This window comes from Lithobates pipiens, unplaced genomic scaffold, assembly GCF_037356315.1.
Source record: "Lithobates pipiens isolate NorthernLeopardFrog02 unplaced genomic scaffold, aLitPip1_a1.2 Scaffold_10, whole genome shotgun sequence".
In the NCBI taxonomy this organism is placed as follows: domain Eukaryota; kingdom Metazoa; phylum Chordata; class Amphibia; order Anura; family Ranidae; genus Lithobates; species Lithobates pipiens.
In genome coordinates, this window is record NW_027507686.1 from 53,432,544 (window position 1) to 53,576,722 (window position 144,179).

The 144,179-nt window shown below is 45.3% G+C and overlaps 1 protein-coding gene and 1 pseudogene across 1 annotated transcript; one reads left to right on the forward strand and one right to left on the reverse strand.

Moving 5' to 3' along the window:
- Positions 1-5,366: 5,366 nt before the first annotated feature.
- Positions 5,367-90,655, reverse strand: BBS2 (Bardet-Biedl syndrome 2). The gene is made up of 18 exons (XM_077455068.1): positions 90,500-90,655; positions 69,628-69,753; positions 64,105-64,332; positions 61,588-61,713; positions 59,650-59,712; positions 57,920-57,997; positions 45,314-45,418; positions 34,102-34,188; positions 33,193-33,328; positions 30,495-30,634; positions 28,367-28,511; positions 19,930-20,101; positions 18,796-18,925; positions 15,902-16,033; positions 15,647-15,784; positions 12,231-12,343; positions 9,281-9,429; positions 5,367-5,873 (listed from the first exon to the last, which is right to left on the reverse strand). The coding sequence occupies exons 2-18, from the start codon at positions 69,742-69,744 to the stop codon at positions 5,767-5,769; spliced, it is 2,166 nt and encodes a 721-aa protein (XP_077311194.1). The 5' UTR covers positions 69,745-69,753; positions 90,500-90,655; the 3' UTR covers positions 5,367-5,766.
- A 2,980-nt stretch (positions 90,656-93,635) lies between these two features.
- Positions 93,636-93,719, forward strand: LOC143956042 (U2 spliceosomal RNA; annotated as a pseudogene).
- Positions 93,720-144,179: the final 50,460 nt, after the last annotated feature.

Here is a 144,179-nt window from a genome sequence, read left to right on the forward strand (position 1 = left end):
CTGCACCTGTATTACCTTTCCTTGGTGGCATCTAGTGCACCTGCGTGGCCCTGGTGCTTGCTGCACCGCCTCACTTTCGTTGGTTTATTGTGACTGCACACTATCCAACGGGCAACAGCTCCTGGCTCTCCTCTATTGGCACAGTACAGTTTCATTGCACTACCTGGGTTCACAGCAGTCTACAAGTGCTTTGCACTGAGGCTTTTCCCTCCTCTTCCACAGCAGCGGAGGTCATGAGTATCTGAGAGTTGCTACCAATTTGACTCCCTCTGGCATGTCTGCCACCCAAGTTTCCTCTTTCATGTCCAAAGAGAAACTTTCTGCAAAACGTCCAATTTAAGGGTAGAATTTCAGGCTTTATGCAGCAGGGGTCACAACCAGGCTTCACAGCTGGTTTCCTGTCACACATTTAGGAGTTGTGCTGTGCTTTCTGAATGGCCTTGTCATCTTTTGGGACACACAGGTCCCATAATGCGGTGGAGGGGCTGATGCAAATGCAGAGATGACGTACCTCGCTGCAGTGAGGTAGGATGAAAGTACAGCAAAAAGGTACAAAATTCCATTAAAAAAAATAAAGGCTATCCAAAATCGAGGGGGTTGGAGTGCTTGAATGTTCTAGACCTTGTTTCATTTTAGTCTGGAACTCCGCCTTAAGCTGGACACATTACCTGAAGAGGAGGTAATAGCTGAGACTGATCCCTCTCCTTATGAGGAATCAGATCAGGATGACATGCCTGTAGCAGAGATTCATCTAAATTTTAAGAGTTTGTTTGGACCAAGCTGGCCCAAACAAACTATTTACTTCACTAATAGATGTATGGCTGTATAAACTATATGTAGCTATAACTACATACAGTACTGCATTCACCCAGTGGGACGAGAACTTCCTGTTTCACTCCTGGAACAAAATAAAATTGAACTGAGCGCTGCTCAGCCATTCACAGGGAGCTTTGTATTCTAGAGGTGGGCTGATGATGTCATGCTCTCCGACTCAGGCAATTGAAAGAGGAGACAGAGACATTTTGACATACAGGTACTCCTCACTTAACGACCAGAGCGTTAAAGGAATAGGTTGTTAAATGAGGAGCCACAAGTAATAAATATTTTAACATTCTTAACTACTGTAACTGTATTGTGAAAAAAAGTCCAAACACAAAACTCCAACTCAATGTTTTAATTTGCATAAGTACAGAACACAAACAAAAATTCTGTACTGTACAATACAATGATGTATAGCGTGTCGTTCGGGTGGGGAAAGCTGGTTGTAAGTCTGAGTGGTCGTTAAATGAGGAGTATCTGTATTTCACAGTGGGGTTTATTTACCAAAAGTAAATCCACTCTGCATTACAAGTGCACTTGCTGTAGATCTGAGGGGCTCTGCTGATTTTATCATCCAATCATATGCAAGCAAAAATGCTGTTTTGTTTTTTTTTTCCTTGCATGCCCCCCTCAGATCTACAGCGACTTTACTTCCAAATGCACTTGTAGTGCAAAGTGGATTTGCCTTTAGTAAATAACCCCCAGTGTGTTGGATACTTGGTCCTATCCTGAGTGCTGTGGTTCTATGTCACTACAGGACATAGATGTATCGGTAGTGGGACAGTTAAGTATAAAAAGCTTCCATTACAGGAAATATTTTTTGCAAATGTTTTTCATGTGCTGGCATCCACTTTAAGCATGGTCAGATCTAGGAGCACCCTATAGATAACAGCACAACATGGTCCAGAACCCACCCCTAGCCTGTGACGGACTGAGGAGCAGCAAACCGATAAAGGGATGACACTTTCCTTGTCCGAATGCTGCTATATAAGGATTTACAGGAGGCAGGTTCATGTAATTCACCAGTACAGATTCTTGAATTTATGTAATATCTATGCAGCTATTTTCTGATGGCTGTGAACAGCTTTAGAAGTACTAATCTACAGGGCACATCTTTATAGCCTATTGTGTTGTTAATTGCACAGGCCAAGGGATTGAAATTTCCAATGTTTACATAATGTCAGGGATGTAGTCAGGTCTGCGTCTGGAGATTACGTGTTCCCTTGTCACTGTAATTGCCCTATAAAAGCTTTCCGATACCAGACAAAGAAGAAACCTAAAGCACTTCTGATGTTGCCGGCAGTAATAATGTATAAAAACCTTTTCATTAAAATAGGATTACTTTTTTTCAGTGCTTCACATAATGCCTGGAAATGAATTGTAGTCAGAGACGAGTGTCATTTATTATTAGGTACATTACATTCCCAAAGTTGCAGATACAAAAAGTGAGGTAAATGCAATAGTCACTTAAATATGTAACCCTGTTTTCAAAAATATAAATAAAATAAAAATTGATGTGTGCATTCTACCCACTCCAGTGTTACAGGGACAAGCCACCCAAAACTACTGGGCTCTGATTGCCTCCAAAAAGCATCATGCTGCTAAAATAGGAAGAGATCTTTTCTAGCAGCGGTTTAGACTGATGAAAATTCCAGGGAAGGGGGAGTGTTTGCATGATTTCTAAAAGAAACCTATGTGGATTAAATGACCAAACTTACCTGAAAATGGTAGTTGCAGTTGTATTTATCTAATGGCTTAAAGCGGTTTGGTACCTAAAAATTAAACTTCATATTATTAAAATCACAAGATAGAATACTTAAATGAACCCTGAAAAAAAAATAGTCTTTACTTACCTTTTATTTCAGATGTTTCTGCTGACTTCCTGGTTGTCCTCCCGTGGGAGTAGGCGTGGTTATTGTCCTCGCAATGGTCCCTGGGAAATTTCCCAAGAATCCATGGGGGACAATGAAATTGCGAAATCTCGTGAGATTTCGTTAGGATGCCGGTCACGTGACGAGGGCGTGTCCGAATTTGCCATTTTTAAAGTGGGCAGGCAGCTGTATCTGCCATTACCACCATTGCACACTGAGCATGTGCGAGATGGAGTGGAGCATGCTGGGAGCCGAGCGTCATCGATATACAGGAAGTAAATGCCTGTGGGCTTCAGACGCCCACACTTAAAATGGAAAATGCCAGAGCACTTTTTTAAAAGTCATCCCGAGGAAAAGAATCGTCGTGCCGGGGGTCAAAAAAACGCCGGACGTGGATGCTAAGCGAAGGTAGCAGTCGCCCACCTGTAACACAGGTAAGAAAAAAAAAAAGAGCGGAATCCCGCTTTAACTACTTTCTAAGTCACTAACCCAAAACAATGTGAAGTACAAATCCCTGACTTCACAAGCTGCATACTTGTGCTGGGTCTGTGACTCGCAGTATTTTAGCAAGAAGATTTCATACAACTGTCGTTGTCAGAAGGTCAACAATGACAACCTTCATGTCTCTCATACTACAGGTAAGTTCCCATTAGTGCTAATGAAAAGCTGCCTGAGAGGTCACCTGGCCTTCTGGTAACTGGTTTATGCCACGCCGTACCTCCTAGCCATTACCCATAGTAAAAAAAATCTCCTAAAAAAAGAAGCCACAAAACACTTATGCAAAAACACACTTGGAGAACATTTAGCCCAGGTTCACACTGACATGCGGAAATGAAATTGTGCAAGTTCAGCTGAAGTCACACTATTTCAATTCCACATGTCGGTTCCGACTTTGGGGGCAATTTCAGAGACATCTGTATGGGTTTCTGCACAGATGTCAATGGAAATCACACCCCTATAGTACAGAAACTACACTGATTTGGCATGTCAAATCGCATCAATGTGAACCAGTGCTAAAGGAAATCTGTTGTAAAGCTTAAAGTGGTTGTATACAAATTTTTTTTTACTTTTACCTACAGGAAAGCCTATAATAACTGGCTTACCTGTAGGTAAAAAAAAATCTCCTAAACCTGTACGGTTTAGGAGATATTCCCCTCGATATGCGCCGCTGACTGCAGCGGCGCATGCGCACAAGGGGATTCTCGGCTGAAAGTCCGGCAGTGGCCGGACCCGGCCGGGATGAAATCTCCCGCGCGCATGCACGGGAGTGACGATATCGCGGCTCCGCCCACTCACAGCGCCGGAGCCGCGATACCCGGAAGAAACGCTGAGGGAGCATGTCGGCTCCCTCGGCGTGGATCTGGCCAGATGTCGGGGCCTCGTTCTAAGGTAAGTATTTCATAAGGAGCTAGTATGCGGTGCATACTAGCTCATTATGCCTTTTGCTTTGCAGGTGGTAAAAAAATAAATAAAAAATTAGCGGGTTTACTACCACTTTAATACCTCTTTCGAAAGCTTTTGATGGGAACCTCGAATGCTCAGCTCCTGGCATGCATGCTAAAACTGGGCAGTTCGGCATCTAGTTTGCATCCCTTGAAAAAGCTAAGTGCCCTGAGATGCAATGCAGATGAGGGTGACATTTTTCTTCACTGGCAGCTTCCCACTCATATGAATAAATTACCAATTTTGTAGCCTAAACTAGATTAGATTGTTTCTGGTACATTACTTTGGCAATGAACCATTGTGGTGAAGTCCTACAGAACTGGTCCTATGTATTTGCAATCTGATTTTAAATCGAATTGTATAGAGATCTAAACATGTGTGATCTCACATAAGAACCAGTACATTTGCAAATGATAGATATGGTTGTATAAAAATTAATTACCGGTATGAATTAGGAGAGGCACACTGCAAGATTTACCAGCAAATGTGACCATTTCTACATGGTTGCATATAAATGGAATGCATTGTTCAAGTAGCCTCTCATGCATGCGATTTTGTTGCTGGTAAATATAAAGCTGGCCATACACATTACAAGCTGATTCCTTAAGGTGCTTTACACATAGCGCGGGCGCCGCTGGAGTCTGCCTGCTCAGCGGGGAATGTGTCGGCTGAGCCTTGCAGACCAGGCAGATGGCTGGTCAGTGTCCACTCCACTTATGCTCCTCTATAGGTGGTTGGATATAAAAATGGACCGTTTACGCCCGGCTGCCAGATGGATGCAGAATGGATCCCCTAACATCCGCTTTAAGCGGATAGGATTTCAATGAACCCGCCGCTCCATAAAGGAGCCTGAGGGGTCTGATCAGGTCCGCCCATGTCAAAGAGCTCTTCAGCTCAAACACATTACAATCTGACTACAATCAAAATTCGATCTACCAAAACGCTTCAATATGAGGACCTACCTAATCTATCCAATCTTGCACTACGCACTTGTTGGCAGACCTAAAGGAGATTGTAAAATCACATTGTAATGTGCATGGTGATATTTCGATTTGGCAGAATTGTATCGTTTTCTACGGTGAAAAGCCACAGAGGACTTTGGATAGGTCACGGTGAGACCTATACTTCCTCAAATTAACAAGCCAGAGTTCAGTCTCACATTGGCTAACCTGTAGCCTGAAAGTTTACATGCAAGTCATCATTCTCGGAAATGCAACCACAAAGACAGGGTAATGCAGTATTTAAATTTTAATAAAAAAAACAGAACTACAAAAACCTATAAACATTCAATAAATAAATTGCCTACTGTGCAACACTGGTAGGACCAGATTTGGAAATACCTTGATCCCAGTTTCAGACAGATACATGTATAAATAGAAAACTAAGGTTTTAAGAAATCACAAACTTAGAGAGGCTTGTTCCCATGTTTTAAACACCTTTCCATAGCACAGGCTGTGAAGCCTATCCATCATCTCTGACAGTGAACATAGCTACAGGGAACGGTTCCACCCATATAAAGCCATGATGGTGCTGTGAGGCTTGTCAAGTGCAAATTGAAACTTTTAAAACTACACCTCACAGCCCTTTGGTCTGCAGGTCTTCTCTGGATAACCATGAACCTCAAAGGCCTTTGCTAGGAGGGAGTTGCTCCTACACGCATTATCCTGAACAAGGCATTAATGTTGTTGGTGCGGATGGCATCCCTGCAAGCTGTGATCACCTGGGCTTTCGGTTTACCAACTGCAAAGAAATGTGGAGAGTTTACACATGTCAGATGTATACAATTTTAAAGTTAAATTTTTTTTTTCTCATTCGTTCATTGACAGACACAGCCTTCTTTATTCAGAATCATAGGGTTATATCACCCCCTACAGGAGTAGGACACTAGGCAGAAAAAAAGACTTGGCTACGCCCATGGGCAGTCCTAGGTGACATACACCCCCCCTCTCTGCTATAGGCCTTCAGGACTAAGGACCTAGTTCCCCTTGGCGGTTTTCTTTCAAGGCTCCCTTGGCTTCGCATTCCCTGGTGCCTACCTTCATTCAAGGAGTGTGACATGTGGTTCCTCCAGTGCAATCTCCCTTACCACTTGGGACTTGAATCTGGTACTTTTGGTTCTACAGAAGCCTCCGTTTGAAAATATTTGAGAAATTCCCCTGCTCACGCTATCACAGAAGGTGGCCTCCTTGGTGGTTATTACTTCTGCTCGCAGGGCGTCGGCAGTGCTATCCTGTCGCACGCCCTACCTGGTGACTCATAATGACCAGGTGGTGCTCCATTCTTGTTTTTTATTCCTTCCAAAGGTTCTCTGTGTCCCAGGCTGCAACATCCGAGGGAATTTGCCTTGCACTCCTTAGATGTGGTACAGGCAATCAGGGTGTATTTGGCGGCCACTGAGTCTTTTTGGAAGTCAGAATCCCCATTCGAGATCACAGACGGACCAAAGAAGGGTCTATCTGCTTCCACGGCGATCATTTTTAGATGGATGAGACAGACGGTGACTCAGGCCTATTCTATCAAGGGTCGCGTTCCTCCCTTCCTGGTGAAGGCACACACTAATCAGGTGATGAGTGCTTCCTGGGCCTTCTGTCATCAGGCGTCAGTGACGCAAGTTTGAAAGGCGGTCACCTGGTCGTCGGTGCATACTTTCACAAAATTTTAGAAGGTGGATATGCTGGCATCTGCGGATGCTTCTTTTGGCCGCAAGGTTCTGCAGGCTGCGTTCTAAGGGTTTTATTTGCTGTTCAGGTTGAGCTCCAGGTTGTCTGGTTGGCTTGTTGGCTACCCCACCCCTCATGTTTGGCACTGCTTTGGGACATCCCTATGGTTCTGAATAAAGAAGGCTGTATCTGTCAATGAATGCACGAGAAAGGATTTTTGACTTACCGTAAAATCAGTTTCTCTGAGCTCATTGAAAGACACAGCACCCACCCCTCTATGGAGTTGTTAATACTTCTAGTACTGCTTGTTACATAACTGAAGGCCTATAGCACAGGGGGGTGTATATCACCTAGGACTGCCCATGGGCGTAGCCAAGTCTTTTTTCTGCCTAGTGTCCTACTCCTGTAGGGGGTTGATATAACCCTATGGTTCTGAATAAAGAAGGCAGTGTCTGTCAATGAACAATGTCGCCTTGCCTATGCAGTTGCAGTGTCTCTGCACAGCCCACCCCAAAACCCCTCTTTTGCAATCCCTTGGCCATGTGACAGTGCTGGAGCTTAGCAATTGGCTGTTAGTCACAAGCAATGTGACAGGGCAATAGGTTACAAGAACAGAGTAAAAATCCAGCTCCAGATAGTCTTAGGATTAAAAATGTATATCTTTATTTAATCCATCAAACCATAAAAAAAAACAATTAATTCTTAAAAATGTGCCTGTTTCAGCCTCCTATATAGGCCTTAGTCATAATAGGTCACATGCTCCTCCATTCCTGGAGTAGGACAGAGTGGTGGGGGAGCCCTGGTGAGTAAATAGGGGTGGGGGGGGGGACTCTATTTTACCTAAACATACCATTTGAAAAATAATTACACACATTTTTAAATGTCCTCTAAAAGCATATAAATGCAGGTTTAAGAGAGCCAGTGTGAATGAGGCCTTGATGTACACCTATGGGAGTTATTTATTAAAGGCAAATACACTGTGCACTTCCAAGTGCACTGCAAGTGCTGTTGCTGTAGATCTGAGAGGAACATGCAAGGAAAATAAAAAAAACAGCATTTTTGCTTACACCCGATTGATTGGATGATAAAGTCAGCAGAGATCCCCTCATTTCAGATCTTCCCCTCAGATCTACAGCGACTGCACTTCCAAGTGCACAGCGGACACTTTCTACACTTTTTACACTTTCTAAAAAGCAAAAAAGAGCTTTAAAGAAATCTTCACCAGTAAAGTTGGAGCTAAAGCTTCCGGCAAAGTTTCCAGTAAAAGCACCAGCAAAGTTGCTGGCAAAACCGCCAGTAACATTTCTGTAAAACCGGAAGCAAAGTTGCTGGTAAAACTGCCGGAAAAACTGCAGTAAAGTTGCCGGCAAAACCGCCTGTAGCTGCAGGCATTATTCAGATATACCCCCACAAATTCAAGGATGTCATATGACGATCCGCGGTGGGTAACTGGTTAAAAAACTGATTTTTTTTTCCTCAGTTTAGGCCAATATGTATTCTATATATTTTTGGTAAAAAAAAAAGTTATAGTGCCTACAAAATAGGGGATAGATTTATGGCATTTTTCTTATTATTATTCTTTTTTACCAGTAATGGCAGCGATCTGCGATTTTTATTATGACTGTGAAATTGCGGCAGACATATCGGACACTTCTGACACTATTTTGGGGCCACTGACAGTTATACAGCGATCAGTGCTATAGATATGCACCGATTACTGTATGAATGTCACTGGCAGGGAAGGAGTTAACACTAGGGGGCAATCAAGGGGTTAAATGTGTTACCTAGGAAATGATTCTAACTGTAGGGGGAGAGGACTGACTAGGGGAGGAGACCGATCGGTGTTCATACTTGGTGTGAACATACGATCGGTCTCCTCTCCCTTGACAGGACGTGGATCTGTGTGTTTACACACACAGATCCATGGTCCTCTTCTGTAACGAGCGATCGCGAGTGCTAGGTAGACATCGCGGCCACCAGGCACACGCATTGGCTCCCTGGCGACGCGGCCAGCTCGTGTGTTCCCCCTTTACCGCCAGGAAGCCGAGGACATCATATGACGCCCGCCCAGGATGGGAGATCCCATCTGCGGACATCATATGACAATGGGCGGCTAAGAAAGTGGCTAAAATGCAAATCAATTTATAACTTTTTTGAAATGTGTTTTTCTGGATTTTTTTTTTTATGTTATTCTGTCAGTCACTGTTAAAATAAACCTACCATTAAAATTATAGACTAATCATTTCTTTCTCAGTGGGCAACCATACAAAATCAGCAGGGGATCAAATACTTTTTTCCCCTCGCTGTATATCACAAACTGTCTACAATGTCAATATAAACTACAAGACAACAATATTTTATAGAAAACAAATGTCAGCATTTGTTGCAGTGCATTTGCAAATAAGCAATCTGTAGTTTGAGCACTGCGGGAAACAGAAAGAAATTCCTCGGAGTCTCAATATAAGCACCAATGTGATTTAAACTTACCCCGTAAACGTCCTGCTCTCTGTATTGCTTGATTTACACACTTGAGATTGTTCAGCAATTCAGTATGATTGTTGCAGCGGATCTTGTAGCGATTTAGAAGGTCTCTGTTGAGGTCATAGAGTTCTGTATAACGATTTTTCATATTCTTTCTGTGTCAAGAGAAAAAAAAAATGACATTTCACTAATCACAATGTATTAAAGTCCATTTTCAGCCAGCACATTCAGCCCTATTGAAATGGATGAACTGGTAAGAAAAGTCACATGTATACAAGAGTGTATAACACCAGCAATCTGAAGCTGGTAAGACCTTGCCAGCTCCAGGATCATAATAGAGGAGTAAACAGGATAGCAGAATTACACACCTGTGTCTGTATGTTGGGTCCTTACTGACATTCTGTAGCGTTTCATCACTCATCCCGTCAGTAAGCAGGTGACTGATAGAACTTGGGGGGGGGGGGGGGGGGATTTTCTCTGAAGTTTTAAGCGACTAAGATTACTACTGTGACATGACCCTAGAGGTCAGCAAGGCTAGTAAGGATAGAGGGGTTTCCTTCTCACATTTCTATGTCTCTGGTGTAAACTGACTGTTCAATTGAAGATACAGAATAGTCCAGTTTAAGCCCAAGTGAACTCTAAGATTAAAGCAAAACTTTACCCATAACAACTTCAGAACAATAATATTTTTTAGCAAGAAACATAAATTCCACATTAATAATTATGCTACCAAAATTATTGTGTGCTGTAAATTCATTCCAGCACCTTCTCCTGTTTCTTCTTGCTGGAGGCTGCAATTTTGCTGAAGCCAAGAGCCTCTGAACAGCAGTAAATCTTTAGGCTGTCAGCAGATATATAAAACTAGAGAGAGCAACTGAGCATGTGCAGAGCAGGGTGGTAACGTGCATTACTGGATGTTGAACAGCGTATGCACTTATGGAGCCTGAAGTGATTTAGCAGGACTTCATTTTCTGACTAAAGTTCCACTTTAAATAAGTTAAACAGATTGCAAGTGCATCAAAACAAAAGGGTAGGCAAAAGTATACAGTCAAACAACCTTTGAAAGCAGCAGCCTCAGTGAAAAAGCCTGTCCCTTGCCAGCATTCTGTGGAGAAGGAACCTAAGGGCTAGTTTACACTTGCTTCAAAACATGGTTTCGAACAAGCTTTGTTAAAAGCCCCTGTTACTAAATAAAATGGTTAGCTTACAGTCCTGTTTACTTGGTGCTTCAATGAGTCTTTGATAGAGCTTCAATGGGGATTCAGTGAGGCTTCTTGGGGATTCTGTGAGGCTTCAGTGGGGCTTCAAGCGAGCTTTGTCACAGACTTCTATGGAGGCTTTGAAGTACCACTAAAGCTCCATGAGGTATAATTTTTGAAGCAAAGAAAAAGCAGGTGTAAACAGGACTGTAAGCTAACCATTTTATTTAGTCACAGGAGCTTTGACTGGCATTCAGAGAGCTATAACAAAGCCTGTCCGAAGCCATGTTTTGAAGCAAGTGTAAACTAGCCGTTAATGTGTGTTGAAGCCGAAGCAAGTATCAATGAGACGTCACACCCAGCGGCGCAGAGGAAGGGCGTAAAGTAAATAAAAATCAAACATTTTTGTACATTTTGCACCTACTAATATCAGATTCTTTTTTAATCATCTTATTAAAGACAAAATTAATCTACAATAAGCAGAGTACAGATACAACTGCATATTTTGACATGTGATTCAATAAACAAGAGATGCCTGGTTGCAATAATAACCTTATACCATCCACCTTCAGAGACCATGAGAACCAGGCGTCTATCAACTGCTCTTTCACTATTATATCTAAGTTACTTGACTCTGGTCAAGGATTCTATTATGAGCAAGAACTAATATCAGATTCTTAAAGCAGTGTTCTAGACAATTTAAAAAATTTTTTTTAATTCAGCAGCTGCACACACACTTGCCTATCCAGGGAGCCCGCGTTGTCGGCCTCAGGTGCTGCCATTCCAACTAAGGGAAACCGGCAGTGGAGACTTGCGGTTTCACTGCCAGTTTCTGACTGCGCATGCACGAGTCGCACGGTACTTTGTGAATGCTCAACTTGTCTTTTGGGACACACACATGTCCCAGAAAACAACAGGGGGCTCGCCACACAAGAGGATGTGATGTCCTCAAATGCGGCCCAGCTGGATCGGAAGTACTCTTATGCCGCGTACACACGAGCGGACTTTTCAACATCCAAAGTCCGACGGACTGATTCCGTCAGACTATTCGATCGTGTGTGGGCTGCAACGGACTTTTGATTCGCCAAAGTCTGACGGACTTTAGAATCTGGAACATGCTTCAAATTTTTCCGACGGAACTCCGCCGGACCCGGTCCCTTCGAAAAATTTGCTCGTGTGTATGCTATTCCGACGGACTAAAACCAACGCTAGGGCAGCTATTGGCTACTGGCTATGAACTTCCTTATTCGAGTCCAGTCGTACGTCATCACGTTCGAATCCGTCGGAGTTTGGTGTGATTGTGTGTGGCCAAGTCCGCTCATTCGAAAAGTCCGTCAGAACTCTGTCGGAACTCCGGCAGGACTCCTTCGGAAGTCTGTCGGACATAAGTCCTCTCGTGTGTACGGGGCTTTAGTACTTCCAAAAAAAGTAAGTTAGAAAGTACTTTTTTTTTTAAATATCCAAAAATGAGGGGTGGAGAGGCGGTCTTTCGTTCAAGACCACCCTTTCAAAATTGGGTGGAACTCCGCTTTAAGATAGAGGCGGCCCAGACAGCATTTGCGGCCCTTTTATTGTACTGCAAAGTTTGATTTAAGTTCCTTTCTTGCACACCAACTATCCGGGGGGAACAAGACAGGTTCACTAAACATTAACTTCCTGTATTCTAGTTACATAGGGGTATCATTATCAGGTTACAGGTTAAAACCTGCAATCATAAGACAGTGTTCAAGCTAGTTTGGAAGAGTGCTTATGCTTACATGTCCCTCATGAGTCGGGCATCCTCAGCTTGTACCAGCATGCTACGTATCAAGTTCGACTGATCAGCCATGTCTGCAGTGAGCTTCTGGTGCACTAAATGGGATTCGTCTACCTGTAAAAAAGAATTGAGATAAAATATTTATTTTAGCTATCAGGCAGGATTCCTTAAAATTTTTCATCATTCAAAGGCAAAATCCACTAAGTTGAGTTTTTGTATAAGTAGCTTCAATGTAAAGATACATTACTGTAATTCCTCCAGTGTTCTCCCCCTTCACTATATTTGTTTCTGCCGATCCTTGAATGGAGCATTCCCCAATAAAGATAATGAAGCCAACAGATCCCATAGGTCCGACTGAGCGATTACATACAATCACCCGCGAATAGCTGCGGGAACTGTCAGCCTCCTAATGCTTTCTATGGGGCTTCACTCCCTAGCTGAGTATCCCACAATGGCAAATAGGGCTTTAAAAGCCTGTATAATTTTATCAACAGCTCCTATCCCGATCTGCTCTAAATAAAATGTATACTTTTAATTAACTCCTGCTACCTTCCACAGTAGCAATTTGTATAGAATGTTATCTGATACCAAAAATGTAATGAATTAACCTCTCTGAATTCTTTAGTACATAACAGAAGTACTGCAGTTAAAATGGTTATAAACCCTCACATATACCCGTGAAGGGATTAACCTAAGGTGATACACAGAGATAAAACAAATCCTCCTACATAAGTTGTACCTGTCTATCTGCAGTCTTCTCTTTTTCTTTTTTTAAGATTAAATAAAACCAAAAAAAGTGCATGCTCCGATGTCAGATGTGATGAAAAAGGGTGGAGAACCTCATGACGTTATCATACACTCCGTAACCAGGAAATGGTCTTCTGATTTCTGGGTTTCTTTGCTTTTACAAGTGCTTATCTTCCATGACTTTGTAAGTAGTCTGTACTTGTTTTAATAAAGATTCATATATGGTTTTAAACTATGTGGCCCTTCAGGCTTTTCTTTCATACTAAAAGAGGGGGGTTGGCTGGGACTTTGTATGAAGCACGGCTAAGAGAATTAAATATACAATCACGTTTATAGATTCCAGACAAATATACATAGAATAGTAAAGATGATGATAAACAAAGGTAACACCTTAACAGTTTATTGTACACAATGACAACACGATTCACTGTAGAATGGTAATAATTACATATAGTACAATTTTTCCAATTCATAATAAACATAATTATGTTACTGGTGATAATAAAAATCTATACTGATCAATCTCAAAAATCACATGATTGTTATGATATAGCATAAGAGTGGGGCTCTACATGTTTCATGGAGATGTCCACTCATCAGGAACAGTAACAAAATGGATAGATCTATAGTGGGACAAATAATGCAGAGTGAACAGATGGTTGACACAAGGGGGGGAAGAAGGGCAGAGGAGGGATGGAATATTTTCCAAACACTCTTACCTACATATAAATTGGATATACAGGAAGTAGTGTTAATAGCTGGAGGCACTTTGGGTAACAAACATCCCCAGGGAGCTGTGGTCACAAATCCACGGCTGCACTGAGGCGCAAAGTATCGATTCAAAGGAGTGGCATTCCGTGGCTATAAAGATTGAACGTGGGTGGTGTGCACACACTTTATTCACCTTGAGACCCCAACACACTGGTTGTCACGCTTTTCTTTCCAAGTTCAAGGTAACATTTAGTTGGTTTATGAACCATTCACTGGGTTTACTTGGTACTTCCTCATGTTCACACTCCTCTTGGCTTGGGTATGTGGGTTCTATCATCTAGTAATTTTACTCTTCATACTGGCCTTTTGACACTATTACATGCTGTAGTCCTTCAATCTGCCCATGTGCAGGTCTACATATACATAATATATATATTTATTTACACAATGTTCTTTTTCACAGAATCCAAAAGGGATTGTCATACAATCTATACCAATATTTAATTGTCAATTGGGGACTACACCATCACTGATGCCTCTTGTTTCGTTCCTTTGTGCCTCAGTGCGGCCGTGGATTTGTGGCCACAACTCCCTGGGGATGTTTGTTGCCTCCAGCCATTAACACTACTTCCTGTATATCCAATTTATATGTAGGTAAGAGTGCTTGGAAAACCCTCATCTGCCCTTCTTCCTCCTTGATCGATAGATCTATCCATTTTGTTACTGCTCCTGATGAGTGGACATCTTCACTAAATGCGTATAGCCCCAGCCTTATGCTACATCATCGCAATCATGTGCTTTTTAGATTGATCGATTTGGATTTTTGTTATCACTATTAACATAATTAGGTTCATTATGAATTGGAACAATTTTACTATATTTATGTCATTATTACCATTATACTGTGAATCATGTTGTCATTATGTACAATAAACTGTTAAGGTGTTACCTTTGTTTATCATGCTATCTTTACTATTCTATGTATATTTGTCTGGAATCTATAAACATGCAATTGCATATTTCATTCTCTCGCCGTGCTTCATACAAAGTTCCAACCAACCACCCTCTTAATATATAGAACAGGGGTGGAAGCAGATGAACCAACCCACCCATTGCCTCACATAAAGTCCCAGTCCTCTTTCTTCCTATTTTTCAAGGCTTTTCTTTAAGGCAGATTAATTTTGCTTGACGATGAGGGACTTATGTGGATGCGGTGGTGATCTGGAGGATGTCCATTCCTTGCAATAGGGTCCATTAATATATTAATGCCTTTTTGACTCTGAGTAAAGAGTCCACCAACTCTGCTAAGAGTCCTTATTGCACACATAGGTGGTGGAGCACTTGGAGAATTAATGGTGTATACCTAAGATCTTCTTCACTTACTCACCTTCTTTTTGGGACATTTAATATCATTGCCTTTGTTTTGGGATTGCTCATCTTTTTGGTCTACTTTTTATTTAAATTTTTCTATCCATTAAATATTCACATTGGATATCATTTTCGTATATTGCTGTTTAAAGTATTTTAGCACGGCATTTCTTTTTATTTCACCTGTATCGAATTAGCTTGTCTGATATTTCAGAAAAAAGGAGGGTGGAGAACTGAAGTTATACTCTGCAGAGATCAGTGAGGAGAGCTCTGAGAGCTGATTGAAGGGATGGGACATACCCCCTCCACACAGCACATGGGAACAGCTGAGGCTGTCAATCAGTTGGAGGTCCCTCCCCTGACACCATTTTTCTCTTGGTGTCAGGAAAACTTACCAGAAGTGATTCATGTTGATATCAGAGCAAGGAGGCAGCAGACAGAAATGACACTTAGTGCTTTGGTTCGAGACAAGTACACACTATAGAGGCATACGCTTTGTTCATATTTCATGTCTTAGGTTTACAACTACTTTAAATGTTTAAACATAAGGAGCAATTTGTAAAAAAATCAGGGCAGGAAGCTCTAACTCACCTGCACAAGCACTTTTCGAAGCTGATTGAAGTATTTGGGAAAGTCTGCTTCCACAGGCAGGTCTTCTATGGCCAGAAATGTTGCCAATGACTGAATAATGTCACCAGCTAGATCCATGTCATCTGTACCTAGTGTGATCTGCATAGAGAGAATGGTGTTATACAGAAATTGTGACAAAGGTTGGACTGGATGGACTAAGGTCTTTATTCAACCTTACCAACTATGAAATCTCACAGTGAATTGGGGATCACCTACCTCTCCGTTGGGTTTCATGTTTATGAGAAGAGTCCCCCCATCTCGTAGTGATGTAAAGCAGATCTGAAATGGAGCACTTTGTACTTCTGTGTCTTCTGGTAACAGAAAGTTCTGGTTCAACCACAGGACAATCTTCCAAACAAAGGGAAAATATAGTGGGTTTTGTTCATATACAGCTAGGTGTGCCTATATCCTGTGCATGGGATTGGGAGTCTATAAAGTCACAGGGAACTTCTAGCATCACCAAGGTGTTGCCTACAGAGTGGATAGATATACTGAAAGGATAATTATAAAGACACTAATTCCTTGAATGTTATTAGGGCACCATCACTCTGCTGCCTTGAAAAGGAGCCCCAATCAGTCCACTGACAGATTATACTGCCAGCAAGGCAATGGCCAGATTCCTACAACCCCATAGCTAGACAGTCAGCATGGCAAGAGCCAGATGCTTCTGTCGCCATGGCAACAGAGAAGTAACCTGCACAAACCTCTGTTCTATATAGAGCATTGTTTTTGCGCAGACCTATCTTCGCCATGGCAATGGGGTTGACTCCCTTTGTTTCCATGGCAATACAAAGCCCCCCTCAGCATGGCAATACACACCATTTAAAGTGCGACCTTATAAAAAAAAAAAATCAATGGTGTATTACATGCTGTTCATACTCATCCAGTCACTATGAGATTCATTTTGTTGCATTCTACAAAACATCTGGTTAATCCTGCTGTTCTCTATCTCCACCTTCTGTTCTTGTCACCAATTCAGCTAGGGATTTTGCAGCTGTGGTGACAACTCTGCTCAGTTTTCAGTGAGTTTCTATGCTGAGCATTTCTTCCCTATCACATCTGAGCAGCCCATGTCACTATAGAGTCACACATGTGGGCCTATACACAGTGGTAAATGACAGCCCACTCCCTCCCTTCTCCTCCATGCCCACTAACCAGCTAAACACAATGGGGGAGGCATATTACATGCAGATTAATGGTGGCTTCACCTCCCTCTTATTCTAAGACACAGGCTGGAGAGGTGTGGCACAGCCCATGGCTGGCAGAAGTCCACCCACACTGTGTTATTGCCAAAAAATAAATATTTGATTTCAAATATATATTTGTATGACAATTTAAAACAGTTTATTGATCGTATTTATTTATTTTTACTCTGTGTTCCAAAGGCTGTTTTTTTTTTGTTTGTTTTTTTGAACATGTCACCAGCAGCAGAGGACTAGAAGCACCTCCTGCTTATGTTTCCCAGCAGACAGGCTGGGAGAGATCTAGGTCACGTGACAGCTGTATATCGATTAGGAAAAAAAGGTACCAGATGTTTTTTTGTTTTTTTTATTCAAATAATTACAGTGCCATCATCTACACACAGTAATATAAGAGACAAAGTAAATTAAACAGTGTGTTTATTATCACTTTAATATCACAAGTTAAAGAAGTCCAGCTTGAGCATTTTAGGCTGGGCTTCTCCTATGGGTCACAGGAGTGCAATTTATTTTGCACTCCTGTGACCCGTTTTCAGCGCCAATCGGTCTGAAGTCCGCTCTCCGCTGACGTCACTGCCATCAGTCGTGGCAGCACTTCATCCCGACTTCCCAAGTCTGAATCTGCCAGCTGCCTTGATTGATGGCAGTCTCAGCGACCCACTGAGACGGCCTCTCCCTGCCCCTCCACAGCTCATCACTCCAATGAGCGTTGAGAAGCAGATCAGTAATGATGCTGACTGACAGTCAGCATTGCTCTGCTCAGTGAGGAGTGAGAACCGAGCCATCAGAGGTGTTCGGTGGCTCGGTTCTCGGTGCAGAGATGCCCGGGGGTGCAGCTGCTCCATCCACCGAGGTATGATTAGTAAAAAAAAAAAAAAAAAAAAAAACATACTTCTCTTTTAAGGTAATATTACATCATTCATTAAAAAAGACCAGGAGGATTCTGACCTTGAAAAGTGAACCCTGGAGAGGTATAAGACCGAATCTGGCAAACAATGCAATCAATGCATTATTCACCATATTAGGTATTGTACAATATATCTTTTCATGTCTAGAAATACAGTGAATTCTTGGCCTCCTTCCACTATCTCAGCGCTAAAGATATATCAGGCTTCAGATAATTATAGATCTTCCACAGTTAGAACACTAAATGTCAACACTAATAATGTAATATTATAAAAAAAGCAAATGCAAAAACATCAAAGAAAAAAGTAATAATAAAAATTGCACAAGTCCAGACCTGGTGCCTATAATTATTATAGCAGCGCTACTGTCAGAGTTCATGGTCAGCTTTCATGTGTATATGGTGCACACGAGTAGTAATAGTTGACAGATGATGTTAAAAAAGTCCCAGAAACCTCAGATGAAAAGTTATGATGATGTATGGAAAAACTTTTATATAATAAAGCAAAGAGAGAAAATGGATTTACACTATTTGGAACCTTTCTTTCTGCCCTGAGAACCGGTGGATATGCTGTGACACCTGCTTTGCTGCCAAGGAGATCTGTGGTTTATCAATCCATGTCTGATATATTCAACCCTCTGGTGAGTTTGAACCCCGAAGAGGAGTGTGATACACAGACTGCAATGTGGGGTGTTTAAAGTTACAACATAGCAAAACTTTCCATCTGAGGTTTATGGGACTTTTTTCACATCATCTGTCAACTATTACTACTCGTGTGCACCCTATACACATGAAAGTTGATCATGAACTCTATGACAGTAGCGCTGCTATAATTATAGGAACCAGGTGTGGACTTGTGCAATTTTTATTATTACTATTTTCTTTTATATCTTTTCATGTGTTTATTTTTAGTCTTGGGTAGCTACTGTGAAAAGGGGGCTATAGTTTACAACACCACTCTAATTCTTACAAATAACTAGAAAAAAGTCTGTCTGTATAAGACTCACCCTCTGCACCCGTTCATTGATGCTGAAGGTCACATGACTGGATGGCTCTGGTGAAGAGGCGGGGCTACTGAGCACATACATTGAGAATCGAGGAAGCTGCCTGGTTAGTTCAAACACGTGAAACTGCACACTGTTAATAAGCAAACAAAAATGCTTTGATATTTTAAACAGAAAATTTTAAACCAACTATGAAAAGACATATATCGACCTTCACACTTCACCTTGGATCTTTTTGTATATGAATTTATCATGAATTATGCAACATATTTCTTCCTGTTCATCTGACCTTTCCCTGCTCTTGCTTTACCTTTAGCATGCTTAAAGGTAAGGTGTTAATGCCCTATTCCTTTTACCAGAGCTTTGCTGAGATTCCTGCTGTAGTTATAGATAAGATACAGGGACCCCCAATCATCTGATTACCCTGCTGTAGTTTGAGGTGTAAGACAATTAAAATCTTGTTTTTTTTACCATGATGACATAAGCCACATACCCATGAGGAGAATATAGGACGAATGATTGTCTGCTTTTTTTTTTTTTTTGCATCCTAGTCTCATATCAAAAATAAAGAGCTTACCAAAGTTACGAAAATTCTCGTAAGACAGAATACAAATTCGGAGGTGATGTATGGTGTTGTATTGTATTGTAATGTATTTTTCAGTTTCCGAGCATGCGTTGTCTTCCGATTTTTTATTGGACGAATACTGTACTGATTAAATAAAAACTGTTTGTTCTGGCAGCTTAAGCGAAAAATTGAACTGTCATGATCGGCTCTCGAAAGCTGTGTACTAATGATCAAATTATTGTGCGATCGTTTCAAAAGCGTATTTTTCATCCGATTTTCTAATCATGTGTACTAGGCTTAAGGCTGCCTACAGACATTAGATGATGAATGGCCGTGCATGCACAACCTAGCTGCCACACAGCTATTCCACAGCTCTCTGATGTCTATGGCCAGCTTCAGACAGTCCACCCTCCAGACACTCTGACCTATGCTGCCCAGTGAAACTGTCGTTTTCTTCATTAATACTGCTTTGTATGGATAGTAATCTTTTTTAAGTTCCACTAAACTTATTTTTATTTTAGAGCATATATCGCTATATGGAACCTTGATCTCCTCCTAATTTATGCTCTTACCTGCTTTTGTAACCAACAAATGCTTTAATGTGTAGATCCACAGGCACATCCTTAGGAGGGCAGATAGGGACACGAATGCGACCAGTAAGATTCTGAACACTGGGATGCACAACATGGCTTTCTCCTTCAAATATACCTTCGGCAAAGATGAGTACTGCACGGATGATTGTATCTAAAAGAAAAATGTCCTTTCAGAATATCATATACAATAAACAGAAAGAAACTGAAAATTGGCAGCGCTGTCTACTGCGATCAGGTTTTGCCCTTGGAAAATAAAAGCTGCAATATAGTCAGCTGCTATGAGCAAACATTTTATTGAATAGACTACCCCTGTAGTTTTTTAGATCAAAGTATATCTTTGAGGATACTTGATGTCCACTAAATATCCTGTATGTGTTCAGAATGTGATTTGTACCTGCATGTATTGGATAGGTATGACCACATGCCCTTATCTAAAGCCTGTTTATTGCAGCCAGGATAATCCCTAGGCCAGTGGTAGGCAAACTTAAAGAGGTGGAGATCTACCTGAACAAGATGGGAGAAGCCAAAAGATCACAAGCACAGTGTCACCTCCTCACACCTGATTTAAATGTCTGATTGCCGTAGTACCGCATCGCAATCAAATGCTTTGCGTGGCAATCATGGGTTTAAATCAGGTGGTGAGGAGGCAACACATTTCTTCCTCACCACCTGTCAAATACACTTGGATTGCTTTTCAAAGAACAAACAGTGCCTGCTGCACTTGTGAATGAGCCCTTAGTTGCATTTGGCAGTAGCACCCTTATGCCGCATACACACGCTCGGAATTGCGGCCAGAAAAAGACAGATGAGAACTTTTCATCGGAAAACGCGACCGTGTGTATGCTTCATCGGAATTTAGCTGTCCAAATTCCCGACAGCCAAAAATTGATAGCATGTTCTTAATTTTCTCGACGGAAATTCCGATCGTGTGTATGCAATTCCGACATGCCAAAAATCACGCATGCTCAGATTCTACTACGAAACAGAAGCTATTGGCTACTGGCTATTGAACTGCCTTTTTCTAGTCCCGTCGTACGTGTTGTAAGTCACCGCGTCATAAACGATCGGAATTTGGTGTGACCGTGTGTAGGCAAGACAGCTTGAGCCGAATTCTGTCAAAAAAAATTGGATTTTTGTACTCGCCGGGAAAAAAACAGCATTAAAACTTCATCCACCATGGCAAGTGGGAACTAGTGAAACTAAACCCACAAAAAAAAAAAACAGCAGTGTACGGAAAACACACCGCCACATAACTGGGTATTCTCAACAGGAGAGATGCCCAACACCACAAACTTTTGCGGAAGTAATGCAACAGTGCATTAACAAAACAGTATTGCGTTTTTATCGAAAAACCAGGAAAAAATTTAATTGCAACTACACGGCCGCCTGCAAAACTTTGCGGCCAAAACAGGCATCAGCCGATGCACCGACGTCTACCTTGTAGAACTTGGTAAACGTATGGACAGACAACCAGGTCGCTGCCTTACACACCTGAGCAACCGACGCTTGGTGTCGGAAGGCCCAAGACGTTCCGATTGCCCTTGCAGAGTGGGCCGTGACCAGAAAGGGGGGCACCTGCCCCTTTAAGGCGTAGGCTTGTACTACAATCTGTCTGATCTACCCTGGAAATGGTAGCAGACGAGACCGCCATACCCTTCTTTGGACCAGCCACCGAAACAAAACAGCGAGTCTGACTTCCGAAAGGGAGCTGTGGAAGACAAATACACTTTTAGAGCCCTAACCACATCGAGAGCGTGAAGGGCCACCTCTTTGGGGTGCTTCGGCTTAGGACACAATGATGGTAATAGAATGTCCTCATTGATATGAAAAGCCGAGACCACCTTCGGTAGAAAGGACGGTTGCGGACGCAACACCACCTTATCCCTGTGGATGACCAGATAAGGCGACTTGCAAGACAAAGCTGCCAATTCCGAAACCCTCCTGGCCGATGTGATGGCCACTAGAAAGACCACTTTCTGTGAAAGGGTCAACAAAGGAATCTCTCTGATATTCTCAAATGGTAGCTTCTGAAGCGCCGACAACACCAGGTTCAAATCCCACGGAGGTAAAGGTGGACACACTGGAGGGACTACATGTCGTACCCCCTGAATAAAGGTACTCACTAATGAATGAGATGCCAGGGGTCGCTGAAAAAAAAAAAAAAAAAAAAGACAGCCAGGGCTAAAATTTGCCCCTTAATGGTGCTCAACGCCAATTTCTGGTCTACTCCTTGCTGAAGAAACAGCAGGATCCTGGATATATAAAAGGAGCGCAGATGCCACCCTTTCTCCTCACACATGGAGATGCAAGCCTTCCAGGTAAGATGGTATATCTTCCATGAAGACGATTTCTGCACCCTCAACATAGTTGGAATCACCGAGTCCGACAGACCCCGGTTCCTCAATACCTGGCTCTCAATAGCCATGCTGTTAAAGCCAGCAATGGTAAAGCAGGGTGAAAGATTGGACCTTGAGATAAGAGGTCACCAGGGAGTATCTGCCACCAGACGCACCAGGTCTGCGTACCAGGGCCGCTGAGTCCAATCTGGGGCAACCAGGATTACTGGAATCCCCTCTGCGAAGCAGACGTGGCAGCAGTTTCAGTGGAGGAGAGGCGTAGATCGACTGGTACTGATCCCACGGCGCCACCAGCGCATCTGACGCGTCTGCCCGTGGATCTCTTTCCCTGGACATGAATCTCGGCACCTTCCGATTGAGACAGGAAGCCAATAGATCCACATCTGGTGTGCCCCATTTCAGGCACAGTAGCCTGAATATCTCCGGATGCAATGCCCATTCTCTTGGGTCCAGCATCTGTCGACTCAGATAGTCCGCCTGCCAATTCTCCACCCCGGGATGTAAATGGCCGACAAGGCCGGAACGTGTCGCTTTGCCCACCGAAGTATATGAGCGACCTCCCCGAGCAGCGGCTGAGCTTCTTGTTCCCCCTTGGTGATTTATGTACGCCACAGCCGTGGCATTGCCCAACTGTATCCTGATCGGACGTCCTTGAAGACTCAACGACCATGTATGGAGGCACAGCCTGATTGCTCTCAATTCGAGCAGATTGATCGGCAACTTGGATTCTTTCATCGACCAGAGGCCCTGAGCCGACTGAACACCCATCACTCCACCCCAGCCAGAAAGGCTGCTGTCCATTGTGATCACCGTCCATTGGAGAGGTAGGAACAACTTAACTGACCGAATCACCGGGGATCTCAGCCACCATAGCAGGGAGTCTCTGACTGACTGGCTCACCTGGATCGAGCGATCCAAGGACAACGGAGATTTGTCCCAGTTTGACAAAATCTCTTTCTGCAAGACCCTGGTGTGGAACTGGGCATACGGCATGGCCTCGAAGGCGGCCACCATGAGTCCCAGGACTCGCATGCAAAAGCGAAGTGACGACCACTCGCGATTCCACAGCAGTTTTATCGTGGCTCTGAGGGTCTGCACTTTGTCTGAAGGGAGAAAGACTCTCGCTTCCTTGGAGTCCAGCAGCAAGTCTAGGTACTCCAGACACTGGATCGGTACAACCACCAACTTCTTTAGGTTCAACAGCCACCCAAATTCTTGCAAAGTCTGCATGGTGATCAGAACATCATCCTCCAACTCTGAGGCGGAAGATGCTCTCAGGAGTAGATCGTCTAGGTATCCCACGATCGCGATCTCACGTTGTCGCTGCAACGCCAAAACAGGAGCCAATACCTTGGTAAAGACTCGGGGGGCTGATGCCAGGCCAAATGGTAGAGCCACAAACTGATAATGGGCTTCCGCAACTGCAAAACGCAGAAACTTTTGATGCCGCAGACATATGAGTATGTGCAGGTACGCATCCTGGATGTCCAGGGATGCCAGGGAGTCCCCTTGATGGAGTGCAGTGACTACCAAATGAACTGATTCCATTCTGAACCTCTGCACTTTTACAAAGTGATTGAGGGCTTTTAAGTCCAAGATCGGACGTACCCGTTCCTTCTTGGGGACCACAAACAGATTTGAGTAGAATCCCTGGAAGCGTTCCGATTTCAGAACTGGTACAATCACCCCTTGACTCAGCAAGTCCCCTACTGCCCCCAATAGGGCCTCCCGGCGAACCGGGGACATGGGTTTGCTGGAGGGGAAGAATCTGTTTGGCAGCCAAGAGATAAATTCTATCTTGTAGCCCGTGGAAATCAGATCGCAGACCCATCGGTCGGATAACCGGGAGGACCACCAGGTTGCAAACTCTCGAAGGCGACCCCCCACCCGAGACATGGGTGGGGGCAAACCTTCATGCGGTAGCACTTTTTGTCGCAGGCTTGCTAGGCTTGCAGTGCCAGGGATCCTTGTGTCCATCTGTGGCCGTCCTGTCGGGCTGGGGACGATTCGCCGAAGTCCGGTCGGACAAAAAAAGCAGTTTATGAGCAGAAAAAGAGGGCCCTTGCCTGCGGCGTGGCTCCTTAGGCTTCCTGGCTTGTAGGAGTAAGGTACTCTTACCACCGGTGGCATTCTTAAAAATGTCATCTAATGAGGCTCCAAAGAGTCGGTCGCCAAGGAAGGGAAGATCCATCAGGGCTTTCTTGGATGCCTGGTCAGCAGACCAGCATTATAACCAAATCAGGCGCCTCGGCACCACAGCTGACACTGAAGCCCTGGATAACAAAGGGAGGGTATCCAGGGACGCGTCACAAACGTACTTGAGGCCTTGCACTAGTTGGTCCGCCAATTCTACGCAGACAGGCAAAGCCTTCTGCTCTCCCAATACGCGGTGCAAAAGTTTTGCCCACTCAGTCAGTGTCTGTGACACCAGTGCAGATGCCAGTACTGGTCGTATGGTGGACCCCACAACCATAAACAAGGAGTGAGCCACTGCCTCGGCCTAACTGTCCGTGGGATCCTTGAAGGCAGGAGTCCCCTCTACCGGGATCGTGGTTACTTTATTTAACCTGGATACTGGGGGGTCCACGACCGGAGGAGCCAACCATTTCTTGAAAAGGCTTTCCTCAAAAGGGTAACGCACTGCCATGTTTTTGGGGACCGAAAAGGTCCTTTGCGGCCGACCCCATTCCCTGTAGATGAACTTGTCAAAAAAAGTCAAATACGCCTTAGGTGAATGTGCTGGCTTGTGAGACCCAAAGGGGACCGATACATCAGCAGAGGCATCACGCACAACTGTGATAAGTGCTCCAACCAGTGCCTTGTCGCGCCTGGACCTGGACGGGGAATCATCCTCGCTGTCCGAATGGTCCTGGTCAGCCTCGCCTGATCAGAGGTCAGAACAGGGATCACCAGCCGCAGCAGGGCCCGATTCTGCATCAGAGCTCTCCCCAGAGGACGGGGGGGGGGGGCAGGGGCCTCTTTTGCGCACCTTTCCTTCCACGCATCACCTCTATTTTTGCAACAAACGAGTTAAGGACCGCCGTCAGGGTGTCCATAGGCACAGCGCTATCCGCAGGTGACCCGGTTGCAATAGCCTGGATTTCGGGGGAAGAAACACCAGTTTCTGAAGCCATGCTGACCCTACCCTGCCACCTGAAAAGGGGACTTAGGACAGTGAAGGTCCCACCCTCCTGCTGCCGCTGGCTGGGGGGGCACCTAGCGCCAGACTCACCACCCTGAGGCATTCTGTGATGGTTACTAGCTGTGCCTGTAGTCCCCAGGAGGTTACCCAAGTGCAGAGTGAAGCAGCTGTGTCAGCAGCAGCAGTAGAGAAGGTCGTGAAACGATCTGCAGAGCTTGCACCAGCGTTCAGGGAATGGCCGCCCAGCTTCCTGTATACACAGAAAACAGCATGTGATAGCACATGGCACGCTGTCACTAGAGAGCTGCGGTGAAAAAGAGCACTCGGGCCTCAAGAAAATGATCTGAATAGGAAAATCTTCCAGAAAACGGCCGCTGAAGCTCACAAGGGGAACCTGCTCTGCCCCCATCCAAAATGGCTGCCGGGCAGCGCCACACGGTGACCAGAGAAAACCACCCACAGAACAGTGCTGGCTCCAACCAGCAAAATACCTCCACAGGCACCCTTTTTGGGACCCCCCACACCAGAACCAGGACCATCGCTAACCGCACAGACCCCATACAGGTGAGAGACCCAGCGATCCCCTGTACACACACCGCCAGCAGACACATGCAGCCGTGGGACGTGAGAGAGAAGAGAAGCAGGTGAGGTGGCCCCTGAATCGACCTCCCAGGGAATGCCCAGCTGCTTAACCCCCCAAAGCAGGGAGAGCCGTACTTACCAGTCCTGAAGAGCTGGGAGACATTCCATCCCAGACCCACTCCTGCGCAGTTACAGGGTGGCTGCTGGCCTTGGTATACTGTGATCTAGACATCAGTAGCCCGGTCATATGTATACCCCTGAGCATTGAAGCTCACCGACCGTATGTCATGGCCCACCGTAGCTGCAACTTGCACATGCTCGACAGCCAGATTGGGTGGACTACAAGGATAACTCAACCAGCCTGTCACCCAGCCGGCAGTTGATAGAAGATCATAGGATCATTCATCTTGTGCAAAAGCATAAGTCCTGTATCAAAAAAATGGACCGAAAGGCCTGCAGGGTTCCTAGGTCCTTCACTAGGCAAAATAAAACTGAAGCTGCTGGGGCAGCAGGGAGGGTTGTTAGCACAGGGTCCGCCTAGGCGGTACTGACATTTCTGTGTATTGTGTTACAATTTTTCCTAGTTCTCCTAGTGGCAGGCTAACAAATCCAATTAGTTACAGAGAGGAGCTGTGTTGGTCGGTGAATAAAAGAGAAACCATCAGAGCTTTTTCCGACGAGAATTCCGATCGCGTGTACGCGGAATTAGGGCAAGTTCACACAAAGTTGAGGGATGGTAAAATCCTGTGGTTTAGCCGCAGTTCAGTGTGAAAGCAGACCTATACTATTATGTCCAGTGTATTGCTTCACACTGATCTGAAGAGCTCTGTTTTTCCTGCTGCTGGCACCACTCTGGAGACCGCTAGCCAGCATAAGGGGTGGAGTGCAGTTGGTATCACTCCGCATGGGACAGGAGCCGGAACTACAGAGGAGACATCGGGCATATGCAGCTCTTACTCCCTACTACAGCTCCAACTTTACAAGTAGTCCCCCTGCATTACACTCTGTTTGATGCTCTGGAATGGCGAGTCAGCAAGCCCAGACTGCGATCCACCAGTCACCTGTTTGCGATCTACTGGTTGCTGACCCTCGCCCTAGGCAAACAAACATATAGCAAGTCAAAAAGCCAAAGAGCAAAGAGGTGCAGCAACCTAACATCAGTTTCCAGTAAGTGATCTCTGACTGATAACTATTGGTTACTATGAACCAAAATACAGCTTTGTTCTTGTCACTGTTTAACTGAGTTAACCCAATAATGTCAGGCTAAGCATTCATATTTTTTTGTATGGGCAAGGTCTGATGTATAAAATTACACTGAGTGTAATGAAACTTGGTATATGACACAAAAAGAAGCAGAACACTGTCGGAGCTAAAACACACAAAAAAAAAAATATTTTCCACCAAAATTTAAACAGGAAAGAACACGCTTTCGTTATTTATTACTGCATTCTGTTTTAGGAGTATGAAAAGGACTTGGCTTTTCCCACAAAAACATTTGAAAACAATGTTCAGAAATAATTGCCATGGAAATAATTAATTGTCAATGTACTTTTGTCCGTCAGTGTGATTATTATATCCTTCTATGTAGAGGTTTTCCACAGAGGAATGCTATCCTTCAGGAGGAAGCACACAGAAATTTGCATGTTGCCCCGTAAAACATTAGGCTACATTTGTGCAGAATCCAAAAGACCTGATTTGGCTTTCAGAGGACATCAGACATCTAGCCTGTGCCTACCATGATTAGATTGACATTTCTTAAAATGATCCCAGAAAAATACATACAATCCAACAATCCCATATATCTGCTGTAGATATCTAGGTATATGTAGGCAAATAATGACATTATGGGAGAGATTTACTATGACTGGTGCACAGAGAATCTGGTGAAGTTGTGCATAGTAACCAATCAGCTTCTAACCTTTATTGCCAAAGCTTAATTGAACAAGCTGAAGTTAGAAGCCGACTAGTTACCATGCACAGCTGCACCATATTCTGTATGCACCATATGTATATGTTTTAGTAAATCCCCCCATAATGTGTTTGTTTCAGAATCAGGAGTCATTTTTTGGATTTTGTGTTTTTTTTTTTCTCTTTTTTTTGTTTGCCTACCAGCCCTAATATGTTAAATTGTAGGGTTTAAAAAGAATATGCTTTTGTGGAATTATATGGCAATATGTTTTATCTGTTTATAATTTCTGTCTAAAAAAACTTGACCTTATTATGGGAAAACCTCATTGCTCTACAGAAGACTGTCCCCTTGCTATTTAATGCTTCAGTACAATGATTATTAGTCCCATATTGACCCCATAACATGGGACCAGGTATAATTCCTCACCATTAGATGTTGATATGCTCAGTTCCACATGGGCAACCTGAATCTCTGATCCCAGAGTGACAGACAGAGCCGTCTGCAGCTGTGTGTTTGCTGGAATCACTCCCATTTGCCCATCAGGCTCACTTGCTTGTGCCCTTGATTCTGCCTGTTACAAAGCAAAACAGAAAACAAAATTAAACACTATATGTGGGGTATATGAAAGCATATAAGAAGGCGGCATGATATCTGCATATAAACAAGAGCTTCAATATACACATCTGAAATAGCCACCTATAACCATATTACCCTTTTAGCATAACAAAAAAAAATCCCGATTTAATAATGGAGCTGCATATGCTCAGTTTCAACGTTAATTTCCATTTATCTTGAATAAGGTGAAACAAAATCCACATTCACTTTGCAATTATGTGCAAGGAAGGTTTAAAAAAAACAGGACTTTTGCTTGCACATGAATGGACTATTAAAGACAGCATCACTTCACCTCATTCACTATGTTAAGAGAAATTTTGTTTGCAAAGAGAAAATTCACTTATGCCGGCCATACACGGTTCGAATTTCGAAAGAATTTTCTTTCGAAAATCGTATCTAAGAATTTTCGTATGAATTTTGCACCATTAGTGGGCTGCAGCAACAGCCGATTTTCATGCGGAAATAAAGTTTGAGGAATCGGACATGTTGGAAATTTTTTGAAAAACTAATGATTTTCTAATCAATGATGGGAGAATCGTGCGAGAAATGTAATAAGAAAAGAAAATGTACGGAGATAAAAGAAAATTTACGGAGAGAAAAGAAGATTCCCGGCCAAGAAAATTCTTTTCTGTAGAAACATGAGGTAAAATTGAAGGCTTCGTCGGCCGAATTTCGAAAATCAGTGGTGGCATCATCGGATCACAAAAAAAACGAATTTTCTGATTTTGAAAAGAAAATTCGTTCGAAATTCGACCGTGTATGGCCTGCATTAGTTTAGTGAATGAGGTTATGTTGTGCTGACTACAAAATCCAAAAAATCCTGCGCAAAAATTCTGTTTCTTTTTTAACTTTCCTTGCACATGATTGAGTATTCTTTGCAAAGTGAACTTTCACTTTCTTTTACCTCATCTCTCTAAATTTCTTTACATTTATACCTAAAACTAGTGCTACCGGGCTGCCTCTTGTGAGAAGCTTTATAAACCAAATCCATCCAAAATCTGTTTTGAATTGACTGAAGAATGTTTAGAACCTCTATATGTTTATTTCTATCTGTGTCCCTATCTATCTGACAGATATCAATTATACAGAGCTGGAAGTGAGGCAGCAATCTTACTAGCAGGGACACAGATTGCAAATAAAACATGTTCTTTTCACAGCGGGGAAGGGGCTAATAACACTATCAAGTTTGTACAAGCTTCCCTCGTTGTCTGTGGCCCCAGTGGGCAGATTTCCCCTCATTCCTTGTAATGCCGCATACACACGACCGGACTTTTTGACAGCAAAGGTCAGATGAAACGAGTCCGTCGAACAATTCGATTTCTTGTGTGGGCTCCATCGGAGCTTTGCTTGCCAAAAATCCGGGGACTTTAGAAATAGAACATGTTTTACATTTTTCCACCGGAACTACACCGAACCAAGAAATCCGTTCGTGTGTATGCTAGTCCGATGGACAAAAACCAACGCTAGGACAGCTATTGGCTACTGGCTATGAACTTCCTTATTTTAGTCCAAGTCCGTTCATTCGGAAAGTCCGTCGAAACTCCGCCGAAAGTCCATCGGAAAGACTGTCGGACCTAGTCCCTCGAAAAGTCCGGTCGTGTGTACGCAGCATTAGGTGTCAAACAGAACAGAAACATTGGAGAAATCACTTTTTAGGGGACACAAACAGCATTTATGCCCAAAAGGGGTTCCAGTTCTTCCATGCGCTGTTCAAAACTAGAAAAAAAAATTCCTACAGCTATGTAACTATTAATTTAAAAAAAAAACTATTAGATGGGCACCTTAACGACCACAACATACAGGGATATACAATGTAATATTAACATAGAAGCACCCACACAGGTTGGACTTGATGGATGTGTGTCTTTTTTCAACCTCACCTACTATATAACTATGTAGTTGAATTTTAAGGAAATACAGCAAATTTGGCTTTGCACACCTTTGAATTTTCTTGGTAATTCTTCAGTTCTAATAGCAGATTCTGTTTCTTCTGACTGAGTTCTCTGACAAGCTCCTGCTCCACACTGGTATCCATAAGACTTCCGGCAGTTTCTTGGCTGGAGGGAAGATAGCCCCTGACTTTGATAGAATAAAATGAACAGTTAATCACAGCAACAGCACAAACTTTAATGAGCTCACAGCTATACCAGGCTAGCACCTCCCTGCCTGCTGGCGTCCTACTCTGTAAAAGTACAGAGCTTATTTTTTATTTTTTAAGTTGCCCACATTTAACCAGTACATAGAATAACATGTTAATAATGATGGCACAATGTGCTTTTTAAGATGTGCACAATGAAAAAAGTTTAGTTTCAGGTTTATTTAATTTATATACACATCAACTATAAATGCAAAATCGTGAACAACCACTAGATGTCTCCAGTGGATGCCATAGATTAATTAGCATGTGAAATCTTTAAAACAGAGTTCCACCCAAAAATGGAACTTCCGCTATCCGGATTCCCCCCCCCCCCCCTCCGGTGTCACATTTGGCACCTTTTAGGGGTCAGAGGAAGCAGATACCTGTCTAATACAGCTATTTACTCCCAATTCTGACAAAAAAGATCACTGTAGTATCCACGGTGATCTACGGAATGTCTGGTCCCTCCTCTGTCCCCCCTGCTGTCTACTGGGAGACACACAGGTCCCAGAAGACAGCAGGGACCACTCAGAACGTGCAGCACAACTCGTGCATGTGCAGTAGGGAACCAGGCTGTGAAGCCGCAAGGCTTTACTTTCTGATTCCCTTACTAGCAATGCCAGCACCTCCACCTGAAACCGAGGGACGGGTCGGCTTCGGGTGAGGACATTGCAGGCGCCCTGGACAGGTGAGTGTCTTTATTTTAAAAGTCAGCCACTGCAGTATTTGTAGCTGCTGACTTCTAATTGATTTATTTATTTTTAAGCAGAACTCCGCTTTAAGCAGTATTCACTCTAGTGCATAAGTTAGAGCTGGGCGATTTTCTCCCCCAAAAAATCTGCGATTTAAAAAACAAAACAACAAAAAAAAAACTCGATTCACGATTCGAATCAAGTTTTTTTTCTTTTGATGGACACCGCGCCGGTCCTGAGGAGCTGCGGGCAGGAGTTTTTAGGCGAGGCCACGGCTTCGGCCTAGTCAGTGGCGTCCGGCCTCGCGGACTAGGCCAAAGCCGCGGCCTCGCCTAAAAACTCTTGCCCGCAGGACCTCAGGACCGGTGCGGTGTCAGCGCCGGTCCTGGTGAAAAAAAAATAAATAATATAAAATCTAAAAAAATCGATTTGCTGAAATTTTGAATCGATTTGACCTCTCAACTCGATTCAAGATTTAAATCGTTTTTTTCCCCAGCCCTAGCATAAGTACAAACACACTGTGCGTGACTACCACCAGATATCTCCAGCGGTTATAAATGAGAATAGATAAAGTGTCCAAAAAACATATATAAAAGTGTCTAAAAAAATCAATCATATAAAAAGGTGTAATGTCCATAAACTTCCATCAAAACGACTTCCAATGATGCATTAAGTGTTTTGTATGAGGGACGGGTTTTTAGGTTCTAATAAATGTGTGAAACAGGATTATGCTACGTTGGAATCTTTTTGTTTTTTACAACTGTATCTAACTGGAGAGATTCACACTGTCCAAACCTGCCTGCAATGCTGATGACTTTCCTTTAAAGTATTATAAGGATTTACTTTAAGGCCCGAGATATTCTGATGCTCTGGTGAGTGTAACCCCTTGGGGAGTGTGCCTCACATGGTGAAGATCTTGGTGTTTGGTGCACACTTTGACAATTATTTAAGATCACCAGCTATTTTCGGAATGGAACTCACTAACTGTCATCACATCAAGTTACATGTTTAGGAACATATTTATCTTGGTCTAAAATCTGGTGGACTAACATAAGCGCTGTTATAACATAGGATTGATGCAGCGATCCAACTGAACTTTCTTATGTTATTGTTTAATAATTTATGATTGTTCTAAATTGGCCTTAAAAAAAAAAATGCTGGCCCCTTTTTTCGAAGCCAGACCAAATCTCCAGTATGTCAAGGTAGCTGCAAACACCTACTCCACCCCAAACTAAAATGAGGGGTAAGTCCATGAAGCAGAAAATCTGTAAACAGAAGATAACTGTACATACATGTGCTCTACTGCCACATGATAAGACTAATCATGTCCATGCAAAGCATGTAAGAACGTCAAGAGAAAAGCAGTATGGCTCCAGCACACAAATGTTCAACTTAATAGAGCTTTATTGTGGCAAGATAAATTGTAGTGTTTGGACCATCACCACTGACCACCACCACCACTGATGAAGGGGACCTTGTGTGGTCTTTTAAGTACTGGTGACAAATCACTACCGTTTGCTCCTAAATCCTGCCATCCATTTAGTCAACACAGCATCCTGCATTCTGGTTCGAATAGCGTCAGATGCAAAGTCAGGACATCCTGTTACAAGGTAAAGGCAGCAGACACTGAACTTGCACGAATGTTGGAATTGATCAACCAATATTGATTTTACCTCTACTGATGCAGACAAAATGAATTGAGCAGTGCACCACAGTCCTTGGATATTGTAATTTGTTATTCACTACATAACAGATGTACATGTTGGATCAGAAGGATACTGTGGACACACATGGTAAACCTTCCTTACCTTCTCCATCTGTAGAACAACAAATAAGCTGAGTTTTCCCATCCATGCGGTAATCACCTTCCACCACTCCCGCTATAGATGAGGAGAAATTGTCTTTAAAAATCACCTCACCTGTGCGATCACTGCGGGCATCAACCTGCGCAACAATCCCAAACGGCAAGGATAAATTATATATATAATATTTTTTTCATAAGCATGTCATTTATAGTTTATAGTATTGGCATAAACATGAGAAGGGCTGCTACGTCACCTATTGGATGCACACTTCTTGGCCCAAGGGTGAATGCAATTCTAAGAAGATGTGCTATATTTTATAGGGAACATTTAGAAATGTTAACTGTGCCCAAGCACACTGGAAATATAACCATTTGTCTTGAATAACTGCTGAAAAACATTAGTGTACTTCCTGACATGTGAGGGTGCCTAGGCACTCCTGTGACCACAGTCTCATAGCTGTATGCATCCTGTGCGATCTAAAGTAATGCTACCTCGGACCGCTAGTTTTAAGAGATTTGGTGTAAGATCTGGTGATGTCACTACTGTGCTGCTCACTGTTTTCTAAGCTTGAGGCTCTGACATGAGGAACCAAAACTCTGCCTCTACAAGATGACCGCTTTATACAGATATACAGTGCAGGCATACATTGTATGTCAGTAATGGTGGAAATAGCTGCAGGGGGGGGGGGGGTCACATGAATACTGGTCCTTTGACCTCTGTGTCTCTTTTTTTGGGGGCAGAGTCTTTAGAGTTTAGTTCTTCTTTAATGGTGCTGGGGTCTCAAGGCCACCTGCTATACTAAAGGGTTATGGAGGCCAATAGATGGGCAGTCAAAGCTGTGTATACCCACATAAAGTCATCATCCAACAGTACACCACAAGTTAAGCAGCAATAATGTCACAACACACTCACCTTCCCATTGGACCATCCAGTAATCAGCTCACAGACACCATCAGAATTCAGGTCAAAGGCATGTATACTCATTGCAAGGTTTTTAGACTGTTAAGAAATAAATATTACAAACGTGAGCTTATATCTAAAGTAAACCTGGTAGAAACTTGGGTGATTCAAAATGAGCATATGATGAGATACAGTTTGTAGTGATATGAAAATCATGATATTTTATATAAAATTTGAGTTTGGCCTGGCCCCACATGCATCTTGGGCCTCTTTACTGGTGAATAAGGTTGTAAGATCAGCTTCTAGAATATTTGTATCTGCAATTTAAGCATGATGATCCTGAAAAGGTTCACATCTTAAATGAGGTTTAGTCCAAATATAAATTTATTTTAGCCAACACGTTTCTGGGGCCAAAAATCAACCCCTTCATTGGGGCTTGTAAATATATGGGATCAAAATGTGGGGACTCAAGACATAGACGTTTTTTTTAATGGTGTATTAACACAGCAACATTCAGTACTTGATTTAAACAATCCAGACTTGAACATTTTGGTGTAGCGCTTCATTATCCAGATCCAAATAATCCATTCACAGCCAGAGGTGATTGTGGTAACTTTTTGTGGAAGCTGCCTACCTACCATCTGGATGCCCCACAGGTGTACCATTTACATAAATTCAAAACTGTCCTCCATTTTTACTTCAAAGCTTCAGCACCACCTATCCAGTCTCTAAAGCATATCAGCTTCTGGCACAGGGACATCTACAGATGAATTAGTTAAATTTGAACAACCCTTTAAATCTGAAGACCAACACTCTGCACTCTTCCCAACCGCCCCAATCCCCACTGTACTTACCTCCGTGAGAGATGAGTGGTCAGTGCCCAAGCAGCTTGAATGCATCAGAGCAATACTGATCAGTCAGCTCCAGCCAACATGTGACCTCTTTGATCAAACAAAACTGCTCTGATCCTTCCCAAAAGACCCCACAGAAAGAAGGGGAAAAAGAGCGGGGATTTAAAATCCTTGACCACTACACTGGCTGCTTGGGAACTGACAGCTCATTACCTACGGAGGTACATACAGCAGGGACTGGGAAGGCAGGGGTGGAGAGGGTGTAGGGTGTTATTTCACCTTTTAATTTTTCCTCCTTTCAGCCTTATTTTTGTAAGATAATTTTGCTAGTCATATTCACCAGGCCAAAATAAGGTGTTACAACCTGACCAGGCAACTCTAGGCTAAGATTCAAACATCACCCTGATAGACTAGCTGTCAGGGACGTTACCTGGATGGTCGCGGTGCTGCCCGCACTGGTGTGCGCCGATGTCCTGCGGTGCGTGCGGGGGTGCGCGTTCCTGTGCGCGCGGTCGTGCGCGCTGGTGTGTGCCCTTACGTGCTCCTGCTGGCGCCGGTGCGCGTAGGCACGCGCCGGTGCGCGCTGTTGTGGGCACTTCGGGTGGCACTGGTGTGTGTGCTGGCGCCCGGGTGCGCGCGCGCGGGTGCACGCCGCTTGGCGCCAATCGGCCTATTTAGGCCTGCTGCTTAGACCGTTCAGGTGCTGCCTGATCAACAGCTCCCCGGTTCCTGTTCAGTTACCCGTATTCTGCGTTCCTGTTTCCTGATCTCCTGACGACCCGACTCTCCTTGGACACCTCTGACCTCTGCCTGCACCTGACCTCGGCCTGTTTGACCTCACTCCTGCGTGCTCCTTCTGTACCTCTGCTGTCTGCCTGTTGCCAAACCCTGCCTGAACCCGGACCTGCCTGCTCAGCTCCTGCTCTGTACCCAGTTTGCCTGTGTCCTGCCTACGCACCTGCTGCTGGAAGTTTCCTGCAAGTTCCTGCTCCTGGAGCCATACCACAGGCTCTCTTACCACTCCGCACTCTCAGCCACCTGTCTACTCTATCAGGGGTTGTAGGTCAGACACGTATGGGAGACCACCCTCTGCCCAAGTGGACTCACCGGTTCAGTAAGTGCTAGTCTGACAGTATCAGGCAGCCATGACTGAGATCGGGCAGGGGGCCTCCTCCATGGATGAATTATGCAGACATTTGGCTGGTCTGACCCAAGCTGTGAAGAATCTCCAGGAAGGCTACTCAAGATTGGAAGAGCAAGTTCAAGCCTTGTCCTCCTCATCTAACCCTCAAGGAACCTCTTCCACCGGTCTTTCATCCGCACCCTCCGTAGTGATGCTTCCTCCAGAGCCACGAGTACCTGCGCCCGAGAGGTTTTCTGGCGATCGCACCAAGTATCGTGCGTTTCGCAACTCTTGCGAACTGTACTTCACCCTGCAGCACCGGACATTCTCTCTAGAGGCAACCAAGGTGGGCTTTGTAATATCCCTGTTGTCCGGCGAGCCTCAGACCTGGGCCCACCATCTGCTGGAGCAGAAATCTGGAACCCTGGATAGCCTTGATAATTTCTTCTTGGCCATGTCTCAATTATATGAGGACCCCCAATTGACTGCGACTGCAAAAGCCGCACTGCATTCTCTCCAACAAGGTCGCAGGGCGGCCAAGGACTATGCGGTGGAATTCCGCCGCTGGAGTTCCGACACGGATTGGAATGACGCCGCCTTGCGTCACCAATTCCGGATGGGACTTTCTGACCCCCTTAAGGACGAGTTGGCACGGGTAGGAATACCACAAACCCTGGATGAGTTAGTCAATCTCTCCATTCAGATTGATCTCGCTTAACGGAGCCTCCAGCCACTTCCGTCCCACCTGGATGCTCCCCAAGGTTCCCAGTTCTGCTGGTCAGTTCTCTTCCACCTCTTCTGCTCCCGCTCTGGAAGCTCCTGAACCGATGCAGCTCGGTTTACTTCGGCCCTCGTTGATCCCTGAAGAAAAGCAGCGGCAGACGTGCCCACAACCTATGTCTTTACTGTGGGGAACCTGGGCACTATGTCAGGGCCTGCCCCAACAAGACACATAAGTGTTTCCACTTCCTTCATGTGTGCCTCTGTTCTACGAAAACCCAGTTCTCACCTTGCCCTTCTCCTCACTTTGCAGCTTCCAGGAGGGAGTTTCCCAGTGTCAGCCATCATTGACTCCGGAGCATGCAGCTGCTTCATCGATCTGACTTTCGCTGCCAACCATCACATCTCGCTTCTACCTAAGGCTCAGGGGCTTGCTGTACACCTAGCAGATGGCTCTGCTCTTAGTTCCGGTCCTGTCACGCAAGAGACTGTCCCTTTGCTGGCTACTATGGGCAGCTGTCACCAGGAGCACCTACGTCTGGATGCCATCTCCTCCCCCCTGTTTCCCATTATCCTGGGGATACCCTGGTTGCAGGCCCACAATCCAAGCATAAACTGGGCCACAGCAGAAGTCAAGTTCCTTTCTGAGTACTGTCAACAACACTGCTTGGGCCGACCAACCAATAATTCCTCTCAACTTCTCTGTTTGGATGTCGATCCGGAATTGCATCAGTCCATTCCCGAACCCTATAAAGACTTTCTGGATGTATTCAGCAAGAAAGGGGCAGAGACTCTTCTCCCCCACAGGTCTTATGACTGCCCTATAGAACTGTTACCAGGCACTGAAGTTCCTTTTGGGAGAATTTTTCCATTAATGGAGCAGGAGTTAGGCACGCTGAAAGATTATATTGATGAGAACCTGAAAAGGGGGTTTATCCGTCCTTCTACTTCCCCTGCCGGTGCTGGCATTTTCTTAGTCGAAAAAAAGGACCATTCCCTACGTCCCTGCATTGACTATTGGGAATTGAAAAGGATAACTGTTAAAAACCGTTATCCTTTACCCCTAGTACCCGAGTTATTCCAAAGGCTGGGGTCTGCAGTCTTTTTTTTCGAAATTGGATCTTAGTGGAGCTTATAATCAAATCCGTATCCGAGAAGGGGACGAATGGAAGACAGTGTTCCGTACTCGTTTTGGGCACTTCGAGTACCTTGTCATGCCCTTCGGGTTGTGTAATGCACCCGCAACCTTTCAACATTTTGTCAAAGACATTTTTCGTGACTACCTGGATCTATATGTAATTGCATACCTGGACGATATCTTAATCTTTTCCTCATCATTGGAGGACCATTGTAGACATGTCCGTAGCGTTTTAACTCGACTCAGGGTACACGGGCTCTATGCAAAACTTCGAAAAGTGTGAGTTTGAACGCCAGTCCATCCAATTCCTGGGCCTGGTTATATCAGTGGAGGGCATCAAGATGGATCCCCAAAAAGTGTCTGCCATCCTGGACTGGCCTGCGCCTGTGGACAAGAAGGGTGTACAGCGCTTCATTGGCTTTTCCAACTTCTACCGGAAATTTATCAGGGGTTTCTCTGCAATTATTGCTCCCATCACCGAACTGACCAGGCAGGGTACCCGATTCTCTTGGACCCCTGAGGCTCAGCTGGCCTTTGAAAGACTCAAGACGCTATTTACTTCTGCCTCTATTCTGAAACATCCGGATCCAGCCTTACCCTTCATCCTTGAGGTTGATGCTTCAGAAATCGCCGTGGGGGCGGTGCTCTCCCAGCGGCAGGGTGCCAAGGCCCTTCTTTTTCCGGTGGCGTTCTTTTCCCGTAAACTGTCGTCATCCGAAAGGAACTATGGCGTTGGGGACCGAGAACTTCTGGCCATTAAGGCGGCTCTGGAGGAATGGCGTTATCTATTGGAGGGTGCTGCACATCCTATCCTGGTCTACACTGACCATAAAAACCTGGAATATCTGAGAACTACCAAAAGACTTGGACCCCGGCAAGCCAGATGGGCTCTTTTTTTTCCCTGGTTTCAATTCCACATTACCTATAGACCTGGTTCTAAGAACGTTAAGCCGGATGCGCTGTCACGTATGTTTTCTAACCCTGAAAAGACTCGGCCTCCTGATACAATTCTCCCTTCTGGGAACTTCTTGCTCCTCCAAGGGGACCTTATCTCCCGAATCAGACAGGCTTCTGTGGGAATGCCCCCGAGCCCTGAAGTCAGCTGTAGTGAGGGGTTGTTCTGGCATAAAGGCAAAATTGTGGTCCCTGAAGCCTTGAAGGTGAACGTGTTGGAGCTCTGCCACGACCATAAGATGGCCGGACACTTTGGTACCTTGAAAACTGCCGAACTGGTTCAGCGCACCTTTTGGTGGCCTCAACTACTTAAGGATTGCAAGGACTATGTGGACTCTTGTAGCACTTGTGCCAGAAGTAAAAACAGCCGGACACGGGCTTGGGGTCTACTGAAACCTTTGCCTGTCCCTGAGAGACCGTGGAAAATGATTTTGATGGACTTTATAGTGGAACTTCCCCTATCCGAGGGGTTCTCTACTAGCTTTGTTGTTGTAGATAGGTTGTCCAAAATGGCCCACTTCCTCCCGATGAAGGGCACCCCCTCGGCAATGTAGACGGCCAGGATCTTTGTCAAAGAAATTGTAAGGCTGCATGGGGTTCCGGCAAGTATTGTGTCCGATCGAGATGTCCAATTCACTTCAAGGTTTTGGAAGGCGCTCTGCGGGTCTCTTGAAATTGAATTGGCATTTTCATCCGCTTATCACCCCCAGACAAATGGACAAACGGAAAGAACCAATCAGTCCCTGGAGCAGTACATCCGCTGTTTTTCTTCTTTCTCGCAAGATGACTGGGTCTCGTTACTACCTATGGCGGAGTTCGCTTATAACAACTCCTTGCATTCCGCCATCAACCAAACACCGTTCTTTACCAATTACGGCTTCCACCCAGCTTTTTTACCCAGTTCAGTTCCAGAATGCACTGTTCCGGCAGTTTCCGAGACATTGGACTTCTTCTCCGATAACAACAAACTCCTAAAGGAGACTATGGCCCAGTCCCAGGAATGCTATAAACTGGCGTTTGACAAGAAGAGACGTGGAGAACTTGTTCTGGCGCCCGGCGACCAAGAATGGTTATCCACAGCTAACCTAAAGATGGCCTGTCCCTCCAGGAAATTAGGCCCTAAATTCATGGGTCCTTTCACAGTAAAGAGGAAGATAAATGAAGTTGCCTATGAACTTATTCTACCTGACTCTTTTAGAGTGCACCCGGTCTTTCATGTGACCTTATTGAAACCTGTTACCCCAAATCCCTTTGCTGGCCACACTACTGGCCCACCTGAACCTGTTATAGTGGACAATGAGGAAGAGTTTGAGGTCGAAGCAATTCTTGATTGTAGGAAGAAGGGTAATGTAACCCAGTACCTCATCAAATGGAAGGGGTATGGCCCTGAAGACAACTCCTGGGAGCCCGAGGGCAACCTACATGCTCAAGAACTTTTGCGGGCCTTCAAGAACCGCCAGGTTTCCAGATCGGCTCACCTGGGCAGCCGGAGTCTGCCCTTAAGGAGGAGGCACTGTCAGGGACGTTAGCTAGATGGTCGCGGTGTTGCCCGCGCTGGTGTGCGCCGATGTCCTGCAGTGCGTGCGGGGGTGCGCGTTCCTGTGCGCACGGTGGTGCGCGCTCCTGCGGGCGCTTGTGCGCGCCGGTGTGTGCCCTTGCGTGCTCCTGCTGGCGCTGGTGTGCGCCAGTGCGCTCTGTTGTGGGCACTTCGGGTGGCACTGGTGTGTGTGCTGGCGCCGGGGTGTGCGCGTGCGGGTGCCAATCGGCCTATTTAGTCCTGCTGCTTAGACCGTTCAGGTGCTGCCTGATCAACAGCTCCCCGGTTCCTGTACCGTTACCTGTATTCTGCGTTCCTGTTTCCTGATCTCCTGACGACCCGGCTCTCCTTGGACACCTCTGACCTCTGCCTGCACCTGACCTCGGCCTGTTTGACCTCGCTCCTGCCTGCTCCTTCTGTACCTCTGCTGTCCGCCTGTTGCCAAACCCTGCCTGAACCCGGACCTGCCTGCTCAGCTCCTGCTCTGTACCCAGTTTGCCTGTGTCCTGCCTACGCACCTGCTGCTGGAAGTTTTCTGCAAGTTCCTACTCCTGGAGCCATACCACAGGCTCTCTTACCACTCCGCACTCTCAGCCACCTGTCTACTCTATCAGGGGTTGTAGGTCAGACACGTACGGGAGACCACCCTCTGCCCAAGCGGACTCACCGGTTCGGTAAGTGCTAGTCTGACACTAGCAGTGTCCATCTGCGTGTGTATAGACATTCAATCATGAAATGTTGTGATTGGATATCTTCACCAGGCCAGTTCATGGTTCCCAGGATATCCATATTCCTTGCAGATAGAACTAGAAGCTAGTCTGCTGGACCCTTCCAGTAGAGGTTCCTTGCTTGAGGTCGCAAATCTACCTTCAAATAAACTGCGCATCTATGTAGGATCTCAGATCGTTCATTTACTTTATTATTTGTCTTTTAAACTGCACACCATTCTCACCCCAATGAATCCCATGATCTGACTCACAAGCAGTAGGTCCTCTATTTTATCAACAACGTTCTTCATCCTATTACACATAAACTTTTTTTTTTAAATGTACTCTTTTAGAATCCCTCTAGTAGTCATATTTACAACTATTTTGTTACCAACAAAGACTAACAACTGTCCTTTTCATTAGGCACTATGCCTTTAGCACTTCTTCCCCATGAAATCTCTAAAGAAGGCAGAGGCCACTTATGCCGCGTACACACGACAGGACTTAAGTCCGGCAGACTTTCGACGGAGTTCTGACAGAGTTCTGACGGACTTTCCGAATGAACGGACTTGGCCACACACAATCACACCAAAGTCTGACGGATTCGAACGTGATGACGTATGACTGGACTAGAATAAGGAAGTTCATAGCCAGTAGCCAATAGCTGCCCTAGCGTCGGTTTTAGTCCGTCAGACTAGCACACATACGAGCGGATTTCTGGGTCCGGCAGAGTTCTGGCGAAAAAATTTGAAGCATGTTCCATTTCTAAAGTCTGTCAGACTTTTGCGAATCAAAAGTCCGTTGCAGCCCACACACGATCGAATAGTCTGCCGGAATCATTCCGTCAGACTTTTGATGTTGAAAAGTCCGGTCGTGTGTACGGGGCATTACAGTGCCTTGAAAAAATATTCATACCCCATTTAAATTTTCCACATTTTGTCACGTTACAACCAAAAACGTAAATGTATTTTATTGGGGATTTAATGTGATAGATAGACCAACAAAAAGTGGTACATAATTGTGAAGTGGAAGGAAAATGATAAATGGGTTTCAATTTTTTTTACAAATAAATATTTATAAAGTGTGGCATGCATTTGTATTCAGCCCCTTTACTCAGATACCCCTAATTAAAATCTAGTGGAACCAACTGCCTTCAGAAGTCACCTAATTAGTAAATAGCGTCCACCTGTGTGTAATTTAATCTCAGTATAAATGCAGCTGTTCTGTGAAGCCCTCTGAGTTTTGTTAAAGAACCTTAGTAAACAAACAGCCTCATGAAGGCCAAAAGAACACTCAAGACAGGTCAGGGATAAAGTTGTGAAGTTTAAAGCAGAGTTAGGTTATAAAAAAATATCCCAAACTTTGAACATCTCAAGGAGCACTGTTCAATCCATCATCCGAAAATGGAAAGAATATGGCACAACTGCAAACCTACCAAGACATGGTCATCTACCTAAACTGAGAGGCTGGGCAAGGAGAGTATTAATCAGAAAAGCAGCCAAAAGGCCCATGGTAACTCTGGAGGAGCTGCAGAGATCCACAGCTCAGGAGGGAGAATCTGTCCACAGGACAACAATTAGTCCTGCACTCCACAACTCTGTAAGAGTGGCAAGAAGAAAGCCATTGTTGAAAGAAAGCCATAAGAAGTCCCATTTGCAGTTTGCGAGAAGTCATGTGGGGGACACAGCAAACATGTGGAAGAAGGTGCTCTGGTCAGATGGCACCAAAATTGAACTTTTTGGCCTAAAAGCAAAATGCTAAGGCCGCGTACACACGGGCGGATTGTCTGGCCAACTAAGTTCGTCAGACAATCCGACAGACAGTCCGTCCTACTTTTGAATGAACGGACTTGACCACACACGACGAACAGACAGTCCGCTGAAAGCTTGCGCGATGACGTGTACAGCACGTACGACGGGACTAGAAATACGACGTCCAATACACTGCAATGCAACCTTCGGCGTGTAAATCCTTTCTGAGCATGTGCCATACTTAGTCCGTCCAACTTGCCTACACACGAGCGGACTGTCCGCTGAAACCAAGTTTGGACGGACAAAATTACGGAAATTCCGAAAGACTTAGTCCGCCAGACTGTCCGCTGAAAAAGTCCGCTGAAGCCCACACACGAGTGGATTGTCCGCTGAAACACGTTTCAGCGGACTAAGTTGGACGGACAATCCTCTCGTGTGTACGCGGCCTAACACTGCATATCACCCTGAACACACCATCCCGCTGTGAAACATGGTGGTGGCAGCATCATGTTGTGGGGATGCTTTTGTTCCACAGGTACAGGGAAGTTGGTCAGATCTGATGGGAAGATGGATGAGTCAGATACAGGGCAATCTTAAAAGAAAACCTTTGCAAAAGACTTGAGACAGAGGTGAAGGTTCACCTTCCAGCAGGAAAACGACCCTAAACGTACAGCCAGAGATACAATGAAATGGTTTAGATTAAAGCCTATTCATGTGTTAGAATGGCCCAGTCAAAGTCCAGACTTAAATCCAAATGAGAATGGCAAGACTTGAAAATTGCTGTTCACAGACTCTCTCCATCCAATCTGACAGAGCTTGAACTATTCTGCAAAGAAGAATGGGCAAAAATGTCACTCTCTAAATGTGCAAAGCTGGTAGAAACATACCCAAAAAGACGTGCAGCTGTATTTGCAGCAAAAGGTGGTTCTACAAAGGATTGACTCAGGGGAGCTGAATATAAATGCACGCCACACTTTTCAGATATTTGTAAAAAATTTGAAAACCATTTATCATTTTTCTTTCCACTTCACAATAATGTGCCACTTTGTGTTGGTCTATAAACATAAAATTCCAATAAAATACATTTAAATTTTTGGCTGTAACATGACAAAATGTGGAAAATTTCAAGAGGTATGAATTATTTTTTTCAGGGCACTGTAACCCAGATTCCTTCTAGACTCCATCTCCTTCCCAGACTATAAGCACCACTACATGACCTACTGGGACGTTAAGGCTATAAGATCTTTCAAAAATGTGCCTGTCCGTGTTCATCCGATCCGCTCTGCAGACAGATAGAAAAATAGGATTTTCTTCCGTCTGCAGAATCGGACCATAGCGGAGACGGTTGATATGATGTTCATCCGCTAACACCCTCTATCCCATAGGGATGCATGTATGTCCGTATTTCATCCGAAAATGGATGGATGAAATACGGACCTACTGACCGCATGTGTCAAAGGGGCCTTAAGAGTTCCCTTCACTGGAACTAAGGGGCCAAGTCCAACCCCTGAAAAACAACCCCACACCATAATCCCTCCTCCACCAAATGATTTGGACCAGTGCACAACGCAAGGTCCATAAAGACATGGATGAGCGAGTTTGGGGTGACTGGCCTGCACAGAGTCCTGACCTCTACCTGATAGAACACCTTTGGGATGAATTTGAGTGGAGGTTGTGAGCCAGGCCTTCTCGTCTACATCAGCGCCTGACCTCACAAATGCATTTCTGGAAGAATAGGCAAACATGATCACTCAGTTCTTAGGCTTAGGCCAGCAGGGGGACAGCTTGCAGCACTGGGTCAATGCTGCAGGAGGTAGGCAAGTATGTGTGTTCGTTTTTTAAATACACACACTTCTCTTTTAACAGAACCTAAATTGGACTTAGGTGCGCCAAAAACTATTTACTGGTATTTATTAGCAAAACCTCTACTTCCTCAGTAATACACAGTTCATAAATGCTTAACCATCTTGATGTCAGTCTGCTGTTCTATCATGGACAATTAGAAAGCTCTTAAAACTCCAACCATGTTCAAGGCCAAATGCAAGTTGAAATTTGTCTAGATAATGGAGAAATTCACACGTTTACATAACCAACTGGACTATTTTACACAAACTTTGGGACGGTCTACAACTGTCTAAATATTCATGCAATCTGATTTTCTATCTGTGTGGAAACTGTAATTATTACCTAGCAGACTGGGCTAAGTATTCATACTGTGATTAAACCCTGGGTACACCCGTTTCTGCCTCCTCCTATCTTTATCTGTTGTCATGTAGGACCCAATTCTTCTCCTCTCCTTCTATCCCTTAACCTTTTTAACAGTGCTTTAGCATGTAAGGACATTGGAAAGAGGAGAGTATAAAAAACTTTAAGGACCAGTGTAGATTTTAGCTGTACTTGAAGAAAATGAATTCTAGTGCCTGGCCTATTAAAACACACCCACCTTTATCCTCCAATATCGTGACATACGGTCATACACTCCCACGGTACCATTGGAAAGAGCATACCCAAATCGGCTAGAGTACATGGGGCACATCGCTGTGATTGTCTGAAAGAAGAAAATATTAATATCTTTCATTAAACTGTACCCTGTCACAAGTCAAACAAATGCCCAGGCCACACACCGCTAAGGTTTTTCTGTCATTGTCAATAAACTTTATTAAAACCACTGCATGGCCATTCTTACATCATTGTTCCTGCCCTCATTTAGGGCTTAATCATACAGATTAAATGTCACAGATGATACATTAAATACCTATAATACAATGGTAGTAGTGGTTAAGTTACAATTTCCACATGTAAACCATTTAATACAAATAATATCCAAAACTTAAAATGATGAAGAAGATGAATAAGATGAAAAATTAATAAGATAAAAAATGAAAAAAAGGTATCCCCTGTCAAAAATCTCCCTAAAAACAACTTTTAATAATTCTTTATATTCAAACAAAAAAGCCATATATTATGGTAAAATCAAACTAATAAAGGAAGGTTGAAGATCTTTAGATCAATCAATTTGTTTCTATAAATATATACTATGAAGTTAAGGATTATTCCTAGATACTAGATATGTTTATGTTCCAGAATGTCAGATCCAATATGTTGAGAGGACCACTAGAAGATTGTGTGATCACCTAATGCCACGTACACACAACCAGACTTTTCGATGGACTAGGTCCGACGGTCTTCCTGACGGACTTTTGGCAGAGGTCTGACAGACTTTCTGAACGAAACGGACTTGGCCACACACAACCGGACTAAGGCCGCGTACACACGCGGGGACTGTTCGCCCAACTTTGTCCGTCAAACAGTTTCGGCAAACAGTCCGCTCAAAATTAGCATGGACGGACATGGCCACACACGACGGACGAACAGTTTGCTGAAACCGTGCGCAATGACGTGAACGGCACGTACGACGGGACGAAAAATACGACGTCCTATACACTGCATTATAACTTTCGGCGTGAAAATCCTTTCTGAGCATGCGCGCAACTTTGTTTGACGAACAAGCCTACACACGCGGGGACTGTCCGCTGAAACAAGGTTTCAGCGGACAGTTTTTCGGAATTTCCGAAAAACCTTGTTCAGCGGACTGTTCGCTGAAACTGTCCGCTGAAAGCCCACACACGAGCGGACTGTCCGCTGAAACTTGGTTTCAGCGAACAGTCCCCGCGTGTGTACGCGGCCTAAGTCCATTCAAAAGTCCGTTAGTTTTGAATGTGATGATGTAAACGGGACTAAACAAGGAAGTTCAATAGCCAGTATCCAATAGCTGCCCTTGTGTTGCATTTGGTCAGTCGGACTAGCACACAGACGAACGATTTTCCCGATTTTGAGTCCGTCGGTTAGATTTGAAACATGTTTTATTCCTTGGTCCGTCTGACTTTTGAGGAAAAAAAAAAGTAAGCTGGACCCCACACACGATTGAATTTTTCCGACGGATTCCGGTCCACCGGACCAAGTCTGCCGGAAAGTCCGTTCGTGTGTACGCGCCATTAGAGATCATTTAAATTTTATTAAGACAAAAAACATTTGGTGTGTAGAAACATTTTGTTCACATTCATGATTCTGATTTGAACTCTTTAAAATATACAAAATTATAGAGAATATTGATAATTGCATTAGGGGCAGATTTTCCATACAGGGCAGGAGCTTTTTTATTTAGTTTTTTTTTGTTAAACATTTGTATTCATAATGGTTTAAACGTTGCATGGCATAATCATTATTCATGATAAAACAGTTTATGCTTTTCCCTCTTTTCTCATTTTGGAATAATCCTGTCTTCACCTCAAAAGTAGATAGTTATAGAAACTTATTGATTTAAAGACATCCAACTTTCAATATTCATTTGATTACAGTTACATAGTTAGTAAGGTTGAATTAAGACACCAGTCCATCCAGTTCAACCTGAGTGAGTGTCTACAATTGTCCCTATTCCTGTACAATGCATACTCACATCAGTCCCTACCCTCAAGGAGCCTGCAATCCAAGGTCCCCATTCATGTACTAGGGTCAATTTTGGACAGAAGCTAATTGACCTACCTGCATGTCTTTGGAGTGTAGGAGGAAACCGGAGCACCCGGAGGAAACCCACGCAGTCACAGGGAGAACATGCAAACTCCAAGCAGGTAGTGTCGTGGTTGGGATTTGAACCAGCGACCCTTCTTACTGCTAGGTGAGTGTGCTAACCATTACACCACCGTGCCACCCATTATAACATAATACATATTAATGTACAGGATTTATATGATGCCAATAGTTTGCTTAGCTTTTTACAAAATAAAAGGGATACAGAACAGTTACAATTTGATGCTCATGGGAGCTTACAATCTAAAATGGAGGGTCAACTGGTACTAAAATAGTAATAAATGTAGAGGATGAGCTGATGGAGAAGGTGGACAGAGTAGGAGATAGCTGGACAGAATGGGGTAGGAATTTCCAGAGAATGGGAGTCGCTCTAGAGAAGTAGAGAAGGGAGTATGGGAGGTGGAGACAAGGAAGCTAAAGAGAAGGAGGTCTTGGGAGAAGCATATTTCAAATTTTATGTTGAGCAAGTGGAAGCCAGTAAGGGTAGTGGCAGAGATGATTGGAAGCTGAAGAGCTGTTAGTAAGGTGAATGAGTCTAACAGAATCATTCAAGATAGATTGAAGGGGGGGGGGGGGGGGGGTAGCCTGTGTAAAGGAAGGCCAACGAGAAGGAGGTTGCAATAATCAAGGCAAGAGATAACTAGGGACTGAATTAGTAGCTTTGTGGTGTTGCTAGTTAAAAAAAGAGAGACTTTTGGAAATGTTACAGAGTTTAAGGGGGGAAGATTTGGTCAGTGATTCTATGTGGGGCCCACAGGAGAGATCAGAGTCTAGGATTACACCTAGTGTAGTTCCTAGATCAAAGAGGAAGTTTAAGGAAGTCATAAAACATCTATAATGATTTGTCAGTCAGTAAATTTGTGATGCGTGAGCAGATTGTGGGGTGAGCTACAGAGTAGAAGGATGGGTATCAATGGCGTAGGGATGGTGTTGGAAGCCCTCAGGAGGTTGTAATCTGGCCCAGGGAGGAGGCATAGAAAGAGAATAGAAGAGGCCCAAGGACAGAGTTTTGGGGGACCCCAAAAGAAAAGAGAAGACAAAGTTGTAGGTGACACTGAAGGTGTGCAGAGATATGAGGAAAACCAGCAAAGAGCAAAATCACAGAGGCCATGGAAGCGGAGTAAAGTGGGTGGTCAACTGTAGACAGCAGAGAGGCAGAGCTCCAAGAGTATGAGTACAAAGTAGTGGTCAAGGGTTTCAGCAGTTAGTAAATCCTTTGTGAGTTTTAGGAGGGTAGCTTCTGTAGAATATTGCTGGCAGAAGCCAGACTGTAGGGGAACAGAAGGGCTGTTAACAGTAAGGTAGGAGCTCAGACAGTTGTAGACAAGGCAAGTTGTTTAACCTGGTGGGGTCCAGTGAGCATTTTTTTTTGTAAGTATGGGGGTAACCAGTGCATGTTTCAGAAGGGTGGGGAAGATCCCGGTTAAGAAGAAGATATTGAAAATGTAAGTTAAAGAGTGTAAAATGGAGCAGGAGGGTGACCATAGAAGTAGTGTGGGAATTTAGACAAGAGGCTCGTGGGCCTCAGAAAGAAGTTTAGAGGCTTCTCCAGTGGTAACAGTGTCAAAAGAAAGAGGAAAGATTTAAAGCAGCCCATAGATTACTCAATTTTCTTTCCTTCCACACGCGACATCTCATCTCATTTGCGATCTTGTTTTTGACATTTTTTTAAATCTCCTGGGCAGTGAGTGAGCTAGTGGGGGAACGCAGTGAGTGACAAAGTAGAGGTAAAAAAGTGGACTTGGATTGGATGAGAGGGTGTTAATGAGATTGACAAAAGTAGGTACAGTATATGTTTAGCAGCTTGGAGGCAGAAATGGTATTTTAGGAGGGCAGCTCTGGACAAGGTGATGTATGGTAGGGATTTGGTTTTACACTAAAGTCACTCACTCAAGAGCATGACTATGTTTTTTGAAATGCCTGGCGCTGTTTGTTTGCAGGGTTGTGGCGGCCGAGGCCTGTTTCTGCAACCAGGAGAGGGAAGCAAGTGTGTCTAGGAAGGATGAGAGTAAGCAGCTGTAGACAAAAGTGTCTAGATCAGAATAGAGAACTATTAAAGCTTGCTCCCTGATTGTGGCTTGCATGTGGATTTTTTTGAACTAAAGTGGAGAGTTAATAACCAGGAGTTGAAAACAGGAGTTAAGACAGGAGTCTCTAACCTCTATCCTACATCCATCCTCCCCTCCATTTTAAAGATCCCACTGCAAGGGGCAACCAGACAGCTTTCCAGAAATGTCAGGCTGACAGCAAGCCAGATTCACCGGATCAGAGTGTTTTAAGGGGACAACCGCAGCCAGGTAAGCTCGCACCTCCACTCCCCCCCCCCCCCCCAGTGATTGTTCCAGGGACTCTGTCCGACCGCCTACGGGGATCAGGAAGGAATTTTTGCCCCACTGGTGCATTTGGCTGCTACTGTCAGGGGGTTTTTTGCCTTCCTCTGGAACAACCATAGGTTAGCATACCCCTACCTCCGGCCTCCTTTCCATTTTTTACGCTATCCTAGGACGACTATTCCAGATCACAGCCAGACTTCTTTTCTAAGCGGAGACCTCCACCTTAAGTAAAGGCAGCTGGAACAGCCAGCAACCGAATACAACAACTCCTTCCGCATCCATATAGGCATCCCCTGATCAACTTGCGCGCTAATAGCCTCAAGCACGGCGGCAAGTCTGATACCTAGCCCCACCTCAGGATCAATACCCTGATCAGGATCATCATCTTAGGCCCATAGTACCATCAACAGCATCCACAAACCATGTGCTACTTCAAATACTCAGCTGAAGTTATGCACAGACTAAGGAACATCAACACCACATTGCCATCTTCCATACAAAAAATACTTCAAAGAGAACAACTATTAAAAACCGGACGACAAGCAGCTCCCAACCACAGGAAGACATCTACTCGACCACTACAATTAGATTGCGCCTTGATTAACGCCAGGTCTGCAGTCAAACATAGACTGGAAGTACACGACTTCATCATCGAGAACAATGTAGATTGTCTCTTCATCACCGAAAGCTGGTTAACCTCTGACTGCAACACCATCCTCACCGAATTGGTGCCGGAAAACTACAGGATCCTAACCGAACACCGGATAGGGAAAAAAGGAGGAGGCCTAGCAGTGATCTTTAAAGGTCACCTGGATCTCACTAAACCATCATCTCAGAACCCAGTGTCTTTTATGGAAACCCTGATGCTACATTTTCAACCAACACCCCATGACACCACTCATATTCTACTGTGCTACAGACCACCGGGACCAAAGTCCAATCTTCTTTCACCCCTCACGGAATCCTTTGCAATGCACACCCTAAAATTCAAAAATTTCCTGGCACTCAGAGATTTCAACCTTTGGGCAAACGAGCCTAAAGACCCCATCGCGACTGCCTGCATCAATCAACTAGAAGAACTGGGTCTACAGCAACTGATAAAGACTCCCACGCATGGGTCAGGACACACCCTGGACCTCATTTTCAAACAGAACATCGACGTCAACATATGCGACAACATAACTCTGCCATGGACGGATCACAACGCCATCAAATTCAAAATCACTACCAACATCACCAACGCAAAACGGAAACCTGTAACAACGCACTGGGCCAGATCGCATAAAAAACTGTACTCCGAAGCCTTCAAAACCACTCTGTCCAAAAAAATATCTACAATAACCTTAAACCACTCTACGGAGGAAACACTCAACTCCCTGAACAAGGCATTACTGCAATCAGCAGACTCGGTAGCACCAAAACGCAGGGCTCTCATCAGGAAGAAAAATGCTGGATGGTTTAATAGCTCCCTCTCCGTACTAAAGCAAGAACGCAGAAGAGCGGAAAGAACATGGAGAAGAAATCCCACCGAGGAAAACCTATTTAACTACAAAGGTCTGACAGAGAATTATCGGAAAGCAATCTTCAAAGCCAAAAAGGACCACTTCTCATATACAATCTCAACGGCCGCAAACCAACCACGGGAACTGTTTAAACTGGTTAATCAATCAATGAATCCGGTGTGCCTAGAACCCCCAGAAAGCGAATCCCAGGATTACTGTGACAAACTGTCAGATTTTTTCATCGATAAAGTCAAAACCATCAGGGAAACAATTTGTCAGAAGAAAACATCCGACCTCAGCCAGCAAATACATAAAGAGGATGTCCGCACCAACATACCGCAACAGCCAAAATTTTCACTATCCCCAATTACCGTAGACACCGCAAAAAACATCATTAATAAACTGCGTGACAGTACCTCACCTATTGACATCATCCCCACAAAACTACTGAAAGAATGCTCCGACATCGTGGCTCCAACCATAACCCACCTCATAAACCGATCATTCCACGAAGGGATTGTTCCCAGCATCCTCAAACAAGGCATCGTCAAACCTCTACTCAAGAAACCAAACCTGGACCCTCAGGATCCAAACAACCGTAGGCCAATTACAACCCTCAACACCATTTCTAAGATCATGGAGAAAGCTGTAGTACATCAGCTACAACTTCACCTGGATACTCACAAACTCCTGGACCCGCTGCAATCAGGCTTCCGCCCGGGTCATGGAACAGAAACAGCTCTCCTCAAGATTTGGGATGACGCCCTCGAAGCGGCAGATGACGGAGAGCCGTGTCTCCTCGTACTGCTAGACCTAAGTGCAGCGTTTGATACAGTAGATCACAATACTCTACTCGTCCGCCTCACAGAAGTAGCCGGAGTCCAAGACATAGATCTCCATTGGTTCGCGTCCTTCCTAGGAAATCGGTCACAGACAGTGAAACTAGGAAAATTCCTCTCCGAAACTCGGGCAGTCACCTGCGGAGTCCCTCAAGGCTCTCCGTTGTCACCCGTTCTCTTCAACATTTACATTCGCCCACTCCTTCAAATCATCAGATGCTCAGATCTCTGCTTCCACTCTTACGCTGACGACACGCAACTTTATTTCCGGATCAATGGAAAAAAAGATCACCAACAACAACTTGAAAACTGCCTCAAATCAATAGAGGACTGGATGACCACCAACTCCCTCCAGCTGAACCAATCAAAGACAGAGCTTCTTATCTTACACCCAAATCATAAGCCCGCAACCAAAACCTCCTGGTCTCCACCAACCGTCTTTGGGCAGACTATCTCCCCAAAGACCAAAGCCAAGAGTCTTGGGGTTATTTTAGACGCACAAATGTCAATGGATGCGCAAATAGGAGCAGTAGTCAGTCGATCTCACCATCTGCTGCGCATGCTTCGCAGACTCATCCCTTTTATCCCAAAGAATGACAAAGCAGTGGTAGTTGGAACAATCATTAATTCACGACTGGACTACGCAAACTCGCTTTACATAGGATTACCACAATATCAACTTGCGCGATTACAACTGATCCAAAACACGGCGGCAAGGCTGATAACAGGAAAAAAACCCTGGGAATCCATTTCTCCTTCACTGAGGAGCTTACATTGGCTAACCGTGAAAAATCGGATCACGTTCAAGACCCTTTGCCTCACCCACAAATGCGTGCATAGAGAAGCTCCGCAATACCTAATGGAGAAAATAAATCATTACACACCAAACCGCAGTCTTCGATCAGCCAACAAAAACCTCCTCCTCGTGCCCAAAGCCCGGTATAAATCCAAGGGGGATCGGAGATTCGCTGTCCAAGGGCCTCGGCTATGGAATGCTCTACCAATCAACATCCGCCTGGAAGAAAATCACCTGGCTTTTAGGAAAAAACTCAAGACCTTCCTCTTTTAGCAGATGATCAAAGCTCGCCACAGCGCCTAGAGGCGATTCAGTTCGCATTGTGCGCTATATAAGTATTTCATTCATTCATTCATTCAAAGTGGTAAAAGGTTCCTACAGGTAACTGTATGCTGGTAGAAGGGATAAGGAGTGAAGACAAGAAGAGCATGAAGCTGATGAGGTTGTGATCAGGGAGAGAAAAATGGGCTTTGAAGAGGCAGTAAGCAGTGTAGAAGTTGGAGAACATAAGGTCAAGGGTGTTGCCGTCACAGTGAGTAGTAATGTGTGTCTAGTGCATTAGGGTAAAAAAAAAAAAAAAAAAAAGGCTAAGTTGAGTAGCTGAGAGTTACCCGAGGTGTTAAAGTCATTGTGAATGATGATAGTGGGTATTTCAGGGGAGAAAGTAGGGTAACCAGGAGGCTAATAGATCACTGCAATCCTCAGAGAAAGGAAAAGATAATACAATATAATAAAAATATTACAGTGAGCTTCAAAAAAGGAAAAAATGCCAGAGAGGGAGGTGTAAGAAGAATAAAAAGAGGAGGTTCCCCAGGGATTTTATGGGCGAGGGTTGAAATCAGACAGAAAGAAGAGGTGTAAGAAGAACTTGACAGGTGCTTTGTGGAGAAAGGAGGAGTCCAACCTATGGAGGCCACCATAGGAAAGGGCAGCAGGAGAGGGGGGGTCAGATTCCTGAAGCCAAGTTTTAGTAACAGTGAGCAGGGTGAGGGAGTTAGAAAATAGATAGATATAAACATTGTTGACAGAGGTAAGTTTGTTACAGACCAAGTAGTAATAGCTCATTGAAAGTCACATTCACTGCTATACATACAGTGGGTATAGAAAAGAATCAACCCCCTTTAAAATAATCACATTTTGTTGCTTTGCAGCCTGAAATGAAAACAGACACAGCTTTTGTTTTATCCAGCTGTATTTACTCCAATAACATCCAAGTGAAAGATAAAAACACCAATATGTCAGGGAAAAAAAAAATCAAAAATGGAATCACTGCGTTGGAAAAAGTATCAATCCCTTATGTCTGTATGTTGAACCTCCTTTTGCTTTAATTACAACCTTTAGTCTGTTGGAATACGTCTCTACTAATGTTGCACATCTAGACTTTGCAATATTTGCCCACTCTTCTTTGCAGAACTGCTCAAGTTCAGTTAAATTTGATGGTGACCGTTTGTGGACTGCAGTCTAAGGCCATTCAAGGATATTCACTTTTTTCTACTTGAACCACTATGTGGTCATTTTTTACTGTGTGTTTTGGGTCATTGTCATGTGGGAAGGAAAACCTTCTTCCCATTGACAACTTTCTGGTAGCAGATTTTCCTCAAGAATTTGACAGTCATTGTGCCCCATCCATTTTTTCTTCTATCCTGACAAGTGATCCAGTTCCTGCTGCAGAGAAACAACCCCATAACAGGATATTACCACCTCCACGCTTTACTGTAGGAATGGTGTTACATGGATGGTGAGATATATTGGCTTTCCGACAGACATTTGGTGTTGAGGCCAAATAATAACATTTTAGTCTCATCTGACCATAACACCTTTTTCCTTGTGGTCTCAGAATCTTCAAGTTGAGTTTTGGCAAAGCTCAGTCATGGCTGCATGTGGCCTTTCTTGAAGAGTGGCTTTTTATTGCAACCCTTCCAATACAAGTCACATTTGTGGATAATTTGTGATATTGTTGTCACATGCACAGAATGACCACTCTGTCATAAATTCCTGCAACTGCTTCAGAGGCCTCTTGGTAGTCTCTCTGACTAGTTTCATCCTATCTTTTTTATTCAGTTTAAAGTGGCATCTTGATCCAGGGAAGGTCTGTGTTGTACCAAATACCATCCACTTAATAATAGACTTCACTGTGCTTCTAGGCATTAATAAAGCATTTGACCTTTTTTTGGATCCATCTCCTGACTTGTGCCTGTACACAACTTTATCCAGGAGACCATTTGACAGTGCCTTGCCACCCATAGTTGATTTGCTTTAGTAGCACTACGGGGGACTGGAATGCTCCAGGAAAGCTCTTTTCATGCTGAGCTAATAAAAATGACCACAGCTGATCACAGTTGAAAGTCAAAGGGCTTTGCGTACCATTGAGAAGGTGATTAGCTGCACCTGATTGAGTTTACAAATCATTTTTGGAGTGGGTTGCTCCTTTTTCCAACTCAGTGATTCTCTTTTTGATTTTTTTTCTGCCATGTTGGTGTTATGTCTTTCACTTGGATGCTATAAGTTGAGTAAATACAGCTGGATAAATCAAAAACCGTGTCTGTCTTCATTTCAGGCTGCAAAGAAACAATATGTGATTGTTTTAAAGGGGGTGATTCTTTTCTATACCAACTGTATACAGCTCAAACTTTTAAATTTCTATCATTTAGAAACCCTTTAACATTTATCTAAAACCAAATTGCTTTTGTTTTGGCTGGTGTGCAAAGGGGTTTGAACCACCGTTAGATTTAGACCCCTTTCACACTGGGTCTGCCCATGCGTCAGCAGTAAAGCGCTGCTCGTTTCAGTGGTGCTGTTTAAGTGGCGCTTTATCGCTGCTAGCGATGTCCTTTTAACCCCAAAGGAGTTAAAAACGCCCATGTTGCAGTGCTTCCGAAAACGCTTTTCAGGCGCTCTGGAAGCACTGCCAATTCACTGCAAAAGGAAGGGGTGTTTTGGGAGCGCTGTATACAACACTCCCAAACCACCCCAAAGATGCTGCTTGTAGGACTTTTTCTAACGTCCGCCAAGCGCACTGGCCCAGTGTGAAAGCACTCGGGCTTTCACACTCGGGTGGCATGGGAGGCAGTTTTCATGCTCCATTTCTAGCACCAAAACGCCAAAAAACTGCCTCAGTGTGAAAGGGCTCTTACTCTCTTTATTTGTATGGGTGGCTGCAGTCACTGTGACCAAAAAGGTAAGAACATAACATGAATAGAGAGACATCTTCCAGTTGGGGCTCCGGTGACAGCTTACTTTAGATAGAGTTCCTTTCCATTTCTGTTGTGTCTACAGGACCAGAAGTGAAGGGAAACATCTCCAATGGGACACAGATAGCAAAAGGAACTGACAGGGATTTTTTTATTTTTGTAATCAAACAAACTCTTTATTAAAAAAGAGAAACATGAAAAAAACAGTGCAATAAAACACCATTACATAGGATTGCAGAGATAAAGATGATTCCCATATAAAATGTTGCAGCATTACAAAACAAAGGAAAAGCAGTAATGTTCTACTGTGAGCGAAGAGAAAGAATAATACATATATCTACAGTATATCCATAAGTTTCAGTGGTACGATACTATGTAGACAGTAAGAAATAGTACTGGTTTATAGATAATTTGCAAGTATATGCAGCAAGTAGTACAATGAGCACATAAGGTTAGCACTTACATAATTACAGATTTATCGTCGATACATGTAGAGGTTTGATCTAACCATCTTTCCCAAATCTTAAGATATTTAGCCTGGCACCCTCTATGGATGTATATGACTTTCTTATATAGTAGTGTGAACGTTAACAGAAGCCACCCAATTCTGGACTGTTGGTAATAAGGGGCTCCTGTAGGAAAGTATGGAGATGTTTGTCACTGTCCCAATTAGGGAGGAGGCCCAGAAGACACTGCTTAGGGCAAAGGGTTAACAAGGAGCCCATTTGGTCATGTATGAGCCAGACCACCTGTGACCAATAACCTTGAATGAAAGGACATGACCATAGCAAGTGGTAAAAAGTGTGACTAAAAACCTTGTGTGCGAGCCGCTCAGGCCAGGAAAGGGGGCCAGTCCTGGTTCACTGCTGTGAGTGGTGGCTGAGGAAGGAGCCCGTGATTAAGCCCTGAGTGGCAGAGCAAAACACGTTAGGGAGCCAGGACTGAGGTAGCCACATATCATTACAAGTTGGTTTGCTTTGATGTGTAGCTTAAGGGAGTCTCATACTTATACACAAGTGGTAAAAAGTATGACTGATCTCACCACATATAGGACATGAAGGACTATGCTGCGGTCAGTACCTAGATAAACTGATGACAGTTAGGTAGGTTCTATGCAGAATATACAGATGGACGAGAGGATTAGAACATTTTGGGGAGACTAGTTCACAGGATTCCACACATCATCCCAGTCTTTGTCCTCCAGCTCCTCCACGTTCACCACTCAACGGTTCTTCAATTGATAAACTAACTTAGCAGCCGCCAGTTGGAGGAGGCAATTATAAAAAGTGGATGTTAACTTTTTAGGGTCTGGATAAATACGTCTAACATATATAGGGAGTCATGGTTGGGAACAGAATGCCCAAATTGGGTGCGTAGCACGTGGCGAAGCTGGAGGTAACTGACAGCGATTTTGAACATTTTCAATGATATAAAAAAAAAAAAAAAAAAGTCTTTGGCCCTAGACACACCTTAAGAGGATATCAGGAAAAAGCGGGTCATTTTTACTATAAAGCCTTTAACGTGTCCTGACATCTGTATAATTCGTTTTCAATTTTTTGTGTGTATATTCTGTTCCACAGACAGACACAGAGACTACAAAAGTCGGTGACATTTTCTAATCCTAAAAATATAAGCATTGGCGTCTCCCCATTGTGCTTTCATCATAATAATTACCATACTACTTGAACATGTTTCATTGTAACACTTTTCATCTGAGCTTTTCTAAGCAGCTAAGCATGATAAGACTTGCATATGGACATTACAGTAGCATATAGAAAAAGTCACAACTAATAAACATTACCTCTGTCTCTGTCATCTCAGCAACAAGCTCATCTTCTTTGAAGACTCTTATATCAAAGTCTTCAGATCCAACAAGAAGCTGAAATTTGTCATTTAAAAATATTAGTAGGAAAACTTGCATACATGTAGAATGTAGATTTGGAAACTAGAATAATGTTTTAATTAGTTATATTTGTAAAAAATACTATGTTCTAGATCACCAGAATAATTCAGATCTCCTACTATGGAATAGAAAATAAAAAAACACAGGGAACACTGTGTACTCTCTGAAAGCACTATTCATAAAGAAATGTAACATGAACATACAGCATTTGATAAAAGCAAGGCAAAGCAAAATTATAGTAAACAATCACAATTAATCTTTCATCATCTGAAAGGAGTCAAAGCAATAAAAAAAAGAGGATTGCTCCTTTGTAAAGATTCAGCGATGGTGAGAGAATGATGCATGTGTGGCCTACCACTGAGGGCACGGTGGGGGCATTTATGTAGCTTTCATGCTGACTTTCTCCCCATAAATTTTATCACTGTGCATTTCACAGTGAAGTCTCTCTTTCTCCCTCCAGGTTCTGTTTTTTTTTTTTTCATAAAAATGATGGATTAAGTACGACAGTAATTGCCTTGAGGGGAAAGGGACAGAGAAGGTAGCCCAGAACCATAAAACTGAAATGTAATCTGTTCAGAGATAGTTATAGGAAACCCATGAGAGACATACAAGGCTATTGTTGCTGACTTTCCTCAGTGGACTGCAATGGACTTTGAGAATTAGCATTACAAAATCAATCTCATTCACAAGACAAAATCAGCCATGGAGCGCCAAGAATGCCTCGACCAGAAAGCCTGTACAGGTCAATGACAGGAGCCATGGCATGTATCTGCACATTGAGTGGTTGCATGCAGTTAGGGATCCTCTCTCCACATCGTTGGTTCTCATAGTCCATTGTAGTCTACTGAAGAAACATGCTATTGTGGTTTGGTTGTCTATAGGAGCTTCTTGTCTGGAGATGGAGTTTATGCAATTTTGATCCCTGTAATTTGGGATCAATACTGTTTGGCAAGCGGCCATTCTTTTTTCCTTTGAAGGAACATTTTTGAGCACGCAAGCACTGTTAAAAGGAATCTCTTCAGCGCTGAGCAATTTAATCACCACCAATCACACAAAGACTGCGTTATAACAATGGACTTTTTGTGGTGGTCCTTATTATTTATAGTTACTGTATTGCATTTATTTGTATATTTTTGACTTTATGCACAGTTTGATTCATTTGCACATTTTGAACTCTATTCACTTACTGCTTTTTTTTTGCATGTTGCTTGCTTTTTTGCACTTATTTTATGATTCCACATTTAGGATTAATTTGTTTCATTACACCCATTTGTTAATTTAAAAATGTAAAAAGGGACAGCACACATTTTTGTCTGGGTTGCATGACTTGCAGCAGTCCACCATATTTTCTCTCTCATTGTTTTGAGCTGAGTGCAAGACTTTTTTCCTTTTTTATAATTTTTATTTCAGTTGTGTTCAATTTGCCCGATAAATGTTCTTCAAACTTTATAAAGTTCCTTCAACAAGCAAAGGCATGTGGCCCTCCTGACATAAGAATATTTACCAGAGATGATGACTTCAGTGTACGAGCGTGGGATGTGCATGTGCAATAAAAACATTATTTGATGGTTCAATGGCCAGGGAAATGTATCAAAAAATTTAGTGTGCATGCAGTATAAAACTCTTACCTCTTTCTTCCCATCACCATCAAAATCACACAAGGCTAATGAGCGAACATTATCACCGGTCACCTAAAATTATAATGTATTGGTTGTTAGAGAACATTAATGACAATTTTAATGTATTCTTTTGCCCTCATTCTTCTGCAAGCAATGCATCTACAACAGTTTGGTTTCAGAGACATTTTTGAGCAATCCAAAAGCTGGAAGTTAGAGTCTCCCAGCATCCCCCAGTTTGGTGCAGTTCCAGGCCTGGAAGCCAATTGGGAGCAATGTCTTAGAAAGGCCAAGACTAAATAGCAGTGGAAAAAGATGAGCAGATATAAGTCTTTCTACAGCATACGTGTGTTAAATTGGCTGTAAACCCTCAGGCCGCGTACACACGCGGGGACTGTTCGGCCAACTTTGTCCGTCAAACAGTTTCGGCAAACAGTCCGCTCAAAATTAGCATGGACGGACATGGCCACACACGACGAACGAACAGTTTGCTGAAACCGTGCACGATGACGTGAACGGCACGTACGACGGGACGAAAAATACGACGTCCTATACACTGCATTATAACTTTCGGCGTGTAAATCCTTTCTGAGCATGCCCGGAACTTAGTTTGACGAACAAGCCTACACACGAGGGGACTGTTCGCTGAAACAAAGTTTCAGCGGACAGTTTTTCGGAATTTCCGAAAAACCTTGTTCAGCGGACTGTTCGCTGAAACTGTCCGCTGAAAGCCCACACACGGGCGGACTGTCCGCCGAAACACTGTTCAGCGGACAAAGTTGGCCGAACAGTCCCCGCGTGTGTACGCGGCCTCACATATACCAAGTGAATCCTCCTACATAAGTTGTACCTGTCTATCTGCAGCCCTCTCTTCTCTACATCTGTTTAAAGTGCTGAATTTATAAAGCTTGTCTGAGAATTCAGAAGAAAGGGGGCAGAGAGCTGAAGTTACACTTTGCAGAGCTCAGTGAGGAGAGCTGATTGGAGAGAAGGTACACACCCCCCTTCACACAGTGCACATGGGATCAGAGCTCCCTCCAGTCACCATTTTTCTCTTGGTGTCAGGAAAACTTGGCAGAAATGATTCATGCCGATTGCAGAGGAATGAAGCAGCAGACAGAAATTACACTTTTGGCTCATAAAGCTCCACTCCACTGCTGGTTCCCCTTACGAGGAATGGTGACAGCAGCACCCGAGAGCCAATGGACAAATCGGCTGGGGTGACAACACTGCAGGATCCCTGGAAAGGTAAGTGTCCTAATATGAAAAGTCAGAAGCCACAGTATTTGTAGCTGCTGCCTTTTCATTTTTGGAGGTGGAGGCTGGAGCTCCGCTTTAAATTTAGACAAGTACACACTATGGAGGGCTATGCGCTCTTCATATTTCATGTCTAAAGTTTACAACCACTTTAAGGCAAACTTATCTTCCAGTGTGCCCTCTGCCAGCACTGACAAGTTCAGGCTGCTGTCACTGCACCTTGCAACGCTACTGTCATGTCCTCCGCTACTTCTTGGGAGTCCCATGATGCTCTTTGGTCACTGGATGGCCATTATTGAACTCCAGTACACGAGCATAGAAGTTACATCATTCCTGACACCTGCCTCAATTCTCAGCAGGAGTGAACACAGACCTGTAATCCACCCAATCCGCTCTGATCAGCGGACAGATACCCTGCTGATCTAATTGGAGTCTGCCCCGTGTGAAAGGGTCCTAAATGCTCCTGTGTGGGGGGGATTTACTGGAGGCAGATATCAAGATAGATTCAGGATTCAGGTGCCTATGCTAGTTGCATAAAAAAAATTTAAATGAAAAAACAAAAAACAAAAATGCCCTAATTAGTATTTTCTATATCAGCTTTAATCAAGGTTGTGCAACTAATACAGACATTTCTGGAAGATGTTTATGTATGCTAGAGCACATTCTTTTTGTAAATGTGTTTTAAGCACTTACAGTCCAAAACAAGTCACTTCCTTTGCAGTCAAATCCTTGCAAGGCACAGTTTCCACCAATGATGGCAAGGGGACAACTGACATCTCCCAGGCTGCCGAGGACTACTGCATTAGCTCCGTCTGCGATCTAAAACAAAAATCCACATATTACTGATATCATAGTGAGAGCCATATGTTCTCTTTATAACACAAGCAACAGATTCAGCTTTATCTAAACATAGTACACTTGTTTCAGTTAAGGAAAATGAATATGGTGGAAAAAATATTTTATTTTAATTGTGAATTCATTTCTAAAATTGCAGAGTAAATCAAATGGGTAAATATATACATCTTTGCAGGAAAGGTTGAGTGGGAAAGTATTCCCAAGACATTTTTTCTGCAACACATACTACCAGTCACAGCACACCCCGACAAAGTGTATAGGGCACATGTGTCAAACGCAAGGCCTACGGGCCAAATCCGGCCCACCAGGACATCTCATGTGGCCCTCACACCTCTCCTGCAGCTACAACAACCCCCTCAACTCCGCCCCCATCTTATCTCAGCAGTCAGTAGCAGAGAGGAGGACAGAACCCCTATACCAGAACCTGCATTTCTCCTTGCAGCCACAGTACCCTCTCGTCTCTGCCTTCCCTGGTCTCAGCATTCAGCAAACTCTGGCAGCTGACTCCAGCCCTCCTCTGGTCCGCCTCAAGACCTTGCACTTTCTGTTTCCCAGCTTCTTCCCAGCAGCAGCACAAGGGGTGCACTGTGATGTAAGGGAGGGTGGGCGACTCTTGACTTCTGATGAAGGGGGGGGGGGGGGGGAGTGGGGTGCTGTGGACATCTAGTCTTACAGATAAAATGTGCCCTTTGAGGGCAATCATAATGCTGATGTGGCCCGTGATGAAATTGAGTTTGACATCCCTGGTATAGGGCTTACTTAACATGCTGTGCAGGAATGAAAAAAACATGGTGCTTGAGCTATAAAGCTCCAGAAATAACTTTTTTTTCACTTTTAATAGAGTGACTGAGGTCTAGAAATTTGTCAGGTTTATATTTCTGTCCACAACAGCAAAGATAAAATTGTATACAATAACATTTAGTCTTGTGTTATTTTCCATCCAAAAGAAAGATGGCACTCACCTGCAGAGAGGGACTTCTCTATTTGACATTTATTCTGACATCTTTAATAGAGGCCTCTCGCTGCGGGTGAGTGAAGTCATTCCTTTGAATGGAGGACAGTACAAAACTAAGTTTAAAACCTAGTACACACGGCACAAATGTCAAACAGCATCGGCCGGTTCAAGAGACACTGTTCGACATTTGGCCCATGTTTTCTGCAGCCAATCTGACAGAAGCCCACCGAACAGCATGGGGCGTGACCCAAAAAGGTCTGCTGATCGCCGCTCTCAACCATTGGCTGAGAGTGCTGACAAAAAGTGTTCTGATGCGTGTCAGAACACAAAAGAACAACAGGGGAGATCGCTGTACTAACATTGGAGAGTTAGTATAGCGGCTCCTCCTGGGTGGTCAGTATTTTTTCATTAAGCCCTGCTGGGTTGAATGAAACAACTACTAGTGTGTACTAGGCTTTATGCACCTGGTTTTATCTTTATTCTGCTTCTCAATTTAAAAGCTGTTTGAACTACTTTGTACAAAAACGGCCCTTCCTTTTGATTACTGAGGTTCTGATTTGTAGGGAGTGCATTCACAAACATATTTTAGATTTCCCCAAGTACTAACCAAGCTGGGATTCAACAACGGAAGCAATGCTTGATAATATAAGCTAGTTAATATCTCACGACCTGCATCGGTGTTAATTTTGTCAAAGAAAATATTTTCGCTGACAAAATTAACAAAATTAAAACTTTTAGTCGGCTAAAACTAAAATGGCATTTTAGTCAAAAGACTATGACTAAAACTAAATTGAAGTTTGACATCACAATTAACACTGACCTGCATAAACAAAAAGCCTTCATAGACACTCAAAAAAAATCAGCAAGGACATTGGCCATCATTGAATTGTCCGTGTCTCGCCCTATACATGAGAAGGTTCTGGCAGCTGCTGATGGAAGATAATAGGACATGCTGCATCTATAAAGAGCTCAAATGGGTACAAAGAAGAGTCCTCCACCTTCTCGCCTTAAATATATTCCTATCTCACTCATTGCATTGTCTTGGTGGGCACAGGGCACAGGGCACAGGGCACAGCTCCACAGCTCTGTTATTAATTACAGTATATGACAACAAAAAAGGAAGAGATAATGGGGTGAATTTACTAAAGGCAAATAGACTGTGCACATTGCAAAGTGCAGTTGCTCCAGAGCTTAGTAAATGAGCAGAAGCTCAGCTCACTTCCATCATCCAATCATGTGCAAGGATTTTTTTTTTTAATTTTCCCTGCATGAGATTGGGTATTCTTTGCAAAGTGAAGTTTTAATCATTTACTAAGCTCTGGAGCAACTGCACTTCCACAGTCTAATCTAAAGTCATCCACCCACACAATTCCGCATTTAGAAGAGTTATTATCGGTCACCTCTTTATAGAATAGGTCCGAGTTGTTGTGCACATCATAGGCCAGGAGGTTGGTTTGTGTTCCTACTATAAGGGAGTCACAGTTTTGATGAGGATCCAGCAATCCAGCAGCCAAGCAGCTGACACTTTGGTTGATGTTTAGTAGAGAAATATCTGTGTCATGAGCGCTCTGAACTAAGCGATTTGAGGAAAGACGCTGATTCCTGGCATGAGGGTTATGTATGAAAACCTGAAAACAGATAATCATCATAAAAATACACACACAAACAAATACAACATACAAACATGCTACTCATGAAAATGACACTTATAAAAAGGGAAACTTCAGATCTATAATTCTAAAGGTAAACTTTAGACCCCAGATGACGTCTACGAGCACGAAACGCGTTGGTACTCCACTGCAGCCGTGTTTTTATTGAAAAGCGCTTGATTTACTGTACACATGTGAGTTCATTACTTTTTATTAAATTTTCTTTTAAAACGGAATTACGCTATTTGGCCCCTATTTCCTTTTACATGTATTCAACTATTTCAATTGGAGTGTATTGTTGGAGATAATCTATTGCCCAGTACACGAATGGAACGGTTATACTTGAAATTTCCCCGGAGAGTTCATTCTTGAGAAATCTACATATAATTACACAAGCCTCTGTGATCCTTCGAATGTATATTCGCTTGGATCCAGTATATCTGGTAAGCCTACACCGTGATTGGTGAAGGGAACGTCACGTGGTGTCTGCATGACCTTTACATATAAAGAAGGTGGACGGTGATTTTTTTTTTTTCATACACGTGGATTGGATTATTACATATAAGAGACTTTGTATCTTTCATTGGACTTTCTTTCACCTGATATCATTTTTCACCTACCTGCAATTTCCACCATACACGTGGTTTTGATTATTATTTATAAGAGACTCTGTATCCCTTTTGGATTTTTTCTATTTCATATTATTATTTTTTATACACGTGTGCATATATTACATATATGAATGTACATTATTCTTCATAAGAATGTTATAATATGTTTTTTTAGCGCTACACTTTTGTATAGAATTTACATGTTACACTTTCAAATATCCTTGTGGTGTGTTAGCAGCTTTTATTAATTTTGGGATAGCGCAGTGTTTGCTATTTTTTGACGTTTTGTAAAGGTAAACTGACCTGAAATATCACAAATTGTAATGCCGCGTACACACGACCAGACTTTTCAACATCAAAAGTCCAACGGAATGATTCCGGCGGACCATTCGATCGTGTGTGGGCTGCAGCGGACTTTTGATTTGCAAAAGTCTGACAGACTTTAGAAATGGAACATGTTTCAAATTTTTCTGCCAGAACTCCGCCGGACCCAGTTCCTACCGAGAAATCCGCTCTTGTGTGTGCTAGTCCCACGGACAAAAACCGATGCGAGGGCAGCTATTGGCTACTTGCTATGAACTTCCTTATTCTAGTCTGGTCGTACGTCATCACATTCGAATCCGTCTGACTTTGGTGTGATTGTGTGTGGCCAAGTCCGTTCATTCGGAAAGTCCGTCAGAACTCCGTCAGAACTCCGTCGAAAGTCTGTCGGACCTAAGTCCGGTCGTGTGTACGCGGCATAAGGGAAAAACGGTGACTTTGTAAATACTGTTTATTACCTACATAAATGTTTGTCAATTTCTGGGGTGGCTTCAAATGCAGCCTGTGACATCACTAAAAGGCCACATATAATATTCCAGGAAGACGTCACGTATGACGAAACATGTAGGGCGGTGCTACGCGCTGATGTCATTACGCCCCACGTGACCCCAGATGTACGGGTATTGTTTGTTTTAAGCTTGCTAGCTATTTCATTTTTTATGTCCTATGCGGCTGTGTCTGCTTTTTTAGCAATAAAGGCTACTGAGTTTTTAACATTACTACACTATGGGAGTGTGTTTTGTTCCTTTGCATTGGTGACTTGTCACGGTGCACTCTACAGACTGGACCCTCTATTCCTAATCAGGATATTGTGGAGGAATTTTTTTTTATGTCCAGAGTGCCCCAGGAGGACGGAGGTTCATCTTTTAGACCTTGCAGAGGGCTAAATCTCCTTGAGCAAACGACTTTGCTCTTTAGGTCCACCGGTACTGGTAGGACCCTTACCGGTCCACCGGTACTGGTAAGAGTCCCCACACATTGAGTGGGACCGTCTTTGTGTCCTTTGACGTGAGGATCTTCCTCCCCTTCTTGTCTTCTTCTCCTTTTTTCTTTGCTGGTGAAGGTGGAAGGACTTTGGACTTTATCACTATATATTTTTGGATGATTATTGTTTTTTTTCCATTTTTTCATTCACAAACTCAATTGCTATTTTTATTATTATTATTGCCGTTATTGATTGATAAAGGTTTTTTTTCATACAGACCTTCACATAGATTTTTACACCCAGAATTGTATTTACAGTTTGTCTATTCAGAGTTTGTTTTTCAATAGTGTATCTTTTCGTGTGTTTTTGTTCATTTGTTCACACAGGATTACTCCCGTTATAAGCGCAACTTATTTTGTACACATTTGCACTATAGAGATATTTGATAGTTTTTGTTGCAGCTATATATATTTGTAAACTCTAGTGTGGTATAACCCCACATTTTTTCAACATTCCATATATGTACAACTACAGAACACTGCCATAGGCTGAACATTTAAAGAGTTAATTCACCTTTATCAAATAACATCCTATGCAGATAAGGGACGCTGTAGATGACAAAACAATGTGCAGCTCTGACTAAAGTTGAATGATTCCCTTGCTATATAGGTGTAGGCCATTTACATACCTCCCGAAGCTTGACTGGAAAACTCCCAGGACGTTGCTAAGTGAGGCCTACACCTAAAGCAAGGGCATTATTGAACTTTAGTCGGAGCTGCACAGTTTGTATTCATCTTCAAACACCTCTTATCTGCATAGGCTTTTTTTGGAAGGCTGAATTAACCTTTTAAGATGACCATAATTAGATCGAAATTTGGCCAGTTCAATAGGGACTGGCCTAATTTTGATCCATGTGTAGCTGCCCAAGCTGAAAAACATTTGTTGATCAGCAGTTGTAGCCACTGATCAGTGTATTCTGACACAGGGAAGTCCAGCTGTCAGAATATAATGTCCCAGAGGGGGAAATTTCTCCAACCACCTCATTTGTGTGGATGGAGGTTTCATAGTTTCATAGTTAGCAAGGTTGAATAAAGACACCAGTCCATCCAGTTCAACCTGAGTGAGTGTCTACAATTGTCCCTATCCCTGTACATTGCACACTCACATCGGTCTCTACCCTCAAGAAGCCCACAATCCAAGGTCCCCATTCTTATACTAGGGCCAATTTCGGACAGAAGCCAATTAACCTACCTGCATGTCTTTGGAGTGTGGGAGGAAACCGGAGTACCCGGAGGAAACCCATGCAGGCACAGGGAGAACATGCAAACTCCAGGCAGGTAGTGTCGTGGTTGGGATTTGAACCAGCGACCCTTCTTACTGCTAGGTGAGAGTGCTAACCACTACACCACTGTGCTGCCCTTAGGTATAGTTTTTTTTCCCCATGTAGTCAACTAGCTAAAAAACAAACGCCATCTACGGCCAGCTTGATTGGAGGAAATGGTCAGAAACGTTGTTAAAGATTTGGTTGGAGTCATGCTGCAGGAGACAGTCAGAGACCAATGACATGTTACTTGAGACTGCTAGAGACCACTAATATTACATCCCCTTTACAAAGATCAACGTTCCTACTACTGACTGCTCTGATCCAGGACCATAGTGCAAACAGTGGAGGGCCACAGAAGGCCCTCAGGGGAGAGGTTGGGCTCCGGGAACATATGTTGGTTTTTCAAGTCCAGGACAAGAAACATTTTAAAGTGTCTGCAGAATGTATTAAGAAATGTTAGCATTCTAACATTTATAAGCATACTCTTTGCTGTGTAAACTTTATAGCGGGGTGCTCAACCTTTTAAAGAGCAAGGGCCACTTAAAGTGTTACTAAACCCAGGACCCTGCATGCGTTATATCTGGTCTCCCACAGTACACAGAACATGGAAATGCAATTATTTTAGTAAATATAAACTGCTAAATAACTTTTCTCATCAGCAGTATAAAGCAGTCTTGTGACTTCTATCAGTGTCCAGCTAAGCAATAGTTAAAGCTTGTAAGAGGAGTTTTATGACTGTCCTACGAGACTGCAAAACTCTGTATGGACAGTGGTTGGTGATTGGCTCTGTGCTGATCACATGTGTCCATGCAAAAACCTCTCCAACAATACACACCAAACTGAGCACGTGCAGCCTGACTCCATAGACACTGTGTTATCAAGAGATTATTAGGGGACAGAGGAAGAAGGGGAGGATCAGAGAATTAATCCCTTAGGTTCCACAGTGAGTATAACAAGCATGCTTTACTGCATTTACAGACTGATTTTACTGTAGTGGGTTTGGTAACAATTTAAATGATTTGGTAAATGGTCGCGGGCCACAATGAACTATGAGTTCTTAATTCCCCCCCAAACTGCAAATGTAATCAAACCCTTACTCTCCCAAGCCCCCTATAAAGCTGCTATGCACTAATGCGCTGCGGTTTACCTACACCACTGGAGCAGCGCAGCGCACAAGCAGCATTCCTGCAGGTTAGCTGCGCTTTGCCATAGATTATATATTGCGGGTGAGGTGCACTTTATGAAAGCGTGCCGCAGCTGGGGATCAGTGTGAAAGCAGCCTAATAATACTTTTTTATTAGTGCTATATGCCTATTGCAAAAGCACAGTGTATGTGATGTTTAACCGATTAGGGACCAGCCGCCGCAGTTGTATTGTGGCAATGTGGCTGGTTCCCACAAATCGCCGGCATTTTATGACGGGTCATACACAGCGATATGTGGGCACGTGCCCACTGGCCAGCGGGGGAACTGAGGTCTGAAATGTCAGGGCTCAGCAGCCATGATAAACCGTGATCAGTTTACAGAGGGGAGGGTAGCAGAAGGCAGGATCAGCCAGGTATTTTATATGATACAAAAGGGACAAATTACACAGCACAAGCACTGTGCTGTTCATACCTTAAAGGAACAAGATCCATTTTATTTTTTTTGGGTAACAAACGCTTTCAGCTGTAGGTAGCTCTTGTTAGCCCCACCCAGCTTGACAAAACTTAACTGAAAAAAATCAAGCCAAGTGGAAAATTGTTGGCCAAACGGTGACTGCAACCTATTTGCTGGATGGAATCTCCCCTGCTGGCTATCCTATCAAATGTAGTCACTGTGCAGGCATTCATACAGCCATGGGTGATATGGTTATCTAAATAAATATGATAGCCAGCAGAGGAGATTCCTCCACCCATGCGGTTTAACATGTATGGAGGAATTTATAATTCTCTCTCCTTTAACCAGCAGGGCTGATCAAGAGAAATCTAAAATGTATATGTTTAGCTTTACTTGAGGATACGCAGTCATATATCAAACCCCAACTGCGGGTGAGTCTCCCTTTCCTTTTTTTTATGCCGAATCTGGATTTGTTTCTTAAACCTGAACACATACCTTTCCAGCCTGTGTAGCTGCAGTCAGACATGGGTGAACGCCATCATATTTTCCCACTGCCACCATTCGAGGATTGATTTTGTGGTTTAATTTTAGGGTAAATATTGGAACAAGCATGATGAATCCCTGCAAACACACAAACAACAAAAATCACAATGGGAAAAAACTATTAAAAACTTGGCCTGCGGAAGGTTTTACTTCAAGACCAGACCATTTTTTGCTGTTCAACACTTGGCAATTGCAATGACATTTCTATCAAGTTTTAACCACTTCAGCCCCAAAAGGATTTACCCCCTTCCTGACTAGAGCCCTATTTGCAATTCGGCCCTGCGTCGTTTTGACTGACAATTGCGCGGTTGTGCGACGTGGCTGCCAAACAAAATTGGTGTCCTTTTTTTCCCACAAATAGAGCGTTCTTTTGGTGGTATTTGATCACCTCTGCGGTTTTTATTTTTTGTGCTATAAACAAAAAAATAGTGACAATTTTGAAAAAAAAAAACGCATTTTTTTTACTTTTTGCTATAATAAATATCCCCCAAAAATATATAAAAAAAAAATGTCCTCAGTTTAGGCTGATACCTATTCTTCTACATATTTTCTTCTACATATTTTTGGTAAAAAAAAAAAAAACGCAATAAACGTTTATTGATTGGTTTGCGTAAAAGTTATAGAGTCTACAAAATAGGGGATAGTTTTATGGCATTTTTATTAACTACTTTTTTTTTTTAATAGTAATAACGGCAATCAGCGATTTTTATCGTGACTGCGACATTATGGTGGACACATCAGACAATTTTGAAACATTTTTTTGACCACTGGCATTAATACAGCGATCAATGCTATAAAACTGCATTTATTACTATAAAAATCTCACTGCCTGTGAAGGGGTTAACCACTAGGGGGTGGGGAGGGGTTAAGTGTGTTCTAGGGGAGTGTGTCTAACTGTCTGGGGGATGGGCTTGTGTGACGTGGACACTGATCGCTACTCCCGATGACAGGGAGCACACGATCAGTGTCCTGTCATTAGGCAGAACGGAGAGATGCCGTTTACATTGGCATCTCCCCGTTCTTGAGCTCCGTGACACGATCGCGGGTATTCCCACAGAAATCGAGTCCGCCGGTCCCACGGGCACGGTCACAGAGCTTGCGGCAAGCGCATTCCAGAGCACAGCGGGAAATTCAACGTAACGTACGGGTACGTTACTTTGCCCAGCCGTGTCATTCTGCCGACGTATATATGCCGTCAGTGGTCGACAAGTGGTTAAACACAAATATAGCTTTCTCTTGGTGGTATTTATTCTCTACTGGGTTTTTTATTCTTTGCAATGTAAAGTGTAATATTTTCTAATTTCTGTTATAAAACAGAATAAAAAAAAATAAATGTCTTCATAAACTTAGGCCAAAATGCAGTCTGCTACATGTCGGTTGTAAAAAAAAAAGTCCAAGTGTATATTAATTGGATTGGGCAAAAATTATAGCGTCTACAAGCAATGATATATATACACTGGAATTTATACAGTTATAGACCCTATACTGTAATGGCAGTGATCAGGGAATTATAGTGGGATTGTGATGGGGTGGCGGACAATCCGGCACTAGCAGACACTGGCTGGAAGCCTCACTATCTGACATCGCTAGTGACACTAATACAGTGATCAATGATAATACTGTACACTGACACTATACTAATGACACTGGCTGGGAAGTGGTTAACATCTAGGGGCAATCAAGGAATAAATATGCGCTTTGCAGGGAAAAGAAACATCCAGATCACTAATCAGTGTGCAGAGCCCTAAGTGTCCAGTGTCGCATTGGATTAGAAAATGGAAAAAAAAAAAAAAAAAAAGCAGCACACCGAAGAAGTCATCCCTCTGCTCACTCTGCTACCTCCTCCTGACATTTAGACTCCTTCACACTGGGACGCTTTTCAGGTCTGTAAAGCTCCTGAAAAATCACCTCTCAAGTCATCCCAGTGGGACAGCCAGAGTGTATACACCGCTCCTCCACCGCCCCTGCCCATTGAAATTAATGGGCAGCGCTGCTGAAGCGCCTACAAAGCGCTTTGGCAGCGCTGCAAAGCGGGCGCTATTAACCCTTTATTCGACCGCGAGCGGGGGTTAAAACTGCCCTGCTATCGGCCGAAAAGCACCGATATAACAACAGCGGTAAAGCAGCGCTAAAACTACCGATAACGATAACTACCCTTTACCGATAACGTTGGCACCGTCCCAATGTGAAAGGAGTCTTAGACCCCTTTCACACTGAAGCCACTTTTCAGACATTTTAGCGCTAAAAATAGCACCTGGAAAGTGCATCTCGAGCCCCCCCCCCAGTGTGAAAGCCTTCACACTAATTTCACACTGTGGCGGTGCGCTTGCAGGACAGGAAAAAAAAAGTCCTGCAAGCAGCATCTTTGGGGCGGTGGGGGAGCGGTGTATACACCACTCACAAAACACCCTTCCCATTGAAATGAACGGGCAGCGCTGCAAAGCGTTTTGGTAGCGCCGCAACTCGGGACATTTTTAACCCTTTGCTCGGCCGCCAGCGGGGGTTAAAAGCACCCCGCTAGCGGCCAAAAACCGCTGCTAAAACTAGCGAAGCTTTACCGCTGGCGTGGCCCCAGTGTGAAAGGGATCTTATTGTATTTTTAATGAATACATACTGGCATGAATTGGTGTTTATAAATATTCCTGGAGTTCTACTTTGAATAGCTTACAAGTAATATGATAAAATAAAAATAAAAATCACGTCTTTGAATAATAAACAGGAACACACAAGGACAGCCATTGTGTTACCTAAAGCAATATTCATAAAAAACGAGCAAGTCTTTTTTGCACACTGCACTGTTATTGAATAAGCTTAATGATAAGACAAGACAAAAGGTTTCTTGTACAGAAGACCCCGATTTGCTGTAATATAATATTCTCTATGCAATCAACATCTTAATATTCATCTCTACCTGGCTCATTTTACATTTCTTTTGTGTATCCATATTAATCAGAGACTTGCTCACACACATAACTTTATCTGCACAATGCGCACATTCACTAAGGCTTGGTTCACACCTATGTGTTTTTTGGTGCTTGTTGCCATAAAAAAGCCCTACAGCTCATTCAACATGGTTTCCTATGGGACACATTCACATATATGCTTTGTTTTAGCCGATGCGTTTTTGGAAAGGGGAAGCTCTGCTGATTTTATCATCCAATCATGTGCAGGCTAAAATGCTGTTTTTTATTTTCCTTGCATGTCCCCCTCGGATCTACGGCGACTTTACTTCCAAGTGCAATTGGAGTGCAAAGTGGATTTGCCTTTAGTAAATAACCCCCATTGATTCCTAAATGATGTCCAATGAATTTCATAATAGAGGGACACCAAGTCAGCAACTCGCGAGTCACAATTCCACGATTTCCACATCTTTGTTGTGCACAACAGTGATCTACTGAGTCCCATCCTCCCACCAGGCATAAGGATTAGCTTGTAAGGCGATAAAACCACTAAGTCCAATAACAATACAGCTCCCTGTACAAGTCAGTAAATCACGGACACAAGGCCAGGGAGAATATGGCGGTGAGGGTGTAAACATAAGGCAGCAATCATGATAAATGTAAACTGGCCTAAAGAATGGAGAGGGCTGATAATATAGTATGTTTTGTACAGAATGAATGCATAGGGGGTTATTTACGAAAGGCAAATCCACTTTGCACTGCAAGTGCACTTGGAAGTGCAGTCGCTGTAGATCCGGTGGGTAGATCTGAAATTAGTGGAAGCTCTGCTGATTTTATCATCCAATCATGTGCAAACTAAAATGCAGTTTTTTTATTTTCCTTGCATGTCCCCCTCGGATCTACAGTGACTTTACTTTCAAGTGCACTTGCAGTGCAAAGTGGATTTTCCTTTAGTAAATAACCCCCATAGCGTATTAGAAAGGAATGTAATAGAAACCATTCCTGGGAAAAGTGGCCCCTGTTCCCTCCAATGCCAGCCACAGGACCCGGGCATCTGGTCACAGATAAAGGGAAGGTTAATTCAGTCTGAATGTTGATTCTCCTGTTCAACTGAGGTTACAAGGACTAGGTCTTTAAGTATATGAGCAGCACCTGCGGCAGTATTTTCCCCACCATGAGTATTACAGCCCTTCTGTTATTCTTTACTCATCCACTTGACAAAAACTGTAAAGCACAGATCCAACATACAAAGTATTTGAAAAATGTATCTTAATGACCAACCTGGGGCAAAAAAAAGAAAAAATTCTCGTGCCCACATTACATGGGTTAACTGCTCGTTTTGTCTAGGGGTCAACACAGAGCCTATACTCTCCGGATTCTTTGATCCTCCAGAAAACCACACTCCCCCATGTTCCGGCGGTGGTCTTCAAATCCAGAGCCGGTCTATGGGTGTGATTATGTCAGGAACAGTTCACCGCACAAGACCACTAGTCCATAGGGGAAATGGTGCAGGTCGCAGGGACGGGTCTTGAGCTGGGAGGATCAGAGGATTAGGTGAGTATTTCTGGGCTCTCCAATCCCTTAGAGAAAAATGAGCAGTTAACCAATGTAGTGTGGGCACGGTCCACTGAATGCGAAGTTCAGCTTTACTGCATTAAAAAAAAAAAAAAAACTTCTGTGTGCAGCGCCACCCCTTCCCCCGCACCCCCCCCCCCCCCAACTTAACCAAGCCCAATTTCGATCCAGAGCTGTGTGTGCGCATGAGAGCAGCAGCTCTCTCCCTTTTCACAGGACAGATTGATAACAGTGGGAGCCATTGGCTTCTGCTGCTGTCGATCAAATCCTGCGACAAGGTAGTGGGGGCAGGACCGAGTCACATCGCCTGTGTCTATAGACACAGACAGCGTGGCTTGGAATCAAGCCCACAGGTGTGCCACCACAGGAAGCGGCTTCCTATGGTGGCACACCATAAAGAGGAGGGGCCTGGAGCACTGACGGGGAACCCCAGAGAAGCAGGTAAGTATATTAATAGGTTTACAATCACTTTAATATACAATATAATATGCCAAATGCATGGGGGAAAGCAGAGGGATAACCTCATTGTTATTCTGCTGCTCCTTCCTCGTCTAGGCTGGAGTTGGTCCTGGTCCAGCGGTTTTGGTCAGCTGCAGGATGGTCCTGGCTCTACTCTCTGCCAGGGATGTCTGATTAACAAGACTGCCTCAATTACTCATATTTTGACTGGACAGACAGCTCCCATACATGTATTTTAAGGCTTCATGCACACTGAAGCTCAAAAAGCTTTTTCGCGTTAGCGTTTATGGGCGTTTTCAATAAAAATATACAGAGGACTCCAAAAATCCCACAGTGCATTCCAAACTCCCACAATGCATTGAAAAAATAGAAAGCCGAACACTAATTAACCGTGTTTATGAGCGTTTATGAACGTTTATCGGCGTTTTCAGTTTTTTTGGCGGTGAAAAACGGCACTTTGAACGCGAATTTCTGGCGTTCAGAAAAAAACCCATAAACTCCACTGCTCATTAAAGCTAAAAAATGTCCATGTGTGCATTATTATTATTATTATTATTCAGGATTTATATAGCGCCAACAGTTTGCGCAGCGCTTTACAATATGAGGGCAGACAGTACACTTACAATACGAATCGATACAGGAGGGATCAGAGGGCCCTGCTCGTTAGAGCTTACAATCTAGAAGGGAGGGTCAAGTTGAAACAAAAGGTTTTAACTGTGGGGGATGAGCTGATGGAGAAAATGAAGATACAGTTAGGTGGGGGTAGGGTAGGCTTCTCTGAAGAGAAGTGTTTTCAGGGATCGTCTAAAAGCTAATAAAGTAGGAGATAAGCGGACAGATTGGGGTAGGGCATTCCATAGGATTGGGGAGGCTTTGGAAAAGTCCTGGAGGCGAGTATGGGAGGAGGTGATGAGGGAGCTAGAGAGCAGGAGGTCTTGAGAGGAACGAAGAGGACGAGTAGGTTGGTATTTAGAGACTAAGCCAGTGATGTAGCTGGGGGCAGAGTTGTGGATGGCTTTGTATGTAATTGTTAGTATTTTGAATTTAATTCTTTGGCTGAGCGGGAGCCAGTGGAGGGATTGACAGAGAGGGGTAGCAGACACCGAGCGATTGGTAAGGTGGATGAGTCTGGCAGCGGCATTCATAATGGATTGAAGAGGTGCTAGACTATGTAGAGGTAAGCCAGTGAGGAGGGAGTTGCAGTAGTCAAGGCGAGAGATGACCAGCGAGTGAATTAAGAGCTTTGCTGTCTCATTGGTTAGAAAGGGGCGTATTTTGGAGATGTTGCGGAGGTTGAGGCGGCAAGATTTGGACAGTGATTGGATGTGTTGCTTGAAGGAGAGTTCAGAGTCCAAGACTACACCTAGAATCTTGGCATGAGGGGATGGGCTTATGGTTGTGCCATCAATTTTGACAGTGAGATCAGGGGAAGGGGCATATGGGGGAGGAAAAATTATAAGTTCGGTTTTGGATAGATTGATTTTGAGGAAGTGGTGTGACATCCAGACTGATATTTCTGATAGTAAATTAGTGATACGTGAGGAGACAGAGGGAGTGAGCTGAGGGGTAGAGAGATAGATTTGGGTGTCGTCAGCATAGAGGTGGTATTGGAAGCCATGGGAGGCTATCAGTTGACCCAGAGAGGAGGTATAGATTGAAAATAGGAGTGGTCCAAGGACAGAACCTTGGGGGACCCCAACAGAGAAAGGAAGAGGAGAGGAGGAAGTAGAGTTGTAAGAAACGCTAAAGGTGCGGTTGGATAAGTAGGAAGAGAACCATTGTAGAGTACGGTCACAGAGACCAAAGGTGTGGAGTTTTTTGAGAAGGAGGGGGTGGTCAACTGTATCAAAGGCAGCAGAGAGGTCCAGGAGGAGGAGTACAGAATAATGTCGATTGGTTTTGGCCGTTAGTAGATCGTTTGTTAGTTTTAGGAGAGCAGTTTCTGTGGAGTGTTGGGGACGAAATCCAGACTGAAGGGGATCAAGAAGGCCATTATCAGCGAGGTGGTCACTCAGTCGGTTGTAGACCAGACGTTCGAGTAGTTTGGATAAAAAGGGGAGCAAGGAGATGGGGCGTAGGTTGTTAAGATTGGATGGGTCCAGTGAGGGTTTTTTAAGTATGGGTTTGACAAGTGCATGTTTTAGAGAGTTGGGGAAGATGCCAGAAGAGAGTGAGAGATTGAAGATGTGAGTTAGAGAGTGTAGCATAGAGTCAGAGGGTGAATGTAGCATTTGCGAGGGAACAGGATCCAGAGGGCAGGTGGTAAGGTGGACATTACCAAGTAGTTTAGCAACTTCGTCTATAGTGGTGGGGTTGAAAGAGGGAAGTAATGATTGTGACTGTGGGCATGAAGTGTAAAGCGTGGGGGGTATTAGAACAGTAGAGATCTCTGCGCGAATTGTATCAATCTTCTGTTTGAAGTGATTAGCAATCTCCTGGGCAGTGAGTGAGTTGGTGGGTGGAGGTGGTGGAGGACGAAGTAGAGAGTTGAAAGTAGAGAAGAGTTGACGGGGGCGGGATGATAGGTTGCTGATGAGAGTGATAAAATAGTTCTGCTTGGCAGAGAGGAGGCTAGAATTGTAGTTTTGGAGGGCAGATTTATATTGGTTGAAATCTCTCTGAGACTTGGTCTTGCGCCACAGGCGCTCATGAGCACGACTACGTTTTTTCAAACTTCTAGTGACATCTGTTTGCCAAGGTTGAAGGGGTCGGGGCTTGATCCTGTGTGTGGTGAGGGGGGCCAGAGAGTCCAGAGAGGCCAGAAGTGAAGTGTTGTAGACAGAAGTGGCTAGGTTGGTGCAGGATAGGGGTGAGATTTTGTCGTGGAGGTTGTCAAGAGCAGAGTAGAGAAGGGAAGGCTTGAGATGACGTAGGTTTCTGCGGGTAACTTTAATGCGGTTGGAGGGAGAGGAGGTGAAGGAGAGGGAGAGAGTGAAACTAATAAGGTGGTGATCAGAGAGAGGGAATGGATAGTTAGAGAGGTTGCATGGAGTGCAAAGGTGAGAGAAAACGAGGTCAAGGATATTGCCCCCGGAGTGAGTAGGATCATGTATCCACTGTTTCAGGTCAAAGGAGGAGGTTAGGCTGAGAAGTTTGGAAGGAGCAGAGGTGTTAGTATTAATAGGGATGTTGAAGTCCCCGAGAATGATTGTGGGGATTTCAGAAGAAAGAAAGTAGGGTAGCCAGGCAGAGAAGTCATCAAGAAAAGTTGATACTGGTCCAGGGGGCCTGTAGATCACGGCTATTATTAAAGAAATTGGAGTGAAGAGACGAATGCAGTGTGCTTCGAAAGAGGAGAGTGACAGAGAAGGAGGTGGCTGAAGTACCTGGAAGGTGCTATGTGGGGCTAGAAGGATTCCAACACCTCCTCCCTTATGTCCATTGGATCTGGGGGAGTGAGTCCAAAGAAGCCCACCATGGGATAGGGCCGCAGAAGATGCAGTGTCTGATTCGTGGAGCCAGGTTTCGGTGACGGCGAGTAGGTTAAATGAGTTGGTGATAAAGATGTCATGGAGAGAGGTGAGTTTGTTGCAGACAGAGCGGGAGTTCCAAAGAGCACAAGAGAAAGGGAGTCTGGACTTGGGAAGAATAGAAATCGGAATTAAATTGTGTTGATTGCGGCTGCTGCCAGAGGGTGCAGGGTGATGGGTACAGTTTAATGATGGAGGTCCAGGGTTTGGGGATATATCTCCAGAAGTCAGGAGAAGCAGGAGGGTGAGGGAGGCAATATGGGAGTGTGATTTATATGAAGGGACATGCCCCAGGGTCTTGGAGACTTTTAGTGTGTGTGGATTTAGAATTAGCAGGAGTTGGTGGGTGCAGTAATAAGGAGAGGACAGGAGTGAGGGTGATATATATATGCTGTGGGGGGGAGAAGTGGGGTGGAGTTGAGATAATTTTAGTAGAGAGGACAGAGCTGTCAGAAGGAGTGGTAGAGAATGCATGTTATAAGGAGAAAGTGCTAAAGGGTTAAACAAGGTCACCTGGTGTCTATGCAGCGTTGTTCAAAGTATTTTCTTGTGTACCTTTGCTTTGTGCATTCGCTGAAGTGCAGAGTCAGAAGTGCTTCCACTTATTGAAATCCCCCACTTGGCGAAAGACCCCCAGCATTAGCTTCCCCCAAAGTGAAGGTTAGCTTTATACTGATAGGGGTGGGGTGTGGGTGGATTTCAATTATCAATCAGGAGGCAATAAAGCTTGGATGGTTAACAGGGCTAAATTCTAACTTCAGAAACAGGCTAGAAAGAGGGCACTAAAGTTAGAGGGGCCATAATTTTGGGTAAGACAAGGCAGATAATAAAGCATTGTGATTTGGACAGGGATACAGACTGTTGAGCAAAGAAAACATACCAGCATTTTTAAAGACAAACATGAAAGCAGATAGCAGTGTTTCAGTTTTTGGGTGGAGATGGTTCAGTTAGCACATACCAGCATTGGACACATAGGCTAACATAGAGCGGAGTTTATGGGCTTTTAAAAAAAAAAACGCCCAAACTCCAATAAACTGCAGTTTATGAGCTCCAGTGTGCACGGAGCCTTAGGCCGCGTACACACGGGCGGACTGTTCGCCCAACTTAGTCCGCTGAAGAGTGTTTCAGCGGACAATCCGCTCGTGTGTGGGCTTCAGCGGACTGTTTCAGCGGACAGTCTGACGAACAAAGTCTTACGGAATTTCCGTAAGACAGTCCGTCCAAACTTGGTTTCAGTGGACAGTCCGCTCGTGTGTAGGCTAGTTCGACAGACTAAGTTTGGCGCATGCTCAGAAAGGATTTACACGGCGGAAGGTTGCATTGCAGTGTATTGGACGTCGAATTTCTCGTCCTGTCGTACGTGCCGTTCACGTCATCGCGCAAGCTTTCAGCGGACTGTCTGCTCATCGTGTGTGGTCAAGTCCGTTCATGCAAATTTTGAACGGACTGTCTGTCGGATTGTCTGACAAACTAAGTTGGGCGAACAGTCCGCCCGTGTGTACGCGGCCTTAGAGCCGGTTCACACAGGGGCGACTCAGATCCGACTTCAGGTCGCCCCTAGTCGCCTCAGGTCGGACGACATGTAAAAATCAATGTGAATGAAAGCCGTCTTAATGCACACTACTGAAGTCACTCCGACTTCAGAAAAGGTTCCTGTACTACTTCTATCCAACTTGTAGGCGACTGGTACCCATTGATTCCAAGTCGGATCTCCGTCTATACAGAGGCGACTGTCACAGAATTATCAGCTCTCAAGGGGGAACTCACGCCAATTTTTCTTCATAAATTTGGTGTGGGTTCCCCCTCCGCATACTAGGCCCTTAGGTATTGTATGGATTTTAAGGGGAACCCCCTACGCCGAAAAAAATGGCATAGGGGTCCCCCCAGATCCATACCAGACCCTTATCCAAGCACACTACCCGGCCGGCCAGGAAAGGGGGTAGGGACAAGCGAGCACCCTCCCCCCCCCCTGAGCCATACCAGGCCGCGTGCCCTCAACTAGGGGGGGTGCCTTGGGGAAGGGAGGGCCGCGCGGCCCCCCCACCCCAAAGCACCTTGCCCCCATGTTGATGAGGACAAGGGCCTCTTCCCGACAACCCTGGCCGTTGGTTGTCGGGGTCTGCAGGCGAGGGGCTTATCGGAATCCGGGAGCCCCCTTTAATGTCACAGTCCCAGCATCCTCTGGGTCTGTGACATCATAATGGGTGGGGACATCATCCGGGATGTCCCTATATAAGTCGCCGCGCGCTGCGTCCCTGTCATTGTGAGCAGAGACAGCGACGAGGCAACATCTCCTGAAGAGAAGAGAAGAAAAGAAGAAGAACAGAAGACGGCGACAGCGGCAGCGGCGAAAGAAGACCGGGTCACCGCTTGTAAAAGAGCTAGAAGAAGGCGCGGTGGCCCGGCAAGAAGAACTGAAGAGGGGGACAAGACCCCCCGAAGAGGGGGACAAGACCCCCGAAGTCGGACGAAGAGGGCGGCGGCAAAGAAGAAAGCCGGGCTCCTCCGCTAGTGAAAGAGCTAGCAAAAGAGCAGAAGATAGAGGAGTCTGGCGAGAAGACCCCCGGAGCTGTGCAATAAACGATTTTAACCCTTGTGTGTTGTGTTTTTTTTTGTACATTTTTTTCACAGGTGAATGGGTAGGGGTACATTGTACCCCATACTCATTCACATAGGGTGGGGGGCCAGGATCTGGGGGCCCCCTTATTAAAGGGGGCTCCCGGATTACGATAAGCCCCCCGCCCGCAGACCCCGACAACCAACGGCCAGGGCTGTCGGGAAGAGGCCCTTGTCCTCATCAACATGGGGACAAGGTGCTTTGGGGTGAGGGGGGGTGCGCGGCCTGGTACGGCTCGGGGGGGGGGCACTCGCTCGTCCCCACCCCCTTTCCTGGCCGGCCGGGTAGTGTGCTCGGATAAGGGTCTGGTATGGATCTGGGGGGACCCCACGCCATTTTGTAGGCGTAGGGGGTTCCCCTTAAAATCCATACCAGACCTAAGGGCCTGGTATGCTCTCGGAGGGGGAACTCATGCAGTTTTTTTTTTTTTATTTGGCATGGAGTTCCCCCTTCAGAGCTCATTCTCTGATTGGCCATGGCAAAAGTCGCCTGGCCTGGGGCGACTTAAAATCGTGTTGTAAGTCGCCCCAAGTCGTGTTCAAGTCATGTCCAAGTTGCCTCCAAAAGTCGTGTTGAAAGTCGTGTTGCCCCTGTGTGAACCGACCCTAAAGGTTTTGTAGCCGTTTACCCTAAGTTCCACTTTATTTTACGAATTAATTTTACTAATGTCTATGATAGCTCACATTACCCAACCATTAAAAGGTTCCGGATGGGTGCTAAATTTATTAAATAGAGTGCAATATAGTGCATACAGTAAAGTTGCATTTGTCATAGTCAGCAACCCAGCACTCTTGTATTTTGGCACAAGATTTGTACCTAGGTAATTAAATGTTAGGGTTTAGGATAGGGAAGTGGGTCAAAGGCTAGAGAATTAAGGTTAAGTTAAAGTGGTTGTAAACCCTTACATATACCCAGTGATGTGACTGAGCTCAGGTAATACACGGAGATGAAACAAATCCTCCAAAATAAGTTGTACCTGTTTATCTGTTTTCTCTTCTACATTCGTTCAAAGGACAGAATTTATAAAGCTTGTCTGAGCTTTCAGGAAATGGGGGGGGGGGGCACAGAGCTGAAGTTACAGAGAGCTAATTGAAGGGAAGGGACATACCCCAATTCACACAGGAACAGAGCTGAGGTGGTGAATCACAAGCTGTGTGCTGGAGCTCTTGTCCGTCTCCTTTTTTCTCTTGTGGTCAGGAAAATTTGTGGGAAGTGACTAATGCTTATAGCAAAATGAACAAAGTAACAGACAGAAATTACACTTAGTGCTCTTAATTGAGACAAGTACACACTATAGAGGGATATGCTTTGTTCATATTTCATGTATGAGGTTTACAACCACTAAGTGTTAGAGTTCAGGTTGGGGTAAGGTCCTGTAGTAAGTGTATAGCTTAAAGTGGTTGTTGACCCACTTTCACAAGTTCACATTATCCGCTCTGTCTCTTAATGTAGTGCCCCCCTGTCTCTGTGTTTTATTTAAAAAAATGCCTCCTTTCACGGCGGCACCCGACGCTCATGTGAACGGCGGTCCCTCTCCTCTGCTCGGCTGACAAATGTAGTGGGCGGGGCGGCTGAGATTCCCCCTGCTGATGACAGTGGGATGCCAGGAAGAGCGGAGAGAGAGAGATGGCCGCTCATGTGATCTCCGGGAGATACCGAGAGATATGGTAAAGGAGGCTTTAATGATCACTGATGTGTCATGGATGAGCATGAATGTGGATGGATGAGCCAGGGATGGAGCATGGATGAGCATGAATGTGGATGGATGAGCTGGGCATTGAGCATGGAGGAGCATGAATGAGGATGGATGAGTTGGACATGGAGCATGGAGGAACATGAATGCGGATGGATGAGCTGGGCATGGAGCATGAATGTGCATGGGTGAGCCAGGGATGGAGCATGGATGAACATGAATGTGGAAGGATGAGCCAGGGATGGAGCATGAATGAGGATGGATGAGCCAGGGATGGAGCATGGATGAGCCAGGGATGGATGAGCCGGGGATGGAGCATGGCTGAGCATGAATGTGGATGGATGAGCACAGATCAGCGCTGTGGGCACTTCAGATCCAGCCCACAGTGCTGTTGCACTGGCTCCATCCCCTTCTCACACGCTGTACCGATCAGGTGCAAATTTTCCCTAGGTTCACACCTCAACCAGACCCAAAAATGCAATAGACCCTTTTCAAAACCGCACCACGGCCGTCCCGCACATGGATGATCCAGCCCCATTGAAAGCCGGGCACATTCACGTTTTATGCGAATTGGATGCGGCTAAAAAATGCATCCAATTTGCATATGCGAACCCTGCCTAAGTGTTTCATCTATGTATGGAAAGAAATGTATGAATGGAGGACGGGCAGATGATTGAATGGTTCAAAGTATTCTTAGGATAGAAAACTGGTATAATGGCACAACAATAAAATATAAGGATTCTGTAATGTAAACAAGAACAGGACATTAATCACTTACTTAAAGTGGAGTTCCACCCAAAAGTGTAACTTTCGCTTTAAGTACTTGTGACCCCCTGACATGCCACATTGGGGGGGGGGGGCTACCTAGTTTTCACAGGTACCCAGCTCCCACTTCCTCTCCTGGCGCCGAGCAGACGTTCACCTCTTTCCCTGCAATCTTCTGGGACACATCACAGGTCCCAGAAGGTTGCCCAGCTATTCATAACGCACATGTGCAATACGTGCCTGGCTGTGAAGCCACAGTCGGGTGCCAACACTTGCAGTGCCGGACTGCATCTTGCAATGCCGGGCTTCATCGCTGGACCGTGGGACAGGTGAGTGTCTGTTTATTAAAAGTCAGCAGCTACAGCTTTTGTAGATGCTGACTTTTAAATGGGTGGAACTCTTCTTTAATACCCCTTCATGCTTTTACTTGGAAGTTCCCATTAAAGTGGTTGTACACCTTGTACAACAACTTTTACCGTCAGTTAAGCCTATATTAAGGCTTACCTGTAGGTGCTTAAAATATCTCCTAAATCTCCACAGTTTAGGGGATATTTACTAAAAAGCTGAGCGCCAATGACTACGGCGCATCGTGCCCTTTCTAATGGGGTCATGCCATGACTGGCAGCTGCCACGTGCATGTGCAGGAGTGACATCACGTGACTCCGGCCAGTCACAGAGCCGGAGCTCGTGGCCCCTGAAGAAAGAGGAGTGAAGATGGACACTCCCTGCTAGTGGGGCAACGGAGACATTGCGGGCTTCGGTGTCAGGTAACTGACATATAATGGGCTACTATGCAATGCATAGAAGACAATTATGCTTTATCTTTGCAGGGAAATAAAGAGGAAGTAAAACCCATCAGGATTTACTTCCTCCAAGTGCTAATGCAGCCAAAATTTCCAGTTAGACCTCATTTACACAGAGTGCACTACAGTATACACCCTTGCGAGGGCAGTGTTTATGCACACGAGGATGCACAGGTGTTCCATGCATGCCATTGCAGGCAGTCCCACTTATGTCAATTGAGAGGCAGTGTGTGTTCCAAATATGACGTCTGTGTGGGTGCTGGAAGGGGATGCACAGAACACCAGGTTTTGCACTAGGCACAGAGCACTGATAACAAGCAGGGAAGGTCCCTCTCCACTTTAGTCTGGAGAACACGTTGCCCATGCTTGCCAAAAACAACATCACATTTCGATTAGTCTGACCACAGAACAGTTTTCCACTTTGCAACAGACCATTTTAAATGATCTTTTGCCGGTTTCTGGATCATGGTCCGATATGGCTTCTTCTTTGCATGCTAGAGCATACTAGAGATTTAAAGCGGAGCTTCTGCTCATCGGATTCCTCCCCCCCCCCCCTCCAGTGCCACAATTGGCACCTTTCAGGGGGGAAGGGGGGTGCAGATCCCTGTATAATACAGGGATCTGCACCCACTTCTGGGCATAGATAGCCGCAGAATATCCGCAGATGCCCCCCCCCCCCCATTGTGTTCTGAGAAACACACAAGGACCAGTGAAGACGTGCAGCGTGACTCGCGCATGCACAGTAGGGAACCGGGCAGTGAATGCTTCACTTCCCGATTCCCTTACCGAGGATGGCGGCGGGGGCAGCCGAGAGACAATCGATTGCTCGTCATCTTCTGCAGACATCGCGGGCATCCTGGACAGGTAAGTGTCAATTTATTAAAAGTCAGCAACTGCAGTATTTGTAGCTGCTAGCTTTTAATATTTTTTTTTTAAGGTGGAGCTCCGCTTTTACTTGCATTTTTGAATGGCACAGCAAACTCTGTTTACAGACAGTGATTTCCGGAAGTATTTCTGAGCCCATGCAGCGATGTCCACCACAGAATCATGCCTGGTTTTACCACCTGAGGGCATTCAATATTCAGCCTTGTCCCTTGCACACAGAGATTTCGCCAGAATATCAGAAACTTTTGATATTATATACTGTAGATGATGATATATTTAAAGTCTTTGCAATTTTATGTTGGGAGAAAATCAATTTAAAAATGTTCTTACTTTTTTTTCTTAAAATTATACGTTTTCTCAGTTTAAACATTTAGTTTGTTTTCTATTGTGAATAAAATATGGTTTTGTGAGATTTGCAAATCATTAGCTGCAGCTGTAGAATTTCTCTCCCGGTGTTCTACCATATAGTGTCCGGCCATCATATAGTGTCCGCCCCATACTGCGCATGCGCAGTACGGAGCAGACAAAGCTTCGGAAAATCTCCGAAGCTGAACGCCGCCTGCGCCGTGAGTGGAGGTGGTAGCCCCACCATCCAAGCGGACATAGGGTTGTGAATATTAGAGGGCACCTCGCGGGCGAGCTTCGCTCGCCACGCTTCGGGCTCAGCCTCGCTGCGCTCGGCTCTTTTATATTCCTACTCTATGTCCACTTGGATGGTGGGGATAGAACCTGGACTCACGACGCAGGCGCCGTTCATCCTCAGCAATTTTCGGAATCTGTGTTGCTGTGTACTGCGCATGCGCAGTACGCAGCGGACACTATCGGATGGAGGACCTTATATGATAGGACACCACCACCCAAATGTTACAAAGGGGTGTGGGGTTGGGTGGTAACAATATTGACCTAATATGGCCACATGGCTATAGTTGATGAATGACCTTGTCCAAATATGGCCATATTAAGTCAATGATGTCACCTGCATCCCTGATGTTTTTGCTACATGTGGCTGAAGGGTTAAGAGTTTCATGGCTGTAGCCGATTAGGACGACGGGCTGCTGTCATGTGACAGTTTCCTGGTGGTTCAGGCCAAACCTTTTTTTTTTTTTTGTAAAATCTTTTTTATTGAGTTTTTCATTGGCATACAGAATAGCCCACGCAGGGGCCAAACATTTCCCACACAGGGGCCAACTTCCAAATGCGGCAACAGGCCACAAAAGGCACATCACATAACATACATTCTGCCTCTGATGCAGCAACCGGCCGCAACAGGGCAAGTCAACACAAACATAACCTTGTCTATCTATACCCCAATGTGGGGAGAGGGTATTGTAGGAGAATTAGTGCTAAGTATTATAATGATCGGATAAGGTGTCATAGGAGCAGTTGGGTCAGCCTATAATCATACTATAACCATAACGAGAAACTATGGGTTATTGGTTCAGGCCAAACCTTAGCTTGACCCTACTGCCCCTTTCACACTGGGGCGCTGTGCAGGCACTATAATGCTAAAAATAGTGCCTGCAAAGCGCCCTGAAATAGCCGCTGCTGTCTCTCCAATGTGAAAGCCCCAAGGGCTTTAAGACTGGAGCGGTGCGCTGGCAGGACGCAAAAAAAAGTCCTGCAAGCAGCATCTTTGGAGCTTTGAAGGAGCTGTGTATACACCACTCCTAAACCGCTCCTGCCCACTGAAATCAATAGGGCAGAGCGGCTATAACGCCAGAATAGCGCTGCCGCAGCAGCGCTTTGCGGTGGTTTTAACCCTTTCTGAGCCGCTAGGGGGGTAAAAGTGTCCTGCTAGCGGCCGAATAGTGCAGCAAAATTGACGGTAAAACGCAGCTAAAAATATTGGCGTTTTACCGCCGACACACCCACCGCCCCTGTGTGAAAGGCGCCTACTTGCAGGTAAAGGCTTGCATGCTAAAAATGTGTGTGCGCTGGTGTGCTTTGTGTAGAGGTGCTCTAATGCACTATACAACACTCTTTGTTCTATTTTTATGAACGTTATTGAAGTGTCATACAATAAGACTTTATTCAGCTCAATGCCGTCCAGTGACATGCAGGTGAGTTGCACTATAAAAAATGCAGACATGCTGTATTTTATTCAGTGCACATCACATCTCATTTAAGGTGGGAGCAGCGCACATAGATAACAATTTTTGGTATTGATGGTATGAACCAGCCCTAAGCCCTTGTACACACGGTCGGACATTCTGACAACCAAATCCGTTGGATTTTGTCCGACGGATTTTGTCCGAAACTGTTGCATACACACGGTCGGACAAAGTTGTCGGAAAATCCGATTGTACATAACGTGATGATGTTATTTCGTTACGACGGGACTACGTTCAGGCTAGTAGCCAATAGCTTTGGTCTAGGAATTTGATATGAGCATGCGTGGCACTTTGTCCGTTGGAGTAGGCTACACATGATCGGAGTATGTCCAATCGGAGCATTTTCCTGGAAAATTTTATGGACAAGTTGGAAAACCTGGTCCGTCGGAGTATCCGATGGAGACCACACACAGTCGGATTATCCGACAAAACGGTCCGATAGGACACATTCCGTCGGAATCTCCGACCGTGTGTACAAGGGCTAAGACTGAACATACACTATACAATCTTCTTTAGATCTACTATTAACTATATAGTGCAGAGGGTCTGCCAGAATTGATATTTTTTTATATATATATATATATATATATATATATATATATATATATATTTTAAACAAACATGTCATACTTACCTCCACTATGCAGTTCATTTTACAGAGTGACCGCGAATCTCCTCTTCTGGGATGCCATGGCGGTGCTGGTGGCTCCTCCCACATCGAGTGTCTACGTTGGAGAAGTGCTTTCCTTGGTGGGCACGCTCCAGAGTCCTGCATCTGTGTCCATTCACACAGAATGCAGAACTCCACGCCACGTCACTGGATTTGATTGACAGCAGCGGGAGCCATTGGCTGCGCTGCTATCAATCCATCCAATCGGGACCCGAGACACCAGCTTCAGATGATGTGCTTGTTCCCGGACAGAGGGTTTGCAGCGTCCAGGTAAGTAAAACGGGGGGGAGGGGGGCTGCAGCACTAAAAAAGATTTTTCACCTTAATGCATAGAATGCATTAAGGTGAAAAACCATGAGGGTTTACAACCCCTTTAAGTCTTGGTTCACACTTGTGCAATTGGGGGGAACCAGCGCGATTACAGTGCCGGTTCACACATCACATCTCCCCCGCAAGCAGTTCCCGCTGCCCTCTGCGAACCGCTGCAGATGTCGATACATTGTTAATGACAACCCCAGATCAGTTTGCAGATCACAGTGCAAACTGTGATCTCACACAGGAATCAGATAACATTGGTGAGAACAGCCATGCTATCCAATTTGAGTGCTGGGGGAGCCCCTGCACCTTTCTTTTGTGCGAATTCAATGCGAGTTCAGCCATATGACTGTATGGCTGAACTTGCATTGCACAGACATCGCATGCGATTGGCCCCAGGTGTGAATCACATGTGATGTCTGTGTTTGCACATATGTGAACCTAGGCTTAATCTTTTGCTGCCAGAGTTATTTCTGCATTTTTTTGCACACGTTTTAGGCCTGGTTCACACCTATGCGTTTTTAGCGCATTTTGCAGATTTGCACTACAGTCCATATAACTTGGTTTCCTATGGAACACGTTCTGTGTGCATTTATTATTTTTTGTTCCTAGAGCCTCTAAAGCATTGTACCAGCGAGTGCCATGCAGGTCTCCTGCAGACCTGTGAGTGCATCTGTGTGCCTGTACATCGTACAGTAAGCAAGGAGGACTTAAAACAGTGCCGTAGTAGTTCATTGAAAACTACAAGCCAACAGCTGCAAAGGCTGTCAGGACTTGTAGTTTTTCATTCACAGAGGACTGTGGTGGGCGGCGTCCCACTTGGTCGCATTTTTTAAAAATTGTTACAGCTAGCAGGGGTGGGTGGGAGAAGCTGTCAGAACTGGGGATCAGGGGGAGGGGAGCAGGGTCTCGTCCATTCATAACATGTTACACCCTGAATATGGGTGTAACATGTTACAAAAGTGAACTTAAATAACTTTTATTCCTAAACGGTGCATAGGCACCCCTGGCACATGCATTTATGTTCGTACATGCGTGTATGTGGGAGGGGATGAAAAATCTTTTGGGCAGGGACTCTAAGTGCTTGGGTGTAACATGATTGTTTTAAAAAAAAAACAAAAAAAAAAAACTGTATTTCATTTTTTTGTCCCCTATGTGATATATTTTTTTTTTTTGGTGACAGGTTCCCTTTAATGAGCCATTAGGGTGTCTCACCTGCCATTCAAGGAAACAAATGCAGCGCAGAGCTCACTCCATTCCTTTCACAGGGACCCGGATGTGATGTTTTACATGTTGCTTCCAGGTCAGGAAGAGGACAATTGGTGAACGGACGTTCGCTGGTCTCCCTCCCCTCTACCCAGCGGCACCCACAGGGTGGGGGGGTAAGTGGCCAGCCATTACCCGGGCATGTGGAAGTGGAGCCGCTAGATCACTTTCATCTGGCTTAACAAATTTACACTCAGGCCTGCGGCTGGATGTTTGTAACACCCCCACCCCTGCTTAGGGTTGCCACCTCATCCCTTTAAACCAAAACACATACGAATTATACAAGTTCTGAGGCTAATTTAATTCAGAGAAGGCACCAAGTGAGTTTAATTACCTCCTTAAAGCGGTACTTCACCCTAAAGGGGAAGTTCCGCTAATCTGATCCCTCCCCCCCTCCGGTGCCACAATTGGCACCTTTCAGGGGGGAGGGGGGTGCAGTTACCTGGATAATCCCCCCCCCCCCCGTTGTGTTCTGGGAAACACACAGTTCCCAGAGACACAGCGGGGGACCATAAGAGACGCGCATGCGCAGTAGGGAACCGGGCAGTGAAGCTGTAATGCTTCACTTCCCGATTCCCTGACAGAGGATGGCGGCGGGGGCAGCAGTGAGACGAGCGATCGCTCGTCATCTGCCGCCGACATCGCTGGACCCTGGGACAGGTAAGTGTGATTTTATTAAAAGTCAGCAGCTGCAATATTAGTATCTGCTGGCTTTTAATAATTTTTTTTTTAGGTGCAGAACCACTTTAATCAGCCACAGAACCTGTGTAATTAATATATGTGTTCAGTTTTAAAAGGGATGAGGTGGCAACCCTACCCGCCGCTGCCAAAGACATATGACATACGTCGTGGCAGTAAAAAGGTTAACTGAATGGATTGAACTCTAAAGGAGATTGTACAATCTGATTGCATAGTGTATGGTCCCATATATATATATATATATATATATATATATATAAAATAAAATCACACAATCTCCCAGGCTGATTTCTTGTGGCATGTCTCTGTGTTTATCATATAACTTATAGACTACTATCCACAGCACCCATTCTACACAATGGTGGATCTCCTCAGTCCTGCAGATGAGGATTATAGTGCTGTATATCTGTCCATAGGAGCAGAGTCACCAGGATCAGGCTGTGTCTCCTGTCACCATGACAACCCTCTCCCAGCACATTCCAGGCCACTCTCCCTTCCCAGCTGTCTGTTGCTCCAACGTTTACCAATGTTCTCAGCTGTTCTCCTCACACCCTCCATGTCTCTATTTCACTGTTATTTACTAAAAAGGAACTCACCTCCCCTGAGTAGAAGCCAGCTACCCCTCTGTTGTCAGACTGTCCGTTGTCAATAAAGTTATATGAAGATTCATTGAGGGAGTGGATCAGGGAACGTGATGCAAGGTTAGAACACGCCTCCTGACACTTGATTGGTGGAAGCTATAGAGGATTAGAGATCAGAGTTAGGGAATTAGAAGTGAAGTGCATTTTGGGAATTGTAGTTCCAGCATCTGAAGAGCAGTGTGGCTGGAATAGAAAACTTGCACATGTGTAATAGACTGTTAAAGTGCTTGCTTGGTACAGTAATTACTACCTTTTTATATATACACAGCCATAACATAATGACTCCCACCTAATATTGAGTAGGTCTGTGTTTTTCAACCTTTTTTCAGGCAAGGCGCCCTTTAGAACCGCGCACTATCCCGGGCACACCTGTCTGAGGGCTCATTCACACAAGGAGAGTGCAAGCTCTTTTTTCCACTTTCCCGCATTTTGCGTTTTTTTTTTTTTATTAGGCTGCTCTATGCTTATGAAACACACAAAAAAGTGCTGGCATGATTTTTAAATTGAGCCCCACTAGAATGCATGGTACTGCAATACAATGCGTTTTAGTGGGTGCAAACATATATGCAATCGGAGGCTGCATGGGGGTGCCATTGGGAATTATTGGCACCTGACCACAACTGCGAGAGGTGACGCATTTTTGTGTGGTGAGGGTAAATGCATAATTTCACATGCGTTATCGCACCACACCTGGTGTGAAAAAGCCCTAAAATGTCAGTAGGTTGTACTACTGCTAGCACAAATCAACCCCCCCCCAATCTAGCCTCCTAGTACAAATCCCCCCTCACAGCACAAATCCCACCCCCCAATCCTAAATCCACCCCAGCACAAATCTCCCCTCGTAGCACAAATCCCCCCGCCCAATCCTAAATTCACCCCGCCCCATCATAAATACACCCCAAGCACAAATCTCCCCTCCTAGCACAAATCCCCCTCCTAGCACAACCCCCCCCCCCCCATCATAAATCCACCCAAAGCACAAATCTTCCCTCCTAGCACAAATCCTCCCCAATCCTACATCCTCCCCAAGCAGAAATCTCTCCTCCTAGCACAAATCCCCCTCCTAGCACAAATCCCCCCTCCCAATCCTAAATCCACCCCAAGCACAAATCTTCCCTTCTAGCATGAATCCCACCTCCTAGCACAAATCCCCCCATCCTAAATCCACCCCAAGCACAAATCTCCCCTCCTAGCACAAACCCCCCCCTCCCAATCCTAACTTCACCCCAAGCACAAATCTTCCCTCCTAGCATGAATCTCCCCTACTAGCACAAATCCACCCTCAATCCTAAATCCATCCCAAGCACAAATGTCCCCTGCTAGCACAAATATCTCCCCTCACAGCACAAATCCCACCCCTCCATCCTAAATCCTCCCAATCCTAAATCCACCCCACCCAATCCTAACTTCACCCCAAGCACAAATCTTCCCTCCAGCACAAATCTCCCTTCCTAGCACAAATCTCCTGCCAAAATCTCCCCTCCTAGCACAAATCCACTCCAAGCACAAATCTCCCCTCCTAGCACAAATCCCCCCGCTCAATCCTAAATCCACCCCACCCAATCCTAACTCCACCCGAAGTACAAATCTTCCCTCCTAGCAAGAATCTCGCCTCCTAGCACAAATCCCCTCCCCCATCCTAAATCCACTCCAAGCACAAATCTCCCCTCCTAGCACGAATCTCCCTCCTAGCACAAATCCCCCCGCCCAAACCTAAACCCACCCCGCCCCATCATAAATACACCCCAAGCACAAATCTCCCCTCCTAGCACAAACCCCCGTCCAATCCTAAATCCACCCAATGCACAAATCTTCCCCAATCCTACATCCACCCCAAGCAGAAATCTCTCCTCCTAGCACAAATCCCGCCATCCAAATTCCACCCAAGCACAAATCTCCCCTTTTAGCACAAATCCCCCTCCTAGCACAAATCCCCCCTCCTAATCTTAAATCCATCCCACCCAATCCTAACTCCACCCCAAGCACAAATATTCTCTCCTAGCATGAATCTCCCCTCCTAGCACAAATCCCCCCATCCTAAATCCACCCAAGCACAAATCTCCCCTTTTAACACAAATCCCCCTCCTAGCAAAAATCCCCCCTCCCAATTCTAAATACACCCCACCCAATTCTAACTCCACCCCAAGCACAAATCTTCCCTCCTAGCATTAATCTCCCCTCCTAGCACAAATCCCCTCCTCAATCCTAAATCCATCCCAAGCACAAATGTCCCCTCCTAGCACAAATCTCCCCACCCCATCCTAAATCCACCCCAAGCACAAATCTCCCCTCCTAGCACAAATCCTCCCCAGCACAAAACCCCCCGCCCAATCCTAAATCCACCCAAAGCACAAATCTTCCCTCTTAGCACAAATCCTCCCCAATCCTAAATCCACCCCAAGCACAAATCTCCCCTCCTAGCACAAATACCCCCTGCCCATCCTAAATCCACCTAAGCACAAATCTCCCCTTTTAGCACAAATCCCCCTCCTAGCACAAATTCCCCCTCCCCGCCCAATCCTAAATTCACCTCAAGCACAAATCTTCCCTCCTAGCACAAATCTCACCTCCAAAATCCCCCCTTCTTGCACAAATCCCCCAATCCTAAATGCACCCCAAACACAAATCTTCTGTCCTAGCATTAATCTCGCCTCCTAGCACAAATCTCCTGCCAAAATCTCCTCTCCTAGCACAAATCCTCCCCCCAATCCTACATCCACCCCAAGCACAAATCTCCCCTCCTAGCACAAGCTTCCCTTCTTCTACCTCTGACCACAACAGGTTCTCTGGCTGACAGAACCGTAACTTTTGGTTGGACTGTAAGTCGCAGTCCCAACCCTGCACTGCTCTTATACTTCTGGATAGACCCTCACACAACCTGGCAGCCAGATGCCCCCAGGAAAGGCCCAATCTCCGGCCTAGCAGCCCGGGGCGTACAACACACGTCCACCCAGACAGAGGTCCGGGTGGCACAGAACATAGATCACCTGACCTCACCCAAATATATAGGTTCTCCCAGCACCCCTACGCAATGGCTGTGATACCCCATATATCCATAACCTGACCTTGGGTTGTCCTTCTCATATCTAATATCGCATCTCGGCCTTTTGGCTAAGATCAAGTGTAGTATCTGTTCTTATCAGTTGCCAGGAGGTGGCACTTGCTTCCATCCCTGCTCTACGGCGAGGTGGAGCAGGGGTGGCAGTTGCTATGCAAAACCTGCTGGCGTGAAGGTAACCTGGAGTGGTTCGTAGCCCGAAAGGGAAGCCTTCTGATGGGGATGGAGAACCACTGGTCGGCGCTGAAGGGTCGGGACCCTGGCCTTCTGGCCTGGATTGGAGCAGCTCTAGCTCTGGTCAGTTTTTCGGGAGGGAATACAGGTTTCCCTTTCTCCCACCGAGGGAACGGTTAGTACTTCCCGAATGTAATTAGGTAGGAGTGATGGGAGCGAGGGTGGGGCCTGATGGCAAAGGGCTCTCACTAAGCTCCTAGATCTTCATGCCTTTCTGCCTGGGGTGGGGGCTGCTGTGGCCTGGGCTGTGGGTCAGGGTTGCTTTGAAAAGCCTGTGGTGATGTGCCCCTGAAGTGGCAGTTCAGGGGTGCTTTATATTCACTGTGAGAAATCACTTTGATGTTCGGCACCATGGTCACTTCACCACAACACACGTTTTTCACACCTGCCTCTTGGGCCCGGCCTTTTGGCTAGGACCAGGGAAAATTTTTATTCCTGGCCGGAGGGCCGGCCATTGTATCTCACAATGGTCACTTTTCACTCACTCTCCCACTTCCTTCTCCCCACTTTCTTTTTATTTAACCCCGTGTTTGTCACTTTTTTGTATTTTTATGTTTGGTGTGTCACAGTTTAGTCACTTGTGTGATGAGTAGGGTGTCAGTCCTCGGGCCAACCCTGAAAGTCTAGGGAGGGGGTGGACATAGGCCTTCTGGCTTGGTTCGCCCTCTCTCTCAGAGGGTCTCCCTTCGGGGGAGCTCCAACCGAATACTTGGGTGGGTCTGTTTCGGCAGACCTTCCAGAGAAAGGTGGTCGTCTGGTTTCGGCCAGATGGACCTAGTATAGTACCTCAGTCCCCCGTCTGGAGCCTAACGCCCCGGGGGGATCAGGGTAAGGTCCTTCCTCGTGGAGGACAGTGGTACACCCGTTGCACGTTTTTGTGTTCACTCTTTATGTGCGTGCACTTTTTTTGGCACCGGGTGGAAGTTTTTTGGGTGTGTTTTGCACGCCACAGGCTTTTCAATAAATAAAAAAATAAATAAAAAATCACCAAGTTCCCAGGCCAATTAGTGGTAAAATAGAAAAGTGCAACAAGGCCAAACTTAGGAAGAAATCAATAGATCTCTATCAATTAACTGCAGTAGCTACTCCTGACAAGGAATTTGGTGAGGCGCTCCCTGACTAAACCCCAGGGTGCTATATCCCCCCCCGCCCAAAAAACTACATCTCAGCCCTTGTACACACGGTCGGACATTCTGACAACCAAATCCGTTGGATTTTGTCCGACGGATTTTGTCTGAAACTGTTGCATATATACGGTCGGACAAAGTTGTCGGAAAATCTGATTGTACATAACGTGATGACGTTATTTCGTTACGACGGGACTACGTTCACACTAGTAGCCAATAGCTTTGGTCTAGGAATTTGATCTGAGATTGAGTGGCACTTTGTCCATCGGAGTAGGCTACACATGATCGAAGTATGTCCTATCGGAGCATTTTGTCGGAAAATTTTACGGACAAGTTGGAAAACTTGGTCCGATGGAGACCACACACAGTTGGAATATCCGACAAAACGGTTCGATAGGACACATTCCGTTGGAATCTCCGACCGTGTGTACAAGGGCTCAGAGTTTTCAAAAAACAATTTGAGCTCCCAAGCCTAAGGCTGCTTTCACACTGGGGCGGTATTCAGGCGTTACAGCGCTAAAAATAGCGCCAGTGTAACGCCTGAAAAAAACCGGCCCCTTTAACTCCAGTGTGAAAGCCGGAGGGCTTTCACACTGGAGCGATGCGCTGGCAGGACGGTGAAAAAAGTCCTGCTAGCCGCATCTTTGCAGCGGTGAAGGAGCGGTGTATTCACCGCTCCTAAACCGCTTCTACCCATTGAAATCAATGGGACACCGCGGCAATACCACCGGCAAAGCGCCGCTGCAGCGGCGCTTTGCGGCGCTTTGCGGCGCTTTGCGGGCGGGTTCAACCCCTTTTCGGCCGCTAGCGGGGGTTAAAACCACCCCGCTAGCGCCCGCACACCGCTGCTAAAACGACGGTAAAGCGCCGCTAAAAATAGCGGCACTTTACCGCCGACGCCGCTCCCACTGCAGTGTGAAAGCAGTCTAAGAGAGATTGTCCTGGCAAAAACTGGGATAGGTAGGGAAACAGGGAAAGGGTTAACAGTATAACATTACCACATGAATAAGCATTAGTATCAAACATGAAATAGTCACATATGACATCCAGATATTATCTGTCTAATATATACATTTGTAACAATATACAAATGGTTAGTGTTGTTATTCAGCTAGATCCCTGTCTCTGCTTAGCCAAAGACTCGGCAACACCTGGAAGAGAGAAATTATAACAATGCAAAAGCATCCTATCCTATAAGAACATGATGCAATATGTACACAGTGATTTGAACTGGTCCTCGGCCAAGGGCAGCATAAAACGTAAGAACATCCTATACACGTCTACATTATTTACATTTTGAAAGCAGGCCCCTTTTCATAATCAGTATAGAACTATAAAACTTCAGCAATACTTTTGATCCAGAAAAGAGTCCATTATTTAAAGAAATAGGCAATCATTTTCCTATCACAGCCTATTCTAACTAGCTACATGCTCAATGTCCATGACCAGTTACCATCCATTTAACATTACTTCAGATGGACTACATTTCCCTGCAATTCCCTTTTCTTCTTTATAAAGGAACTCCAGGCACAGGGCATGACTGCAAATCAAGAGACAAGCAGTCAGGCCAAATTGTAAGGGATCACACTTGGGGACACAGTTCCCCTTGCAAGAATATTATCAGTCTGCCCATATGGCAGCCAAAGACAGAAACTTTCTTCATTCTTTTGCAGTCAACAACCTGCTGAAGTTCTCAGATCGCTCTTCAGGGTGAAACACCCCAACAACTTTAACTTGAATGCAGTAAAAAATGCATCCAACTGCATTTGGGGTGAATGTGCTCTTAAAGGGTTAAAGTCCACTTTAAAGATGAATTACAGGTATATACAGTATATTTTACATTGGTCCAGCTTAGACTTATGTCTACGCATATACCATACCTGTGGGATCCCCCGGATGCTGGAAATCACTGTATTAAACATAGCTGCTAAAGTGATCTCTACTTGCTTCTGGGTCCGGTGCCAGGCTGTTGCCCCACTGAATTGTGAACACAGGAGATCACCCTCTCGGCAAAATGCAAAGTGATCTCTAAATGGCACCCAGGCCGAGCAGGTGACTTCTTGGGTTCACAGTACAGCAGGGCTGCTCAGCACGGGACCTGGAAGCTAGTGGAGATCACTGTAGTAGTGGTGCCTTCTCCAGTGATTTCCAGCTTCTCTAGCCACTTTAAGGCCGGGCCTCTTTTTTAGATGTGGTGTTTACAAGTTAAACCTGTTATTTTGCTAGAAAACTACTTAGAACCCCCCAACATTATACATTTTTTTTTCTAACATCCTAAAAAGTAAAATGGCGGTTGTTGCAATACTTTCTGTCACACCGTATTTGCGCAGTGGTCTTACAAGTGCAATTTTTATTTTTAAAAATACACTTTTTTGAATTAAAAAATAAGACAACAGTAAAGTTAGCCCAATTCTTTTATATTGTGAAAGATAATGTTACACTGAGTAAATTGATACCCAACATGTCACGCTTCAAAATTGCGCCCGCTCGTGAAATGGCGAGACCTCAGATCTCATATTTACACTATAATGCAATAAAAAAAAAATGTAATTTAAAAAAATCTTAAAAATAAAATGCCCCTTTAAGAGCTATGGGCGGACATTATGACGTTGCTTTCGCCCTCCAGTGTCATGGAGACAGTTGGGGGCCATCTTCCCCTCACTTGTCTCCATGTCAGTCCAGGGGACAGACGCGTTCGCCTCCGTTGCTGCTGACGGCGCAGATAAGCAGCGGAGGGCACTGGATCGCGCGGGGAGGGGGCCCTCTCCCGCCATAGTGAAAAGTGATCTTGCAGCGAATCTGCCGCAGAGACCACTTTTATCTTGTACCGGACTGCCGGCCAAACACAGGGAGAGCTAGCTGCTGCCATAGCAATGATATCCGTCCCCAAAGTAGGGACGTACATCGGCGTGCGGCGGTCCGGAAGTGGCTAGAAGGATCCCACAGGCATGGTATATACATTGTTACATTAGTCCAAGGTGGACCATACAGTAAATATGTAAAAACATCCATACAGTGAGGGAAAAAGTATTTGATCCCCTGCTGAAAACAAAAATAAAAATATCCAGAAAAATACATTTCAAAAAAGTTATAAATTTATTTGCATTTAAATGAGTGAAATAAGTATTTTATCCCCTATCAATCAGCAAGATTTCTGGCTCCCAGGTGTCTTCTATACAGGTAGCAAGCTGAAATTAGGAGCACTCTCTTTAAGGGAGTGTTCCTAATCTCTGTTTGTTACCTGTATAAAAGACACCTGGCTACAGACGCAATCAATCAGATTCGAATCTCTCCACCAAGACCAAAGAGCTCTCCATGGATGTCAGGGACAAGATTGTAGACCTACATATGGGTTACAAAACCATCGCCAAGCAGCTTGGTAAGAGGATGACAACAGTTGGTGCGATTATTCACAAATGGAAGAAACACAACATAACTGTTAATCTCGCTCGGTCTGGGGCTCCATGCAAGATCTCACCTCGTGGAGTTTCAATGATCATTAGAACAGTGAGGAATAAACCCAGAACTACACAGGAGAATCTTGTCAATGTTCTTAAGGCAGCTGAGACCATAGTTGCCAAGAAAACAATTGGTAACACACTAGGCCATGAAGGACTGAAATCCTGCAGTGCCCACAATGTCCCCCTGCTCAAGAAAGCACATGCACAGGCCGGTCTGAAGTCTACTAATGAACATCTGAATGATTCAGAGGAGAACTGGGTGAAAGTGTTGTGGTCAGATGAGACCAAAATCAAGTTTTTTTACATCAACTCAACCCACCATGTTTGGAGGAGGTGGAATGCTGCATATGACCCAAAGAACACCATCCCCACCATCAAACATGGACATGGAAACCTTATGCTTTGGGGGTGTTTTTCTACTAAGGGGACAGGACAACTTTACTTCATCAAAGGGACAATAGACCATTTACTGTCAAATCTTGGGTGAGAACCTCCTTTCCTCAGCCAGGGCATTGAAAATGGGTCATGGATGGGCATTCCAGCATGACAATGACCCAAAACACACAGCCAAGGCAACAAAGTAGTGGCTCAAGACCAAGCACATTAATGTCCTGGAGTGGCCTAGCCAGTCTTCAGACCTTAATCCCATAGAAAATATGTGGACGGAGCTGAAATTTCGAGTTATCAAAACGTCAGCCTCGAAACCTTAATGACTTGGAGAGGAGTGGGACAAAATTCCTCCTGAGATGTGTGCAAACCTGGTGGCCAACTACAAGAAAAGTCTGACCTCTGTGATTACCAACAAGGGTTTTGTCACCAAGTACTAAGTCATGTTTTGCGAAGGGGTCAAATACTTATTTCACTCATTAAAATCAATTAATAGCTTTTTTTAAATGCATTTTTCTGGATATTTTTGCTGTGATTCTGTCTCTCACTGTTAAAATAAATCTATTTTTCTTTAGTTGCCAGTCTCTATATCAAGAATTACCCCCATTATCCATCCCAAGTATTAGTAGTGATACATACTGGCTTCTAAGGAAATCTTGGTTGTTGCACACTACTGCATTTGCATGGCTTTTTATTCCGCTGTGCACAGGAGTCACAGCATACTGCAACTAGACATTTGGACTTTGTGAACCCAATAAATTTTTAATCTGTCATTACATCATCTAATTAATTCAGTTTCTACAATGAAAAAGAGGTCAGATGTGAACCATATAGAGCAGTGGTTCTCAACTCCTGTCCACAGGACCAAGGGCCTTGCTAGGTCTACAAAATATCTGGGGCTAGAGCCCATAGCAGCATAGTAAAGAAGGTCATACTCTTGGACGGGCATACACATGTATATACAGTAATATACATGTGTGTGTATATATATATCCCCAGAGAGCCCCCACTTACATCAGGGTCCCCAGAGAGCCTCCCCTTGCATCAGGGTCCCCAGAGAGCCCCCCACTTACATCAGGGTTCCCAGAGAGACCCCCTTAAATCAGGATCCCCAGAGAGCCTCCCCCTTACAATCAGGGTCCCCAGAGAGCCCCCCCACATACATCAAGGTTCCCAGAGAGCCTCCCCCTTAAAATCAGGGTGCCCAGAGGGCCTCCCCCTTACATCAGGTCCCCAGAGAGCCCCCCCACTTACATCAGGGTTCCCAGAGAGACCCCCTTAAATCAGCATCCCCAGAGAGCCTCCCCCTTACAATCAGGGTCCCCAGAGAGCCCCCCACATACATCAAGGTTCCCAGAGAGCCTCCCCCTTAAAATCAGGGTCCCCAGAGGCCCCCCCCCTTACATCAGGTCCCCAGAGAGCCTCCCCTTGCATCAGGGTCCCCAGAGAGCCCCCACTTACATCAGGGTTCCCAGAGAGACCCCCTTAAATCAGCATCCCCAGAGAGCCTCCCCCTTACAATCAGGGTCCCCAGAGAGCCCCCCACATACATCAAGGTTCCCAGAGAGCCTCCCCCTTAAAATCAGGGTCCCCAGAGGGCCTCCCCCTTACATCAGGTCCCCAGAGAGCCTGCCCTCCCCTTGGGGACCCCTGCTATAGGCCCCAAAAGCCGCCCCATAATGACGCCACTGCTCAGGACCCACTAGCAGGCCAGATTTTATGTATTACCTTGGGGAGATGCAGACTAGATTACTGCAATCACAGGGCAAATTATATCATTGTGATGTATTTCAGTTATCTTGCAAACCTGGCCTGTTAGTGGGTCCTGAGGACAGGAGATGAGAACCACTGCTATAGAGGATGTTTTCAAGTTGTTTTTATTGTTTTTATTTTTCTATTATTTTGGAAAGCATTTTATTGAGTACACTCTGATCAAGCTGTTTTACTTTTTTCGCTGCTTTTTGAAATTCACCACACTGCACCTTTTATGTTGTTACTTTACTTTCACCCAGGTTTCTCATTCAGTTTGGTGAGAACCTGTTACAAATGTATTGGTCCATAAAGCCACATGATTCGGTTGTCTTTGACCTCAGCAGTCTGTGTACATTCTTCCAGCTTCCTCGCTGCTGCCTGGTGACAAGTCACACATTGCACAATGTGGACGATCGTGGCTTCACTCCAGGAAGGACCGTGTGCAGAGCAGAGAACAGAGGAGAGAGACGAGTGCAGAGATTTTTATGGAACAGCTTTCCAATTGTCCTCAATCCATCCATCCTGGAAAATTACAACCTATTGCAATAGCACAGGCATCATTATAATGGCATCTGCATGCAATGTCAATACTTTGAATTCAAACGTATATTTCATTTATATGGCTGGCTGTACCCAAAATCTTTTAAAATTAAGAAACATTCACTTATTACACACAATTCAACTCCTTATCAAACACCTTTATGAGACTATAGGGTAACTAAATAAATATAGCATAGCAAATATAGCATGAATATAGCAAATGAAAAAATAATAAAAAAAAATAATAATAATTACACAAGCCATATTGTAATTTAACCATTTGTCAACCGTATAATATAGATATATGGTGGCAAGGCGGTTCTGCTATGTACATGATCTGGATCTTACGGGTAGGGGGCACGAGCCACAGGTGACCCGGCTCTGCTGTGATTTTACACAGCAGATGCTGATCAGTGAGATTACCGCTGGCACCCGCTGATCGTCTGGAAAACACACAGGAGAGGGCTTTGCCTATGTAAACAAGGCATAGATCTGTCCTGTCAGTGAGGAAGCAATGGATTTACTTTCCATGCAAAAGCACACAAACTTTGATCACCCTACATGTTTAAGTCCTTCCCAGACAGTTTCATTAGTACAGTGATAGTACATATTTTCCATCCGTCTGGAGATTCAGATCGAATGAAAAAAGACAGGTGGTCCATTTTCATCCGATCTCCATAGAGCACAGCGAGGCTCCAACAGGTCCATCTCCGCACAGTGAGCGGAGACGGACCTCTCATCCGCATGCTCAGCGGCGGATCAATCCCTGCTGAACAAAGCGGAGTCTGTACACGGACAAGCCCATTAGAAAGGGGCCTAAGTGTCACTAGTTCCCAAAAAGTGTCAGTTAGTGTCTGAGTGTCCACCGCAATATCGCAGTCCCGCTACAAGGCGCTGAGTGCAGTCATTACTAGTAAAAAATAAAAATATCCCATAGTTCATAAACGCTATAACTTTTGCACAAACCAATCAATATACACTTATTGGGATTTTTTTAACCAAAAATATGTAGCAGAATACATAATGACCTACATTTATGAAGAAATTAGATTTGTGGAATTTTTTTCATATGATATGTTTTATAGCAGAAAGTATAAAGTACTGTTTATTTTTTCAAATTTTTCAAACGCAGAGGTGATCAAATACCACCAAAAGAAATCTCTATTTGTGAGAAAAAAAGGACATACATTTTATTTGGGTACAGCAGTGCATGACTGTGCAATTGTCACTAAGGCCCCTTTCACACTGGGGCAGTGGGTGCATCAGCGGTAAAGTGCCTCTATTTTTAGCGGCGCTATACCGTCAATTTCAATGCACTATTTGCCCGCTAGCGGGGCACTTTTAGCCCCCCCCCCCTGCTAGCGTTTGAGAAAGGGTTAAAAACCAGCCGCAAAACGGTTAAAACCACCGCAAAGCGCTACTACAGCAGTGCTATGCCAGCGGTATAGCTCTGCTGCCCTATTTCAATGGACAGGAGCAGTGAAGGAACGGTGTATACACCGCTTCTTCACCGCTCCAAAGATGCTGCTTGCAGGAGTTTTTTAGCGTCCTGGGAGCGCACCACTCCAGTGTGAAAGCCTTCGGGGCTTTTACATTGGAGAGGCAGCAGCTGCTCTTTCAGGGTGCTTTGCAGGCTCTATTTTTAGCGCTGTAGCGTCTGCAAATCACCCCAATGTGAAAGGGGTCTTAATGAAATTCAGTGCCGTTTTCGCAAAAAAATGACCTGCTCATGAAGGGGGAAGTAAATCTTACGGAGGTCAAGTGGTTAATAACATTAATAATAATAATGTTATTAAACCTTAACATTTCATAATATAAAATTGCAATAAGTGATTTACTGCTTGTGTGATTGGCTCACCGATTTTCCCAGAAGTCTGCACCACGATATAAGTCAGATTTTAACCCGCCCCCCCATATAAATTTCATTTTTTTTTAGATATTCCTCAAGGGTTAAATACTTATAAAGGGATGCAAACACTTCAGCACAAAGAGTGCACCAGGTGATTATAATGAACCAGACCCTCCTATTCAGAATCAGTTTATAAAGGACATGGTGAAACAAATAGCTTAGATTAGAGTAATAAAAAGGTAGGAATCTGCTACAGTTTGTTAAAATCATTGCAATGTACAAAGATCACCCAGAAGGGTTTGTTTGGAGTTACTTTTTAATTACAGTCCTTTCCAATTCTGCCTGAAGAGGAACTTCACTCCCTCAGCTTCCCCCCACCCACCCCTCCTTCTATCCTCTTTTACCTATGATGCTGGGCTCTAGTCAGAAAATATACTTACCTGCAGAGCAGATCCTGCGTTGTCCTGCTGCCATCTGCTGATTGGGGGTACAGCCTGTGTTTTGTGCCTCCATCTTGGTACAATCACTAGACATGCGTGTGTCTTATAATTTTAATTGTGTTTGGTCTTGAAAGGTGGCTGAACTTGCAGTCTTTATTGCCAGCATTATTTTTTGGGGCAGTGGAGCACATTGATGGCCTGCTACTGCAAATGGGCTGCTAATCCTCTTGTTTGATGACAAAGACTTAAAACCAGCCATAGCAGAGTTATTGTCTGTGGCAACTTTCAAAAACCAAAGAGGAAAATCAAGAAAGGCTTAGTAGGAACCTTAGATAGATAGATAGATAGATAGATAGATAGATAGATAGATAGATAGATAGATAGATAGATAGATATTAAATAGGTGACTCCGGGGAAGATCCAGAGCCTCGGGAGGGGCACTGCCAGAAAATATGATTTTTTGCAGGCAATTTATCAGGGAAATGGCATGTGATTCCTGGTCCACTGCAAGTGGTGCTTTGGAAATCTGCTGTTTCTGGGTCCTGTCTCCTTGTTCCCATATCCGCCCCCAAGAGTAGCCTCCTGATCAGCTGCTGCAACCACAAACCATAATAAGATTGCCATTCCCTCTCTGGGTCTCAATGTCCTGAAGAAGCTCCTCTGTGAAACGTGTTTACCTAAGAAGATTTGTCACAACAAGGACAACTGTCATTATTTATATACTGTATGTAGTCTCTTGTGTACCAGTCTGACTTATTTTCTTTGGGGTTTATACCAGTGGCGGCCTGTCCATAGGGGGCGCACGGGCACCCCCCCCCCCCCCCAAGGCAATCACAAAAAATTAAATAAAAATAAAATGTTTTTTAAAACTGGCCCTTTTAAAAAAAAGAGAAAAAAAGTTCCTTAAGTGCGCTGTGTTCCGGCGCCGGACACAGTGTACTATGGGAAGCACCACGTTTATGCAATCATAAGATTGCAGACGCGGAACTTCATTTGCGGGCTTTTGTCCCGCCTTGCAGCACATTCCAAAGCACCAAGCAGCTTGTGATGGCACAGTGGGAGCATTTGATATGGCACAGTGGCTGCGGTTGATGGGCACAGTGGCTGCGGTTGATGGGCACAGTGGCTGCGGTTGATGGGCACAGTGGCAGCATTTGATGGCACAGTGGGAGCATTTGATATGGCACAGTGGGAGCATTTGATATGGCACAGTGGCTGCGGTTGATGGGCACAGTGGCTGCGGTTGATGGGCACAGTGGCTGCAATCGATGGGGGTTTTTGCAGAACTTTTCTGTTTGTTTGCTCCCCCCCAAAAATATTGAGCACCAGCCGCCACTGGTTTATACATTAAGTTAATTTCATCAAGGCAGTTTTGTGTGTAGTTCAAGACTCAGGTCTTCCACTGATAAGTAAAATGTATGTTTTTTACATTTCTAGCCTGGGGTGCCTCAAGATTGTGCATACTTGTAAAGGGTGCTGCAACTAAAAAAAAGTTGAGAAACACTGATTTATAGGTTCCATTTAAAGTTGTTTACCTTCATGAACTATATGCATGAAGGTAAAAAACCTTCTGTGTGCAGTAGCACCCTCCGCCCCCCTTAATACTTGCCTGAGCCCTATCGCGATCCAGCGATGTGCACCAGAGCCTTGGCTCTCCGGGACTCTCGCTACTCGTTGGCTGAGAGCAGCGGGAGCCATTGTCAATCACAACCAGTGAGCCAATGAGAAGAGTGTTTGAATGGACACACAGAGCAGTGGCTTGGGAGCAAAGCTGTTTGCTGTGGGGGCACTTGGCAGGAGGGAGGGGCCAGGAGCACCAGCGGAGGACCCGAGAAGAGGAGGATCAGGGCTGCTCTGTGCAAAACCACTGCACAGAGCAGGTAAGTGTGACATGTTTGTTATTAAAAAAAAAAACTTTAGAATTCTGTAGGTAAAGTTGAACTAGCAGCATGGTATATATGCTGAAGAAATAGTGGATGTGTTGAATGTATTTAATTGAAGCAAGATAAGTGCAAAATGCAACCAGAAAGTTTGTCAGAGTTAAAATTGCTGATTGATTATACAGATACAGTATACACATTTCTCTGTTTTGTTCCTATTGTAAACAAGTCCTTGCTTGGTATGCCTGGCTTGCAGTGGGAAAATGTGGTCCTAAATGGCACTTTTACACGTGATCATTTTCTTATTGGCACTCAAGAGCACAGAATTCCAGAAAACAATCAGTGTTTTTGGTGGACGAAAAGACCAGCCTGAGAATGGAGTAGGCTGAAGTTAGTGTTTACTTTCCTAAATAGGTTTTCTGTTCCATAAATATCACAGATAATTAGATAATGTCCATAACAGATACCCTTTATACCCTTTGTTCATATTCACTTGACTTGGGTAATTTTTCACTTAAAGTGGAGTTCCAATAAAAAAAAAAAAATTAAGTCAGCAGCTACAAATACCGCAGCTGTTGACTTTTAATAATCGGACACTTACCTGTCCCAAGGTCCAGCGATGTGGGGAATGAAGTCCTGCTCATCTCCCCCTCCTCTCTGCGGCGCCGGCATTGTCACTGTGGGCACACGGCTGTGGCTTCACAGCTCGGCACGCACTACGCATGCGCTCTGTGACTGGCTAGGCAATCACCTGGGACCTGTGATGTGTCCCAGATGATTGCCGAGCGGTGATCTCCCTTCCGGCGCTGCAGAGCCCCGGGAGGAAGTGGGAGCTGGAACCCTCTAAAAAGAGGCCCCCCCCCCCAAAAAAAAATACATTACATGCCAAATGTGGCATGTCAGTGGGTCATCTTCCCTTAAGGAGGAAGTTCCATTTCTGGGAGGAACTCCACTTTAAAAAATCAAAATAATGTAGTATTACCCCCGCATGAGTTGTTTGATAGATTGGGTTCTCACCCCCACTGACACATAAGGTTAAGCAAATGGACACATCTAAGGTTCAGTTTTAAAAAACAAACATCAGCCTGATTAGTGGTAACTGAATCCAGTAAATTGTCACGGGTTGCAGTAAATAGCAGTGTGCACATATTTGAGTAAGTAAATGATTACTTTAATCACAGTTCACTAGACAATGGGGGTCATTTACTATAGCGCCGAAAAATGATCCTGCATTCCCAGAAAATAGCTCCCAATTAAGATTTAAACTCTCAGAAACTGGGCGCTAATGCAAATGCAAAGCAGCGCTATTGTCGTCAAACATGCCTGTCAGATCACATATGCGGTATAGTGGAAGTCAATGGGGCTCGAACCTGCAAAATCCAAAGTTCTCACTGAAGAATTATATACAAGTTCTTTGCCATAAAAAGTGTATGGGGACCTGGGTCCTGCCCCAGGGGACATATATCAATTGAATTTTTTTTTTTCTAAAAGGGACGTTTTTTTCAGGAGCAATGATTATATGGTTAAAATGAAACAATAAACATAAAAAATTCCATTAAATATCGTGCATGGGGGGTGTCTATAGTATGCCTGTAAAGTAGCGCATCTTTCCCGTGTTTATTACAGTACTGCAGCAAAATTACATTTCTAAAGGAAAAAAAATTCATTCAAAATTGCTTGCGGCTGTAATGAAATGCTGGTTCCTGGCAATATAAAGTAAAAATCAAAGAAAAAAATGGCATGGTTCCCCCCACCAGTCCATACCAGGTCCTTCGAGTCTGGTATGGATATTAAGGGGAACTCCACACCAAAATTTTAAAACAAAATGGTGTATGGCCCCCCCCCCCCCAAAATCCATACCAGACCCTTATCTGAGCAAGCAGCCTGGCAGGTCAGGAAAGAAAGGGGACGAGCGAGCAACCCCCCCCCCCCCCCTTACTGAACCCTCCTGAAGCATACCAGACCACATGCCCTCAACATGGGGAGGGTGCTTTGGGGTCTCTCCTTGTCCATGTTGATGGGGACAAGGGCCTCAACCCCACAACCCTTGCTCGGTGGTTGTGGGGGTCTGCTGGTGGGGGGGCTTAGCGGAATCTGGAAGCCCCCTTTAGCTTTCTCCTTCTTCCTCCAGCCTCTTCCCCCACTTCTTCCTGAAGGGCATGTGGCCTGGTATGGTTCGGGGGGGGGGGGTGGAAGCACTCACTCGCCCCCCCCTCTCCTGACCTGCCAGGTTGCATGCTCAGATAGGGGTCTGGTATGGATTTTTTTTTTTTGGGGGGGGGGGGGGGGCCATGTCAATTTTTTTTCCATTTTAGCATGGGGTAGGGACCCTATGCTGTTTTTTCCTTGATTTTTTAATAGCTGGATTTTTGGAATTCCACACCATAATATTATTGAATAATTACATACCATTGCATGCCTTTGAAGAGTAAAAATTATGGAATAATAACTGATGGGCATTCACTAATCATGCTGCTGAGTACAATGTACGTTTTCAGGAGGTGATAACATTGGTGGGATTCAAACCCATGGCTTGAATCTTTGAAGGTAGTAGGGCATACCACTACACTATAGAACTAAGCACATTCATACATAGAAAATACTATTACTAATGTTTGATTCTTTTCATTCTATACAATAATGTTTTGCATTTGAGGCAATAACATTATGGTACCAACAGGGCCGGTGCTACCACTCCCGCCTAGGACGCTGCCACGACAGCTGGTTTCCCTACTCTCTGCTGGAAGGAGGGGGCACGGGAGCTTGTGTGCCTCATTTTCCCTTTTCCAGTGCCTCGTTTTCCATAGTCCGGGGTGCAGGAGGAAGGTGTTGGTCTCCTCTCCTCCGGACATCGCTCCAGCTGGCTTTCCCCCAACACCAGCTCCTTCTTCTCCAAGGTCAGGGAGCTCCAGTACACCATCTTCCTCTGGGAGGGGGGCAGGATCCAGCAGACACATGTACCGGCGCAGGGGAAGGGGACATGGCACAGGTCTTGGTGCAGAAGGAAGGAGGCGTGTTGTGGCAGTTAGCTTCACCCTCTCTCTGTGCCTGTCAGCCCCCAAGCTGTACCCCAAGAACCAAGCCGGGGATGGCTCCAATGTGAACTCCATGAGGAGCCAGGAGAGCAGTGAGCGGAACCCACAGGAGACCTTTAAACTGACACTGAAGAGAGGCAGACACCCGGAGACTGGGAGGGAGAGGAGACCCGGAGGAGGCAGGGCCATCTTAACGCACAGGCAAGGGCCCGTGGTGCATGGGGAGCCCCTAAAGTTTCGCCCTCGCAGACTGTGAACATGGGGGGGAGCTGCCCGTCAGTAATAATGACAGCTCCCCTGGGTGCTGGCAAATACAAACCGCACCTGCACAGTTTAACAACCAGCTGTTCTTCATCAGCTGAGCTTGGAATGGGGCATGCTTAGAGTGCCATCTGATGACACTCCAGGGTGGACCCTGTGTTTAAACATCTCGCGAGCCTGGCATTTTCCCGCTGCCCCATGCAGCTCAAAGTGTAGTGCACCCAGAGTGGGGTCCACTCCCCACACTGCCTGGAAATAACATAACGGCCAGGCTGAGCGAATATCTCTCGCCTTCACTGGGAAGCATGACAACAGTCAGATCACCTGGAGCTACACACAGGAGTTGTGGATGGCTTTGATCTTCAGATGGTCACGGTAAGCCTGACATACTCCTGGATACTATGCCCTTTCCAGGTCACAGAGCTCTGCAACACCTCCTGTACTGTGCCTCCCTGCACTGTCCCCCCTGTACTGTGCCCCTTGTACTGTGCCCCCTGTACTGTGCCCCCCTGTACTGTCCCCCATGTACTGTGCCCCTTGTATTGTGCCCCCTGTACCCATGCTCCATGTATTGTTCCCCCCTACCTCATGTACTGTGCCCCCTGCAGTGTTCCCTCCTGCTTGTCCACGTACTGTTCCCTCCGGCTTGCCCCGTACTGTTCCCTCCTGCTTGCCCCATACTGGCCCCTCCTGCTCGCCCCATACTGTTCCCTCCTGCTCGCCGCATACTGTTCCCTCCTGCTCGCCCCGTACTGCCTCCTCCTGCTCACCCCGTACTGCCTCCTCCTGCTCACCCTGTACTGTTCCCTCCTGTTTGCCCCGTACTGTTCCTTCCAGCTCGCCCCGTACTGTTCCCTCCAGCTCGCCCCGTACTGTGTAAAGAAATACCTAAATACAGGCTGCTGATAGGCTGTGAGATATTTATGACAGGGAAGCAGTCAGTGTGTACATGGAGGGGGATGGCATAAAAAAAGGGTGGGAGCAGCTCCCCATTATCTGTAGACCATCCATCCCCATTCTACTTCACCAAGTATAGTTTCAACACTGACTGTGGCTATGTACAAGGACAGCAGGGGCCTTCCCCACTCTACCCATATGAATGTCTATATAGCACCAACATCTTCTACAGCGCAGTACAAGGACAGTAGCTGGTCTTGCCTAGGTTGCAAATGTAGCACTAACCCCCGAAGAAGCTGCTGGTTATTTTTGGGCTTACCGCTACCTTCCGTTCTCCTTGTGACACGTCTAGGGGATGTCCTGTGGTAGATGACCCAGTAACTTGAGACTGACAATATATCCACTTGAATGGATTTTATTTGCAAAAACTCAAACCATTGAACAGTCTTTCAACTTGGGATCAGAGGGTTGGAAAAGGTAGTCCAGGTACTCTCAATGTCAAAGTCCAAAAACGTTAAAGAACTTGTTTACTTTGACTGCATCCAGAGAACTGCCATTCGCAGCTGGATGATCACTCAGATTGGACAGTCCCTCTCTCACAAGGCCTAGCAGCCAACAAGGTGCTTACTCAGGAACAAAGTCTTTGTCACAGACGTTGTTGCAGAACATGTAGGGAAACTAAGCTTTAGAACACTTGTAGGATACCTGGATCTTTCAGCCTGCTTAGCGATATCCACAAGACCAGATTCTTTCGGTGACTTCAGCCCTTCCAGGCTCTTGTTAAGAAAACCAACCCGTACGTGGTGTTCTTCTAAAGAGTCCTCCCCTGGAATGGCCGAAGTACAATGGGTCTCTCCTGAACTGGAGACGGTACCCAACCACCTCAGAATCCTCCTTTTAGTTTCCTTGCCCTGGGCTAGCCAGCCCTGAGGCATTAAAGTTGGGTGGATCCGCACCCCAGGCCATAGCGTTGCTGGGGGCTGGTCAGGAGGACCAGGACCATGCAGTCAGCACACCACACTGGACCGGAACCCCGAACCACGTGACGTCCGCATCTTAAATACCCTCTCCCAGAGGGCCACTCCCACAGACCTGGCCCCGAGAGAGAGTAACTTAAGCGCCTGACCAGACCATAGTTCCATGCCTGCCACCCGAGACAGTGCCCCCTGTGGCCAGGCTGAACATCTCACAGACGAGTCAGACTGATACAAAAGTCTAATTTAGGCAAATAGACCCAAACCAAACTGTAGTTTGGGTAAAGTTTAATTTTGAAAAACACATAGTGCGTGCTTTTCAAGAGCCCGCCGCTACACAAATTAGTCTAGCACCAGCCCTGGGTACCAACCATGCTCATGTGCCATTGGCTATTGGGTAGGGATGAGCCGTACACCCCCCGGTTCAGTTTGCACCAGAATTTTCGAACAGGCCAAAAATGTGTCCGCTGCCAGTAGGTTTTCTTTCACTAGTGCTAACTTTTTACTTTTTGGGACACTTCATTCATGTCGCTGCACAGCAGCTTTGTGCACTGTGCCGCTGTGCTGTGACATTAGGGGGGCATGCACTGCAAACAATGAACATGTGGGCGCCAGCTAAGTGCAGAATCCATGCGTATATAGTACTGATGAGAATCTGTCAACCAAACTAACGAGTCTCCAACCTAAGCAGTCTTCAGTGACTTTTAGCAGACGTATGGAAAGCATCATTCTCACAATAAAGCCACAAAAAAAAGTCAGAGTTGCTGTAATGTGCTGACAGCATGCCGCAGCTTCCAGAATCAGGGGCCATCTTTGTAAGTCTTTTCCTCGTGGTTTTTACCATGTTTGAGTGGATTGCATCCATCTGCATTTTATTTATCCAGCTGGATTATTTTGTTTTATTGTCTGAGATGTTCTCTTAATTTGGAACTTAGTTAATCGTCAATACAAAATACTCAAAGATGGCCACCGATTTCGGATGTGAAAGCGGCAGGGTGACGTCAGCACGTAAATGAATGAAGTGTCAGCATGTGACACTTCAAATGAAGGTAAAAAAAACAAAAACAAGTAAGCATTGTGATGCTTTTAAATGCATTGTGGTTTGAACAAGTCACATGAAAAACACATTATTTTCTATGTGCCTCTGCAGTAACCTGCTTTAATCTGGAGTGGAAAAATGCAGGTCACTACCCTTGATTGATGAGATGGCACAGTGGTATAGTGGGTAGCACTCTCACCAAGCAGTAAGAAGGGTCGCTGGTTCAAATCCCAACCATGATATTACCTGCTTGGAGTTTGCATGTTCTCCCTGTGCCTGTGTGGGTTTCCTCTGGGTACTCCAGTTTCCTCCCACGCTCCAAAGACATGCTGGTAGGTTAATTGGCTTCTGTCCAAAATTGGCCCTAGTATATGTGTGGGCTCCTTGAGGGTAGGGACCAATGTAACTATGATTAGCCCATAGGATATGATTTGTTGCTATAAAAACAGTGCAAATTCCCCTTTTGTCTCATTTTTACAAAAAACAGTCAAAACGCTGAGAGTATGAACTATAAAAATGATCTCATCCAAGTTGCTGACATGATTAGACGACAGCAAGTTTGCAAGCGTCGCGGCTGCTTGGTTACTGGGATTGGTCCAGCACTTGTTTACAGGTTGCTGTGCCGTGTGCAGAGTCTTGTAGCTGCTCTCATTCACTGTAGGAGCGGTGTGCACACCCCCCTCCCACCCCGCCTCGCTCCTCATTCACAATGAGCTGGAGGAAATCACCATACTGGATAAACAGCTCCAGCTACTGGATTTTCAAGTTTGTTTTTACTTCCCATTTCCTCAATACATATTGATTCTTCTACAAAAAAAGCAAAACAAAAAAATGATAGTACAAAAGTATGTAAAATAAAATATTAAAATCCTTTTACAAAGTAAATTTATTACATGACAGGGCAGTCAAAATGTATTATTTCATTTATTTTCATTGTTTGTTAAAGTGTTTGTTACTCATATTCCTGATATGTACCTGCCGTACCATGTACTTAGTTACATAGTTACATAGTTAGTCAGGTTGAAAAAAGACACAAGTCCATCCAGTTCAACCACAAAAAAAAAAAATATCATACAATCCCATATACCCAATTCTATACTCACAGTTGATCCAGAGGAAGGTGAAAACCCCAGCAGAGCATGATCCAATTTGCTAAAGCAGTGGAAAAAATTGCCTCCTGATCCCCCGAGAGGCAATCGGATTTTCCCCGGATCAACTTTACCTAAAATGTTAGTACCCAGTTATATTATGCGCATTTGGGAAATAATCCAGGCCTTTCTTAAAGCAATCTACTGAGCTGGCCAGAACCACCTCTGCAGGGAGTCTATTCCACATTTTCACATCTCTTACTGCGAAGAAACCTTTCCGTATGAGAAAGTATCCTGTACTCTTTGTATTGCTTCCTTTATGTGAAATTTCTGGTGTTCCTGCCAGTACCTCTGCTTTCCTATTAAACACTGATCACACTAAGCAGGAGAACACAGCATGTTCTGTTTTCTATCTATGCTGGGAACTTAGTCTGCTCTTCTCCAATGATCAGACTTGTTCTGACACTCCCCTGCAAAGCCATTCAGTGGGAAGCTCAATGTGCTGCTGCTTCTCCTCCCCCAGCTCTTATGCAGCTGAGAAAGAGGGAATGTGATCACTTATAAAATGGGGGGGGGGGGGGAATGTATATATAATGTTTGTTTTATATCTATACACAAATGTTTTGCCTTTCATTTCTATTTTAAACTGAATGGTTTGTTTTACAAGGTGATCATTTATAATCACTTTAAGCTGGCCATAGATGGATCAAAGTTTTGGCCAGTTCAGGATCGACCCCACACTAATGGGTGTAGCACTAACCCCTGAAGGAGCTGCTGGTTAGATTTGGGCTTACCGTTACCTTCTTTCTACTCACTTCACGTTTATGGGTGTCCTGTGGTAGATGGCCCAGTAACTTGAGAGACTGACGACAGATCCACTTAAATGGATTTTATTTGCAAACACATAGACAATGAACAGTCTCTTAAAATGGGATCAGAGGGTTGGAAAGGAAGTTCAGGTACTCTTAGTGTCAAAGTCAATATTGAAGAACTTGCTTACTTTGACTGCATCCAGAGAATAGCCATTCGCAACTGGATGTTCATTCAAGTTGGACAGTCCCTCTCTCACAAGGCCTAGTAGCCAACTAACCAAAATATTCTCTCTTTCTTCAGGGATGTATATTGGTAGAACAGAGTCACTAATGTTGTATAACCATAGCACTATTTTACAGTAGCCAACAAGATTAGAAGCAAGCAGTGGTGTTCATCCTGATGCCAGGGAGGAATGAGATATCTGTAGTGCCACCCAGAGAGATCAAAAAAGTACCAACAGGGAAGCATGCTGGACATGGAAGAACCCAAAATGGCAAGTAGGAGGCAGTCAGCTCCAGCAAAGTTGTCAAAAAAATAGCAAAAGTAGGGCCAGAACGGCTTCTATATTAGGCGATCGGTCCGGGTCCCCCGCGGGTTGCAGGAAAGAAAATTGTATGATTCCCCCATCAACACAGACAGTACTGACAGGGGAAACAGCAATTGTCTTCTCCTGGTAGGAAGGCAGCGGGCGGGGGAAGCCGTCCTTGCTGGGAGAAGACGGCTATAGCAGCCGCTAGGGATAATCCAAAGAGAATCCAGCAGGCTGGTTGTAATCAAGTTGATTGATCAATCAACTTGATACATCCAGCCTGCCCATTTAGGCCCCTTTCACACATGCGGACGATATGTCTGTATTTCATCCATCCGTTTGCGGATGAAATACGGACATACATTCATCCCTATGGGATAGCGGGTGTCTGAGGATGAGCATCCGCAGACACCCGATTTCGTCCGCCTCCGCAACAGTCCGGTTCTGCAGACGGAGGAAAATCCTATTTTTCTATCCGTCTGCAGAGCGGATCGGACGAACACGGACAGACGGTCCGTGCTCGTCCGATCCCCATAGAGGAGAGCGGAGATCTGACAGGGCGGTCCCTGCACAGTGTGCGGAGACTGCCCTGTCCGCAGCCGGCTCGGCGGGGACAACGGAGCGATCCCCGCTGAGCGAGCGGATCTTCACGGGGCGGATCATTACTGATCCGTCCCGTGTGAAAGAGGCCTAACGGTTAGAATCTTGGCTGGTTCAGCAGGATTTGATCCGTGTATGGCCGGCCTTAGAACACCTGTCAGGTTTTTATTGCTGTCTGGGCCCCCGTTAATGAGATTCATTCATAAACCTTTAGAACAAACTTTAATATCATAATTTTGTCAGAGATAAATTACTATTAAACCCAAAACCAAAAATTCTATTTTTATTTTATTTTCACATGGTGATCTGACCAGTAACACAAATCCTGTATTAGAGTGCCTCCACTCTGGATGAAGGAGCACAGGGAGGCACCTTTGGACAGCAGCATTGTCAGTCTGGGGGGAGGGGAATGTTAGCTGCACTAGCTGATTTACACTAACAAATTGAAGCTAAATTCCAGCTTGCACTTTATAAGCAAAATGGTAAGTGTTGTTCCTTTTGGGATAAAGGTTTTACATAAATAAAGGCTGACCATTGAAAACACCCCTGTCAGTGGTAAATAGTTTATGTTAACCCTCTACCTGCTACATCTACTTTTTCTGTTGAAAAACAAGAGACGTACTGGCAGGATCATCAGGTGAAAATAAAAGAAAGCCTAAAGAGAAATTGAATGCAGCCATCGCATGTAAGAATTGGTAAGCTGCATATAATAAATGTTTGCTTTTGGGTTTAATACTGAGTTAAAATAAGGAAATAAAAGAATAAAATGAACAAGATAATACAGTAAAACCTTGGTTTGAGAGTAACTTGGTTTGAGAGTGTTTTGCAAGACAAGCAAACATTTTTTAAATAAATTTTGACTTGATAAACAAGCGATGTCTTGATATACAAGTAGTGTCATGTCACAACTGAGTATAAAACAGAAGAGAGGGGCCTCTAAGTGTAGCAATATGGTGACATTTAATGAAGATACAGCATTTGGCAACTTACATAAAAAGATTATAGCAATGTGGTAGGTAGTGTAACCATAAAATGTCCTTCCACAAATGTCAGCCACCACAAGAGGATTAGAAGCAAAATCCAACAGGAGCTACAGAGTATAAAAGAGAAGAGTGGTACCTCTAAGACCCCTTTCACACCACACCGCTGATAGCGTGGGCGGTAAAACGCCGCTATTTTTAGCGCCGTTTTACCGCCGGATTTGCAGCGCATTTTGGCCGCTAGCGAGGCGCTTTTACCCCCCACTAGCGGCCGGCGAAAGGGTTAAAACCGCCGGCAATACCCCGCTATAGCAGCGTTTTGCCGGCGGGATTACAGCGCTGCCCCATTGATTTCAATGGGAAGCAGTGGTGGAGGAGCGGTAAACACACCGCTCCAAAGAAGCTGCTGGCAGGACTTTTTTCTGACGTCCTGCCAGCGCACCGCTGTAGTGTGAAAGCCCCAGACAATGGTGCAGCTTCTTTAGGGCGTTTTGCAGGCGCTATTTCTAACGCTATAGCACCTGCAAAACGCCCTGGTGTGAAAGGGGTCTAAGTGTAGCAATATGGTTACAGTTAATGAAGGTACAACATTTAGCAAGTCACATGGTTGATGACTAAAACAGGCACATCTAAGTATGCAGGCATCCGGGGTAAAGCTGTCCACACAGACCGTCCTCCTCGCAGTCACCGCCATTGACGTTGTCCCTTCCACACTGCGCTCCATCAGCAGTTCAAGCCTCGTTTTCAGATCGCTCTACTGCAGGGTAGTCTTCCTGATCACAATTGCAGACAGCTTTACCCCGGATGTCTGCATACTTAGATGTGCCTTTTAGTCATCAACCATGTGAGTTGCTAAATGTACTATCATTAAATGTAACCATGTTGCTACACTTAGAGGCGCCTCTCTTCTCTTATATACTCTGTAGCTCCTGCTGGATTTTGCTTCTAATCCCCTTGTGGATGGACATTTTATGGTTACACAACCTGGTCACATTGCTGTAATCTTTTTATATGGACTATAAACTGAAAGACCTATGAACAATGTGGAACAAACCATCTGAGTTTCCATTGTTTCTTATGGGGAAATTTGCTTTGATATACAAGTGCTTTGGATTACAAGCATGCTTCCAGAACCAGCAACCCAAGGTTTTACTGTACATTTTTATATATAATATTAGTTTAGAAGCACAGCAGGGAAAAACATCTCACAGGAGAATATGATTTCTTTTGTTTGTAAGCCCAGTGCACATAAACTGTGCTGCGCACAAGCTGGGGTCTGCGGCATGTCATTTTGCACTTTGCTTGATTTGCCAATTAGTGAGCTCGTCACGTCTTGTTTATGCTCAGTCCTTACACATGGGGCAGAGAGTCATGTGACCAGGGGGTGTGTTTCTGCACTTGTCTGTGCTTTGCACTCCGCTCTGGATGTTCTCTATATAAGCCAGTATCAGAGACCTGGGAATCATACAGCTATATCATCACAGCAAAATCCAAACTGATCAGCTACAGAACAACTGCCAACCAAACATGGACCCTCATGACTGCAACTGTGCTACAGGTATGTGGAATCTGTGCTGGGTACCAGCTGATAGCAGAATATATTGTGGGGGGTTGTTTTTTTTTTTTTTTTCTTTTCTGTCTTGCTAACGGGACTCTTTCTTTGCCTTTTAGGTGGCTCATGCTCCTGCGGTGATTCCTGCAAGTGCAAAGACTGCAAATGCAAAGGCTGCAAGAAAAGTAAGTGTACTACCTGTATAATTTTTATTTTTTTGTATAAACCCCCCCCCCCCTGAATGTGTGAATATATTGTAAAGTGCTGTGTAAACTGTTGGTGCTATATAAAGCCATAATATTGTGTTATTTAATGAATGCTATCTATTATAACTTTTATTTTGTGCATATTGTTAATACAAAGGGGGGTAGAAATGTTAATTTAAATGTGTGCCTAACCTTGCAATAGATCGGTCTTGTTAAGATTAGAGGTCGTGCATGATTAGTAACCTATTGGCTGCCCAGCTTTTAAATAGTTAAAGGGGTTGTAAAGGTTTGCGTTTTCAAAAACATCCTGCTGCGCTTGCCACTGATGTCCTGTTCGTCACTCAGCTTAGCTGTTGATTAGCTAGAGTGGATGGATTGAAAGCAGTGCAGCCACTGGCTCCTGCTGCTGTCAATCCCATCCAATTGGGGTGGTGGGGCCGAGTAAAATGGTGAATGGCTATAGCCCCCCGGCTGTATCACGGGAGTGTGCCCACAAGAACTAACCACCATGCAAGAGCTCGCATGAAGGTGGTTAGTTCTTGCGGAGAGTTGCTGAGACAGCCACCGAGGGACCCCAGAAGACCAGCTTTGGGGCCACTCTGTGCAAAACGAGCTGCACAGTGGAGGCAAGTATAAAAATGTTTGTTAAAAAAAAATGTCTTTTACAACCTCTTAATAAGCAGTGTATGCTTTATGACCTATTTAACCCTCCCGCTGAAACTGTATATAAACAAACTTCTCGTATCTGGTCTATGCTGACCACATGCAATCTGTACAATCTACTTTAATATATTAGCACAACATGCGCACAAAATGTATTTGATTATAAATCAGACGGGCCCTTGCACTACATGAGTTTCTTACTTCCAGTCAAGGTGCACAAACAGGTCATGTTTTCAGGCTTTCCATTATTTTGCAGAGATGGTTTGATCTGTTTCACTGCCTTAGTAATTGTCACAGCTGTTTCATCTCAGGGGAAATCCTGAAAAAAAAAAAAATGACCTGTTGGTGTGCCTGGAGGACTGGAATTGAGAAACCTTGCACTACATAGTTGATGGAATTGTACAATTTCATTTTAGAATAAATCTGCCAGGTTATCCAGAGCTTTATTTACTAAAGTTGGAGCGTGCGATCAGGCTCATTTCTGCAGAGAAGCCAATCTGCTTCTGGGTTTTATTGCCAAAACTTAATCTAACAAGCTGATTGGTGTCTATGCAGACATAAGCCGGATTTGTTTGCACTCTCCAGCTTAGTAAATCACATAGTGTCTGGTCAGCCTTTAAATATAAATTATACCACTGAAATGGTACAGTGTCCAGAGCTGTAATACAATATCTACGTTGTAGATGGAGTTGCCACCTCATTCCTTTTTAAACCTGAACACCTTTGAATTACCACCTTAATCAGCCACAGAACCTGTGTAATTAATGTCTTCGGGTTTAAAGGGATGAGGTGGCAACCATATTTGTAGACTCCATATTTTAGGGATCGCTGGGAAACTCGAGTTGTAGTTCCATTCTATAAGTTGTGTGTTTTTTTTTTTTTTTTTTTTTTTTTTTTTTTTTTTTTTTTTTTTTTTTTTTTTGTTTATGGTTGGGTTGTAAATATTGACTACATACATCATTGCCACCAGGACACCTATTGAGACTGGTCTACATTTTAGAGGTCTAGGATGTATTTGCAGCTATAGGACTGTCATCATATGGCAAACTCCCTGCATGGTACATTTATTATTGGTACTTGTCAAATTGCATAGCTCTTTACTTAGTACATTTTTCATCAGTCCCTGCCCTCGGGGACCCTAGATTGTAAGCGCCTTAACTCTCATTCATGCATACTAGGGCCAATTAACCTACCAGCATGTCTTTGAAGTGTGGGAGAAAACAATATTACCTGGAGGAAACCCACTCGGGCTCAGGGAGAACCTGTAATCTCCAGGCAGGTGGTGTTGTGGTTGGGATTCAAACTGACTAACTTAGTGCTGCTGTATGTATTGTGGTGTCATTAAAAACCCTTCAATGTCTCTTTTGGGTGGCATTCATAGTGCTTTGAGAATTCACTTGTGATGGTAAACCTTGGCACCCCTGATGTGTTAGACCTACATCGTCCCTGCCGCTCCTCCCCAGGACCTCCTGCTCCCTTGTTACCACCTCCCATGCTCTCCTTCAAGACTGCTCCAGAGCCTCTCCCATCCTCTGGAACTCCTGCCCCAGTATATCTGATCAGCCCCTAACCTATCCACCTTTAGGAGATCCCTGAAAATGCTCCTCATTTATTCAGGGAAGCCTATCCCACAGCCACCCCCCATCAAATCATTCTCTGTAGCTATTAATAATTTTTTTTTTCACCCCCTCACTTTAGAATGTGTAAGCCTTATGGGCAGGGCCCTCCTGTACCTATTGTGGTGTTTCTCTCTCCCCCCCCCCCCAATACATTGTAAAGCGCTGCGTAAACTGTTGGTGCTACATAAATCGTTTAACTACACTGCAGAGTTCATGAGCATAATGGGAAATGTAGTTCCAAAACATCTGGGGGTGCCAAGGGTCATCACTGCCCTAGTGCATCTTTACTACTGGTGGTGGTGGGGGGGGGGGGGGGGGTGTTTGAGAAAGCTGGATTACTATTGATAAAGATCTGGGTGCATCAAGCTAACTGTCAACAAGCAGTTGACTTGAAGTGTTGCACTCAAATACAATGGGCAACGGCTTTTTGCTTGGTTTATGTGGTAAACACTAAAGGCCATTTGGGCATCTGAATGCTTGTGCTCTGGATATACAAAAGGTTCCTCGCCCCTCCCACAGAACATATCATTTATGGAAGAGTTGCTTTGGCCCTTGTCAAAAATTAAACCATTTTTGGGTCATGTAGAATTTCTTGCTGTGATCTTAAGTTTTTGATATCACTGGCTTGTGGCCCTAAGCCAGTTATAAGAGCCTAAAGATTGGTGTCGCCCAATATTTCTGCAAAAGGTATGGTTGCATCATCAGTGTTGCACACTAATAACTTTTTGTGTACATTTTTTGTTTTTTCTTTTCAGGTTGCTGCTCCTGCTGTCCTGCAGACTGCACCAAATGCAGCCAGGGCTGTCAATGTGCAAAGGGATGTGATACCTGCAGTTGTTGCAAGTGACCTGCTGAGTCTCCTGTGTTCCGTGTCTGAAGATAGTGTTTATTGATCATCATCAGTCATGTGCAGTATGTTCTGTAACTTTGTATTTTGATAATAAAAGATTATGTATTTCACCAAGTTGCATCACTGATGCGGTCTACTGCTCAAAAGTCAAATTGCACCAGCTTAAATAGATGGTATACTGGAGCTGAGCTAATATACAGTATGTAACATTCAGGTGAAGATCATTTCATTGTAATCCATTGACTAACACTGGTTTTACTAGAGCAGCAACAGACCCCCCCCCCCCCCCCCCCCCCCCTCCAAAGCTGGTCACACACTAGACCAGGGGTTTCAAAGGGCCAGTTTCCTGCCCTTCAGATTTTAGCCAGTGAGTATAGACAAAGGGTAATAACTAAAAAGGCAATGGTAGGGAGAAGACTGTACTACACACATTAAAAAAAAATAAAAACGCACTCAAAGTCAATGAAAAGTGAACCAAACAGTGTAGCGCTAATGTATACCAAAAAGGATACAATCGTACATCTAGCATGTGAAAACCAATGTGCAAACGCATATAACACTACACACTAATAGTCAATAAAGTGGTGACAATTAACCACTTGCCGCCCGCCCTATTACAAATTGACGGCGGCAAAGTGGTTTCATTATCCTAACCGGACGTCATATGACGTGATTAGGATAATAAGCCGCTGCGCGCCCCCGGGGGCGCGCATCGCGGCGATCGTTGTTGCGGGGTGTCAGTCTGACACCCGGCAACTACGATCTCGGTAAAGAGTCTCCGACGGAGACTCTTTACCATGTGATCAGCCGTGTCCAATCACGGCTGATCACAGTGTAAATGGGAAGAGCCGGTGATCGGCTTTCCCTCACTCGCGTCTGTCAGACGCGAGTAGAGGAGAGCCGATCGGCTGCTCCTCTGACAGGGGGGGTCTGTGCTGATCGATTATCAGCACAGCCCCCCCCCCCCCCCCCCCCCCCCCCCCCCCGAGGATGCCCACACTGGACCACCAGGGACACCACTAGACCACCAGGGAAAAGGTAATAAAAATCCATAATCCTCCCTAGACCACCAGGGTGCCAGTCAGCACAATGGGTGCCAATCAGTGCCCATAATGGGTGCCAATCAGTGGCCACAATGGGCATCACTGATTGGCATGCATTGTTTGGCACTGATTGGCATCCATTACTATAACACCGATGCCGCCTATGAGTGCCCACCTGTGCTGCCTATGAGTGCCCATCCGTGCCAGCTATCAGTGCCAATTTGTGCCACCTATCAGTGTCCGTCCGTGTCGCCCATCCGTGCCACTTCATTGGTGCCCATCAGTGCCACCTTATCAGTGTAGCCCCATCAGTGAAGGAGAAAACATACTTATTTACAAAGTTTTGAAACTGAAACAAAAAAAAACATTTTTTTTTTTCAAAATTTTCGGTATTTTTTTATTTGTAGCGCAAAAAATAAAAACCGTAGAGGTGATCAAATACCACCAAAAGAAAGCTCTATTTGTGGGAAAAAAAATGATAAAAATTTCATTTGGGTACAGTGTAGCATGACCGCGCAATTGTCATTCAAAGTGCGACAGCGCTGAAAGCTCAAAATTGGTCTGGGCAGGAAGGTGTTTAAGTGCCCTGTATTGAAGTGGTTAAAAGAAATCTTCTTATCCAAGTGACACCAAGCAATAATAGCACCAAAACAGCTTGCCTGTAGTCACTCTCAGCAATGCTTCAAAAGATAAATGAGTAAACGCTCTTACCGACTGATGGACACACATGTCATAAGACAGTGAGTCAAAATGCCCCCTAATCCAATAGGGGTTGGGGCTATGCCCAGGAGGAAGTTGGTGCAATCTGGTATGGGATGCCCATTTAGGTACCAAGGCTCCACAAACTATTCTCGCAACGGGTAAATGAAACTCCACAGTAGTTCCTCATAAACCCCAAAGAAGCATGCGGACAGCTGAAAAGAGAGCTCCAAATAGTGCAAGTCGAACCAGGAGGTTTATTAAAATGTCATAACAAACAAATGGCAAAATAAAAGCAATGTGGGGTGCAGTAAATGCTAGCCCCTGATGACCTTCAACATTAAAAGGTCTTCAACTGGGGCAAAAATCTTTGCTAGATGTATGGGTGTCTAATATAAATATCACTGAAAAATATTCTCCAAACGATATTCGCCACTGATCCCAGTGCTCAGAACAGGTTGTCAACTTGTAAGCAGCTATCATAACAAATCATCATATAGCATTTAAATTATATAGTATATACACTTCCTAAATCATGCGAAATGTAGAAATGTAAAATATACTATATTGACAGCGCTCAATATAATCTCTCAGAAAAATATGAGCATAATAGTTCATAAGCTCCAGAGATTCCAACAGGGTGTAAAGTCAAGGTGCGGATAGAAACAATCAACTCAAATATTCAGAAGGGAAGAGAAGATCCATCTCCAAGCCATTCACCAAAACGCCACTCTGAACAAAGCTCCACGTGTGGTGACACTCCTTATGGTAATGCACTTACCAAAATTCTAAAGAATCTAGGCACATCGGATAATAACTGGTTCCTGGGATTCCTGGATAATACACCTCAAATCCAAAGACTCAACCCCGCATAGAACTGGACAGAAAGCGATCAGTGTTTATATTCAAATCGGTTCCACCTTTTACAATAACTGAAATATAGGAGGAGGTGGTTACTTCCCAGTGTGGAGGCTCCGATAATCTGCATAGACCCCGGACAATGACCCCAGCAGCTCACACTCCACAGCGATCTCTTCTCTGCCAGGAGCACAGGCAGAGAAGAGATCGCTGTGGAGTATGAGCTCCCGGGGTCTATGCGGATTATCGGAATCCCACGCTGGGAAGTAACCACCTCCTATATTTTCAGTTATTGTAAAAGGTGGAACCGATTTTGGAAATCGGTGCATTGTCTCACCAATTCGGCCTTTGCAATTGACATGTCAATGTGAACTAGGGATAATAGTCATAAAGCAGTTCAACAGATCTTAAACTATAGCTGTTGGGATTCTGTTCCAAAAGAGTGGCTTTGGGGGCATTTGAAGGTCTATACATAACACCCATTGTGTGATTTAAATTAGAGGGGGGGTTATTTGTTAGGGATGGCCGAACGGTTCGCCTGGCGGTCGTTTTGCGGCGAATTTCGGCTGTTCGCCGTCCGCCCGATCGGCTGACTGTTGCCACCGTTTGCCCGGCAGACTTCCGTGTTTACTGTGTAAAAGAACTTTGACCTATGATGACACATCCATCATGGGGTACAGGACAGCCAATTGAGACATTACAGCACATGGACACTTGGACATTCCCCCTAACTTATAAATAGACCCGATCCGGCGGCCATTTTACATTCTTTCGTATGTCACTATAGGGAGAGGTTGCTGTGTGGAGCAGGGAGAGACTTCAGTAACCCAAATCGCTAGCTATTAGGTCCACAAAAGTTATTTTAAGGAATGGTATCATGGTATAGGTGTTAGGTGTAGTTCAGGATATAGGTTTGAGGCACTGCTGTGCTAGTGATTGTTGCAGCAGCCTGAGTGTCTTTTGTCAGTGTTAGGGATGAGCCGAACACCCCCCTGTTCGGTTCGCACCAGAACCTGCGAACAGACCTAAACTTCGTGTGAACTTTAGAACCCTATTAAAGTCTATGGGACTCGAACGTTCACAATCTAAAGTGCTCATTTTAAAGGGTAATATGCAAGTTACTGTGCTAAAAAGTGTTTGGGGACCTGGGTCCTGCCCCAGGGGACATGGATCAATGCAAAAAAAAGTTTTAAAAACGGCCGTTTTTTCAGGAGCAGTGATTTTAATAATGATTAAAGTGAAACAATAAAAGTGTAATATTCCTTTAAATTTCGTAGCTGGGGGGTATCTATAGTATGCCTGTGAAGGGGCGCATGTTTCTGGTGCTTAGAACTGTCGCTGCACAAAGTGTCATTTGTGCAGGAAAAAAAGTCTTTTAAAATCACTTGCGGCTAAATTGTCGGGTCCCGTAATACAGAGAACACTCAATGAGTGTTCTCTGTATTAGCCGACAATTCATTCATTCATTGATTAAAAAAAAAAAAAAAAGCGTGGGGGTTCCCCTAAATTCAATTACCAGGCCCTTCAGGTCTGACATGGATATTAAGGGGAACCCCGTGTCAAATTTTAAAAAAAAATTGACGTGGGGGTCCCCCCAAATATCCATACCAGACCCTTCAGGTAAAAATCCATATCAGACCCTTTATCCGAGCACGCAACCTGGCAGGCCGCAGGAAAAGAGGGGGGGACGAGAGAGCGGCCCCCCCTCCCTCCTGAACCGTACCAGGCCACATACCCTCAACATTGGGAGGATGCTTTGGGGGTCTGTGACCCCTCAAAGCACCTTGTCCCCATGTTGATAAGGACAAGGGCCTCATCCTCACAACCCTGGCCGTTGGTTGTGAGGGTCTGCGGGCGGGGGGCTTATCAGAATCTGGAAGCCCCCTTTAACAAGGGGACCCCCAGATCCCGGCCCCCCCCTGTTTGAAATGGTAAGGGGGTACAAAAGTACCCCTACCATTTCACAAAGAAAGTGTCAAAATGGTTAAATAAGACAAACACACCTTTGAAAAATTCCTTTATTAAAAATGAAAAAAAAAAAAAAAAAAAAAGATTCCAGCGGTGCTAATCCACTCTTGCTATCCAGCGACGGATCTCCGGGGTCCAGCGATGGATGATCATATCCAGCGACGGGGGAATCTCTCAGTCCAGCGCTGTCCATACGTCCTTCTTCTGTCTCCTCTCTGGAGACACTGCAGAGAGCACAGCGCTGACGTTTCTTATATTGGGAGGGCGAGGCCACCCGTCACCTGACCCCGCCCCTCTGACGCTGCAGAGGGAAGCCAGGGGTTCCCCAGTGACGTGTGGGTGACCCCGCCCCCTCTGATGTAACACAGGTTTCCGTTACATCAGAGGGGGCGGGGTCACCCACACGTCACTGGGGAACCCCTGGCTTCCCTCTCCAGCGTCAGAGGGGCGGGGTCAGGTGACGGGTGGCCCCGCCCTCCCAATATAAGAAACGTCAGCGCTGTGCTCTCTGCAGTGTCTCCGGAGAGGAGACAGAAGACGGATGTATGGACAGCGCTGGACTGAGAGATTCCCCCGTCGCTGGATATGATCATCCATCGCTGGACCCCGGAGATCCGTCGCTGGATAGCAAGAGTGGATTAGCACCGCTGGAATCTTTTTTTTTTTTTTTTTTTTTTTTTTTTTCATTTTTAATAAAGGAATTTTTCAAAAGTGTGTTTGTCTTATTTAACCATTTTGACACTTTCTTTGTGAAATGGTAGGGGTACTTTTGTACCCCCTTACCATTTCAAACGGGGGGGGGCGGGATCTGGGGGTCCCCTTGTTAAAGGGGGCTTCCAGATTCTGATAAGCCCCCCGCCCGCAGACCCTCACAACCAATGGTCAGGGTTGTGAGGATGAGGCCCTTGTCCTTATCAACATGGGGACAAGGTGCTTTGAGGGGTCACAGACCCCCAAAGCATCCTCCCAATGTTGAGGGTATGTGGCCTGGTAAGGTTCAGGAGGGAGGGGGGGCCGCTCTCTCGTCCCCCCCTCTTTTCCTGCGGCCTGCCAGGTTGCGTGCTCGGATAAAGGGTCTGATATGGATTTTTAGGGGGACCCCCACGTCAATTTTTTTTTGATGCGGGGTTCCCCTTAATATCCATATCAGACCTGAAGGGCCTGGTAATTGAATTTAGGGGAACCCCCACGCTTTTTTTTTTTTTTTAATCAATGAATGAATGAATTGTCGGCTAATACAGAGAACACTCATTGAGTGTTCTCTGTATTACGGAGACCCGACAATTTAGCCGCAAGTGATTTTAAAGGACTTTTTTTCCTGCACAAATGACACTTTGTGCAGCGACAGTTCTAAGCACCAGAAACATGCGCCCCTTCACAGGCATACTATAGATACCCCCCAGCTACGAAATTTAAAGGAATATTACACTTTTATTGTTTCACTTTAATCATTATTAAAATCACTGCTCCTGAAAAAACGGCCGTTTTTAAAACTTTTTTTTGCATTGATCCATGTCCCCTGGGGCAGGACCCGGGTCCCCAAACACTTTTTAGGACAGTAATTTGCATATTACCCTTTAAAATGAGCACTTTAGATTTCTCCCATAGACTTGTATAGGGTGTTCCGGCTTTTCGAATTTGCTGCGAACAGCCCAAATTGTTCACTGTTCGCTGAACAGGCGAACAGGCAATGTTCGAGTCGAACATGAGTTCGACTCAAACTCGAAGCTCATCCCTAGTCAGTGTAGAGAAAGGGACAGGACGCTGTGTGCAGCAGGGACAGTCAGTTTAATCATTAGCTGTTACTATTAGGTCCACAAAAGTCCTTTTCAGGACTGGTATGGTAAAGTAGTACAGAATATAGTTTTGAGTGCTATTCAAGTTATTGTTCCAGCAGCCTGTGTTTTGTCAGTTTAAATAGGGACAGGCAGGAAGCTCTGTGTGGCAGTGAGGGACAGTCAGTTTAATCATTAGCTGCTACTATTAGGTCCACAAAGGTTCTTTTCAGGACTGGTATGGTAATAGGCTTGTACACGTATAATAATCTTTCTTCCAAATATAGAAAGAATATTATACTTGACTGCTGCCCTTCTGCTGCAGTAGTCCTTTATCAGTATAGGGACTGAGGTACAGTCTGCTAATCATTCACAACCTACTAGTTCCACAAAGGTCCTTATAAGGACTGGTAAGGTATAGGGTACTACAGTACATAGGGTTGAGTGAGGTACAGTCTGCTATTCCTTAAGGACTGGTATAGGTCCACAATATATAGGGTTGAGGTCAGGTGCACTACTGCTGCCCTATACTGCAGCAGTCCTTTATCAGTATAGGGACTGAGGTACAGTCTGCTAATTATTCACAACCTACTAGTTCCACAAAGGTCCTTATAAGGACTGGTAAGGTATAGGGTACTACAGTACATAGGGTTGAGTGAGGTACAGTCTGCTATTCCTTAAGGACTGGTAAAGGGTTGAGGTCAGGTGCACTACTGCTGACTGCTGCCCTATTCTGCAGCAGTCCTTTATCAGTATAGGGACCGAGAGTTTTGTCACAGTGTCACTTAAAAATTACAGGCAGAGGAAGAGGCAGGCCCTTCCGCAGGTGTGGTAGGGGTAGGGCAGGAGCAACAGGCTTGAGCCAAAGTGGGAAGTTGCAGAAGGTGCGTTCAATTACTTTAAAGGACGCACCAGACTTGGTTGAGTGGCTCACTCAGCCTTACTCTTCTGCACCCTCCTTATCCTCTCGATCTGCACCCTCTTCTTCACTCTCTGCTATGTGCACCCCCAAAGACACTACCACCAACAACAACACCACCACCACCACATACCTTCCGCTTGAGTCACAGGAATTATTTTCCTATCCATATCAAGACATTTCTGATGCGCAGCCACTCTTGGCATTGGATCGGGAAGAGGAGGTAGCAAGAACCGCCACTCAGCAGTCTGACGACAGTACCCAGATCAGCCCAAGGAGGAGGTTGGTCCCCGGTGTTGCTGCCTACTCCGAGATCTCTACTTATAGTGGTGGGGAAGGTGACGTCGATGATGACGTGTCTAGTGATGTCACATGGGTGCCCACAAGAGAGGAAGAGGAGGGGAGTTCAGAGGGAGATATGGACCAGCAGATAGGGAGGAGAAGCAGGAATAACTTACATTGCACAGGAGGGACAAAGAAGACTGCTAATGTATCAGGAGCGAGTCATCGACCATGTACGGTCACATCTGGCGCTCCCAGGACACCGGCACATGACTCTGCAGTGTGGGCTTTTTTTAACGTGTCCGCTGCTGACAATAGCGCTGCCATCTGCAATCTTTGCAGTCAACGCATTAGTCGCGGTAAGCCCAACACTCACCTAGGGACGACCGCCTTAAGAAGGCACATGAGCAGCCATCACCGAGCCCAGTGGGAGCAACGGAACACACAAAGCCACACTCCAGGCTCTCACCGTCCAGCCTCGTCTTCTACTTCTCCTTCTCCTCTTTCCTCACAATTGTCCTCCACTCCACCTTCCATCACGCCAAGCTCAAGTTTTTCTGCAAAAAGGCAGGCTTCCGTGGGCCTAATGTTCTAGCATAAAAAAATGATGACGCCGGATAACCCTCTTGCCCAACGGTTGACGGCTGGCTTGTCAGAACTGATAGCCCGCCAACTACTGCCATATAAACTGGTGGACTCGAAGGCCTTTCGAAAATTTGTGGCCATTGGAACACCACAATGGAAGGTCCCAGGAAGGAAGTATTTCTCAGAGAAGGGCATCCAAGAGCTATATGGTCATGTTCAGCGGCAAGTGAATGTATCTCTGGCACACAGTGTCGGTGCCAAGATACATGTGACCACAGACACGTGGTCTAGCAAACACGGGCAGGGAAGGTATATCACTTTTACTACCCACTGGGTGAACCTTCTGACGGCCGTCAAGCATGTAACCCGTGGCACCTGTGTAGATTTGGTTTTACCGCCACGGATTGCATGCAGGCCTGGCTCCTCTTCTTCTCCTCCTCCTCCTACTCCATCCTCCTCCCTCTCCTCCTTGACTAACTCCTCCTTTTCCACTGCTAGCGTCTCTTCCGCTGCGCCGCCCAAGCTCCCCAGAACCTATTCGACATGCCAGGTGAGACGTTGCCATGCCGTGCTGCGTCTGTTGTGCCTGGAAGCCAAGAGCCACACTGGCCCGGCACTCCTTTCAGCTTTGCGTTCACAGGCAGATCAGTGGCTAACACCGCTCAATTTGACAGTTGGTAAAGTGGTGTGTGACAACGGTGCCAATCTGCTTAGCGCATTGAAACAGGGCAAAATGACGCACGTGCCATGCATGGCACACATCTTAAACTTGGTCGTGGAGCGATTCGTTGTCAAATACCCTGGGGTCCAGGACATCTTGCGGCAGGCAAGGAAAATCTCAGCCCATTTCAGAAGATCTTTCACGGCCATGGCTCGCCTTGCTGACATTCAGCGGCGACACAATCTGCCGGTCAGACGTCTTATTTGCGATTGCCCGACGCGATGGAACTCAACCTTCTATATGCTTTATAGGCTGCTCCAGCAGAAACGTGCAGTTAACGTCTACCTGTATGAACTCTGCGGCAGAACAGGTTCTGGGGAGCTGGGGGTTTTTTCACCGCGCCAGTGGCTGCTCATGCGCGACACATGCAGACTTCTGCGCCCATTTGAGGAGATCACCAAACTGGTCAGTCGCAACCATAGCGCCATCAGTGACATGGTACCTTATGCCTTCTTTATGGAGCGTGCATTGCGTCGTGTCATTGATCAAGCTGTGGAGGAGCAGGAGCGGGAAGATGAGGAAGTCGCAATGCTGGATGAATTCCCGGGGGGGATACTCTATCTGAGACAAGTGAACAACAGGAGTCTGAGGAGGAGTCAGAGGAGGATGGTGCCGGGGCGGATGAGGAGGAACAAGAATAGCATGCTTTAAACCTTTCTGGGATCCCTGTTGTTGTGCGTGGATGGGGAGAGGAGAATGAAGAGGACGACATTATCCTGGATGATGAGCAGGAGCCAGGCCACCACACCGCTTCCAGTTTAGTGCAAATGTGGGCCTTCATGCTCCAGTGTTTTAATAGGGACCCCCGTATAAAAAGCATAAGGGTCAAGGACCAGTACTGGGTGGCAACGTACTTAGACCCCCGGTACAAACACAAAATGGCGGAAATGTTACCGCCGTCACAGAGGGCTGTCAGAATGGAGCACTTCCAGGCCTTGCTTCGAGAAATGCTGCATTCTGCTTTTGCATGCGCTGGCAGAGGAACAATTCCCACTCCCAGAGAAGGAGTTGCGGGTACCAATCCAACAGCGCCTGCAAGAAGAGGCCGGTTTGAAGATGTGTTGGTGACTTCGGATATGAGGTCATTCTTTCAGCCGACCCATCGACAGGTGTCATCCGGATCCAGCATCAGGGAATGCCTAGAGCGTCAGGTGTCCGACTACATTGGGTTAACGGCCGATGTGCACGCTCTGAGGAGTGATGAACCCCTGGACTACTGGGTGGGCAGGCTTGACCTCTGGCCAGAGCTTGCCCAATTTGCAATTGAACTGTTGGCTTGCCCCTCGTCCAGTGTCCTGTCCGAAAGGACATTCAGCGCAGCAGGGGGGATCGTGACCAATAAGCGTACTCGCCTAGCTCACGACAGTGTTAACTACCTCACATTTCTAAAAATGAATGAGGCATGGATCTCGGAGGAATTCAACACATGTGACCAGTAGACCATGTATATGTCTAGAAACGATTTTTTTAATCGAGCACACAGACCTTCTTTCTTCATTTGGCTCACTTCCTTGTCCAAAAAAAGCACACCGTACTATATGCCCGTACCCTCCTGTTTGAAGAGGTTGAGCGGTGTCATATTTCTACTGGGGCTGCTTATTATGAGGGGCTCCCACCATCCCTGTGCTGTGCTGACATCCTCCTGGGGCTGTTTATAATGAGGGGCTCCCACCATCCCTGTGCTGTGCTGACTTCCTCCTGGGGCTGTACCTCTGCTGTGCATATTATGAGGGGCTCCCACCATCCCTGTGCTATGCTCATTATGAGGGGCTCCCACCATCCCTTTGCTATGCTCATTATGAGGGGCTCCCACCATCCCTGTGCTATGCTGACATCCTCCTGGGGCTGCTTATTATGAGGGGCTCCCACCATCCCTGTGCTGTGCTGACTTCCTCCTGGGGCTGTACCTCTGCTGTGCATATTATGAGGGGCTCCCACCATCCCTGTGCTATGCTCATTATGAGGGGCTCCCACCATCCCTGTGCTATGCTCATTATGAGGGGCTCCCACCATCCCCGTGCTATGCTGACTTCCTCCTGGGGCTGCTTACAGTGCAGGTGTCAGTGCTGTATATCACGGTGCTGGTGTCAGTGCTGTATATCACGGTGCTGGTGTGAGTGCTTTATGTCATGCTGCTGATATCAGTGCTGTATATCACGGTGATGGTGTCAGTGCTGTATATCACGGTGCTGGTGTCATTGCTTTATGTCACGCTGCTGATGTAAGTGCTTTATATCACGGTGCTGGTGTCAGTGCTTTTATGTCACGCTGCTGATGTCAGTGCTCTCTATCACGGTGCTGGTGTCAGATCACTCTATCACGGTGCAGGTGTCATTGCTGTATGTCACGCTGCTGATGTCAGTGCTCTCTATCACGGTGCTGGTATCAGATCACTCTATCACGGTGCAGGTGTCATTGCTGTATGTCACACTGCTGGTGATCATCTCCTGCACCCTCTTCTTTGCCTACCCTGACCTTCCCTCTCCTCCATTGCCTTCATGTGCTCCACAGTCCTGAATTGTCACAACAATTTCACATATAAAAAAAGAATGCTTGTAGTTGTCGATCCCAGATTCACCTCATACATGTGTTATGTCATTGACCATGTGGTGGGACTATGTTTGCACAGCTAGTAATTATTTTGTGGCTGCAAATTTGACCTGTAGGTTTGCAAAGTTCGCCTCCCATTGAAGTCAATGGGGCCCGCCGCGAACGTTACGGTTCGCAAACTATCGGCCGCGTTCGCGAAACGTCCCGTCGGAAGTTCGTCCATCACTATTATTTGTTTCTCAAAAGATTTATTGGGCTTTACACAATATACATGTGAAGTTTGCCAGAAAAATGTCAATTGGCTGCGACAAAGGCCATAAGCAAAAGGGAGGTTCATGGGAATGCTGAGGCTCCACAGCCAGACAGGATCAGGGGTACTAAGAAGGCCAATAAGGAGTGCTTTTTGGATTATAATGGGTGCTACTGTATGAAATAGGGAGGTGCAGGGGGGGGGGGTGTAAAAGTGAAGAAGGGATAGGGAGGTAAGGTTAAATGTAGGGAAAGGGACCTTGCTTTGTGCACTGGTCCAAATCATTTGGTGGAGGGGGGATTATGGGATGGGGGTTTTTCAGGGGCTGGGCTTGGTCCCTTAGTTCCAGTGAAGGGAACTCTTAAGGTGTCAGCATACCAATACATCTTTATGCTCCCAAATTTGTGGTAACAGTTCGGGGATGGCCCCTTCCTATTCCAACATGACTGTGTGCCACAAAGCAAGCTCCAGAAAGACATGGATGAGCGAGTTTGGGATGGAGAAACATGACTGCCTGCACAGAGTCCTGACCTCAACCCGCTAGAACACCTTTGGGATGAATTGGAGCGGAGACTGAGCCAGGCCTTCTCCTCCGCATCAGTGCCTGACCTCCATAAATGCGCTTCTGGAAGAATGGTCAAACATTCCCATAGACACACTCCTAAACCTTGTGGACAGCCTTCCCAGAAGAGTTTAAGCTATTATAGCTTCAAAGAGTGGGCAAAATGCATCTTCGCCTAAGTAGACACAAATCCTTGCACCGGGACTTGGATGTATCATCTGCATGGACGCACACCACATAATTGTACAATAGGGAGCAGCAGCTCTGTCTGTGCAGCCTCTGCATCCCAATAGACATGAATGGGGGGGCTTCCTGCATGCAAATGCACGGAATGCCTGTGTATCCCTTGTGAGATTTGCACTACAGTCCATTTATCATGGTTTCCTATGGAACACGTTCTGTAGTACAAATCTGTAAAATGCAAAAAGCACTATAAGTGTGAATCCAGCCTAAACGGCAATTATCCATGCAAAATGTTCATCAGTATTAGGGAAAAAACAACGTGAAAGCTATAGGATTTTTATTCATATTTAGAAAATAAGTGATGCCTTTGGAGTTAAAAGGAACAAAAATTTCTCAACTGTGTTTTTAACCAACATAAAACTATTTTATGAAGCATGACATTGTTTCATTTTCTTATAAATCCAGAAATGAGGACAAAAAAAAACAAGCTTATGTCCTTTCCATTTTGTATAAACATAATGTTAATTACCCTATTGATTTTAAACTTTTAATATTAATTTATGTATGAATGTGTAAAAAAAGTTTTGTGAAATAAATCAAGTTTGTGTCATGTTGACTCAGCGCTGTCTACAAGATGAAAGCAAGACTACAGAAATACAAACAGAGAAAGTCAGCCTGACCAGCAACAAGAAAAGTGTTAAGCCCTGCTCACACCTGGGTATAGCAGAAATGCAGACAAAAATGAATGTTTCTGCAAACGTTTCTATGAACCCACGAAAAATACGCTAAAATGCTCAGCGCGCTGAGTCATTTCTTAATGGTACCCCAAACGTGGGTAGCAGGCACCCATCCTGCAATGCATGCGGGCCGTGGCACATTTATTTGACAAAAATGGGGTTAAACTAAACAGTGAGGAGGCGTCACATCCCCTCCTCACCACCTGTCAATCGCCTCTGAAAAGCCATCTGAACACGAGTCGCTCGCAAACGCAGAAACCCTTGCAAACACCCCAGAATCTTGTGCAATGCATACGGTTGCAGTGTGCTTGCGCAGTAATTATGGGCTTAAAACAGACGGTGACCAGACAGGGGGGCGTGGCCTGCTGCTGCATGGAGTAGGACGCACTCTCCATGAGCTCCGGCTGATATACATCCGTTATTCTATCCTGTTGGGCTGATCTTCGCCGCTAACAAGGCATAACCTTCGCCCCTTCCCGGGAGTGTGTCCTGCACGAATGTCCCCGCCGAAGAAGTCCCAGAGCGCGGTTGCCAGGCTCGGTAAGTTCCGAGCCGATGCTCCGGACCACGTGGAGGAAGATGGCGCCGCTCCGAGCCCAGCCGCGGAGAGCTCCTCTAATGATGACACAGCTCGCATCCTCGAGGCGGTCAATCTCTGCCGCACATCCCTTACCTCCAGGATAGAGGAGGTTAAGGTTGACATCTCTCTTATACGCCAGGACATGCACAAATTGAGAGAGCGAGTGGGGGAGACGGAGCGCAGGATTGGGCAAGTGGAGGATGATATTCCCCCCCTGCAAGTTACTACTGAAAGGCTACAGCACCAACTGAATACGGTCCTGAGCAAACAGGATGAGCTTGAAAATAGAATGCGCCGCTGCAATCTCCGCTTCGTTGGACTGCCTGAAAAAGTGGAGGGCTCTGACCCCCCTGCCTTCCTTGAACGCTTTCTGATTACTAACTTTGGCCGCGAGGCCTTCTCCTCCACGTTTGCGGTCGAGCGCGCTCACCGCCTAGCCTCACGACCTCCACCTCCGGGCGCCCCACCGCGCACTTTCATCGCAAAAATGTTGAATTATCGAGACCGTGATGCGGTTCTGCGTCTCACTCGCGAGAAAGGCAACATCCCATACGAGGACAAGCGCATAGCGGTGTTCCCGGATTTCTCCGCTGAGATCCAGAAGAGGAGAGCTAGATTCACAGAGGCCAAGCGTCAGCTCCGCATCCGTCACCTGGCTTACGCGATGATGTTCCCTGCTCGGCTCCGTGTTATCCGCGACGGCAAGACCCACTTCTTTGAGGACCCCGCTGCTGTGCTATCCTGGCTTGAACAACGCCCGGACGACGCTCCTGCTTGATCCTGCTGGTTCCCCTGTTGTCTTCAGTTCGCCCTGTTTCTTGCTACTGTGTCGGGGGGACCGTGAGTAACTTTGCCTCTTAGCGGCCCCCTTTTTATTTTCCCCCCCCCCTCTTAGTTCCACTGTCCCACGACCAGGTTTGCAGCCGGAGCTCTGGACACTGCTCTTGACCAGGACTTCCACACGTTGAGGATTCCTGCTCGACAGCACAGCACGATTGACTCTTGTTCGCCCCTATTTCTGGTGGGGGTTGCGTTTGGTCACACATGCTTTTACGTTTGGCTGCGTCTTTTATTGCTCTTGGTGGCCGAGCGCACCCCCCACTGCCAGGCTAAGTTCTGTTTCCCTGGCCGGCCTCAGCCTTCCAACACTGTCTGGTTTGCTGTGTATTTTACCCGCATTGCCGGTCCAGTGAGGGTACTGTTTTGCTACACGTTAGCATGCTTAGTTTTGGTTTGTTGTTCCACATTAATTAATTACTCCATGTCTGCACTTATTCATTCATGTCTGTTAGTTGCTCTACTGTCTAACCGTTTATTTCAGGTGAAGTTCACGTTGCTTATGGGTTCCCTTGTTCACGGGGGAGAGCGGCTCCTCCTTTCCCTTCTATGGTATTTCTTATTGCATTCTACTTTGTTTTGTTCCTCTGGTGGGTGTGGGGACTGTGCCCGTGGCGGGTGGGGGGTGCCCCGTCGCCCGCTATGCCGCCCTCTGTGGGGGCTCTTCCCCTGGTATCCTTCGGGCCAGGGTGTTTATTGCTGGCTTCCCCGCCTCCGATATGTGATCCCTGCTTGTCATGGCGACCCTTAAGGTAGTTACGTGGAATGTGCGGGGCCTACGGGATAGATCTAAGAGGGTGGCTGTGTTGTCTCATCTCAGGCAAATGCAAGCGGATATCATGGTGCTGGTTGAGACGCATATTACGGGTCAGCTGCAGATGTCTCTTAAGAAGCCATGGGTCGGGTGGATGTACCATGCCCCTTATACCAATAATTCCAGTGGAGTCGCTGTCCTGGTAGCTAAAACTGCCCAATTTACACTACATAACTTACAGACGGACAGGCGGGGACGCTATGTGTTCTTACATGCTACCGTGGGTGGCATAGAACTCCTTTTATTGGCCTTTTACATACCACCGCCCTTTCACTTTGAGGCCCTCCAGGCAGGGATTGAGTTTATGTTGCAGCACCCCACCCTCCCGTCTATGTGGTTGGGCTATTTCAACTCAGTGGTATCTCCTGCCGTGGATAGACTGCACGGTCCCTCTATGCCACCCCCCTCCCAGACTAGGTTTGGCCGATTCCTTGCTGAGTTCGCCCTTGCGGACACCTGGAGGTATATGCACCCCACCTCACGTGCGTACTCCTGCTTCACGCCGGCTCGAGATGCCATGTCCCGGATTGACATGATCCTGGTCTCCTCTGCTCTGCTCCCATGCTTGCGGGACGCGGGGATTGGGATCAGGGTCCTGTCCGATCACTCGCCCTGTTGGGCCAAGTTCAGTTTACCCTCCACCCCGGTTTCCCGGATGTGGAGGCTGAATCCTTTCTGGTTGACGATCCTCCCTGACTTGGAGGCGATCCGGCGTGAATGGGACTATTTTTTCCAGGCTAATACGGGCACTGCCCCGTTTGGCCTGGTGTGGGAAACTTTTAAATTACACGCACGCGCCCTGCTGTCAACTTATATTACTCGTTACAAGCGCTCCTCGCGGCTCGCTTTACAGCGGGCTGAGGGGGTGCTGGCTGAGATGGAAAGGGAGTTTCTGGTGCATCCCACTCCCTCCAATTCCGCTAGGGTGAAAATGCAGTCCAGACTTACTGACCATTTGCACCTTGATAGAGCAGAGAGACAGGTTTTTTATTGTAAACAAAAGGGTTATGAATATGGGGAGAGGGCTGGCAAGCTACTTGCCTATATGGCCCACCTGGACCATAGCCCTCCGGTTGTGGTCCGACTCAGGTCTGCATCTGGAGCTACGCTGTCGGACCCAACGGAGGTGGCCCATGAGTTTAGGCGCTTTTACGCAGATCTTTACACCTCGGGGGCTGCTGACTCCCTGGTTGGACTGCGTGCTCTACTCCAGACTGTGACTTTCCCAGTCCTCACGGACTCCCAAGTGGAGCTCCTGGAGGCTCCCATAACTGAAGACTGTATAGCAGAAGCCATTGCATGCCTACCACCGTCCAAGGCCCCTGGTTCAGACGGTCTCCCACGGGAATTCTATACTCAGTTCCAGGAGGTCCTTCTCCCTAAACTCCACCTACTATACACGCATATATTTGACGCCGGTGTGCTTCCCAGGTCCATGAATGAAGCTTTGCTTGTGTTGATCCCGAAACCGGGTAAGGACCCTCTCTGCCCCGAGTCCTATCGCCCCATATCACTTCTGCAATTGGATATCAAAATCCTGGCTAAGATCCTTGCTCTTAGGCTCAACAAGGTTATTCTCCACCTCATTCACACTGACCAGACAGGTTTTATGCCTAGAAAGAATACGGCCTTCAACCTTAGGAGACTGTTCATGAACCTACAGGCCCCCCACGACAATCCCGGGTCCAGGGTGGTGGTTAGCTTGGATGCTGCTAAAGCGTTTGACTCGGTGGAGTGGGGGTATCTGTGGGAATGCCTCCACAAATTTGGCTTCGGCCCTAGATTTATACGGTGGATCCAGCTTCTCTATCAGGCCCCCACTGCCCGCATCCTGGTTAACGGCCGGATATCCAGCCCCTTCTCCCTGTCGCGGGGCACGCGTCAGGGGTGCCCTATATCGCCCATGCTGTACGCGTTGGCGGTGGAGCCCTTGGCTATTGCCCTTAGAGCTCACCCGGACATTCGCGGACTTCGTCTGGGTCGGATGTCCGAGGTTGTGAGTCTCTACGCGGACGATATGCTGCTATACCTGGAGGATGCTGGCCCCTCCCTATCGGCGGTGTTGGAGGTGATTCGACGCTTTGGGGTATTCTCCGGATTACGTATAAATTGGTCCAAATCCCAAATTCTCCCCATCGATGTCTCCGTCCCCTCGGAGGCGCAGGCCCTACTACCCTTAATGTATACGGATAAGATTAAATACCTAGGAGTGTACTGCTCTAGATCCCCCGCAGACTACGTTAGCCTTAATCTTACGCCTGTTTTTTCTTTGTTAAAACAAAAGACCCAGGTGTGGTCCAGGCTCCCCCTTGGGGTCATGGGCCGTCTGGGTCTTGTTAAAATGATTCTTCTCCCAAAGTTATTGTACCTGTTTTGGCATGCCCCGCTTCGGGTGCCGCCCCGCCTGTTCCGTGACATGGAATCAATCATCAACTCCTTTGTTTGGGGTTCTTCCAGGCACAAGTTAGCCTGGCAGACCCTCAAATGTCCAGTTCGCCTCGGGGGGGTTGCGCTCCCTGACTTGGAGACGTATTACCTGGCATCCCAGCTCTCACACTTTTATTACTTTAACTCATACGATAAAATGCGATACTCGTATTTGGTATGTACCTCGGCGACCGACGTGATCGCGCACCCCTTTCAAATTGTTTTCTGCAAACACAGAGGCGTCCATCGCTCGGATACCGGCCGCAGCATGCTCGCACATCACGCCCGGGTTTGGCGGCTGGCGCTGTCCAGATCTGAGGCTCCTTCCCTACATGCACACACACCCATTTGGGATAACCTTGAGTTGCCTGAGCTACTGAGCGTACCAGATTATAAGGTGTGGATTTGCAGAGGTATTATATATTTATCTCAACTTTTTACCAACCAGGGTATCAAGACGTTCCAGGCACTTAAGGAGGAATTTGGCCTCCCTAATCATATATTTTTTCGATACCTACAGGTCCGCCATACCCTGCAGGCACAGTTTGGGAGTGCGCCCCCCGGACTCGCGGACACCCCGCTGGCGAAATTGTTTTTTGGTGAGGATCCCCGTAAACTTATCTCCACCCTGTACGCATATCTACTCACCCCACGGGCAACAACTCATGCGTATAGTCTTAGAACTAGGTGGGAGGCTGACATTGGGCGGGTGGAGGACGATCACTGGGAGGAGATGTTGGCAGTGTCGACTGAGGTATCCCCCAAATTGTCTGACAGGCTGACCCATCTTTATATATTACATCGCTCCTATCTGACCCCGGCCCGGCTTGCCAAATACAGACCCGACTTTGCTCCTATTTGCCCCAGGTGCGGCGACGGAGACAGCACGTTCTTCCACCTTATCTGGACATGTCCTCCCATTCACAGGTACTGGGCACAGATCATACAATTCCTACATGACCATATGGGCTCCCCCCTTACGCTTTGCCCACGCCAATGTGTCCTTGGTCTCCTCCCCCTCCAGGAGGAAAGTAAATACTTACGTACCTTCTTACAGGAGACTCTTTTCACCGCTAGGATGCAGATAGCACTGGTGTGGCTTAGGCCTGACCCCCCTACGATCCAGCAGTGGAAGGCAGCTATTAACCGCACCTTACCTTTTAAGAAAATTATATACTCTAATAGAGGGTGCCCGTTGAAATTCCATAAAGTTTGGGATAGGTGGCTGGAAAGCATTAACAGCTGTGAGGACTAGCCCTCTGGGATCATTCTATGGGATGTGGCCGTTTCCTTTTTATTGGATCCACCTGGACGAGTTACTGTTGTATCTATGTGTGTACTGCTGTTAGACATAGAAACATGTATATTGCACTTTTATTATACTATGTCAGATATGGAGTGTATCCTTATTTTTCTGATGTTCGGTGCCTGTTGCACCATTCTTGGGTTGAATACTCCTCTGTAACCTTTTGTTTTGCTCATGCTCAATAAACCTTATCTTGTTTAAAAAAAAAAAAAAAAAAACAGACGGTGACCACCTTATTGCATGTCAAACTTCTCTGAAAAGCAATCCAAACATGGATCACTTTTGAGAGGAGCTTCTGTTTACGTGCAGCTATAAATCTATCCCAATTATGGTTAATTAACAGTTAAACTTTTATTTTATGTATTTGTTTTCTTCATTTTTTGTAGTGTTGCAGTAATAAAAAAATATGCAAAATTGAAACGAAATGTTTAAAATGTAACTCTCAGTTCTTTCACCCCTGAAAGTTAAATCTAGAAATGAAAGAGAAATAAGCCTGACTTCATAATTTTCTGAAAAAATGTCATGTAGCACTGCAGTAGTAATCTTATTTAGTAAATTGTTACCTATGCCTGGACATTGGTGTAATTTGCTGCCCTCCTCTGGTTATAGAGAGTATTGATTTTTTTCTGCTTCTCACCCAGGTGGTCAAACCCATCAATTTATAGCTCATGGTAAATGACTGAAAGCTGCTACAACATAATCTTATGGCACTAAGAGCCGGTTCACACAGGGGCAACTCAGATCCGACTTCAGGTTGCGCCTAGTCGCCTTAGGTCATGCTACATGTAAAAATCAATGTAAGTGAATGAGAGCCGTCTTAATGCACACTACTGAAGTCGCTCCGACTTCAGAAAAGGTTCTTGTACTACTTCTATCCGACTTGTAGGCAACAAGTACCCATTGATTTCAATGGAAGTCGCCTCCAAGTCGGATCTCCATCTATACGGAGGCAACTCTCATAGAATTATCAGCTCTCGAGAGGGAACTCCACGCCAAATTTATTTAAAAAAATTGGCATGGGTTCCCCCCCCCCCCCCAGGAACATACCAGGCCGTTAGGTCTGGTATGAATTTTAAGGGGAACCTACTACGCCGAAAAAACGGCATGGGTGTCCCCCCCAGATCCATACCAGACCCTTATCCGAGCATGAAGCCTGGCCGGTCAGGAAGGGGGTGGGGGCGAGCGAGCGCCCCCCCTGGACCGTACCAAGCCGCGTGCCCTCAACATGGGTGGGTTGGTGTTTTGAGGAAGGGGGGCACCCTGCGGCCCCCCCACCCCAAAGCACCTTGTCCTCATGTTGATGAGGACAAGGGCCTCTTCCCGACAATCCTGGCCGTTGGTTGTCGGGGTCTGCAGGTGGGGGGCTTATCGGAATCCTGGAGCCCCCTTTAATAAGGGGGCCCTCAGATCCCGGCCCCCCACCCTATGTGAATGAATAAGGGGTACATCGTAGCCATACCCATTCACCTGGGGAAAAAATGTCAATAAAAAACACAACACAAGTTTTAAAAGTCCTTTATTAAGCAGCTCCGGGGGTCTTCTTCCGACATTGGGGGGTCTTCACCGCTCTGTTCGGCCTCTTCTCCCAGTGTCCGGCCTCTTCTCCCAGTGTCCGGCCTCTTCTCCCGGTGTCTGGCCTCTTCTCCCGGTGTCCGGCGTCTTCTCCCGGGCTCCTCCGCTGTCTTCTTGCAGCTCTTTTACTAGCAGAGGAGCCCGGTCTCCTCTGCCCTCTGTCCTTCTTCTCTCTTCTCTCTTCTTTCTTCTTCCGATATTGACTCGGCGCTGTCTTCCGCTGTACTGGCTTGTGCGATGTGCGCAGTGACTTATATAGGTATAGGGCATGGTCACCGGGTGATGTCACACGGTGAACCCGCCCCTTTATGACGTCACAGTCCCAGGCCTGGCCTGGGGCGACCTAAACTTGTGTTGTAAGTCGCCCCAAGTCGTGTTGACAAGTCGTGTCCAAGTTGCCTCCAAAAGTCACGTTGGAAGTCGTGTTGCCCCTGTGTGAACCGGCTCTAAATGTCCAGGAATATGGAGGTGAAATTTACCATGCTAGTGATGCACATTTATAACTCATAGGAAACAGTAGTTGTGTTTAATTGTTTCATCAAGCAAGTCAGTAAGAAATTGTGAAAATATTTTGGTCAAGAAAGTGACAAGGACTGCACTGGTGATTTTTAACCTCTCAGCTAAACAACTACATTTTTTGTGTTTCAAATGCTTTATGCAGTGACATACCTCCCTAGACCCAGTCTATTCAGACAGTATGCCCACCTGTTGACCTGCAACCATCCATATGCAGCTTAACTCACTATTCAATAAATCCCAGAAGTCACATTCAAGTAACAAAAAATGCAGTTTTTTTATATACATAGTTTTGTTTTTACAGACCTCAATAGCTAAAGCTCAAATTATATAACAAAAAAGGTTGGTCTTTATTAGTAAAAGAGCAAGCAATTACAAGCAGTATATGACACAATATACAACACAGATGCAAGGTACGCCACATAACAGAGCGAAAAATCACAGAACCAGTCAGTATATCAACACCAAAGTCATACCCCCAAATAAGGGACAATAGAAAGAAGATAAAACAAGATCGGCTATTCTGCAGAACCCACCCACGGTTGCCACACCCTTGTAAATTTTTGCGGGCAGCCCCTGCTAGCATAAGTCAATTTATACATAGGTAGTACAGCATCTACAGCCTTTTCCCAGGCCCTCCTAGTAGGCGGAAGAGGCGAGATCCACTTGAGAAGAATTTGCTTCTTGGCATAGAACAGTAATAACGAAATCAAGGTTTTGGTGGGTCTGGGCCTCTGTATATCCTCGTGTATGGCCAGGAGTGCCAGCTCAGCTGTCAGTGGGACACTCAGCTGGAGCCGCTCATTAATACGGTCCATCACCGCAGACCAATACTGCGATATACGTGGACACGTCCAGAACATATGCAAGAAGGAGCCCTCACAGGAGCGGCATCTAGGGCAGAGCGGAGACCTGTCCGGATACACTCTGTGTAGCCTCTGAGGCGTGAGGTGTATCCTATGTAAAACCTTCGTTTGTATCAACCGATCCTTAGAAGATATTAACAGCCTAACACTCTCCTCCAGGCAGTCCTCCCAGTCCTCCCTGTCCAGAGTTGGGATGTCCCCCCTCCATTTGTCCCACAGAGTTTCCAGCCTAGAGGACGAGCTATTGATCAGAACTGCGTATAATTCCGAGAGGGGCTTCGTAAGTGAGTCTTGAGCCAGGAGGTCCTCCAGTGCATCAAGTTCAAGGATAGGCGGCTCCGGAAACTGAGCCCGAAAGGCATGCCGCAACTGCCAATACCGAAAAAGCATACTACCAGGTACAGCATGCCTCTCCACCAGCTCCCGGAAAGGGACCAGAGCCCCATTGGAAATTACATCCCCCAGAGTCCTAATACCGTAACGAATCCACAGCTGCGGGTCCGGGATGGTTCTGAAGTGGGGAAGCAATGGGTTACCCCACAAGGGACAGCGGGGGGACCACCTACCCGAGCCAGGGAATCGCTTCACCACGGCCCTCCAGATCCGCACCACTGACCCAGTGGGACCCGCAAGTGTAGGGCGATGTGTCGCTCCTGAATGTAAAGCTCAAATTATATAAAACCACAGAATGTTAAAAAGAATGACTCCCTTTCTCCATGCATGTTCTGATCAGATGGAACTCCCAGCATTCCCTACAGAATCTGTGTCATGAGTGTTCTCTGTATTAAATATTTGGTTGTAAAATATAAATTTTATGTGAATAATAAAAATTGTTGTGAAAATTCTAAAGAAAGGTCTGTAAAACTTTGCACACCTTTTGTTTCAATGCAACTGGAATGTATGGAGCTGATTTCAAACTATTAACTGTGGTGCTACTCCCATAGAAGCGGTAGGAATACTGTCCAGGTCTTCCCCACTAGCTGGAGAACTTGGATAGAGTTGGGGGAATTGATTGGGATACTCCAAAAACAGAAATTATGAACAGGTTGAGGAATAAGTATTCTTTCTGGAAAACTGTAATAAAGTCCTTGCTTGCAACAAACCGTGGACTTTAGCTTTGAAGTAGTAGTTAACCCCTTCAGCCCCGGAAAGATTTGCCCCCTTCCTGACCAGAGCACTTTTTGCGATAAAGGCACTGTGTTGATTTAACTGACAATTGCGCGGTTGTGCGACGTTGAACCCAAACAAAATTGACGTCCTTTTTTTCACACAAATAGAGCTTTCTTTTGGTGGTATTTGATCACCTCTGCGGTTCTTTATTTTTTACGCTATAAACAAAAAAAGAGCAACAATTTTGAAAAAAAAAGCTATATTTTTTACTTATGTACTATAATAAATATCCCCAAAAAATATATAAAAAAAATGTCTTCTCAGTTTAGGATGATATGTATTCTTCTACATATTTTTGGTAAAATGATTGATTGGTTTGCACAAAATTTATAGCGTCTACAAAATAGAGGAAAGATTTATGGCATTTTTTTTATTAGTAATTGGCGATGATCTGCGTTTTTTATCATGACTACGACATTATGGCAGACACATTGGACTATTTTGGGACCATTGTCATTTATTCAGCGATCAGTGCTATAAAAATGCACTGATTACTATGCAAATGACACTGGCAGGAAAGGGGTTAAACACTAGGGGGCGATCAAGGGGTTAAGTGTGTCCTAGTGAGTGAATCTAACTGT

What these genes read in the sequence shown, in the direction of transcription:
- BBS2 (XM_077455068.1), bottom strand. Translation starts at nt 69,744, where the DNA reads ATGCTTGTTCCAATATTTACCCTAAAATTAAACCACAAAATCAATCCT. An exon ending in CACGATATTGGAGGATAAAG is followed by an intron (nt 34,189 to 45,313) that starts GTGGGTGTGTTT and finishes ATTTCTTAACAG; the next exon opens with TCTAAAAACCTTGCAATGAG. An exon ending in TTCGAAAAGTGCTTGTGCAG is followed by an intron (nt 12,344 to 15,646) that starts GTGAGTTAGAGC and finishes TCTTTTTTACAG; the next exon opens with GTAGACGAATCCCATTTAGT.